The 125,086-nt window shown below is 44.7% G+C and overlaps 1 protein-coding gene and 2 long non-coding RNA genes across 4 annotated transcripts; 2 read left to right on the top strand and 1 right to left on the bottom strand.

Moving 5' to 3' along the window:
* Window positions 1-23,732: 23,732 nt before the first annotated feature.
* LOC138189023 (homeobox protein abdominal-A homolog) lies at window positions 23,733-56,176 on the bottom strand. 2 transcript variants are annotated; one of them, XM_069131193.1, is made up of 3 exons: window positions 52,537-56,176; window positions 48,539-48,571; window positions 23,733-24,294 (listed from the first exon to the last, which is right to left on the bottom strand). In XM_069131193.1, exons 1-3 carry the CDS (start codon window positions 53,288-53,290, stop codon window positions 23,867-23,869), a joined length of 1,215 nt encoding a protein of 404 aa, XP_068987294.1. In that variant the 5' UTR covers window positions 53,291-56,176; the 3' UTR covers window positions 23,733-23,866. The 2 variants fall into 2 exon arrangements, with proteins under 2 accessions (XP_068987294.1, XP_068987295.1); XM_069131194.1 differs by having other exon boundaries at window positions 23,733-24,267; window positions 52,537-56,171.
* Window positions 50,227-108,075, top strand: LOC138189054 (uncharacterized). Its single transcript, XR_011175840.1, has 3 exons — window positions 50,227-50,550; window positions 59,216-59,494; window positions 107,250-108,075. It is a non-coding gene; the product is annotated as an uncharacterized LOC138189054 (long non-coding RNA).
* Window positions 108,076-108,147: 72 nt separating this feature from the next.
* Window positions 108,148-109,952, top strand: LOC138189081 (uncharacterized). The gene is made up of 3 exons (XR_011175867.1): window positions 108,148-109,276; window positions 109,344-109,466; window positions 109,631-109,952. It is a non-coding gene; the product is annotated as an uncharacterized LOC138189081 (long non-coding RNA).
* Window positions 109,953-125,086: the final 15,134 nt, after the last annotated feature.

Below are 125,086 nucleotides of genomic sequence, written 5' to 3'. Positions count from 1 at the left end.
CAAGCTTTATAACGATTAGGTGTTTTTTAGATGCTTCATAGATTAATAGAGTAAGCAGAGATTTTTTAGGAATACACCAAGCTTCATAACGATTAAGTATTTTTTAGGTGCTTTATAGATTAATAGAGCAAGCAGAGATAATTTAGAAACACTTCGTTTTATAACGATTAGGTGTTTTTTTAGATGTTATATAGATTAATAGAACAAACAGAGACTTTTTAGAAACACACCAAGTTTTATAACGATTAAGTATGTTCTAAATGTTTTATAATAGACCAATAGAGTAAGCAGAGATTTTTTAGAAATACAGCAAGTTTTATAACGATTAGGTGTGTTCTAAATGCTTTATAATAGATTAATAGAGTAGGCAGAGATTATTTAGAAATACAGCAAGTTTTATAAAGATTAAGTATGTTCTAGATGCTTTATACTTCAATATTTTGAACGTTGCGAGCTCTTTTACGTCTTCGTCATATTCGTTTTACTTCAAGCTTTTCATAAATGCATAAAATGCACATTGATCCGTTAGTCCCTCTAAAAATTCTTCTTTTCTTTTCCCTTTTCTATTAAAATTTAACTTGATCCCACGACCAGATTACAAATTTGTTCACTTGTAGGTAAGTACCTAACACTTTTTCACCGAATCACTCACGCAACTATCTCAATCATGCATCAAGAAAACAATGGAATAATTGTTTATAGCAATTTAAAAATTGCCATATTTCCAACAAAACACGAAATACATGTACATTGGAAGCTTACAACTTGTGCGCCAAACTCTTACTCAAGTAATTCCAATTATCAAAGAACTACGATATCTCCAAGTAAAAATACGATGAACGATAGAAAATGTAACGAATTTTCACCTAAACTTTCCCAATGTACATTTTTCACAAAAACGATACAAACTCGACTTCGGACACGTGGCTTGTTCATTAGAACACTATAGCGCTAAGCGTTACACGATTCAAATATAATACAAAGCTAACACGCGATGGACCGAGTCAAACTTTTTACCTTCTCGTGGTCGTGAGACCAGACTTTTTCCTCGTTGGCCCAGTGAAATACGTTAGACGATCGCTTTTTAGGAGTTTTAGTCGACGAGCGTGTTCACAGTTTGTTAATCTGCGTGCGTGTGTACGCCGTATTAACGTTAACAGAGTTTGAACGGGTGCGTGCCGATGCCGGCGTCCATGTGACCGTTTTACACATGTAACTCCATACAATGGCCATAAATGGTATCAACAAGTGGATGCTTAAGTGCCATTATGAAACGTTGATTATGAGAGCAAACTGTATTACGTATTATTTGCGGCCGCATTAAGATACCGAGCGTGTCTTCGCGCGATTATCGCCCCGCCGTTTGTTTTATAATCAAATAAAAAAGAAGAAAGAGGAAGACAGAGGTAGAAGAAAGACAAGAAACGCGATGGCATCGCAAAGACGGGAAAAGATTCTAAACAGAGGGAGGCCATCGTAACGAAACTGTTCAACTTCTCGGGCTGATGCGTCCTCGCTATTTGCATACGCTCGTCCCGCGATTGTTGCTCCGAATCGTTTGGAAAATGAAGCCGCGTTAAACGACCGTTTTCATTACGGAACACAGGCTGCACCATCCGTGATTCCGTTATCCAAGCATCTGCTTTACAACGAGTCATCTTTCTTCTTGCTATTATCGCTCGTCCAATGTCCACGCTTTAAATATCGAAAGGGTAACTGTTACTCCGCTTATGTTTTAATAGCAGCACGTTACAGCGGTGTATACGGAGAACGTGAACAAAGAGAAATAAAGACATAACGTTTGAATCGTATGAAAATAAATTGGCGTAGGAAAAATACGTATAAGAAGCACGGTACATAGAGAAAAGTCGCGACACGTTAATTAGCGAACGATTGGCTCGATTAAGCTTCTCTGGAATCGTATTAAACACAAGTATATTCTATCCAGTCAAGGTTCCTTGACAAATATCCTAAGAGCGCCGTCGATCAATGAAGAAATCACTTCGATCGCTTATCAACGTCGGCTGATTAAATTAAACCAATCAACGTCGATGGAATTAGAAACGAATATTCGCGCTGGACATCGAATCGTTCGTATCTCACTCGTACATTTCCTAATAGTAATTATCCACTGACAAGTAGAAATTCTCGTGAGACGAGTAGCCGAGCTCCGTTATGTCTCTTGATAATCGAAACGTCTTTTAATATCTCTATGTATGTACTCTTATAGCTTCGAAATAATCGCGTCTGGCTAACCGGCTTCATTCACCATCGCTAATAAGCCTCGAATCGATCTTCGATCGCCACAGCTAAATATTTATGATTCGTGAAAGGACAGCGGTGGATGGCTCGGCTTGTGTTCAATCGACCGATAGATTAGCATCGTTACACCATTGACCCACGCGGTTGAGTTCCACTCTCGCGGGATACCGATGATAATCGCGCAAACCTCCTTTCCTCGTGCCGTTCGATTTCGTAACGCGAAAACCGTTTCGTTAATTGAACGGTCCTGGTTAATTACGGTTGGCTGGCGATTTTTCCGTCGCGTACCAGCCGCTGACTTTCTAGTTTTGGCTACTCGGCCTGTTCACGCATGAATAATACAAAAGTTACGCTCACGGAACTAACGATCCGCCGCGGTTCAGTTTGAGGATGAAATTAATAAAAATTGACGTGGTAAAAATTCGCAGAGTCGGGCCGTGCATATTTACGCGCTAATTGCCGTAGCAAATATGTACATACCGTGCACGATGCTTGATACAGAACAGATTAATAGTACGAGATACGATTCTATTACAAATACGCGTTTACGTAATTATCTTATCGGTGATGTAGTTGGAAAAATATGCAAAGCTAAACATCTGTCACTATTCGTGACTCCTCTATCCTTTACAGCCATTCGGCCAACAATTTCGCCATTCCCTCGCCAAGCTGTTCCTTTACTAGCAACTAACAACGTTACACTGTGTAGCCTGCGATTCGGAGGTAGCTCGCAACGCGATACGAGTGCATAAGTCGTGGTTTGCAAGTACGTACCGTTTATTTCTCTAGGCCAAACGACACCGTTCAAATAACCAACGCTCGACCATATCATCAACGATCGTCGTGTTACAAACCGTGAACCGGCGTTGGACCACCTCGCGCGAAACGCAACCTTACGAATGTATTTCCCTTTGACAAACGGCGCACGAAAGAAACAAAAATGGTATGGTAAGAGAAAGCGGAAACGTTACGTGTCAACGGCTCGCAATCGTTTCTGTGGGCACGTTGTCCCGTAATTCGGGACACGTTCCACGTAATCTGGCCCCGTGCAATTTACTCCACTCGGCCAATTACACGGCCAAGAGTTTCTGACAGAGGGACGCCTCGACTTCGTGACACGCGTGTGCTCCACCATACAGCCGATCTAGCACTTCTGTCTGTCCTGTCTCGTATCTGGCAGGCCTAACGTTCTCGTGAAAAAATTACTCGAAGAGCAAAGCGCAGGAGAAAATAACGAGCGTTCGTGTAAAACGACCGCGACCAAGAGGGCAATCTCTTCCTTTCTTTCGATACTTTTATATTTCCGACGTTCTCGCGAGTTCGTCTGGCAAACGTCAAACGAGACGAAGAGCGTCGTCGCGAAGGGTTTTGCTGGACCAATGTCTGCACAGTGTTCGGGAAGAACCTTCGTGGATGGTCCTCAAGAATATGCGTTCGGCGCCCTACAACCCGACAATTCGAGCACTCACTTCAACGAATCGTGATTTACTGCCAGGGCCTGTTCCGAACATGGCGCAGACAATGCCGAGGTAGCCGTATTCGTTCGAAGCAACCCAGAGGCGGTGCAGCGGTGGTCCTTGGGAAAGCTTGGAGGCCGTGACTCGTAGTCTGAGACTCGAGTCGTCGTGGATCTGTATGGCGGAGCTGGTGAAACGACGAAGTGTTTGAAGTTCTGTTTTAGGACGATGATACAGGGAAACGGAATTCAACTATGGCGAACTGCAAGTAATTCCAACATCGAAATACTTTGACGCTTGCGATCGAAAACGCTAAGATCCATTATGAATGCACCCTGCTATGTCACCAACGAACTAATATATCGCGGCCTCGAGATACCAAGAATCAAAGAGGAAATAGCAAATTATAGCGGCAGATATAGCAAAAGAGTCAAGAAACATCGAAAGCCCCTAATTACTAGATTGTTTGATACGTCGGACCAGATCCGCAGGCTGAAGAGACACTACCCGCTAGATTCAATTAGTTATCTTATAAATTATACTTATCTATAGTAAGTATTAACTTATTATAAATAATTAGTCATGCGCCACTGCGCCACGCGAAAAAAAATTACTGAAAATTCTCGATGCGAGAATTGATTGTAAATTTTAATAAATAAAAAAAACAAGAAAGTAGAAAAGATAGCCTTCGTTGTACTATGAAGAGCGGTTCCGCGTGAGAAACGTCACGATGAATCAACTTACTAACGTTTCGCCCTTCGAGATAGACACAGCTCGCAGTAATATAGAAATATTATATTAAATTAAAACATACGAAAAATGGAGAGGAATATGGAAGATAGGTTGCGATTTATCAAGATAATAATTAAGGGATGAAATATCTGGTTTACCTTGAGAAGTAAGCGTATACGTAAAACTAATTCGACTCAGAAAGAGGTGGCTAGTCTGAATGCGACGATCAATTCTGAGACATTTATATCGAAGACGCGTATCGATTGCTGAGGAAGGAGTTTCGACGGTAACCATATTCCTTCCGTGATCTTCGTATTACGTCCAAGAAGAAACATCACGCGATATTTCAGTCGTAATTTAAGTTACAGCTGGCGATCTCTCAGATCGCTGCTGCAATAATCACGTTGCACTTTCACACGTATCTCACGATCACTATTCTTTTATGGGAATCTTTATTTACACGATGCAACACACAATTACTCAGCGAGTACTCCACGGAGAGTACACGGCGCACTCGCGAAACGGAGAACGTGGTGCCAAGTCGTTTAGAAAACACGAACTGCTTAAAAGTCTTGAAACGATTAACCCGGGGCCGACACGACGAGGAGAAACTTCTCGCAATCAAGATAGCCCGTTGACGGAAGGGAAAGGTTTCCGTCATTGGCCAAAAAATATTCCCTTGTGAAAGCCGGAGACCCGGCAGCCGCGCTGGAAAAGGAAAGTCAGCCGAGATCAAAGGGCTTTCTTTAACCCTGTCTTTTTAAAAATGTGAAATTTTTATGGCCACACTTTCGCACCGCACTTCCAGTTGCCATCGACTTTCTCGAGCCTCGGATACTGCCGTAGGGGACGAGTCGAATTGTTTCGAGGGCTGCTTCGCACACTTTCTTTCGTCATTTCTTTTCACAAATATTTTTTCATTTTTGTCTTCTTCTTTTCTTTATCTTTACCTTTTTCGTAAAAGTCGAGAGACGAAGGAAACGTACGACGCATGGTTATTTCGTAGGAAAAGAATCACGAGTCTTGAAGTTATGCCCGAACGAGATACACGTGCTCAAACTGAACAACTGCTATTAATAAATACATATGTTTTATATTTAGCATTTTGTAATATTCTTCGCGTATTCTTGACACAAAACGAAAAGAAATAGTGGATAGTATTGTAAAAATGACGCATGATATGTACACTATAGATGTTTATGCAAATGTACATTTCTACAAACACAAGTAAGAAATGGAACCTAAGGAGAAATTTATCTCGCCCATTAAATTTTATAACGAGTGTTATATCTAATTTGGATGTTTCACATACTTCTGCATATTATGTATATTTCCTACATTTTTACATCTTTATGAATAAATATCCGAGGTCTACGTGCGAGCCGTTCAGAAGCCAGGTTGATTAACTCCATAAATTAAAGGGCACTGAAATACGACGATGTTAGAAACACGGAGTTTCTTAAATTTACCTTGGAATTTACTAGTATTTATGTCATCTTCTTACGATAAATGAACTTGGTAGTAAAAAAGACGTGTAATAATAAAAGATCTCGCGGAAGTCGAATCGATCCAACTCCACTTTTTATCAATTTCTTAATTCCTTCCGTATGTTCGTTCGTTTCTTTTCAGTTTGCTGCAAGAACGTATAGAAATATTCAGAAATATTAAACGTATACGATCTCTATATTAACATAGTAATCGCGACCGGCAAGTTTCTTTACCTTTCCCCTGATATCAAACCACATCTAATCCAAACAATGGCAAACGCCACTATGTTAAAAACACGATACGAGGAGTCAGAAGCTACGCTAGCAAAAATTCGTCGATAATCATCGATACCGTAAGATTTGTGGGTACGAGTGGCACAGACAAAGAGAGAAGGCAAGTGAGGCCGGCGTAAAGCGACTTAACCGGCTGCGGAAAGCGGCGGTCTACGTTAAGTAAATAACGTAGGAGCGCGATAAATTCCGTTTACACGGCCAATATGTATCGATGATCGTTGCGCGGCATTCGGCGTTAAATTGAAATCCGTATTTAGGTGACTATTATAGCCATTAAGTGGGAACGTTAACGCGGCTATTTACGCGACGATCAGAAATCGTTAGGGGACGGTCGTCGCGCTTCTTCCTTCGATCTTTGCGATCGAACAAACGGAGCACGCGGTTTCTTTTCGCGAGCGACCCCCTGAATCGCGCGATTTGCATCGCCGCCGGCTCCAACCGTCCATAAACAGCAAAAAGATACGATCTCAATTAGTCCCGGGCCGAAAACGTTGCGGAGAAACACGGCGAATGCGGACCCGCGATAACAACTGTCGGAGACGCGACGCGAGTTCCACGTACCCCGCGATTTCTCCACTCCCTTGAATTATACTCGGTCCCCGAACTGTGAGTAATTCTCCGAAACTGCGGGTAGAATGCCTCTCTCGGGCCTCCGACTTCTTTCTCGAGGAATTAACGACCGAACTCGACTTTTAGGCGTGGCCTTTAAACGCTCTGTAGATCTGTTAACGCGTGTAACCCAAGTAGAGTAACTAGACGAGCGATACGATTGCGAGGGAGTGATACACGCGTTCACGATTCTGCTCGTGTTCCTGTGCAAATTCGTATTTCTATAGGTACAACGAAAGGAACAGCATCTGGACAGAGGTTCGTGTTACCTGTCAAACGTTATAACGAGTACTCCACTTTGCATTGTTCTACCGTATCGTACACGAATGTACGTTGTGTACGATATGCATTTTATACATTTTTGCCTCTTTGTATTTTGGATAAACGCATAGAAATAGTCTACTCGTGAGTAATTCGAGTATTTTGATTGATTTCATATCACTAAAATGTATCGTTGGTTTATTAAACGAACGAGAGAATTAAGAAAAGTGCATCTTCTGGAAATCAGCTTGAAATAGATGTTGAAATGTTTGAAACGTATGTTGTGTATGATATGCATTTTACACACTTTTGCCTCTTTGTATTTTGGATAAACGCATAGAAATAGTCTACTCATGCGTAATTCGAGTATTTTGATTGATTTGTATCGATCTCTATGTGGATATCACTAAAATGTATCGTTGGTTTATCAAACGAACGAGAGGATTAAGAAAAGTGCATCTTTCTGGAAATCAGCTTGAAATAGATGTTGAAATGTTTGAAACGTATGTTGTGTATGATATGCATTTTACACACTTTTGCCTCTTTGCATTTTGGATAAACGCATAGAAATAGTCTACTCGTGAGTAATTCGAGTATTTTGATTGATTTGATATCACTAAAATGTATCGTTGGTTTATCAAACGAACGAGAGGATTAAGAAAAGTGCATCTTTCTGGAAATCAGTTCGAAATAGAAATTGTAAAGCGATCGTGAAAAATAAAAATGTAGAACCAAATTCAGGGGTTGACACGCTATCCTCTTGCACGCCGCAACGACATTTTTCGACACAGCATTTAATATAGCAAATTTTCCAACGAATTCTCCGAAGATCTTCGAAAGCTACAAGGAACTCGAAGATGGTCGAACAGCGCAATTATCAGAAGAATTCTAACGCGTCTTCTCGCGTATCGTTTGAGATTCTCCGCGCGCAGCAGTTTCAGGATCTTAGATCAGAGACTCGACAGTGTCCAAAACAGGGAATTCAGGTACAACGAGAAGATCGTGGATGAAACGAGAGTGCAAAAGGTCGTGAACGCGGCTGCAGCTCGAACGCGATAAACAACCGCGATTCGTAGAAACTGCAGCGCGTGCAGAACGCTCGCACGCAGCACGGAACAGAGCGTTTCGATGCGCTAACAGAGCCGAGGTCAGCGTGCGTCTTCGTACGAAGTGCGTGAAGACGATAACGAAGACTGCGGTGTTTCGAGTGCGTGTTCGAGATAAGCGAGAGGAACGGTCCGCGATAATAAACCTGTCCACCGTGAAACAACCGCGAGAATGAAGCTGTGCTTCGTTTTTTTTCTAACCCTCGATCCTCCAATGAGTAATCTTCGCGAACAGACGTGACGAAACGTGAAACATAGATTAGACGTTTTTACCGTTTGCCTTTTATTTCAAAGAGTAGGTTGGTATAGGACGAGCGCGTGGTTTTGTCGTCCGAACAATTTCCTACAAATTCTCGTTCGGATCAGCCAATAATTCGAAATTTGAAAAAATTGGAAAATTGTAAAAACTGTCACTGGAAAATTAGAACTTGGCTAATCTACTCAAACGAGATTTAAGTGTCAGACACGCTGGCAATAAATGAGAAACGCCGGAGAAATACGTTTCTCCGATATGTTGTACAAGCTTTTCACACTAATAGGAAATCTGCGCGTGTAAACGCTGTGGTTAACCGAGATCGTCTATGTGTATAGACCTACGTATCTAAAATAAAAGAATTGCCATCTTACAGATCGGACTTTGATTACTCTATCGAACGATGGAGCAACAATACCGGCCAGCCGAGTCGTAGAAACGATAAGTAGCTACCAGTTTCTTGATTTAGTGCCTTCGATGATAATCGGAACATCGAGCAACGCGTAATAACATGGTTGCAACTTGTGAACAAATGCGCCAACTCTCTCTGATTTCGTCCTCTGAATCGTTACTATATAATACGCTATACACTGTTCGTCATTATGCGTAATAAGCAGCGAACGTTAGTCACTGATTTCACGTACAATGCAAGAATCAGCACCGTTTACGGTAATCCTGCCACGCCCTGCATGTAACACGGTTAGCAGCATTCCGATCCGTAAAAGGAGTGCCGCGAATCGTTTCCCATCCTGAAGCGTCCATGGGAGGCTGACTGAGAAGGCGTATGCCGAGCAGACGCGTAATTCGGAGGCGCATGGGACGAGCATGTCGAGGTGTCATCCAGTCGCTCTCGTGCTTTTCTACGTTTTGGTAAAAGTTCCTCCAAGGATCTCGCGCCATTCACCGTGCTTCCTCCTCGTAGTATTTCGAACCCGGAGTACCCCTCGACTCCTCGCTCGACCGGTCTACCGCTTTTCTTCCTCTCGCAGCTACCGGTCGACGAAACCAATAACTAAGGGAAGGAAAAACGGGATGGAAGTCTCGCACGCCCGGAGCATATATATTTTCGCAGCGACGTGGATATACGAGCAGTCACGAGCGCGGCAACGTGTGCGTAACGCTAGGTGTACACGCACGTACCAGAAGCCCTAACCCCACGAATTAATATTCCATCCGCGTGGCTTACACCAGTCTCGCAGATTGCCAATGCCGTTGCTCCCCGAGAGAACAGGCACGACCCTCTTTGGAAACACCGGGATAGGGACAAAGAGCCCGCGGATAGCGCAGGATCCGTTTCATTCGGCTACGGGAACAATGCCGGTCCGGCCCGTTCTCCACCATGGAAAATAAGATTCCAGCACGCGCAATACTCGCGACTGATCCGATGAGTTACCGCTCTCGGCGCTCCACGATATTCCTCGGGCTAAACGAGATTTCGTTTGCTCGTTGTCGCGGTCGTTGGATATCGAAAGGGGACGTTGACGTACGTTTTTGAACGCGTGTTCAACGAGTTGGCAGATTTCTTCTTGGCATTTACAAACTGGTATTCAAGGATAGATTGCGAGAGAGCCTGGAAATATCAACATCGCGGATGTTGAAGGGAACTCGATGTTCCGTGTCATTTCATTTTTCTTATTTTTCGTATACATAAACTTGTTTGTTTTCTGTTTTCGCGTTGCAATTAATTTAGTAGAAACGCGGCATCGTAGAAATGTTATTCGAAAAGAGAGAAAAGGAATAATTCTAGAAGAATAATCGACCGCTGTCCAAATTTTAAATCAAATGAAATCCAAATGTGGATCGATCACGTAGAAGAACGATGTTATTAAATCTGTGTAAAAGATACATGTAAATACACATATTTCGTTAGATCGTAATAGGGCGTCCTTCGTCTTGTACTTTATAGGATTGCATATGTAAGAGCTTTATGCTACCCCTCCAGGAAAATTCGAAGGGATTTAAATCGCGTGAATGCGAGGGTCTTTTCTATGACTTCCTTTTTATCCGTCCATTCATGCTGCTAAACATTCTATTATTCGACATATTTCATACGCGAATCCCTATGCATCGATCTATAGCACACAATTCGTGTCACCGGAAAAAATTTCACCTCGCTATCGAAATCTTCGATTTAGCAAAAATAAACATCTTAATAATTATAAATAAACGATTTAACACGAATAGTTTTTAACTTTCACAGCCTATTGATCCTTACAATCTTTGCAACTTCTGCGTTGCTTCCACGAGCCAAGAGATTAACAAACTCTCAACAAAACTGCAAATTGCCGGTTTTATTTCTATCGAATTATCCTTCTCGTCGGTCGCGACCAAAATCCCAATGCGGCAAGATCGACTAATAATACTCGCCGATAGACGATTAACGCAAATAGTTTTAACTTTCTCAACGTCCATTCGTCCTTACGATCTTTGCAACTTGCACGTTGCCTCGGCGAGCCAAGAGATTAACAAGGTTTTCCCTCACGTTCAGCGAGAACCGGCAACTAAATTTTCCAAACGTCTTCCGTAAATTGCGCGTTTTATTAATTCAGCTTCCTCGTCGGCCGCGACACTCTTAATTGCTCCTTACATTAAACAGGCTTTTTCATCTGTCCGGCTAGGCAAGAATTTATACGTGGGGCCCGGTCACGTCCGTAAATCCTGGTAATCGTCCGGTGCTCGATATATCCACGCGATAAGGGTGGGTGTCAACGCATGTTCAGCCATTCGTTTCAGCCGGTGCGTACGAACTCGCCCGTTAAACGTAGGATACACTGTTGACGAGATACAGATAATTGGAAATGGGAATTATATGCAGCGATAGGTGAACGCGAACCTAGCTTCGCCGGCACAAGGATAATGAGCGTTTCGCGCATTCCATGCAACCTGTTCGCGGAAAATTATAATTCGATATAATTAGTAATGATTTTCGTTTTCCACGTAGTTGCCGGTATTTTTATTACATTGCTTTCTGTCGGCTGAATCGCTTCTCCGTTAGACGATTTTCCAAGGATCCCGTTTCAACGAAGTAATCGATATTTTACTCGTGCCGTGGATGCTCGGCCAGAAAGTAAAGTTACCGTGAAAAATTCTTTTTCGCGATGATTCGTTCGAGTGCGATCGCACGGCGCAAGCATCGGCAAATGCTCGATCGAGATGGTTTCTTTCCGATCGGTTAAATTCGCGTTTTAACGATCGTAACAGCTAAAGTACCGAGTAGTTTGATGTCCGATATTTTCAGTGAAATTTATCTAATTTATAGTCTTTTTATACCTTCACAGATACGATTTTTGTGTTAATTCTTCGTAGAACCGTTCCTCTCTGCGGTGGAAGTTCCTTCGTATAAATATGAATTTCAATTTATAAGAAACGACGAAGATTTTTGTAAAAAGACCTAGCAGGAGTAGATAAGTAGATCGAAGCGGCAACGATTCATTAAAATAAACGGTGTGCTACTCCACTTTGAGCTTTCGTTTCTACCAGTCAAAAGTCGTTCCGTATAATCGCTCGAAAATCACAGTCTCGCGTTACACAAATTCGAAGATTTAGCAGGAACGTTGCTTCGCTGTAATCGACCTTCCACGTTGCTGGTGAACCGTAGCGCGACGACAAAAACGTTTACACGCAATTATATGGCGTTTACGAGTTCTTCATCGACGATACTCGAAGGCCGTAAATTTTTCCAACCACCGCTGCACGTTACACGCCGGGTTGTACACGGTAATTTTACGGTTGTTTTCGTACTGTTCGCGTCCATCCACCGTTTTTAACGACACCCGAACAACCTTTCGTTCAAGATGGCCAGACTTGCGCTTATTCCGGGTCCGAAACTCGCGCATCTCACGATGCAAAAAGGAGCAACCCGGAAAGTTGCGCGATGTTGCATCGCCGTTGTTTCGACAGTGGCTGCAAACGAAATTGCATCGTATCTGCGCTGTATCGCAACCTATCGTTTTCGGCGCTCTGTTTCGAATCGCTTTGTATTACGTCGTTTTGTAGAAAGCTTTTAACGTGATCAGAAAATAAGCTTCGAAGAAATAGAAGTATAAAACTGTTAGTAATCCTCGTGGGTTGCGGTGCACGATAGTGTGAAAACATGCAAATCGATAAGCTTCGTTTGACCCTCGTTTACGGCTAGTTTTTATTATAATTAAAGTGTGCTTTCTGTATATTAAATACAAATTCTACACGACTGCCAATTAATAGACGAATATATCGGGTTATATATGGAAAATGTTTACATATACTTTTCTTGTATATTAGTTTGTCCAACGTAATTTAATAAAAAATAATAAAAGTGATTTATAACGTTACACGATCGACATTGGCAACCGAGCCATTCGATCAACTTTTTAATTAATTTACTCACGTCGTTATTATTTCCGAATCATCGAGATACCAGCAGATAAAAGTTGTCAGAAGTTAAACCGTGCAGATCGAACAATGGTACGTACGAGTTAAGGACGGTGAATGGACATGAGGATTGTGAGGTAAACGAGTGACTGTCGCATCGGAGGAGAACCTGGGGAACCATGGCGTATAAACCGATACGGTTATTTCGGAATATCTGCAGCCATACGCGACCACTCGATGCTTCCATTTCAATGTTCCGCCCCTCTGAGCGTAAAAGTGGCGAAAATGCGTCGAGATAGGGTGAGTTTTGCGAGGGCTCCGACTGGAGAGCTCCGCTATAATACCCCAGTGGCTGGAAACGGGCAATCGAGACGTAAACTTCGATACTCTCGGAATTAGCCTCGGAGAATCGACAGAAATCGCGGCCCGTTTGACGTTTCGCCACCTTTTGCTCAGAATACAAAAAAAAAAAAACATTCGCAACGAGAATGCATATTTGAATTTTTTAAACGAGTTCGGTCGAATGCAATGTTCGCATCCGATTTTCTCTTCCTCGCGCAATTTTCGATTCTTGTTCGATTCAAATAGCATTACAAATAAACAGATAGATACAAGGGATATATCATTGGACATTATGAAATTCGTTTCGAATAGGAGACGCTTTTGGAAGCAAAGGGCTCGTAGAGATTGATGCACCCTATAATTTACTATACGCTTTTATTTCGTTTGTATATCATAGATATAGCTTATGAGTATAATTCTACATCAAGTTTCGAAAATGGATACATTTACATTCATTGTCAATGGATTAACTTTTCGCCTGTCAATGTCATCGTCAATCGCCACCCTCGTCGTCGTCACCTTTTTCATCGTACGGTATAATACTAATTCTTGAAATAGTCAGTAGACACGAGACTCCATTATTCCGTTACTTTTATTACTCTTAACGTGGTAGGTAGGTATTGAAGGACAGCTACGCTCTCTTATCGTTCTAGCATTACATTAATTAGGTATCATCCAGCGGCACGCGAGCAACCGCGGCTCTCTCGGCCACCAACCAATCAATCGAGCGATCAACGAAGTCGCCTCTCGATTAATTATACTCGATCGATCGATCGCCGCGGTCCCTCGCTCACTGAGCAACGTTAACGTTACGTAGTGTTAATATTTACATCGAAGAAACTCTTGAAGTAATACACGGCTTTCCATTCATTTAACGTAGGTACAGCAAGACGATAATTATAAGACCTAAATATTCTCGGTTTTCTGATATTTTTTTTCCTATGTTGCCTTTTTTCTTTTTTTCTTTTTTTTCTTTTTACGTTCGAATGGTACATGCGTGAGTACAAGTGTACGTTACGTATGTGAATTTGCACGGTGAGCATGTGTAAACACGTGTATATCGTATGTATACGTGTTCGTGTGTGTGTGTATGTCCGTGGAGAGATTTGAAAACGTGTGTACACGGTTCTTCCGACGAATGGTTCACGAGTTGAACTACAACAGTACCGTGAGAAGGAATTCGATGTTGAACTGTTCTACAAAGAAAAAAAAAAAAAAAAAAGAGAAAAGAAAAAAAACGAGGAACAATGGCTTCTGTTTTTGCGTATAGAAAACAATAACGATCACAGTACATCGCGTCGAAGCATCGAACACTCGAAAGAGAAACTTTCGATATGAAAATCCCACTGTCATCGGCGACTCGAGAGTTAAAAAATGCGACATGTGCACAAACCCGGCTACGTGGCTCTTACTTTTCTAGTTACGTTTTCTTTTTTTCCTCCGTTTTTCCGCTCGTCTTCGACTTACTCTCTAAGAATAACCATCACTCGCGTATATTATACTTAATTCTCGAAACAATAAACAATATTTAAGTAACCGTGTAACGGCGCAGGACAATATATAGCCGACGAAAATTATTTATAAGGACGAAGAACTTAACAAAACGGAAGTTCGAGAATCGCACGATCGTTTCACTGGGAAGAGATAAGGGGAGAGGGAAAATTCGCGTTCTCGCGCGCAACGCGAAAACGCGCGAATAGTCGGCGAGACAGCTACCCCTCTCTCTCTCTGTTCGAACGTGAAATTCTCGAGGCATCATCGACCCGCTAAGAAACTAACCGGCAGGATACACACGATGTTGTACACTCGCGAGCATACAACTACGATAAAAAAATCCTCGTTAAAAGTAACAGTATTCAACGCACGCGCGAAAAATGGGACAGCTGCCAATAATAGAAACAACACTTAGAGTGTAGACCACCGACACGTTCGTCCAGCCTATCGACTTCCGGAACTAGTTGTAAGCAATGGAAGCCAAGGAATTATTATGTTTGCGTGCACAACGACGATGTTTTACATTCTAATGAAAATTTTACTTAAGTCCGCGGAAAAAAGTGCTTACATCTAATTCCGAGTCTATGCGCGTAGCGGTGTTGCGTAACACACGCAAATCGATCGTAAGATTCTCTAACGAACACAGTAAAACGAGAAACTTATATAGAGATAATATATTACAATTAGATGCATTTTTTCGTTCAAGTCGTTCTTGCTTCATCTTTTCCTTTTGTCTTCGAAAGACGATCGAATCGTATCGTATCGTCACGGTCGCGCATTTTTATGGCACGAAGATCTCACTCTGATGGTCTATCGCGAAAGTGGTCTCCGGTGGTTACGAGACGAAATCCACGTCTTTCGAAGTCGCAACGTTTTTATAAATATCTGTACATAATCTCGGAAACGTAGAAAAAAACGATAATAGCATTAATTGTATGATTAAAAAAAAAAAAAAAAAAGAAGAAGAAAATAAAACTCGGCAGTAGTCTCAATCGCTCTTACATTTTCGCTTCGCATTTAACAAAAACAAAACTACAAAAAACATGTAAAATAAACAGCTCATAAATAAACAATCAGATTTAGTACGCAATAAAGAAAATATAACAAATTCTTCCATCGTTTTATTCCCATTTTTTCGTATTTTTAACTCTAACTGCATCCCGTCAAACGGATTCCGATGTCGTATCCTTTCAAATAATTCCATCCTTTTCCCGTCATTTTTTCGTTACCAATCAGTACGCATATATTCGATAATAGTCAAAAATTATTTAGATTTCTGTCAAATGTGCCACGTTGCCCAACGCATACACGTACATAGTACAATTCACGCGAATATTCCCTTTCATTCTATTTCTTTCATTCGCACGATTCCCGTTAATTATTCTCTCTTTCTCACTTGCGCAGACATAGATCGTCCTCCGTTCGAAGGACACTCGCATCCCCTTTTTCTCTTCCATTCTCTCTTCCGCACTTGAAAACGCTGTGACATCGTTTCGACCAACGCTCGAGCCACACTCCACAGTGTTTCCGTTTCGCACAATTTCCTTAATTCGGATCAGAGAAGTGTTCACATACGCGCGTGCACGCGTCAGATTTCCTTTCATTCTTTTTTCTTTTTTTTTTTTTTTTTTTTGATCTTCCAACACTCTCGAGAGCACCGCGCGACACGCACGTATTCCATTTCACATTTATCGAATCGTCGAATCGATTCCAGAAGAGCGACGATGGATCGTGGTTGGTTCGTCATCTTTCAAATTCCTGTTCCTTTTCACGCGAGTTTGGCAAGTCGGGCAAAAGTTGTACTACTAAATAGCGATGCTTTTGTTGTCAACGTTGTTCGTCTTATTTCCTTATTTTCGTTACTTGTGTTTTTGTGAATCTACACGTATATATATATATATACACATATATACATACATATATAGCAATATATATAACGTGTGTATATAATATATATATATATATATATGCGTATGTATAGACCTAATCGATACAGTTTTAATTCAATATAATACATCTATAATAATGGTAAGAATAGAGCGAGTAATTCGATTAGATGTGAGGAGAGGAAAGGGTAAATGATTAAGGAAGTAGGTTGGCGAGGGATTGATGAAAGGATGGAGGTAAGATTAGGGGAGGGTGCGAAAGAGAATAAGGAAGCGTTAGGAAAGTTATATGATATGATTACGCGTCAATTATTTGGAATAATATTCTATAACAATGTAGATGCCATTAGGTAGCTTAAAGATAAGCCGAGAGAAAGCTTCGTATGTGGACGGCGCCCGCACAGTTTTCCTTCTGTTACTCTAAAGATTCGCGTCTGACGCGCTGATCCTCTTCGGTTTTTGCCCGAATGATTTGGGAACGCGGGCCACGTTCTTCTCCGACGCGCTACATTTTATTAATCTCATAAAATTAACGTCAATTTCCGTAACAAATTGGCGACACTGAGTATATCACCGGGAACGTAAAGTACTCGTAACGAAACTTAAAACAGAAGGGGGGAGGGAAAAATAGACGATAATGTGGACGATCAACGTGAACGCTTATAAAAGAGAAAACAATGGAAACGATGCAACGAAACGACGTAACGTAAACAACTGGCAACGAACGCAACGAACGATCGGTTGTTTGAAACTGTTCGTCAATGGGATTACAATTAGAAACAACGAGAGGACGGCACGCAGTCGAGGCACGTCTCGGCGCGACTTATCCTTTGAGGACGAACGAGCAACACGGTTCAAGGAAAAACGTAAAACGAAGGGAATTCGGTTACTAGGGACCCGAATGGAGCGAGCCGAGCAGAGGAGTGGAAAGCGGAAACGCCTAGGTTCCCAAATCGTTCGTTCGTTTAGTCGAAACACTCGACGCTGCTTTCTCGGCCAGAGGCTCGTGTGAATATGCGCGTCACACACACACAGCTACATTTAATTTTTTTCTTCTTTTTTTTTCTTTCGTTTCGAACCGCAGTCACTAACGATTAAAGACTTAATACATACGTACGTATATAACATGGTCGCTACGAATCTCACCGTTGCGATTACTGTACAAACTTCTCAGCTAATTAATAATGATAATTAATTATACTTAGTACGCGTTACGTATATCCCTAATTTGTCGGACGTATCGGCGCCGCCACTTCCGCTTAACCACGTTACCTGGCCAGCCGCGTCACTTAAGTCGTTTTAAAAAACAGACTCTGTACACGCAAACGGTATTAACATTGAAAACAAAACGTAACTACGCTATGTAGTAATAAAAATAATAAAAATAGTGTCGTCGATAATATTATCGATAATAATAATATTAATATTAATAATTCGTAAATAGAGTCACGTGTAAAGCTTTTCTACAAATAGTTACACCGATTCTCGGCACTCGATCGCGTCACGTGCATCTTTTCCCTTCTTTAACGTTCTTTTTTCTTTTCTCCCCCGTAAAAAATTTCTCTCCCCTTTCCATTATATCTCTTCAGTTCCCTTTTCCATTCGTCTTTTTCTTTCTCACATTCGTATTTTTCTTTTTACGTATACATTGAGCCGAAGAAGATTGAGGCGCGATCGCGCACACCTTCCTTTTATTACTTTCCGTCCGAAAACCGTCGACATAGAACAGAAATAACCTTAAACCGGCAGCACGAAATGCATCACGAACAACGTATCACGCCGATCAAGGTCGCGCGTTTATATCGCTACCCCATTATTAAATTCCGTAACTGAGATTACGCGGACCGGAACCGATATACGACTCGCGTGCGTCGATTCTCCTCGATGCTGCTCCGAAGAAGGTATAGTTGCGTGGCCAGAAGCCGCAATAATACAACGTTACGCACGCGGGCGAAATCGTAAGAAGTAAACCGCGACATGTCTAACATGATCGCGCTAACGTCGGACGCGAACAGAAACGAGAATCGCGAGTAAACGGACTTTCCAAGTAACCAAGTGCACGATTCTTCGTTCAGATTCCTTCGAGCGAGCCACGAGCTTCGTCTTTCAGAAAATTCGTCGAAATCGTTCAACCGATTGTTTGTCGTTGGAAGAAACACAGAAAGAAAGAAAGAAGAAAAAAGGAACAAAAATGATAGAAATAACGTATAGGAAAGCAAAATATGGAAGAAACAAGCGAACGATTCACCGAGCAAATTGTTCGGTTCCATGAATTCGATTCTAGCATGATCGAGTGCGTTCTCTCAACTATCAACGTCGTCGTCGTCGTCGTCGTCGTCATCGTCGTCGTCGTCGTCGTCGGCTGTGTTCATCGAACTGCGTCAGTATTAATTGGGACCCAGCGGCAACTATATATTTTTCCAAGTATCCCGTTCCCTGGGAACGTTCCATTCCTATCGACTGAACCGTTTATCCTACCGTATCTTATTATATTTTATATTCTATGTCGTTCGCGTAAACGTAATGTTCTTTTTTTCCTTCGCTTTCGTTTATCTTGCTCGTTACACGTTTAAGACATCGTTACAATTACGGTACGCAGAGGTATATTCTCTATGTGGAGGTCTGAGGAAGGTGACGTGGAGGTTGAAGGAGCAAGAAGGGGACGGGTGGGGATGAAGGTGGATGGAGATAGTTTACAAGAGTACATCTCGTGCGTAAACTCGCATGCTCAGCTTAATCGTTACTTTACGTACGGCGATATTTATGTATAATAGTACTTTAGGTAATTAGCGGTATAGTATTAATATGAGTACGGTTTTTATCCATTCACTCACTCTCTCTATCTTCCTTTCTCTCTCTCTCTCTCTCTCTCCCTCTCGGTCTCTCGCTCGCTCAATATTACTTTTCCTTAGATTTTCCCCCTAAAAACGATGCGATTTCACCTCGATTACGGACGTCTATTTATTCTTTACTTTTTCACTATATAATAATAGCTGCTCTAGCTGATCTAAAAATTGTTCCTTTCCTCCCTTCGATTTAACAAAATCTTATTTTTTTCCTGCTTCTTATTCTTTTGTTGCGTAGATTTTTTTTTTCCTTTTCTATTAATCTTTTGCTTTGTATGTATTTTTACGTACGTCATACGTATTCTAAATTTCATTTTCGTTACGATACTACTATCAAAATCTTTCTTTTTTCTATTTGTTCGTTTGTTCGTCTTCCAAGCACGGTAGAACAAATTTTCTTTCCCTTTTGTTCATATACATATATATTTATGTATATATATATATATATATAACGTACTCGTTATTTTTAACAATATATAATACGGTATTGTGTACACTATGATTTTACATCGTAAATAGATAGTCATTGTGCGATTCGTACAACAGATCCTCCGCCTTACTGGAAAACAAATCTTATGGTTCTTCTTGATCCGAGTTACGTATATGCGTTTGTTTGCAGTGTTTCAACGATTCGTCGTAGCTCTTTGTCCAACTGATTAACAAGCAATCGACCAATTTCTTTCGAAATCAAACGAAATCGCGAGTAACGGGAAAAGATAAAGAACAAACATTCAACGGGAACATCGAATCGCGAAGGAGAAATTTTCGACGCGAAAGTCCCAAGAGTCGATCTGTTCTCCGTGAACGTTAACTTACGGAAGACCAAATAACATCGACGATACATTCTACGTTGTTTCGTGATAAATAATATTAAAAACCGGTCGGCATCCGAATCGCTAATCGTCGAATATGGCGGAGGAATATTTTGTACGGATCGACATTAACGGGGATGAGAAAAAAATAATTAGGTAATAATTTATATAATCTGAAAGATCGGCGTTTCTTTCTCGGTTTCCCTTACTAGTCCTCTTCGTCGTTACGAATTCTACGTAAGTAAATAGCAACAACGGCTTCTATATCTATGGAAAAAGGTCTACCCTGACACCAAATTACGTATTTAATGTACTAAGAGTGAGATACTCGTCCGGTGATGTGTCTTTGTTTGCGTAAAAATCTCTTGCGTGTATTTAGAAGTTTCTTCTCTCTCTCTCTCTCTCTTTCTCTAGTGTACTGCCGTTTTTCTCGTCACGTTTTCTTCTCTTTTTTCCCTCGATTTTCTCGCCCCTTTTCCTTTCTACTACGGCCACTCGTACGTTCGATTATCGTCCGCGGAAGCTGTCCCGTGATGCTGCACGCGAAAGTGTAACACAGAGATACTCGGACACGGAAACAAGAAATCGATGTACGATACACGAAAGAATTGACCAAAAAAAAAAAGAAAAAGAAAAAGAAGGAAAAAGATGGAAGGAACAGAAGGAAATAATCATCTGTTCGTTTCTAACGATTTCTATACTCGAATTAACACGGCTATATATAATATGCTCGATATAACTATGATAACACTACGTAAAATTAACAGACAAAAATTAACATGTGTCAACGCGAAATGAGCGAATAACGTTATTAAGAAGGAAGAAGTACGAAAAGAAGAAAGAAAAAAACAATCGTAGTTGGAAAATAAATTTCTCTTAGAAGAACGTCGCGTTCGAAATGGTCGCGGGATCGGTCATGGATCGTGACCGCGACCCAATTAAACAATGATCATCGCCAATAGCGTAACGATAAATTATCTTAGATAATATGGAAAACGTGCTGCTTTCATACAAGAGTTCTTGTATTAGTAAAAGCCTTAGCGATACCTTGCGCGATATCATCTGAGATCTAACTGAAGCGATAAATGAATGTGAATGCTCATCGACGAGTCAGCCCCTACCGAAATCGACTACTACCTGAAACGTTTCAATTTTTCATTAGAAAAACACAGTCGTACCGGTCGGGTTTATCGGAATGAACGGCGTTCTCGAACGTTTGAAACGTTCGTTCGTCAAGATAGTTTAAAACATCGTTATCGAGAGATCGAAAAAATACGTGGAGAAGAATAATCTGGTTTTCTGTCCGATTAATCGTCTTTCCCCCATATAGTTTCGTCGGGTTTCCTAACATCTTCGTGCAACGCTTCATCGCTCATCGTGGTTTCGTCAAATTTCCTCGTAAAAAAATAAATTTCCTCGCCTCGGGGTTCCTCTGGACCAATACCTGGTACTAGTCGAGAGGAACCGACGGACATTCAGTTTTAGAAAAGAGAGAATTTATCGTTGAAGGAATACCAATCGAAGCAACGACGCGTTCCAACGCCGATTTCTTTTTCGACGTTTCGCGAGAGAACATGGCCGATCCGGGTCAGGGAAACGTATGAAAAGAATGTACAGAAGGGAAAAAGAGAAACGAAAAACCGAAGGAAACACCGATCCGCAACGGGTTCGGTTAGAACGGTTAAAGGATATTTGCGTCAGCGAGAGCAGATCTGGCGTAGTCGGCACGGACGTCAGAAATGGCAGAAATATTATCGGGAGCGACGTTAATTTACCTAATTACAACGCGAAGTCTCGAAGAGGCAATCACGAGCGTAAACCACGGTTAATTAACTCTGGAAAAGGAGCTCGGCAAATGGCATCGATTTGTACCACTAAATTCCTCTCTCGTGGAAAGAAGTCGGCCAACGGCACGAAATTGCTCGTATGCATACAGTCGAATGCACGCGCCACTAGTTTCCTTCTAATCGGTAAGAAGCGCGGTATCCGAAGAAGCTATCCGAGGTATTCGAAGTCCGCAATCGCACGATAGCTACGTTATGTTTTAACGAGGGCGTCGAGAGTTCTCCGATACGATCCGTTTGCCATCCTTTCCGCCGCTCATTCGCTCGCGCGAGACTAATCGTAACGCGAGTTATCCCGCGTTATCGGTTCATCCCCGAAGAACAAGCTACGTCGAATCTACGCGTGTACCGTGAGATTCGATTTTCGCTCATCCTCTCGTCGTATCCTTCTATCGGCAATAGAGAAACTCTCTTCGACCAACTAAACTTTGATCAGGATATTTCGGAGAAAGCTGGCACATGTAGACGTTGCGATCTAAACGCGAAGAAAAGATATCGCGATGATCAACGTTGGTAACTGTCGTATGGTGAATGAGAGGTAATTAGAATAATCGATCGAAGTTGAAATAGAGAAATTCGAAAGGTCAGGCCCGCGATCGTCCATGTTCCTTGGCATGGCGGAGAGCAACGAGTTTCGTGTCCCCCTTTTTTCTCCGTTTTCATCGTTCAGCGGAATTAGACGAATTCTTCGACAGCCTCGTTTAATTACTCCCTACCACTCCTCCGTCGGTATTAATTGATCGTCTCGTCGGCGCTGCCGTACACGAGATCTTCCGTTATACGGCAGAGCGGCGTTAATCCTTCGGCCTCTCCTCGTTCAAGCTAATTCTAGTTCGTCGGTTTCCGACGCGCGATCGTTGGCTCCTCGTGTATGTCTGTGTCGTGGCAGTTATCGCGCCAACCGATCATCCCCGCTGTTCATCACCCGGCAATCGCGATGACTCGTCGCGCCCGATTAACAATTATTACATTATACGCTCTAGGAATCAGTCACAGGCTAGGTCCTTCCTTTTGGCCCAGCCAAATAAGTACTTAATGTTTTTTTTTTTTTTCTTTTTTTTGATATCTTTTTCCGTTTTTTCTTTTTTTTGAGGGTGTGCTTCTCGCTTCCTTTATACGCTTCGCTTTTCTACTACGCTCCTCTCTCTCTCTCTCTCTCTCTTTCTCTCTCTGTTTTCCAACGACCACGATTACTTCTTCCGCGTCCCGTTTCTCCTTCGTTCCTTTCTTCTTCCGTAAAAAACAAAAGAGACAGACAACTTGAAACATCGTCGCGCGCTTTTCTCTCTCTCGGTTCCCTCGTTTCCTCCACAACCTTCGCAATCCCCGCGTCTCTGCCTCTTATCGACACCGAGTCTCGTCGGAGAGGGGCAATGGCACAACACGGTGCACCATTGTCGTTACTCCGAGTCGTAATCGTTCGCCTTCGTGAAACCGTCCTCTACTGCGTTTCCTCTCCGTTTCCCTTTCTTCTCTTTAAAACTCGATACGAAAAACAAGAGAACAGAGATCACTTGATAAAGTCTTCGTAGTACGCGTACTACGTAAAGTACGCGAGAACACCTTCTTCTCAGTCAAGAGAGCGGGAGGAAAAAGAAGTGCCGAAGAGACAGGAGGCCTTCGTGTCCTAGTCGGTTCACGCCGGAAGAGCAAGAAGAGGTGCGTTTTTTCGTGCTTGCCCGCGTTAGTTCGATTTTTCTTTCTTTTTCTCTCTCTCTCTACAGGTTTGGCCAACCTCTTATCAGCTACTTCGCTTCGATGTATGCGTCTAGGCTGCGTCCAGTCTCTTGTTTCTTCTTTAAAAGAAAGACAACCGGCCTAGCAAAGTCTCCTATGTGGGCACCTTACTGACCGCCTTCAGAAGATCGCTCTGCGTCTTGTCGAGACCGCTCACGTGATGTTGCTGCTGATGCTGCAGCGCGGCGTTCTGCTGCTCCTGCTGTATCTTCGCTTGCTTCTCAGCCTGCTGCTTCTTCATCATGTCCTGTTCCTCCCGTTCCCGCCTGGCCTGCTCGTTGATCTCCTTCACCGCCCTCAACTCCTTCTTCAGCTTCATCCGCCGATTTTGGAACCAGATCTTGATCTGTCGTTCCGTGAGGCAAAGGGCGTGCGCAATTTCTATTCGTCGCCGTCGCGTCAGGTAATGGTTGAAGTGAAATTCCTTTTCCAACTCCAGCGTCTGGAACCGTGTGTACGTCTGTCGACCCCTACGCCTCGGACAACCGTTCGGCCCTGGAAACGTCAAAAACGCAGATTTGCCTAGGTTAGTTTTTTTTATGCAGGAAAATTTGCCTTTTAACCCTTTGCACTGCCACAGTCAACTCCTGACACGTCGATATGCTTACCACGCTCGTTGTCCCCACGGTCGAAGATAAATAAAATGTCGCGCAAGCTACTCGAACGATTGGCACATTGATGGTGAAAATTTGGAAGAAAAAGTTGACTGTTGGCTCGGTACAATGAGCGCGCAAGAAGTGCAAAGGGTTGGGTGATTAAATTATATTCTCGATAGCTATACGTTTGAAATTAAAAGCTCCCTTCGCTGACGCACAGAGATCGATCTTGAAGACGAGTTTCGTTTACGAAAGCTGTTACTCTATACGGTAGACCGACTCCATTTTGATCATCCGTTATTGATCTATTTATTAAACTCGGTTACGTAATTGCTGAGCTATATGCATTAGCCGGTTATTACATATTAGTCGATCCATCGACTTCGTAAATGTCGTTAGCCGCGAACACCAACTACGCGCAATAAAACTGCTGCTAATTTCACGTTTTTTTCCACCATATAAATTTGCGATTTTTGTTGTCTCGTGACCGTCTGACGATCGTAAGAAGGAAAAGAAGGCTACCCCGTTTACGAACGAGGTTTTTCGTTACGTAAAGTTCAATTTTTTTTTCACGGAATGACCTGCGTTTCGCCCGTCGAGTCACAAATCTCAACTCTCTCCTCGCTTTCTCTTTCGGTGAAAAAAAGCAACACGTTCGGATGGTCAGTTTATTGCAGGGGTTGAACGAGGTAAAAAGTAGAAAGTTTTGGGGGAAAAAACGTCTACGTGTTCATTGTAAACGGGCGGAAAGAAAGATTGAACCCTTTTTTGAAATGTCTTTTCGTTCAACTTTCTCTGCACCCGCAGAGTCAAAGTCGTAAAATGGGATACGCCGAGCACACTGAATTTTTTATGGTGTTTAGGTAACTATCGAAGCACATGGCCGCGCTAACCAGGTAAAGACTGATGCTTGTCACCTGCCTTTACCTGGTTTCGTATCCGAAAACTTCGCTTACCTCGCCCTTTAAAAACCTATCCGAGACAACACGCGATCCCAATATCTCCGACATTTCCGTCTAAGTAATCACGTAAACCTTGCACTTATCTGTCCTAATCGATATCTTTTCACTTTTCATTGCTAAACACCCAAGTACCAAGAAATTACGCGAATGGAGATTTAGTTAGTTTCGAAGGCGTACACAGTTTGGCTATTTGCGATTTATACAGAAGAGAAGGCAGCATAAGATGGCCGCAAGTTGCACCATAGACGCGCGATAAACTTCTCACGGGCAATTTTCGCAATTGGCTCGAACGTAATTTCACTTTTGGCCGGCGGCGTAGAAGGGTGGGCTCAACGTTTTCAGTTCGTCGCTGAGAAACCGGTTCCCCGGCGCAATGAACAGTCAGCCATAATACCATCATTCTCGGCAAGACGCTGAGTGGCTATATGATCGCCACGCGATGAAGCAAATACGCGCTACCGACTACTAAAAGATAGCGAGATTTTGTGTTCGATGAATTTTGTCGTTGTTTCGTGCCGGAATCACGTTGTAACCGATTAGTTAAAAACGAGCGATATTCTTACGCTTGTCATATCTTAAACGCGATCTTTTCCCCGTGTCCCTTTATCCGTCTTGGTCTCTCAGAGAAAATTCATTTCACTGCGACTAGCTTCGCGAAGATAAAGAGACAGATGACTTTCCGTGAAATTTGCGCGAATCCCGAGGAAGTATCCTCCAGCACCTTTTAACCGGCGTATTTCTCCATTTCCTAGTTCGCTAACAATGCTTCGAGAACTGGAAGCTTCCGACACACTCTCAGGGAAGCAGCCAGTAACACGCGGCATGAGCCATCCTGTCATCATTGTTCAAAGCCAGACAAAAAGAAACGGAAAGATCGCGAGGGAATGCAGAGAATGCTGATATTGAATTCAGCATGGCCGTTCGCAGCAGTGCGGTCCAGGATTCACTGGGTGTGTATGTGCGCTTGTGCACAGCCTCCGACGAGGTTACACGTATACGCGAATTCCTATCCATGTACCGTGTGGATGCGATAGTAGTGGTGGTGCGTACGGTGCGGCTATGGTCGTGAGATCGGTGTGCGAGGCAACAACAACGCAGCCAACGTGGTTTTTCGGCAAGCTTGTGTGCGTGAGTTTAGCTGACGTAGGAAGAGAGCCCGCGCGGCCGGTGCAGCCACAGCGACAGGGTGGTTGCCGAAGCTCGAAGGGTGGGCCATAGGTTACCTTGGCAACCGGAGGGAAAACCATTCCATCCTGCTGGCGGCATATCATGCCAGGGGCGAGTCAAGCAGCCAGAAAACCCTTCGTTGCATCCTCCCTGCCGGTCCCTCCTCGCCAAGCCCTCGCGCGTCTCTTCTCTCTCCGCTGTGCTGTACACGCGCCACACGGCTCTCAGAATTCGTTGGTTCCTCTCCTCTCTCGACCACCGGTGAACCCGATTGTCCCCACACGCTTCAACCACCATAAATATCTACGGGACCATCGGCCGAGCGCTGGCGCGAGCATTATCAACAATTTCGCTGGATCAAGCTAATGTCCATGCAGAATTTATAGATAACCGTTCTTGCCGCCCCTCCGGAGGGAGCTGTCTGGCCAGGATTTCGTCGGACCGGGTTAACAGCTGGGCGTGAAGCTCGTTTGCTCCCGGCAACGCTTAATTTATGTACCTTCTTCCTCCTCTCCTTCGAATATCTTTCAATTTCTCCTGCTCCCTTTGCGTTTCGTTCAAACAAGCGCGGAATACGCGGCGAGGAAAAGGTAAACGGCGTCCGACGTTTCAAACGTAGAGAGGAACGAGGCGAGACAACGCTGCAAAGGAAATTGGCCGACGTTAGTTATTTTCAAACGGCGTGGCACCGATAACCCCTGATCGAAGATCGCCGATAACCTCGCGCTATGCGATTAATAAAAAAAGTGACGAAAGAAGCGTGTAATATGCGTCTGCCAGTCTGGCACAATAGATAATCCCTCCTCTTACTTCCCTAACACGCTACAACCACCATTTTCACTCGTTTTATGACCATTCATTCTCGCGTCCTCTGTTTGTTAATAGCGCGATAAGCTGGTTTACATTTGCGATTGATAATTGATTAATCATAAATCAACACACTCATAACGATCCTACAGCTCGGCGATACAAACAAAAAGAGACGCGAAGAAAGCAATTTTTTCACGCAATTTCATGCTCGTCGTCAACTTTTTCCACAACGAACGAACGAACTCGTGGTGGTCTGTTCTACGTTCGTGTCGAAGCGTCGAAACTTCCTGAATTCCATTACATCGCAATCGCGTGACACGAAACGAGCACGGTGACGGTGATCGACGATGATAGCCGTGATTTCTGCCTGCAAATTCCCGTTAATTAACAGCAAGTCGCGAGTGATTCAGGGACAACGGAGTTATAGCTGACAGGCGGTGGTCCATTTTGGCAGAGGGCAGCCGAGTGATACGGCGTGTGCGTGTGGTACTACACGACGCAGCCTGTAAACGAGAAGGGCGAAGGCCTGCGCCTAATTGCGGCCATATATTAAGTTTAATACCTGCTTTAGGTCGCCGCACGCGGCTTCACCGTTCGTCGAGTAGACGAGGATATTGCGGAAGTTTGCCTGACTGTGTTCGCCTCCCCTACGATTGCCGCCCCCTGCCCCCTTGCCTCGCGTTTCCTACTGCCGAGATTCTATCAATGTTCCCCGATCGCACGGTTGTCCTCTTAAGTTGGCGAATTTATACGAAATCCATGGAATCGAACTTTAAACGCTTCGATTACGCTCGATCGTTTCTCTCGGGAAAAACTTATCTCTCGTCCACTGAAGAGACGCGAGGTTAATTCGCTGGCTGAAATAGGGCGTTCGAGGGGCGGTACATGAAACTTGGAACATGTAACCAAGTTTATACGTTCGAGATGGATTCACTAATGGAGGGTTGGTCATTTCGAAGCTTCGCCCCGTTTATTCGGTAGAGAACTTCGCTTTTTTTCCTTTTTTCATCCTCTTTATCCGCTATTTTATTGTTTTATTTTTGCAGCGTTCTAGAATTTTCAACGTTTACCTTCGAATGCTCTGATCGACCCGCGTATTCCTCCATAAAACATCGTCGAATTATTCATTACGATATCTTGTAATTATTAGCCGTTTCGGTAAATAGCAATTACTCTTCCATATTCCAACGATGGTTGAACCACAAGGTTTAGTGAAATAAATTTTAAGTCACTTCGATATATTCGAGATTCTCCGAATAATCGCTGGACTATCGGCTTCGCGATTCTACATGCGAATCGATAAGAGATACGCTTCGGATGACATTCCGCCCCTGGACACACCCCACGTTAACGCGTCATCGTATCCGGCAATCTTCGATTACTTTCCATACTCTTCTCGCCCTATACGATAACCAGAGACGCGATAAATCGTTTCCAGGACGGTTAATGTCAGTATCAGGTTGACCATCATGACCATCGAGGGCCATATCCGCTGCGATATCGAAATCGTGGAAAATGATCCTCCTGCGCGCGTTCACCCCGCAATACTTATCAGTCCGTCATATTTTTATTTCGTGCATGACGGCAATCGTAGAAACGGTGGTTACGCAAGCCTGCTAAATACCCGTGGGGATACCTCGTCGAGTTTTTGCCGATGTCTTGGCGCAACGACCAAGGGAATTGCGCAACTGCGCGAAAAACGCATGGAAATCGCCACAAATTACGCCGTGCGCCAAGAATTCGCAATCACAAAGAGAAAGGTGCACGCCGCGTGGAAAAAATCATCCGCGTTGCGTTCCTCCGCTTCTGTGTTACTTCTATGTACTATTACCGCAATTGTGAGAGAAAAGAATCTACGGTTACATCGACGAAACGTTTCGCGCAGTTAACGTGACAAGAACGGGACGTCGCTCGGAACCGATAAAAATCACGCTTAACGCGATTACGATTTACAATCGTGAAACCGTAATAATAATAATTTCGAGGGTCCGGCAAAAAGGAGAAAAGCAGCGTCAAGTGGAGCGGAGTGTCGTTCCATAGCGGAACGAAACGGCGGGCTGCCGTACGTACGTACCACAATAGCGACGCCAATAGACGCCCAGGTTATCGTAAATCTGGACGAGCGATTAAACGTCAAGCGCGCGCCTCGCACGTTCCGTGTGGTTTTCGCTTCTTCCGAAACGCGGTCGAAAACAATGACGGCGTTGCTTTAACAGCCATTTTGAGTCTGGCCATTCGCTCGACGCCGTTATCGGGCGACGGTGCTTCGCGGTTATCGGTCAACAAGCGCTTTTTCACCGTCCGTCGAATATCACCGTACAGCCTTTATATTTCGTCGCGTAAATTACTCCGCACCGCCCCTCTTTCTTTATTCGTTCGCATCACGGACGCCGTCAACGGAACTCGATTAAGAATACGAAATGCGACTTGAGGTATTTAAACGCGCGTTTCCCATTTTTGTTCTACGCGAGCCGCGTAGCGGTGCCAGCAAGGTTCGGTAACTACAGGTCTCCTCCGACTTTGACGAGTTTATACTAAGGCCACACAAAAGTAAAGGTGAATCGATTAATAAATAACGTGGAATATATCGGGCACACTTTACGTCCACTTGCTTCGAACAGGGATAGAAATAGAACGACGTTTCGTAGGACGGATGAAAGGAGCAATGGAGGAGTTAGGAGGCGTTAGGAGGAAAGAGTCGTGCAGTTTGAAATGGAAACGAGATACAGCCACTGACAGCCGGAATAGCGTCGATCGCCTGGTAAATTCGCGTCTCGAGTTTTATTCGTCGTACGTTTCACTTACCTTGTCGCTTTTATTCGGCATTATTTACGCGACCCTGAGTTATTATTTCACCGAAAACACCGACTGGCCGTGTTCACGGGCGGTAAACACGTCTCATTCGCCGCAACACCTAACCGTTCCCATATATTTGCGTTCCGTGTGCTCGCTTTTTCCTACGCGCCAACCCCTTTCTTCCTCTTCGTGTGTCCGCTAAAAGCAACCCGCCTCGCGTTAGCGGAGTAAATTCAAGGATGAGTCATAAAGCGCGCATAACTCGCTACGACGCCGCAAAGACCCGATCGAGCCGACTCTCCTAACGAGATCGGGATTCGTTAAAATTTCTCTGGAATTCTTCGTGGCTCGTTCAAAGAAGCAAGAACGCGCTCGAGTAACCGGATAGCACGAAGATACAGTTGCCAACGAGTTTTAATCGTAACGTAGTTCCGTGTTCGTACCCGGTTGATTCGCCTCTATAAAAATGTCTGTGCGGAACTCCTATTTGCATGGTTGAGTCTTGGAATTTTCTATCGACGAAGGAAAAACAAACAGGGTTGTACGTCATTCCAGACGATCGAAACGTATCGATCAGATTAAGTTACACAGACGGTGCCACCACCGATACAAACAGCGGAATGTCACGCTTAAATTAAACGACCAGATTTAATCGGCCGTCCTTTCGTGTACCGATTACAATAATCACCGGCGATCAGCGGTGCGCATAAAATTACCATAAATGAATCTCGCTGGTAATGCTCGCTATCTGCTCCTATGTCCGTTCCGACTGTTCTCTCATTCCCTCCTTTACATTCTCTTTCGAGCAGCTGCACAGAGAGAGTTTTTCCTCTACGCCCGTGTCGACACGGGGTGCTAGGTCGTGTTTTCCGCAATCTGTCGTCACACCTGGATTCCTTTCCAGTTCCACGTATACTCCCAACGCTGGACGATCGCTTGGCAAGAATCGAATAAGGGCAACCACGAGGCTACGACCGTGCAGAGGTAAGAAATTCCGGGAAGCTTTAATCGGTCCGGAGAAAGGGACAAGTCACCGCCGCGACCAATCAACGCCAGGTTGACACGTCTAGGTTCGCTAGATATTTGCGGGGGATGGCAAATCGGCCACGAAAAGTGCGAGGATTAGCCGCGGATAAATCGCTTGAGCATGGTGGAGCCTGGAATTGCCACTAAGTAAGAGAGAGAGAAAAAGAGGGAAAGAGTGAGTAAATGGAGGAGTTATCGCGACCATTTTGCCCAGTCTCCGTCTCTGTCTGATACTCGTACACGGGCGTCCTTCTCGTTCAGGGAACGACAGAGGAACGAAGCCTTCTGGCTCGTTCGGCCGTTCTCTAGCGGAGGCTGCAGTGACCCGAGAAGGCGATCAAGCGATTCGTGGGTCGTGGCTGGGCCGTATCTTCTCTCCCGTTCCCCCTTCGTTCGGCCTGTCTACATTTTTCACCGGCTCGAGATTTTATTTGCCCGCAGTGCCGCGAAATTAAGCCGTTTTGAGATATTTATGAATGGATCGGGCACCAGCGCTGGACCAGCCGCTCGAACAAAGAGGGACGCCAGCGCCCTCGTCCTCCGCCACCACGCGATTTGCGACTGTTGTCAAACTAGATGCTGCTGCCTTTTCGTTCGCGCCAACCTCCCTCTCTCCCTCTCTCTCTCTCTCTCTTCCTACATCCTTCCGCCCTCTCTTCGGTATTGTCTATGGAATTCCTCGAATGGAGCCGGATAGCAGGCATATCTGCTATATGATGTCACGTATCCGAATACATTAGTCGCTGGTCATACGGTGGCTTTTTTTAGACGGCGAACGGACGAAGACGTGATTAAAAGTTAAAGTCGTGTCGAGCCTCGTTCAAACTTTTGGCAAAGCGAGCAAGAGTTTCATCTTGTAGAATGCCATTTTCACTTTCTATATTTTACGGTACGTGCATCTCTTATCTCTGAATGTCTTCTTTTTTTCTTTATCGTTTTTAAATGTAGCCACTAGCTTTTTTTTATTTAAGGCGCTGCTATAAGAGGTACGAAGATAAGGTTATCAAAGTTCGATGCTCTATTTGTCGGCTGGAAATTTTACGATAACTGAGATCCGTTTCGAGAAAACGATCTCTGTCAACATGTCCAAAGAGAGTTCGCTGCGACTGTTCCAGTAACTCCATTCACTCGTTTGACAAACGATCACGGCGTAATAATCTCGAAATCTCTGGCAGCGGCACCGTACCAATAAGAACCGACGTTGTTCGAATCGCTTTACCCAACTATGAAACCCGTCGTCTACGTCTACCGGCTCCTAGTGTCTCGTGCCCGGTCCCGATACCTAGGTACGACGAGTAATAGCGTAGCAGCCGCGACAGCACACATCTGAGAACTTAAGATCGCGTAGGAGGCGGTAAAATATACTTCTTTCGTATTTCCTGTCGCGTCGATATTCTCGTCATCGACGGGAAGAGATCTGTGCGGCAGTTCGATGGACAGCTATTTACAGCGAAGAACGCGACAAAAGATAGCGAAGCGAATGCAATCCGAGGAGAAAGAGGGATCATCCATCTGTCGTCAGCCTAAAAGCAGTCTCGGCTTTGCCGTTCACTTTTAAAAATTATCGATCTTATCCAAATACGTTACACGTACCGCTCGGTTGACTTACGATCTAGACATTCTCGAGGGGAACCAGAGCAAGAAGCGATAGAAACACGCGTTCGAGCGGTCGCGACGTGGGTGTCTTTAATCTGTCGGGCAGAAACGAGAGGAAAGGAAAGAAAGAGCAGAAGGTAAATGGCGAAACGATCTCACGGGAGACTATACGTACAGGTGCTCACGCACTCTTTCGTCACGCGTGAGTGTGCGTTGGTATAGCGTAGCTTCCATCGGGACTAGCAATAGGCTTAAATCCCGATTGGTCGGACAGCTCGTTTCGCTGTGGTGTGTGTGGCGAGCTATGCGTTCCAACACGCGCCTATGTACCGTGTCATGGAAGGGTGTAGAAGAAGTGGGGGTGGATATATATGAGGGTATACCGTTCGTATATATACAGGGTGGTAATAAAGGATTCCGACAAGGATGGATGGTGAGAGGGGAGAAGTTCGCTCCATTGTTCCCGGTGGAACCCAAACGTCATCTATAAGGGTGCCTCCCATTATCTGCCGTGTATCTGCCTCACGCACACGCACTCAGCCAACCAGAGTGGGGACGCGTTACGCACACAACAGTGAAACCGGCGAGATCGGCTCTCTACCCAGATGCGCGACATGGCGGTGCCTTTCACGGTGTGTGGAATCGTATCTACATGGCGGCTGACTGTGCAGCTATTCCTTCTCTGGCAATAAGCGCTCTAATCTCCCACGAAATTGTAAAGTCACCTTGGCAGTGAAATTTATAAGAGAAGCCCCCGGCCCGGTCTGATGGAACGAGCAACGCGCTCACATTGCACCTCAAAAAAAAAAAAAAAAAAAAAAAAAAAGAGAAAAGAGGAAAAGAGAGAAAGACGGGGAAAGAACGCACGTGACATCTAGTTGTCTCTTCTGTCAGAGGATACGCCTTTCTTTGTCTCGTCTCCTGGACCGACTGTACAAAATATTGCTGTTTACGACACAACGAGAGAAAGATGATCCGTGTTCGCATTCTTTTCCCAAGAGAGAACACAGGTTTCGGTTTCGTCGAGAGAAAAAGAAACGCGGTCCGATAAACGTGAACGACGATTGAGGATGGTGGCAGCGCACGTGAGAAAGAATTTCCATTATTCGACGTCATGAAACCGTGCGAGCGCGATAATTCGAATGCTGTAGCGACCCGCGTAAATTGCATCAGTAGCACCGGCGCTGAGTTGGAAACGTTAGTGGAAATGGTACAAAGCCGACAAATCGTCCATGTCCCGTAGCAATTGCGATATATCCTCGCCGAATACGACGCGTTATGAACGGTCTATGAGTGCGATTCGTGCGAGTCACTCGCGCACGAACGTCTAATTAGCATACGTGACGCCTCGTTTATTTTTTACTTCAGTTTCATTTCCTATGTTTCACGGAACGAGACACGACGACGTTCGATCCTTCAAACGGCGACAGTTCCAGCAAATTTGATCAAGAACGTAATCTTTCTCGTCACATTCGCCAATTCGTTTCACGTTTTAAATAATGCAAAAAATAATATTCTCTTGTCCGTTTATCCTTTTTCGTTGTGTTTCGGCTTAAAAAAGGGCGCTTACATTTGTTAATCGCGCGACACGCAGCATGCATAATTCTCGTCGTTGGAATGGTATCGCGGTGAAGCGGTTGGCGACCGAATCTCTCGAAAATAAACCAGCCGGCAGCACGCCAATCCTAAAATACACGTAATCTCGTGCGCGCGCTAAATGGAGGGCGTCGATACGATCCTCCGGATTAAATTTTAATTTTACAATAAAGAATGACGTATTAGAATGCTGTTGGCAAACATTCCGTCCCTCGTAAGAGTCGTAAGGGAGGCGTGCGTCCCCTTTCGTACATCCTGGCTGACGCCACCCCTCTCCGCCCCCATAACAGGCCAGCAGCGCGAACAACCACCCCATAGAACCCCTAAAACTCTAATTACGGCCTTACATTCCCTACCGACCGTCTTCTACCCCTGCTCCTTTTCAACCCCCCTCATATTTTCCAACATTCTTCCTCTCCAGCCGGGTCCTCCTCCTCCTCTTCGCCCTCGTCACTTCCACGCAGCCCTCTCCTCTGCACCATTACATGCAAATGCCACGGCTGTCTCCTTCCGCTAATAAAAGTCGTGGCCGCGCAATTTAGAACATCCGACGTACAGTCGCAACGGCTTCCGAAAGATACTCGAGACGAGACACGGAATAAGTTCGAGGAGCTACCGACACGTCGGCGAAATTATTACTCATTAGCAACACCCCGGAACACGACTGCGATCCCGGTGTTTTATGCTACCTACTGGCCGTGCACCGTTTGAATTGTTGTTTAAAATGCCGCTTAAATTATAGCGAAGCGGGTACACGTCGTCTTCCAGCGAAGCTCGTAAACGTTTTTAGTGCGAGTTGAAAAAAACCAGCTGTCCCCTCGTGCTCCCTTATTCCTGACTAATTTTTCCACTTGTGTTCGATCGTTTAAAATATTTAAATATTATCTTTTATTCGATAAAACATTCGTTCCGAAGATGCTGTAATAAGATGGAACTCGATATATATTAATTAGACAGAAGTAGAACAAGACAGGAATCGCTCCTTTATTGAAAGAAACAATTGGAACGGATAAGATCTTGGCCGTAGGTAGCAGTAAGAGCAGGAGCAGCGATCGTCGCGGTGAGGAACGTTAGGACCCACATAATGTTTAATCAGAGCACGTTGCGGCTTTACGATATTAGTTCCCGTTACGCACCCTCCTTCACCCTTTCCTTCTGTCGATCTTTGCCATTCTTCGCCCCGCCTGTTCAACCAATGGACGGTGGACCGACCTTTCGGAATCTTCCGAATATTTCGAAAGTTACAACCCCGCAGTGTTTAACCTTCGACAGGAGATGGCTGAAATGTGTTTGCTCGACTCCCTTCCAATCCACACATGGTGACAAGGACGTGTACGCTGTACATATTGGCCGAAGGATTATATCGCTTCATCGAATGGAAATTGTGGCTGGATATCAAGAATAATGTGGGAAAAGTTGAATGTACTCTGTGTGAAAGGAAACGACGTATGTACAAGAGTGGCGGCGACTCGTGAATAAGACGAAGATAATTCGAATTGTGCAATGTAAATATTTTCATTCGATCGTTGTAAGCTCGAATATGACGTATTTATTTGATGCACGTACTCGTGCGGGAGGATCGAGGAGAAACGGTCTGTTGGCCTAGTTCAAGCTCTATCCTATCTACCTACGTGTGTTTAACTGCTAATTTAAGGTCTACCAAGTTCATTGTGGCTTATAACGGTGTTATTGAGTTCAAGGCGAACGCCATCTTCGCACTCGCTAAATAGATAATGCCTGCTCTAGATGTACCAATAGTGGACCACAGGATTTTGTGGCTCCCTGGAGTACTGACCACGGGGAAGTTCCCTATAAATCTACTAAGAATAATTCGGAGGGTACGGTTTTATTGTGAGCTGTTTATCGATCTTCACGTTGCTGCATTACGGAAAGAAACAAACATCGAACTAGACTCTCGCGTTTTTGCTCCATGGGGCCCCATTTCTCGCGAACATCGAACCTTCCTAGTTGCTGATCCGCCCACGTGTCTCCGCGCCGGTCGATGATCAAAATCTGGCAAAAAATCTTTTGTTCAACCCGAGTTACCATGGTTACGTTAACTGTTATAAAACTAAACAGACTCTATATCCGTTTGTTTGTTACGTCATGAGGTGTTCGATAGTATCCCACATACTTGAAATTTAGAAACTCTTTCAAAATCAAACGATTCGCTGGAAAGTCATTCTCAATCATTTCCACTACCCTCCACTAGTCTGATTATTTGATTAAATCGACCAGATAGACATCCATCCGCTAAAAACCGAGCCTCGACTCAGCTTTGGAATGGCGAACAACATACTAGAATCGTTTCTGAAATTTCGAAATCCGACGCAAACGAAATCTGCTCGCGGATCGTGCTGCACGATTCTAGTTGACTGCAACCGAGGGCGAAGAAGACTTTGCCAGGCAAACACGCGTATAATAAAAGTCGTAAGATAGGCGAATTCCTTCGGGAGCCGTAGCGACCGCCGCGCACTCCTCTTCAGTTTACTCGCTTCTAGCTCCTGTCTCTCTCTTTCTCTCTCTCTCATTTCTCCTCGCGATTCTTTCGTTCGTGCTCGCACGGATACGCCACGCGGACAAAGGGGAATCCCCCGCGCATGCGCTCTCGTCTCTTGGTTCTAGTAACGATTCCACCCACCCCTGTTATAACTTGTCTCCCCCACCAGCCACCTCTAGCCCCTCGTCCGACGACCACCATCAGCCTAACGCAAGCTACGGGAACGGACCTGGTGTGTACGTATATCTGGACTTTCACACAGACTCGACAAACACAAACGTACACCGTTTCACGATGTGAGTATCCGTACGTATCGGTTTGATGACGCGGGTGATGGGTTTGATCTGATTTTCCATTTCCAACGACCGAAATGTGCAATGTATTCAAAGCATCGAGATACGAGCCATAGCCGTTCAAAGGTTACATTTTTTTCCCTTAAAACCTAATTTCCTTTCTTTTTTTACCGGCTGTTAGCTTATCTCGCGGCCTCGTGAATGGGAGCGAAGAAACGAGTATCGCTATTTGTTTGAAAATCGTAAGTTATTCGATACGAGGTATTAGTGGAAGATAGCAGAGAGGAAATTAGTGTGTCCCGAGGGCGGTGAGTTCATAAGGGCGTGATCAGGCACAATTATGCTTCTTGTCGGCCGAAGGACAGCATAAACCGCGATTCGAACTGGATTAAAATATAATTGAATCGCGCCAAAGTTATAATTTCTTGGATCGGCAGCTCGTTAAGGGGACCCGCGCTGCGCACCAGGAATTAACTAAACGATCCGAGTGCGACTCCGAAGTATCGAGGGATAAAAAAGAAGAAGAAACGGAAATGACGCATATATTCTGTGTCGATTCGGAGGTTAAAGTCGCGTTTAAAGCAGCGAGAGCGAAGAATTGTCATTTTTAGCGATCTTTAAGCGATCCCATGGCCTTTAATTATGTCCCAATTAACTCGCGTTCGGGATTCCAATCTTCGCCCTCGTCGCGGCTCTTTTTGTTTTTGCTCGAACCCGTCACTATCGACGCGAAGCACGAAAGCAGTTTCCACGGCCAACGTAGAGAACCAAATATGTCTACAAAGCGCACGACAACGATACGTAGATGGCCTCACACAGAGTTCATGTTTTCGTGTACGTGTCCGCTGTTTGTGCGTGTGTGTGTATCGCACGTGTACGGTGCATCGAGCTCTTCTCCGTGCTCTAACACTGCGACGAGAGAAACACCCATACACATGTATAAGCGCAAGAACATGAAAGTACACGGAAATACACAGAGACAGGAATGTGCACTACGACTACCGGTCGGGTTGTTCACGTACATAAGTATAAAGAGAAGAGGCGTAATATCCTGCAGCGGAGCCGCGGGACGGTACAAAAGCTGGAAATGGAGCCTTTAGTTTTTATCGAGGGATAAAAGTCGTGATAAGCTGTATCAGGGGTGTACCGTGAAAGAGCACGGCGACGTACTCACGCGATATCTAGACCGGATCGGTGCCGGTGTGTGCAAGTGTACGTTGCCCCCCTCTTTCAGTAATACGACGGGGGCCACAGTGAGCTTCGAAATTTCGAAGGTTATTGTACGAGATATTCCGTCGTGTCGTTCCACTCTGCAACCAAGGCGTCACGAGACTTCCACGAGCGAATCGTGGAAAGCGTAACGATCAGATTCGAGCGTCGTCGATAGAATGAAATTTCTTAATCGTGCGCGAACAACGTTTAGTTCAACGAGCAACTTAATTCGCTCGTAATACATTTAAACGCTATACGATGTTTGTGGCTGGTTTGTCGAAACTACTCACCGCTATCGTACTATCGCGCATATCAATTCGTACTGGAATTCGTTCATAATTCATCAATAGTTGTTTTCTGTCCATCATGTAGCATGAATTTCTATTCAGAGGTGAAAGGTCGTGCCATAACGCGACAATTTCCAATTCGATGACAGTTATCTCGGAGGGCTCCGAGTTGCACACGCATTCCATCTTTGTCGAACGTCGACTGGATGTCCTGGGGACGGGGGCTCGATAATGGTTAACCGACCTCGAACAATTAGAACGCCGCCGACTAAATTCCGAGTGGCGTAAATCAAGCCCTGATCGTTACGCGAACGTAAACATCGTAATTCTGATCAGCGGTAAATCTACCTGACATCGAGGTGGAGCATTCCGGAGCAATTCCTTCGTTCGGTATTGGCTATCCGAAGGCGTAGATTATACAGTCGAGTCTCACGGGAGAGGAAGGAGGCTCCAGCTTCGACTCCTCGTGTCCTTTTCCCTTTCCCCCGCCATTCTCTCCGAAGAGCAGAGAGCCGTGGTCTTTGCCCCTTCTCTTCGTCCAGGTCTCTCTCTCCTCTCTCTCTCTCTCTCTCTCTCTCTTTTTCTCTCTCGCCTCTCACGGCTAAAGGTCTATATCGCGCACCGTCAAACCTACCCGAATTGCTCGTCGTCGTGTTATGCAAACGGGCACATTTGTTACGATAGTACTCGCCAGGGGGTCGTTCTCCACCAGCGTGACATGGTATGGCGTGGCGTGGCGCACAGCCACGGGAGTAGCACAGCTATCCAACCGCGCCACGCTTTCCTCTCTCTCTGTTAGATCCGACGACTACGTAGTTGAACGTCTGAATCGCATTCTCTAGCCGGTGAGCACGTTTTCTCGCCTGGACAACGTCGTTTCGCGTGTCAGCGCTATGTTCGTGCAACTACGAAAGCGTCCCTCTTGAAGAACGCCAACCACTGTCGCTAACAGCAGAACGCGCAACAATCAACCGCACTCGTTCGCGTTCATCTTTATTAAACTTTCTCGCGAGCAACTGTTCCAGCGGATAAAGTAGAATTTCAGTGAGAAACTGCGCGTCGATAGTCTGTTTCCCGATGCAAATTTCAAGATAGAATAGAAAGGGACAGAGAAGCAACAGACGTTTTATGATTTCATATAATGAAAACATAAAAGGCGTTTGTACAAAAGGAAACGTCGTCGATTGTTGCACGTTGTCGCATTTAATTAAATACCGGTTAATTTAATCGACGATCAGGTAGAACCGATTTAAAGGATCGTCGATTTGTCGGTAGACGTCGAGGAATTCTACGGCTATTTAACGATCTTCGCACATCCTTATTCGTCACATATTTCACCGGATCGTTCTATCCTTCCCGTAAAATTTTATCGACCGTGAAAATAACACTCTGTCCGTGTTATATCTACCAAGTGACATTCTCCAAGTTTTAACGACCGTCACGCACCTCCATATCTGTCGGCTGAAACTTACCTCTTTCGATTTGATTTTTTCGAACTTGGTTCTATCGACGCGAGGTGCACGTGAAACTTTAACATCGAGAGAAACGATTTTTCCACCGGCTCGGATGTAACGGGATGACGCGTACGAACGATTACATTTTCACGAGTAGGATTTCGACGCGAAGATCGAGGGAAAAACAGGCAAGATCCTCGTTCTTTCTTTTGTCTACGACCAAATGAAATGTAAAACGCTGCCATCTTCATTTTGAAGCAAGGAACTTTGCTTCCGGTTGCACTGTGCATTCGAGCGAGCGTGAAACGCCGAGATGTCCCAAGTTTCGGTCGAGAGATGCAATTTTTCTCTTAAACGCCGCGCTAAAGTTGAAAGTTTCGGGCATAGCGATGAAGACAAGTTCGACGCAAACTCGGCTGCTTGCAAGAATAGGATATCCAACGAAAACTCCAAACGAGATGTTTGTTATAGTGGAACTTTTAGCTAATCGCGGCTACGCTGTCGAGGAAATAAGGCTCGAATTCACTCGAAGAGGAGGGAATTTCCTTTTCTACGTGTATTCGCCGTCGATGAGCACAACTTTTCTCGAATTAGTAATTGGATTTTGAGGAATTATGCAGCCGACAGTTAGCCGAGAGCCGGCCTTGTGTAACGTTATTCCTAATGAACAGAGAAAATTACTTCTCTCTCTCTCTCTCTCTCTCTTTGCAAAGAAGAAAAATGATTACGCTTTTGCCAAAATAAAGAAAACCAAGTCGGACGATTAGGATACGTTCCAAACTCGGCTTCTCTTGCCATGCAAAGCGAATGCAACTCGCAATTAAGGCGCTCTCCTTTAAATCGACCGCGAAATTATTTTTCCGGTAATTCGAGCGACGACCTCATGAATTTCCAGACAGCATTGGTATGCAAGACGCTATGCGAGGATCCAACCTCTAAACCTAAGTTTTCATTAGAACGGTCGTACCTACCGCTATCTCAATCCTCCTTCTCGCTAGGTATAATCGTATTTTAACAAAATCCTGTTAGCAGCTGAGAGCCGGCCAAACGGCCGTGGCGAGCGCACTATTTTACTCTAACTACCTACCATTGTACAATGCCTCAGTCTTTTGTAATTTCGCGAGCGCAAAATGTTACTAACTTGAATATTTAGCAGCGGTCTGCCGGCTCCGCCGAGAATCAAGCCGAATTTCCTGGAATAATTCAACCTGGAAACGTTCTCGCCAATCGAAAAATTGCAAAACCTCAACACGCACGTTGGAGAACTAGGCGAGAGAAATAACACGGCAGACGAAATATCATTCCTCTTCTTGTTCCCTTGTTATGTGTCTCGCGTATTTCTTCCCCCACGGTGCAACATCAGACGACTTCGAACGAAGGGGAAACGAAGAAGAAGAAGAAATACACGCTGCTGGAAAAACGAACGAGCCGACTCGCGAGCTATCGAGAAACAGATAGCGCCGCCAGTGTAATTACGATAAATTGTTCCCCCTACGATAATTATCGGTATTCCTGGAATGGGATACGCCGCGAGTCCGTGTTTCTCCGGTTGCTGTTCACCTACAGTCTACAGTTCGATTTTTCCGACCCTTTCTTCCCGCTTGCACAAATGGCAGCGCTGAATATACGATGGAACACGACACACACTGCCTCGGCTACGGCTCCCCTGCTCATCTGTTCGCTGAACGAGTTTATAAATTAGAACACGCTCGTGTGCGGCTTCTTACGCCAGTCGAAACCGCAACTTGCATGTTCTCTTATTCATCCGTGCGAGACAAAGGTTCCGATACTATTTGCGTTTTCATAGACTTCACTGAATTTCAACTAACTCGGTAATTTCAACTTCCCTGTTAATGCGGAGAACGAGAATCTTCTGACAAATAGATTGTTTTAAACTTAAACGCTGCTGTTCCCTTCCGGTCTATGTGACTCGAAGTACACGTTATATTTCAATAGACATTGTTAAAATACAGACAGTTTTTTTTTCACATATATGCTACTTTTGTGTATTCCACGATGTTTCTTAATAATAAAGTCATTTCAAGAAAAGAGGTAGATAGAAGTAACGTAAAAATGATAAATAGCAGAGTCAATTAAAGCAATAATAATTCGAGAAAAAATAAAACTAGTCGATCAAATTGAACAAAATCTGTTTAACGTTCATCTAATGAAATTTCCACGTTAAACTTGTTGTCCCGTTCGTAGAATACGGATTCATGTAAAAAGCCTGTGAAACGTCGGACAGATACAACCTGATTGATTCCTATAACAGATACGAAGCCTTTACTTTCACTCGGCTGAAAACCACCATGATTTACGAACGTCACCAAGAGGCATCGGCTTTTTAGCTCTCTCCTTGTCGTAATAGATTTCCCCGTAAATTTTACTGCTTTTTAAGGGATGGCAAAGAGCGCTCGCGACTCTCGACAAAGGGTACGCGGTGAAAGTTTACGTCAGGTTTGGAAAAAAAGCCAGTCTTCCGAATAGAGGTGAAACCGTAAAAAAGGCTAAAGAAAAGGGTCGACCTTGTAAAATTCGACCAGCCTTGGAGAAATTTTCTTATACTTGTTAATAAGTAGTAGATGTAGCGGCACATGAACGAACGGAAAATTCGAACGGGAAAAGAGTCGCAATGTCGTGCCTTGCGGTGCCAACGTTCTTTTCATCTGCTACGTACGAAGGTAAACAAACTCCGAACAAAACATTATCGCCGTTATTTCTTCTAATCGTCAATCGGAGTTACGTTTACGGTTTTTGTAATACCACCGATCGATATCAACAGACGAACGTGCTCTGTAGAGCATTCATTACAGTCAGAGTATGCAGTCGACTAGCGAGCGTACAGTGGAACGGTAGACGACGAACGAGCGACGATTACGACAGGCATATACTACGCCTCTGTACAGGTATTTAAAATTATTTTAATATACACCGACTATTACGACTCTATCACTCGTCTCTTTAACGAACGAACGCGTATAATAATCCATCTCGCGTAGGGAATAAAAAGATCCATTTGCTTTCTGAAAACGATCACCGCGATGTATGTTTTGGAGCTTGTTACTTTATTCAGGAACGAAGAGAAAAGAGCGAGATAATAGACAAATGCTTCGTAGTAAATATACTTTGTAATATATAATACATATCGTATATTATATACATATCGCATAATATATATCGTATAATATATATTGTATAATATATATCGTATATTATATATATTATATATATCGTATAGTAAGTACATATATTATATCTGCGCGAAGTCGATATTCGCCGTAGGATTCTATTCGATCGCATAACATTCTGACTGGACGTTAATCTGTAACGGCTTGTAACGTAGCACGCGACATAATCGTTTGCATATTATCGTTGTGAAAATAAAGCGTATCGCCGTGAAACGTATACGTGTCGTGACCGGGCCGGAGAATTTCAGCGAAGGAAATGAGCGAAGAGGACTCGAGAAGCTCGAAATAAGCATATCGTATGAATAAGTATGAATGGAGGCAGACGATACGTGTACTTGTAACGAACCGTATATACATTTGCAATTGGCACGTTTGACGTTTAGTTTCTATGGCATTGAGAAACTAGTAGATTATACGTACATCGAGTATGAAACTTCGCCAATGAACAAAACTACGTAACACATACAAGACCAATGACTGATAGTAGAATAAATAAGACTAATTGCTATTGCGTATACATATATATTTTAATAATCGTGATTAGAAGCTAATGAGAAAGAAAAGAAAAAGGAAAGCGTAGCCAACTGGTGCTTATGACGATCCCGCAAGGTTTACCTTGAGTAACCGAAAATAACCGTCGAGCAGAGAGGTTCGAGGCTGTTCTCTCGACCTGAGAAAAAGACAGAAGGTATTTTTCCAAGAAGGCTTGAGTGTGAATCTACGGTGACATTTAGAATCGGCCGGTCGTCCCGAGGATTTGACTGGTATGATGGGTTCGGCACGCGACAAAACGGGGTACGCGCCGTCGTATGACCATAAAATAAACGTTTGGGGTGGCGCAGGCGGAGGCCAAACCTGGCAGCGCATAAACACTTATATAACAGCAATTAAACTGCTTTTAAGGCCCATAAAACTGCAGTTTCAATAATCTCAGTGACAACACGGTCCTGACCTGGCTCCGACTTCTCTCGGCCTCCGGAAGCCAGGCTTCCCGCCGGAATTCTTGAACGCAATCACCTTCCAAGATTACCCTTAACGTCGCGCACTTCTCCAGCCTCTACCCTCGACAGAATTTCTTACTCGCGGCAATACAAACGAAAGGATACCCGAGGGGTCGAGTGAAATAGCCTTGTCGTTCAGAAAGATAAAATTCGTACAAATGAAATATCTATTAATTTTGTATTATACTATTCGAAGGTCCATGATATCGTCATTTTCGAGAAAAAATGACCATTCTTTATTCGAAATTTCAAATTGCGTGGCTCTTTTTCTAAAACGTATCTACCGCTTGATGGACTCTATGGTACAGCGTCGGACGAGAACGGGATAGGTGTAAAATAGGGAAGAGAGAGCGACATAGAGAGAAAATGGGAGGGAGCGAAGGCGGGTGGAAACGAGCAGAAGCCCAGGTAGGGGAGGTAGGAACGATGAAATGGGATAATACGGACGCTGCAGGACGCGGCAGCCATCATCGAATGCTAATGAGGGGTTGGCGGCTTTTGGGGCGGAAGATTCAGTCCATGCAGTGGCGCACTGTTGCCAGAGAAACGGTCTGATTATAAATTATACATTATCTCGTGCTAGACCTGTGTACACACCGAAATCCAAGTAGACGTCCGCAGGCTACCGAGCCCTCGCATCAAAATGCACACCCGTTTACGGACTAGAGATAGATTAAAGGCTCGTTGAACTGCGGTATTATGGAAAGGTGGCTAACAAAAATTGCTCCAACCCGTCACACCCTAAACCTATCGTCTGGAATAATCGCCGGTCGATTTATCTTTTACTATAATAGATTATTTGTTCGATGTAACTCGTCGTCCTTGTATGTAGTCGTCGTTCGCTATAAAATAATATATACCGAAAATATTATCACGACGATATAATGGTATTTGTAGGTTGTCTAGTCGTGCTTTATATTTTTGCGACAGGAAGTAAAATAAATGCGCCATGTTTGCCACAGTGCGCGTCAACGGTTGAACGGTGAGGTAAAAAGAGGAGGAGCGCAGCTTGTAATTTAGAAGATTTTACTATTGTTGCTCTTCTCCGTTACGGTTACCGGGGTAAACGATTCCTGGAACGACACAGCAGCAGCGAGAGTTAATCAAGGGGTGGAGAAAACACGGCACGGCTGTGCAGTATAGTCCTGAGTAAGCTAACAAGAATGTTTGCTTGCGCACTGTTACCAGCAGATCGAACTGTTTATAAATTATACATTATCTGCTGATTGCTAACCATACACAAAATGCAAGTAGATGTTTACTAACCAACGACTCTTATCGTGAAAGCGTCAGACATTCAGCAATAAATAGAATTATACAACAATCGTATAAGTTTCTTATATTTTTATACTATTTCGAAGGCTTCCAACGTCTTCGTATACGATTAACGAACGAAATTAATATTCATTACCTATCCAACATGACTGTTGGCGACCGTTAAAATAGCGAAGATACAATTGCTCGTAGTTATATAAGTTATTGACTGAAAATTTGGTCGCAGTCCAGGATGAAAGTACGCAACGAACACATACAGAAAAACAGACTCGCGGAATATCCATGGAGCCATCAGCAGGCCGCCGATCCCTGACCTCAAAATGCAGTACGTTCACATACCACCAGTGAAAGATTAGATATATACGTATCTGCAAGTTAATTCTGTATTATAAAATGGATGCGGTTCTTTCCTAATTTTACGACGCGAAACGCGTGCGTAAGACGTATGTATAACTTGTCGCAATGCGCATTTCTCTCTCCGCGAAGGAAGCTACAGCTTTTCAGTTAATCACCGTCGACCCTCTATCGTCGTACGTTTCAAAGATATTTCGATGTGCATACGTCTAAAAAATATTCGACGGAGGAAAAACGCGTATTTACGCGGGTACGTAAATTTTGCTGCAGATAGAATTTTAAGGTGAGATGCCATGGTATTCTATCGGTACAGGCTTCGAAGCCACCCAGCCACCAATCCCAATTCTGTACTGGAAAGCGTAGTACATTCACGTACTGGCGATAGATTATGTCCATAGACACGACGACGGATATTGCAGCGAGTGGAAGAAAAAGAATGACGCCGCTTGAGTTGAATTCAAAGTGCTATTTTTATATTACTTCATAGCGAATGCGACTGAGTATCGCGCAATTTCAAAACTTGCCCTTTCCGACGAATTCCAATTTCGGAAATCCTTTATTTATTATCACGTCGTGAAGCAGCATCTTAGCAGACAGTAGACGCTTTCGTTTTAAACGCATCTGTAGATTTATCGAAAACTTGAGAATTTTCGCAGCGAAGAAGCGAACGCGAAAACACGACGTGGCAGATTTTAGCAACGAATTTATCTTCGTCGTTCCACAGTCCATAAAATAAAGCCGGGGGACGTTAATAAAAACGTCTTGACTAATTTTACAACGCAATCGCTGAGATATCCCAGTGGAGAAGATGGCGGGTCTGTGACTCGCAATTGTCGATGCAAAAGAGATAGGGGAGGAAGAAATACGCCACGGATGGACGATGCATTATGCATCGTGTGTCCCCGGGCTAACGTTGATTCGCGTACATAACTTCAATTACAATTAGTCAAGCATCCTGGAGGTCTCTGTGCAACATTCCCACAGGTATTTCGGCTGACGCACCCCAACTTCCAAATGCATTAACGTCACGTTTCCTTCGCGCTCTCGACGCGCACAGACGTCTATCGTGGATGGCGCCGGAGAAGCTACGTATTATCTCCTAAAGCAGCAATTCTAAACCTGCTTACAGAATCATGTTTAAAAAACACGAATAGATTCGTCTGGGACGCAGCGCCGATACGATGGTGACTCGACGCGAATTCGAGTCGAAGATATAAACGTTGGTTTAAAAATATCGCGAATCTTAATACGATTCAGATAATAATTCTTCAAAAAGGCATTAACGTTCAATGATCAATTTCACTGTCGGAGATATTATCCAAAGAACAGGTTTATTCCCATAGTAGGATCGGCACGACGGAACATACAAAGGCCAATTGTGCTTCGTTTATATGAATAAATTTGGATGTGATTTACCGGCAGGTAACTGTTCCCATCGTACACTAGCGACTTCCTGTCGTAATCGCACCCGTATTCCTATTTGAAATTATGATCCACCAAATGTAAACAAAACATCGCGATAAGTCCAATAGGTGAAGTTTTAATTTCACCTAATCGCTATTTACTGCGTCATTGTGAGCCCGTAATAGGCCATATAAAACATAGTCACGGGTATAATTTGCGGCCAACATTATCACGCTGACGACAGGTGTAGTTAGCCGTATACATGTCCTTCTTGCATGCGCAACTAACATAAATGAATAGGGTACGAGTCGGTAGCACGTGCTACCGGCACCAGGATTCGAGTAAACGACCTTTAAGCGGTGCCCTTGACTTTTCTTGACACACTTTGGAGCGCCACACGGACCGCTTGGGTTCTCCAAGGACACTTTTTTTACGTCGCAATGAATCCGCGAACAGCGCCATCTTATAAAGGCGACAACTACGGGAATCATCTGGGAGAGATCAAACGGCAGAAACAGGCGTACGAATTAGCTTTAAAACAACTTATTTCACGGGTATATTGTTAGGGGAAATTGTGAATAAAGTTTAATGGCGCGCGGCCACTGTTTTTTTTATCGCTTGAATCTTTTCAAGCTTAAACTCTTACTACGAAGAAGAATCTTTTACGGATTGACTATATATGTGAAAATTGGTGTATTCGTTCAACCTATTTGCCTTCGATCTAGTCCGATTAGCCATCGACGAAAGAAACAACGAGAAGAAATTAATTGTTCATAAGCTAATTGTCACCTCGCCTTGCTGAATAATTTAATAATCTGTTTTGGTACGATGGTTTTGAATACGAATCGCGGAATCGATCATAAAACCGAAAATGTGACCGACAGTTGAAATAGAAGCCATGAAAAACTGGTAATCGTCTCGTATGATTGCGTTTCGTGAATGAAACCGGCTCTTACGTTCGAAAATATGGCTGCCATATGTGGCAACGGCGCACGCTTGAGAACAGATTGGCCCCTGTGTGTTTGGGGTCTTGTTTCATCTCCTTGGTCGTTTCAAGCTGACAGTGTCAAAATTCCGTTCAGCATTGAAATTCTTTAAAAACTTGTGAAACGTACAAGCCTCGCTTACTATGATGATAAGTACCAGAGAGTAGAAATCTCGTCTTCAATATCAACGCTCCGTAAACAAAATTTTTAGCCAAAATGTTTCAGCGAAATAACTACGACAATAACAATGAGATGGTACTCACCGCACACGACTCTGTCGAACGGACTCATCCAATCTGAAAGCAAAAATAGAAACGTCGTAATTAGTGTCAATCGATCCGATACGGAGATTATCGGGCGCTTCAACCCACCCGTGAAAAGCATGCACACTTCAGATAAACTACCCATACAGGCAGACGAACCGTACACACACAGCAAGATCAAAACATTCGTCGAGAAGAGAAGGAAAAAGAGACAAAGAATAACAGAGAAACGGAGAGGACGCATGCAAGTAAGCAAAACTTATTCCAAGGGATACGCAATTAGAAAGTAGGAAATTCGCGGCAACTCCAGCACGCAAAGCCTTCGCTGCAACTTCGCTTGCTGGAAAGGTGGATTAGAAGCACGATCGTGAAACGTTCCAGCGCACCAGCCGCTTAATCCCGTTCCCATTTTGTCTGTTCCGTCGATTAAACCGAAATGTCACTAGATTATCCTAAACGTTGATCTCTGTACCCGTTTCACGACAATGATCGCAACGTACGGTCCGATCGGAACGACATAACCTCTTATTTCAGCCGAGACATAGCGGCGGTATCTCGCGACATGCGTTGCCCATGAGTACAGTACAACGTCTTCAATTAATCGCTCGGTAGACTAATCGCGGACACTAACCATTCCCGGCATAGAATTTATCCCAATAAATCTCTCGGCTGCGTTACATTCGAGTGACTACCGCGAGAGACGGCGTTCCCTTCGTTCTCGGCTCGTAAAGTTATTCTTACGCACTCGTAAACCAGATAAGGACTTTATTGAATCACGAATAGACACTTCTTGCGAACGTTGCCCGATAAAGCTGCGCCATGGAGGATGAAAAAGGAAGACAGTTCTCCGCGACCTTTTTTTCCCTCTGTTGCTTATGCTCAAAGGCAAATATTGCCGTACAAGAGCCCAATAAAAACCAACGTCGTTATAAATTACATTGAAGCACGTGTTGAGAAAAATCAGACACTGTCTGTACCGTTATGATTTAAACGTCGATTTGATGTTATCAAGTCGATACCATGATCGTTCGTTTCACGAATACCGTATGACAATAAAAAAAACATTACAAGAAGCAGGCATTAAAACACGTTAGAAAGACTCGGCGGGTATGGCTTACATAAGTCAAATTCTTCTCTTGTGCCTGTTCCCAGTACCCGTTAGCCGTAGGCAAAATTTTCTCCCTTCGAAAATACGCAATTCACAAACATTGGTTTAAAAATAACCAGAAAACTGGTTGGTATATGATTTATGGCAAGCGTTAACACGTTAGGATGTACATTACTTACAAATATAATGAACAAATCCTTTCTTGGAATCTTCTGTTCGGGAAAATGCACGGAAACGCGGTAATATGGTGCAAGAGAAACGTTATTGTACAGTATTGATAGCCAAACGAACTTTGAAAAATAATTTGTACATTCAACGATGATTAATGGCTTCATCGAACTATAGTCGTACATGGCGTACGTATCGTGGCGCGCTCTATCAAATTTCGTCGTTGCTGTAATTTAAAACCTGAACGCTAGGAGGTGTTAATTCGTACAATGTGTGAATTCTACGCGCCATTTGCATCGAGCGAATGAAGCAAAATTTTCAAGCAATTGTTCGTTAGAAAAGCATAAACCAGCCGGTTGATAAATAACGAAGTGAATTATATCGATAGTTATTCAAAAACACGGTCAAACGTATATCGTTATTGTGAAATTAAGTGTGGCCAGTGTCCGTTGAAAATTCTCTGACGAGATAACATCGATTCACACGAACGATATCGCACGATCTTTCGAGAAAACGTTCTATCTTCAGTGCACAAGACAAAGCAAGTGTGCACGTATCACGAAAGCCAATTATATGTGTCGGATTGGTTTATTTTCATTGGTGTGCGGCATCGGAAACGAACCTTGAAGAAGCCCCAGCCCCCCTCGTTACATTTTCGATGGAGGACGTGCATCGCCTCGTGTGCAACTCATCTGGACGACCGCGACGACACGAACACGAAAAACAATGCAGACCGGTGAGTTGAATTGCTTTTAAAAACACGTACATACACGAATGCTTTTCACGGGCGTCGTTGAGAAAAACACAACGTCGACGACGGATTTGTCCGACCGTCACAAATACGGTAAATGGCGGTAAAATGCCGTCGGCACTTTGTTCGCGCTAATACTGCGCCTCGAACAAAGGCGCTTATACGAGCTATACTCCGAATGCATTATACGCAACACAGAGAATAGCTGGTCACTGGAATCGGGCAAAAATTTCAGGTCTACGATGATCACATTGCAAATACCGCTATGGTCCGATCAACTCTATTGTTTCTGTAAATTGGAAATCGACGAAATTTTTCCGTATTGTTTGTTGCGCCGATAACAACTTAAAGCAATGAGAGGAACAAAATGGAATTCTACGTAAATTAATGAGTCTGTCAAAGAACGGGTTTATGTTCGCGTAACGTTTGAAAGACGCACATGGCGCTATTTTCAAGTTACAAAGTTGTACGAAAGCAATGTGAGCAACGTACCTGACCAAGAATAATGACATGCAAATGGTAAGTGCGCGTTATGGAATAAAATTATTGTCGATTCGTTATTAATATCGGATCTACTGAACATAGAATATCTAGTTAATTCCGTTCTATGTATCTGCTATGACTTTTTCGACGAGTTATGGTAATAACGTAAATTGGGCCGTTATCATCGATCGATCAGATATAAATTATGTTCATATTGCTGATAACAGATTGAGTTGATGTTGTAAAAGTAGAAAATAAATCATAAGGTCGAAAATAAATAGGTTAATATGATTAGCTACATGAGAAAGCTACACATATTAATATCTATACCGCTACAATTAGTTTTATGGGATATTTCTATTCTAGTTCAGGTCACGAGCAATGGCTCGAGCATGCTTCTAGCGCATTTTACGAAACATTCGAGGCATAACAATGCTCTAACAACTACATACTCTACATAGTTGCCCCCTGCAGAAAGAATGACTGTAAACACGTGTAGCGTAGGTCAGTTTCCATCTATCGTTCGAAATTCAAGGATTTGTCATTTGCCAATATAATCTGTTACACGCTATTTCTATATTTTTTATGCTCTTTTTATTAACACAAATATAGAGGAAAAGAAAGAACATTAAAAAAGGACATATGACTTCGCCACGCACAATAGTTAAAAAACGAGCAAAAATTTACAATTTTGTAGATAATTAAAAGTTACATTCTATAGTTCATGTATTTTCCATGATTCCGACCAACGATAAAACGTTGCTATTATCGATTTTACATGAGATGATAAATTTAGATTCGAGTCGAGCGTAATTTATTGTTTCGTTAATTTATTACTACGAAATATGGTCGACGTTTTAACTTGCAAATTTCTGCCATTCTCCGTGACTAGCGATAAATACGGACATAAATAAAACGGCAAATTCATTATTTTTTAACGATCATTCCGCTTGTACTTTCATCCAACGGTGCGGATACAATTATATCGTTATCTCTGACGCATTATTAAGAACAACATCCGACGCTCGGTCATTAATGCGTGCAGATAGTCTGTGAAAATCATGTTGAAATAGGCGCCGCGATTATCATTAATTCTAATATTGATTCGGTCCGTTTCTACGGACAATTTAACGCCATATTAACCATATCTATCTTGCTTATCGTTGGTTTACATCTTTCGATCGAAAAGAGAAGACTCTAACAAAACGTTCATCAACCACTACGATCGTGCGATACACGATACAGATTTGAATACCGACAGCTAATTTTACTATCTGTACATTCTACGCGAACGATCACCGTGAAATGATATTGAAATCCTTGCCAGAGCTTCGTTCTACTTGCTTATTCGAATACAAGGAAGCTACATACGTTTCAGAATCATGCTAGACATGAAGCGACGTCGAAAGGAAGTCAAAGGAATACATGTTACGTATGAAATATCAGCAAGAATCAGAGAGAAAGACGGAAAAACAATTACGGACTTACCGGTGATTGACATCCATGGATATCGCGGTATGTCCGAGATGCCGGGTTGTCCGGTGGTAGGTTGTTGGCATGATGTCAAAGGATCAACGACAGCCGATGCAGCGGCGGCCTGATGATAGAATTGTGCAGCTGCAGCCATGGAGGCGGACGCAGCGGAAACTGCCGACGAGGCAGACGCGGACGAGACCAGGCTACCAGGTGTAGCGCCGTTCTGATGATGATGACCAAGGGTATAATTTACCATCGGATCGGCGGACGTTGGTGCGACATTTCCGGTAAGACTGGCGGTATAACGGCAAGATTTGTCACCGGCGGTGGCGGCGTCGACAGCCGCGGCCGCGGCCAACGCGGCGCTCGAAGCCGCGGTCGAACCGAAGCCTGGCACCATGCTGGACGTGGCACCGAAGGCCGCTGCCGCTACCGCTTGTTGTTGCTGATGATGATGGTGCGCCGCTGCCGCCGATACGTATGGATACATGCTAGAGGTGGTACGTGCAGCCGGTGACGTAGAGGCTGAACTTCCTGAGTGCTGTGGACTCGAGCCCGTCGGGCTAGGAGAATTGTGCTGTTGCGCGTAATTCACTGCCGCGGCCGCGACTGCAGCCGCGGATAAACTCGATTCTAAACTTGCGGTGGCCGGACTTGTCGTACACGCCTGGATCGTGCCGGGGTTCGCGCTCGAGAACAACTGTTGATGATGGAACTGTTGGTGGTACTTAGGTAGCATACTATCGATTATGAATTTCGAACTCATATCGGCTGTAGCCGGTGCCGATTTCGGACTCGATGCCGAAGACACGCCCGGACACAGAGACCGGGTCCAGTGTCTCAACACCGACACCGTGCCGGCAAATCTGCCAGCGGCTGCTTCATCTTCACGCACACTCTTCCACGCCGATCACCGTTCTTATATCACTAAATAATATAATTTGTCGATCTTGGATCGATCCAAATTTTGTTTGCACTCAACGCACGTACACGATTACTGTTCGATTATTCGTTTTCTCTTTATGTCCCGTCGTTTCTTTCTCACTTTTCGTACTCAATCGTCGTCGTAATAGTTCTTCTTCTCCTCCTCCTCCTCCTCCACCTCCTCCACCTCCTCCTTCTCCTCCTCTGCCTGTCTTTCTACTTTCCCTTGTTTATCCGTTACCTTTGACCCCCACTTTGATCGTCACTTACGCAACTTTACACATTATCACAGAAACGATAGCGTACGCGAGCGAACAAGGATGTATATCGCTAGTAGGCGGATGATCGCGATTACCGGATAGCTCGCGACGGCAGACGGCACACCGGAACGTTTCCAGATCATTCGTTTCCCTCCGTCGCGTGTCCTTTTGAACGATCGTGCAGTCGATCACACACCGGGCCGAAAAGGATCCACTGTCCAGGTATGGTTTTCGGGTTGACGTTACGATTCCTTTATGGTAATTACGATTCCTTCCACATCGGGACGACGAGCGACAATAAAGCAGCGGGTCTTTCGTCGGTCGGGCCCACCCAGCTGATCCAACACAGCGGTCCCAGTGAGGAAATTGGGCTGCGACGGCGATCGAGGCGACGGCACGAGGAGAGAGAAGAGAAGAGAAGAGCGTGGCCCCTGTCAGGTGTTAGAAGCCGTTTCTTGCGTACTTCTCGGATAGTCGACGAATCCTTTATGGGCCATGCATGAAGGTACTATAGCCCCCTATCCCGAACGCCGCGTACTACAACCCACGGCCAGCTAAATGTAACCCCTTACAATAATGGCGCCGCTTGTCTCCCGTTCTGTTCCCCCCTCTCTTCTACGATCCTCGAGCGCGCTGGGGTACCAGCTGGTAAACAGAGCCGACCAATCGCGCCGCTCCCTTATCCGAGGTGGACCAATCGCGGCCCGCCTAGGCGCGCCAAGATGAATGGCTCTCTCTCTCCACACTGACTCGCCTCTCTCTGATCTTCGCTGCTGCCTATACCTCCAGCTCTCTCTTCGTTTCTTTTCAGCCGCGGATACCTCTCGTTTGCTCTCGCTTCACTACACCACGCTCTCGCGTTTCGTCCATACCACACGTTTCTCTCCGCTTTGCTCTCTTCGGCTCTGTGTGCTCCACACCGCTCTACTCTCTTCTCTGCGTTCTCTCTTGCCAGTGCAGTCCTGTTCACCACGTTGCCTTATACCCAACACTGTTGTGCAGCTTTCGGACGTCTCGCACGATACGTCTCTCTTTCTCTCTTCTCCTCCTCCTTCCTTGTCCTTCCTTTTCCCTACGCTCTCTTCTCTCGTTTTCTTCCTTGCCGCTCCCTCTTTTTCGTGCTTTGCTTTCTAGCCAGCCAGCAGTTTTTTGTAGATTAGCCTCGCACGCGTTTATCCATTTTTTCCCTCGTTCGATTCTCCTTCGTTTTTACGCTTGCCACGTCTTTCGTTTCGTCTCGTGCCTCCACAGTTCGCTCGTGTCTCTCCCGGTCAGCTCGTAAACACGCCACCCACAATTTCTCCAGTTTGAAATTTCGTATCGATCTTTCTAATCGTACCCGTAACTTTCGGTTTAGCTTGCCTGGGATTCCGCTGGTCCGTCCGACGGTCTCCGGTTTTCCTCCGGGATCTCCACAAATTTTCGCTGCGTTCCTCTCTCGTGTCTTCTCTTCTCTCTTATCTATCTCCTTTTATTATCTCGTCCCTTTCGTCTCAAACCAAAGATTTTTTATCTAACTCCTCCCTCCCTTCGAACAATCCACACCAGGCCTTTTCGCTCTCTTGGAACACGATTCACGATCGCTTCGTGCTTGCTCCACCGATGCTTCGCTCTATCGGATCTACGTATTTTACCACGGAAGAAGATACGCAGACTCTACGAATCGATCAGTTAACAAGCAATATCGTCGCCGTGTTCACAATCGGTTTTCATAGCCACGGTTCTCCGCGCGAGCATCTCGGTTTCCTCTCGGAACCACTTCGATCTAGATGGCGCTCGATTCTCTTACGATTTAGCCGAGACCCGCGGTTCCTCTTCTCTTCTCTTTCCCGTTCCCGCGAGGAATATGCAAGCGAAACTGGCGCGTTCCGCCAGCGTCGCGTCGTCTGCTCGACTCTTCGAAACCACTGAACTCGTCCCGGTCGGAATAGCGGCGGCATTCCTGCCTTCTCAGAGTGGTGGCGAAGGGTTGGGGCAAGTAGCGACTCGCGGGCCCGTGGGAAGGGGTTACTAGCGAGACTAGTTGCGGCCAGAGGGGGGCCGAGAGGGGTGGACGGTCGCGCGAGGGTGGAAAAATAGTTACAGGGGCGGGAAAAGTTCTCGATCGCGAGATTTCTGCCGCTGCAGTGGACAGAGGTGCCTATTCGTTACTATCTCGCGTCCGCGAACGACCTCTCCTTAATTGATCGCCTCTCTTTTTCCGTTTTCTCTTTCCGCTCGTGGGACGGCCACCAAGCTTCATTACGCTGGATGGCTCGGTTTAAATATAACGCGGCTTGTTTGTTTTCATGCTGAGACTCAATGCCAAGAGGTAAATGGCTGGTCGTATTGTACGCGGTATACAACAGTTTCTTCGCCGTTCCCGATGACGCAACGTAAACTTTACGAAGCCTTTTCACTTTTAACCACGTAAAACCGTGTGGTCGATTTTTGATTAACTTTACGATCTGCTTACAAGCTTTTGCTCCCGCTAATTAATTGACCGATTAATATGGATGCAGTGGTCGCTTCGAGTTAGGTCCGATAAGATCGATTAAAGGCTGGCGTATTAACTTACCTTGGCCGCTGCTATCCGTTCCTGAAACAGAATATAAATAAAAGTGTCATTAGCGAGCCATCTCAGAATTATACCTTTTGCGAACAGATAGAAATCTGGACGATTTAGTATATGGGTATCCCCGGTTTACTCATCCTCGAAATTTAATCTACCGAATTCGTTCGAATAGCTGATTTATTTCGACGATTAGAAATTATCCACCATGGAAATCTTTAATTTTGAGTCGTGAACAGAAATGCTTGAGAAATTGGGAAAGGAGGATCGGAAATGAACAGGCGTGGTCTCTCAGGTATCTCGGTCTTGTGCTTCGGAATATGGATGGCATGTAGTGCCTCTGAAGCTAATCTATGGAGATGAATGTTCCACCCCCGGCCAGAGAGTCGTCCCTGCATTGAAACCGCTCGATCCTTTAAGACACCGCCTGTTCCAATGATATCCAACATGGCAACTCCAAGTACAAAGGAGAAATGCCTCGGCGCCCTTTGTTGCCGGGACGGCTCGATAGATGGAACGATACAGAAAACGACCTAAACAACAACGGATGGTTATACCCTTTTTTATACATGGGAAACATGTGAACTGGTTTAATCCGCTCCAGGCTCAGGAAAAAGATTCACGGGAGGGAGAGAGAAAGGGATAATCTCTTGCGATGCGTTGATTGAGATCTATTCTCTTTTCGAATATTGAAAACAATTTCTGATCTGAAGCAATGATTGTCATAATTATTTACATCGTCGATCTTGCTTTTTGTCAAGGTTTTTCTATCCCACGATCCGAATGATCCAAGCTATTTAAAAACCTATCGACGTACGTTAACCAATCATCCATGGCTCAACGATGACGATACGTAGTTACGTAAGCGAACGATCAAATTCGAAGCAAAGGTTTCGTCAACACGGTGCCTAAATTCGACTAGTATCCGATTATTCGAACGATCATGACTGGATCTGAGAGACACAGAATGCACGGTTTCGTCGGTCACCCCATCGTGTGCGTAGCCGTATACATACATGGCCCGTGTCCCAACGTAGCATGGTGTATACCTGGCTCGAACACCGCGGGGTGTAAATTGCGACCATGGCATCGACAGCCAGCCAGCCAGCTAGATGGACGAATATACATAGAACCACCGCATTGGTATGCATGCCTACAAGAAAGATGCAGCATGGATAAAGAGGTAGTCTGGTTCTTTTGGAACTTCGAATGTGACGTGGAATTCCGGACATCGAGTTTCCTTCTGGTTACTGATCGAGAGAAATTCCGAGGGGAATGAGCACGGCAGCCACGAGTGGCAGGAAGCCAAAGAGAAATTGGGCGGTGGTCCTTTACCGAATGATCATGTAACCTGGGGTGAACCGGGGTGACGCCCTGACGATTGAAACCAGAGGCACCTAGCGCGCCATCTTCGAGGAGATAAAGAGAATTGCCAAACCGTGTGCCTGGTCGTGTACCGGCATCCTCTGTGCCCGGTCAACGGTCCAGGAATTTAGCCGCGGCGGGGAAAGGTTCAAACCGGGCGATGCAACTCGTCGACTAGCGAAAGAGAAACGTTTAACAACTGAATACGTTGGGTTGTAATTTGTAACGCTATACGATGCTGCAAGACGCAACAATGTTAGCTGTTATATACTTGAGATGTTGCGCAGGCGAATTAAGTCTCGGTGTTTCGACGTTGTGTAAATATGCAATATTTTACCACGTTGCACACGATCGATGGAAATTAATTTTGTAAAACTGGTAATCGCACGGCATTTCTGAAATAATGGTCAATTTCTTTGGTTAGATATTTGGCGTAGATGCAATACGATTTATAATGGTATACGTACTTTGCCAGGATTTACTTTGTAGAGCCACCGAAATAAATTTTATTAATTCCCTGTTATAGAGTATCGTACAATGTACATAGCACACATCGCTTCGTACGTATCTGTTAATAAATTATGGGCTCATGGCAACCGTTTAATATACTTGACTAATTGCGTCCAATGATTAGATGTTGATTATCGTCCGACTGCTATTAGCGACGACTATTAATGATAAATCAACGTTGAGTAACTTCACGTAACTCCACGTGTCGCGAATCAATTAGAAACTATATACATAGTTGTTGCGAGTGAATGAAATGGCAATATATTGTAAACATATAGATACGGTGGCCTACTTTTATTGGAATAACATATTATACGCGCTATATCAGGCGATATATTAACATAAACTACCAAAAGATAATGGTTATGGACAAAGTTTGTTCCATTTATTATGCAAATCGTCATAACGACGTATTACGCATCAAGGTCGTGACCCGTTTTACTCGCCACTGTTTTACCGACTCGCTTTGTCTAGCGCTAAACTTGTTTACCTAGCGAGGAGGAATTCGCGAACTTCGTGGGTATTTTACCTACAACCTTGTCCCAAACATTTTTTGCCATCTCAAATTGCTTCTCGTATTTCGCTTGCGATCACGAAAACGTTTCCGACGTACTAAAATTTGTTACGCATTGCACGAACTCTTTAAATACATCGTCCACGCTGTGAAAAATAAATAACAGGGTTTTATAATATATTTATAATGGACGAAACGTAAAACGTTAGCAAAGTTTAAAATACGCGAAAGTTTTATTTTGTATATACAAAATTATACTTTCTGGATGCTTATCACTTTCTATCGTACTAGTATATTTCTCTTCGTTTACTCCTTTATTAATATAATCTTTATCGGCATTTTTCGCCAAAGTGAAGGTGCACCGTACCGCAAATAAGTTCAGAGTCACATCCAAGTCATAAGAAATGTTTAATATCCATCGTCATACATTGCACACTGCATCGCGATCTAGAACGTGTCATCGTTAGCGATTCCTGACACGATCCGAGACACGCTTAAAAAATTAACAGCCGAAAAGGACACGTTTGCCGTTAACACGTTTTACGAGGACGATCTACTTGGTCGCAGATGTGCAGGGAATTCGACCGTCATCCGGAATCTCTCGTTCCCAGCGATAAAACGAAGCGGCGCAATCGAAGGGCGAGAAAAAGCGCGAGGACGAGCCGATGGAGAAAGATTGGCCCTAAAACGCCGACGAGGCACAGATAAGAGACGATCCCGTGGCGTTTCGTCTGCTCGTATCTTGCAGATTACCGATTCTTCCAACTGTGGGACCGCAGGAGGTGAAAAGTTCCTGTCCAGCATTCGTCGAAGACACACGCGGGACAAGTCGCTAAAGTCACCTACGTGAGTAACTGTTCTTCTTTCGTTTTAATATTAATTTCCTAAATTTTACTATTCGTTTAATTTCTCGCGTATTCCCTCAACAACCGTATTACGTAGTTCAGATTTATCGTCTTTAAATATACAGGTAGTTAGTAGTTACATAGTAATGGGCGTCGTTCGTGAAAGTGGAATGTGTAGCTTTAATCGCGCGCTCCGTGTACCTAAGCAGCGATCTATTTTTTGCAAGCGTTTCCATCGTACTTAGTCGGTGTTCCCGCGAACTATGGAAAAATGTAACGTAATTTGTTAAACAAACCTGGCGTTGTAAAAGGAGCGCTAAGAGAGTCGAGACTGGAAACATAGTCCGCGCTCACGACGCATGGCCTGTCATTACGAACAATTTTATTGGCGCTTCCGAGAAAGTACGGTGAAACCGTGATGCACGAATACGGTGATTATGGTGCGCTCCGGCAATTGGTCGGTCAATTCCTGGAACGCACCGACACCAACGGCCATAATAATTTTCCATGTTCTATCGAAAAATATCAAGCATCGGTTCGCTCGGCGGCATAAAAACCAGAGCCTGGTATCGTCGAATAATAACCGCGAAATAAAAAAGAAAGAAACAGATAAACTTTCACTGGTCAGTTCTTAAATCTCATGAGTTTCGTTAAGTGGAACGAGATGTATCTTTTTATCGACCAAAAGAATAATTTCAACGGACGATCGTAAACATGTCAAAAGAGATTCTTATCTTTTCGCGTAATTTAATTGTCGCTATTCGGCTGGCACACTTTCTTCTACCCCTATTCAACGCTAGAGAAGTTGAAAATTACGCAAGCCCCGCATCGTTATGGTACCGTTTCCTCGAAACAGACGTCGAATCGATTTGTTCGTTCCAATATTTGTCGAACGTCGCGTTGCTTAATAAATTGGTAACAATGGGCAACTATCTCTTTTTTAATTTAATAAGAATAGCAGATTTGACGAGTTACGGGAATACAAATTTGAAGTAAACAAAGATGTCCTTTCTGACCGTGATATTTTTTAAACAACCAAACACGTTCACCTTGCATCTCAACAACACTGTTTACAAAGTGTCCAACAAGGTCGATGTATCAAATAGCATTTATGAAACAAGGGTTTCTTTAAAATACAGTTATGGCTACGGTCGAAAGTTTATTTCACTGTTTCCATATAAATTGACTTTAGAAAAAAGGGGGGAATCTCTGTTTCGGAATTCCCGCCAGCATCCAATCATTCGAACATCGACGCGCACGCGCAATTCCCTACTGCTCGAACCAACTCCGCTCCACTGTTCCTAGTTAAAGGGGTGTCGCAATAAAAAGCCAGGTTCATTTCCCACTAATTTCAGTGAATCGAGATCAATCAAAACCAAATCGCCTTTTTAAACGTACTATATCAGGTATCTCGAGAGCCAAACAGACGAACTCTATTTGTCCATATAAGTTAAAACGCACAGAGGGCTGACAGTTCCAAATATCGTATCCGGAAATTCTCCTTTGAATTTACAATCATTTGTGCTATCTTCTCATGACGAATAAACTTCTGAAAATAACATTTCCCTTTTAAGATGCTCAATACGAATTACGTAGCTGGTTAACGCAAAATTGACAACTTTGTAGAAACTGGAGTTAGCCAATCAGGCTTCTGAGAATCTCCGTTCATACTCATCCGATAATAATAAACCTATAGCTTCAGCTCTCTGCCAACAAATACAATTTCAATTCTAACACTGCCCCCTTATTCCTGCAATTCTTCAATTGCTGAAATGCACATAGGAGCGCGTGTATCCACCCGCCACTGAAATGGCAGATTTCTCTGACGTGTACGTGCACCGCACGATCGAAGAATCGGCGCGACTGAATCGGCCGCGGTATTTCGCGACGCGTTCCTTCCGAACGAAACGAAAGAGGATCGCGAAGCGAACGACCTGCCAAACGGTGGGTTGCCAAGCACGTGACAGTCTGACGGACGCGACAGGACGCGCAGTGACGTAATGACGTGGCGGAAGGTCCGGAACGCGGGACGACAAGTGTGCGAGACAGTGACGATGCCGCGGACGGGGCGGGCCACTTAACGACATTAGCGGAGCGAGCGAGCTCGATAGGGATAGGTAGAGATAGAAAGAGCGGACTTGTGACTCGATGCGTTTTACTGCTGCTTTACGCCGGTTTATTGCGCCATCAAAACATAAAATGTGCCCGGCCGGGAAGCGCGCACACGCGTGGGTACACCCCCACTTCACTTTTACCGCTGACTGCCGGTTAAACCGGCCGACATTTCCCGATTTCTTGCCCCGAACAGCGTCCCAGTTCGTCTCTACCGATCTCCTTTTCCTTTCCTACGTTCCCCAGTCTTCTTTATTCGACTTTGGACACTCGATCATTTCGTCTTCCATCATTGTTCGTCAGCATCCACGGCGTTGTACCCTTGCTTCTCTGACCTTGAACTGCATGTTATGTGCGCAAAATGACCATGAGCGAGAGAGAGAGAACCGAGATCAGATACGGATTTGATCTTTTAAATCTTGGCTAGTGTGAAGTGTTCGTGGTAACACTAGATTCTGTTATTGGATGTCGAACGTGTTTTTGCTGGTACGCTTTTTGTAAACGTTTCTTGTTTCCCTGAAACTCGTTGGCAGAGTAATCTGGTTTGTATTTCTGACGCTGTCTCTGTTTCTAACTGTCAATTTTAACGATCTCCATAATACATTCGTTAGCATTGGTTTCTTCATGTTACTACGTAGTAATTCTATGTACTTCTAATTATAATTAATGCTTAATTCTACATCTTTTTATGAAGTTTCTCATATCGAGCAATTTCCATATTAATTATTCCACTTGCAACGCTTATTTTCCACGTTAATATTTACTTGTTCAGCTATTTTCTCTAACTAAGATCCAGGTCTATATACATCCACTAATCCGCATAAAGAAACCGATAGCATCGTAATCGCGAAATTATGTTGCGACTTACGCCTCGAGAGGTGGAATCCCTGAGTCGGAGGAAGAGTGCTCGGAACTGGTCTGAGGAAATATTATCTCAGAAAATGGCGATCCCAGACGCTGGTCGGGCATGTTGCGCGCCATTACGGCGTTTTGTCTGGCGGAGAAAAAGAGAAAGGCGGGTGCATTCCCGGTGTTTTGCGTTTCGTCGATGGCACTGGCTGCCAGCGCAACTTTTCGGAACGAGAACGTATTATTGAGAAATTTACAAAGACACATGGTCCGTAAATTGAACGGTCGCGCGTCGCAAATTTTATTAATAGTGGAAGTCGGGCCTGCCACGAGTCTCCTTGCCTCGGCTCTTTTCTTTCTGGTCTTCCACTTCGTTCTTTCTGTTTCTCAACTTCGTTTCTAATAACATACGATATCGCCGTTAGGTTGTTATCAGCGTAGCATGTTCCAGACCTCGTGTTCCTACCTTTCCCTAAGAAATGGGCATCCACGACACGGTGATGGTTTCGAAATTTTATTTCAAATTCGACTTTGGAAACCTGTTCGATTGTGAAATTAAGATAAAGTCGCGTTTGCACCGTTTCGCTTTGGAGAAATATAACGCGGTTTATCCACCCATGAAGCCACGACGAAAGCAACGTTCGTCCGCGGTGTTGCTCCAAAGTGAAACAGTGTAAATTCGGCTTAAGCTCGAAGATCGTGAGTCCCCGTGTTGAATTTCGTCGGGATAACTTGGCGAGACTGTAAATCACTGGCCCAAACGTCTTTTGATCATTCCTGCTACTTTACGTATGTCTACTAAATCATAGGCGTGTCAAATGCTAGCGTGAAATTTGTTGGTTCGTGCCGTAGTGTCGCTATACCTGTTTCTGTAGTCCAAATTAGTTAGTCGATCGACCACTCGGATTTACATTATTGATCACGACAGTCAGGATTCTTGCCAATGCTTTCGCAATTCAAACACCCGATTGGAATAGGTAATGAAAAGAATTTATACGCTATCGAACACGCGTGAATGGATTAGCCTAGTAATTACGAATTAATGTTGCTTAGTTGCCTCATCCGTTTCAAGGTTGCCTGTTATACAAACTTTGTGCCCTCCATGACGAAATTGCTACGTTAGGATATCGAACCGATTCGCGACGCGACGAAAACTCGGCCAGGCACGTCGCAAACGCAAGGACCAATAGTATCCTTTGGCAGTAGGGTTGCTGGAATTTGCGAAAAGCTCGAAACATGGGGCGATATGGTAGCGTCATCTGCCGAGGGGTGGTCGAACGTTAGGCTCTCCCTTGTTTCGCACGCGTTGCCAACCCCTCTGCAGAACCGACCGATCGGACAAGAACTGATTGGCGAACCCTCCCTTACCCCCATGCCCCGGATGCTTCCATGGGGGTTTCAGGATACCGTCAGAGATACATAGTTCCTGAAAATCACGCCAGAGCGGATGTGCAAGGCCGACAAAACTCTGCTGCGTTGCATAGTAATAGAAACTTTTCTCAAATAGCTAAACATCTCACGTGTATCATTAAATTATTGTATTATCGAGTATAGCGATATCGATAGAATCTCGATCAAATTAGTAATCATTATAACGATATGCAGTGATAAAAAAAGATAAGATTGTATTACTTGGCAGATAAATGTTCGAAAAGTCTATTGGTCAACAATTTGGAGCAGAGATTGTAAGGTTAAGAGTATGTTCCAAGTAGATTCGAGTAATACGGTCTACTCGATGTAATCTCACAACTCTTTGGCGTCTGATTTGCTTGTCCAGCTTTTATTTAATCAACATTCTGCGACACAAGACAAATATCTCCATCAAGAAAATACTTCGTGTTTGGAAAACGTGTATTTTAAAGGGACACGTACCATGCATGATTTATTTAAAATCTCGAGGTGGAGCGACGAGCGGACAAGACGTAGGACGTGACGAGGGGAAGCGTAACTCGTGACATCTATCGTTGCTAAACCGAAACGTCGTGGAATCGGTATGCGGCTCGCTCAACAATGCAGGTCGACGCACACTGACACGACAATCACGAAAACGTTCATAAAATTTTAACTGCTTAATAAAAACGTTACGAGCTACTGTCTCACGCAAGGAATTACCGCTGAAAGTCGACCCAGCTTTCATAGCACATGAGGGAGAGCCGTTCAAAATCCGCGCGCATCATTTTCAAGGATCCTTTTTGTGCCGCGATCGCGAACAAAGCGTAGTCACTGCTATTTGGGATACAGATAGCGAATATTCTGTTGTCAGCGATATTACATCGTTTAAACCAGATATCCCTATGATTCCACTCTTTTTTCATTAAACAACGATTAAGAACTATAGGCAACAAGATGTAAATTCAGAGTTAACAATTTTCTAATCGAAGAATTTGAGTTTTCAAATTTGGACGTCAAGTTGTGAACTTTTACATTCGAGTTTCCAAATTCTTCGAACGATCCTCGAACAAAGGTTGCAAGTTTCAAGTTTTCTAATTTTCTAATTTCAAATTTTTCCAATTTCCAAATGTCTGGATTTCCAGCGCATAAATTTCCAAATCTTCAAACCTGCAGATTACAACTTTTGAGTCTAAACTTTTAATTCCGATATTCGAACGTTTAAGCCTTGAAACCTGCGTTTTAAAGTTCATTTCTTTAAAAGGGATGTTCTCTCGTGGAAAATAGACGCAACATTAGCGGGTAGTGCAAGCTCGAACGAGAGCTTGTACGTTTACGGCGACGAGTTTGAGGGTGACGTTGAATGGAAAGGAGCCGTCCGAGCCATGCAAGGGTTGCGTGGTTGGCCTTGGAGGGTCGTTTGCACTGTTCTTGACCGCACGTAGCGGTCAGCGTAGATCGTGGTCCTTCGAGGAATGCATGAATCTCGTCGGCTATACGTGCATTATGCCCATTGTGCGCATGGAGCAGTGCTTTTCCCCCGTTTCCAACATTTCAACCTCGTGTTTCCTTTTTTCCAATACAATTTCTTACTCCTTCGACTTACCTCAATTTACCAATAACCATCTTCCATGCGTGTAAATCCGATCGACCTTCCAGCACAATTATCTTTTGCACTTCTATTTAAACACTTTAACCACAATTTAAGCGAAACCTCGCCATCTCTTCGAACCTAATCGCAACGTCAATTTTTTCCATTTTATTCCAAATTTCTCAGCAAAGAAAACGCGATCGATCGATTCCGATTTTCGATCTGCGCAAATTGCGAAGTAATATCATACAAACACGACTCGTCTTTCCGGACAAATTATCCTTTGTCTGTCGATTTAGACAACGACGAACACGGCTTAATGTAAAATTCTTTTTTTCTTTTATTTAGTTGTTTTGGACATTTGGTAGAATTAATGTAAAATTGACGATGATTTTCGGTCGAACCACGAAACGAGTATTTCTAATACCCGGTCTATAAATCTACGAACAAAGATCGATCGATGGCCGATCTTCGAATTTCACAAGCTGCAAAATAGACTTGCAAGAACAAGGGAGAGAGAGTGGATGGAAGAAAGAGGCGTCGGAACGCGCTATGCCGAGGAAAAGAATGCGTGGAGCGGACGTTCAGCAAGGCGAAGCGTGCATTCGTCGTGCCGTTATCGCGGTAAAGTTACGGCCGATCGATAAGGTTAAGAACCCCCGACGGATTTACGATGTCGGTCGAAGAGGATGATCGGCCGCGATTGCACGGCCTTGTGTCGTAAAGCGGCGATGACGCGGCCCTACTTGCGCGCATGCACGCATATGGAAGGCAGCGGCCGGGACACGGCATATGGAGTCGCCTGGCGCGATAACGACTCCTTGGAAATCTTGCCGATTTACGAGTGGAAAAGCCTCTGTCCGATTCGAACGTCTCGCGACTATTCTACCTCTAGCTTTTCACCGTGTCTTATCGTTTCACTCGAGAAGTTGCGCTAAAAGGCAGATAGAAATTCTTTTTTCATGTTTCTCGTGATCATAACCGTGGAAACGTGCGAAAGTTTGTTTTCAAAGTCAGGTTGTTCTTTTTCCTTTTTATTACGCGATCCTCTCTTTTTAGCGGATCCTCTGGGGTTTACGATGGAAACGACGAATTCAAGGTCGCAGCGATGCAATCTCCTGAAAATTCGACGGAGATCCCAAGAACGTTCGCTCGCTTTGGGAAAGGGTTTCAAGGTTACTTTTAAGGTAAGTCGTTGAATTTTTAGCCGCTGTATAGTTTGCCGGATTCGTGCGACTTGGCTCGACGGTTAAAAAGGTAAAAGCAGTCGAGCGTTGACACCATTTTCTGCGTTGAATAAGCATAATGTGCTAATGATCTGGCTTCTTATTATCCTTAATGACGCAAAAGTAATCCTTCCTGCGTTTCGTAAGCGAAACTTCCACTTACGGAGAAACGTTTTACGAGTCGTTACGAACACTCTGAGTTGCTGTAAAAATTTATTCGCAAGAAAAATATAAGCAGCGTTTTACATCACTTGTTGCTTTCCCTCCTCCATTGTATCTACGTAATTAACGCGCGTCTTAAAGTGCGACGAATTCGCTTCACCGAACCTTTCGAATTTCGATCGATGCCTATCAAATGATTTAATAACCACATCGGGAAAAGTATCTGTCGCCAATGGCAAATAATTCTCCGCCGCGTTAAGGATACACTTACGTCGAGCGATTTCATTTTATTTATACGTGTTAAAAGAACAAAAATGGTAAGAGCGACGGTGGAAAAGGAAGAAAGAGGAGGAAGCGAACGTAGAGGAAGGAAGTAGAAAAAAAGAGAGGGGGAACACGAGGTAACTCGGACGGAAGGTTGTTAGGAAAATTGAAAGCTTATCTATCAACGATCGCGGCGGTGCACGCAGTCAACAGAGATCGTAAAGGAAAAATTCAGTCGCGATTACGTTACGTCCGCTAATGCATGAAAACGCGCAACGAGATCGAGAAGATAGCGATCGAATATGGAACGCGGCCAAGGAATCGATCCCGTGATATCGCCAGGATGAAAATCATCCAATAAACATTACGAACATTTGCACGACAATTAAGGCTGAATTCCTTGCTTCTCCGTCCTATTCTCGCGTTCCAATTACCGATTTCACGAGGTAGAAAGAGAGGACGATCGGGACGAGCTGAAAACGCCAATGATAGCTAACTACAATATACGAAGCACATTATGAGCGAAACGTGGAAGCTATAGAATCGTAGGGAAATGTTATTCGGTTAATGATTTTGAGTTGTTACGACGCTAAGCTGAAAAATATCCTCCGTAATAAACATTCTCTGTATAGATACATGGGTAGTTAGGGTATTTCTATAATAGCGCATAGCTATAATTTATGTAGCTTTAACAGCGTATAGTGATATTCGCCGGGATGTGAGTACGTAAATAAAATATCTCGATAAAAGTAATTATGTAAAAAATGATCGCAAAGATCGAATAGAAAACGTTTGAAATGTACGAAGATGGGTAAAGGTATGAAATCGTATTATCGGGTTTTTCTTCATTCGTCGATTCTTATTGCGAAGATGTAAGGAAATGTATTTCGCTGATACTGCGGTTATTAACGTGCGACACTCGACACTTTGATAAAACATAGAATGTCGCATAAACGATATTCTAGTGCGTTTGTTTTAGCGATATATGTCAAATGAAATCGGACGAAATAAGCGAACAGTTCACAAGAATCGGCACATTGCACCGAAAGTAATTCGTAAGAAGTGGACGTGGTCGACACAAAAGCAGACAAGTCGGAGGGAAGAAAGCGACTAGTCGATTTGCCATGATTCCGCGGAACGTTCAAGATCCAACGACGCGGAACCGCATCTCGTGGCAAGAGGAAGGGAAAAAGAAGTCGACGATGGGATCCACCGCGCGGGAAGCATAAATTAGAGGATCGTAAGTCGAAGTTTCCGGAAATATTCGAAATATCGGGCGAATTTACGTGGCGCGAGCATTACGTGACCGCATTCGACGGAATAATAATTCGTAAACGCGATGTAACAGCGCTTTATGGGAATCGTAACGTCGTTTCACGGTGATGAGAGCGTTCGTCACCGAGAAGCTCGTCGACAAGTGGAAGCTGGCTCGTTCGTCGACCATCGAACCAACGACGTGACACTCTGTCGCGGTGCTGCGCCACCTTTCGATATAGACAGTCAGAGGATAAAAATACTCGCGTAGGCTGCGGCTTTCAGCTCGCTACTTACGCGCCTCTGCTTGTTTCGCGTCGTCTTTCGATCGCAAGTGGTCGACACCTGCACCGAAGTTCAAACCCAAACGCTGAAACAGCATCGTAAGACGATGTAAACTAACAACCGAACGGACTACGTCTACGTAAATAAAGAAAACTGGGAAGAATCCTAAGAGACGCTACGAGGAGCCTTCTCCAATTGCAGAAGAACGATCGCGCGAGAATTCCAGGCACCGATCGACCTAATCTCCGGTAACCGATAAAAAAGAAAGCGGCCCGAATGCTCCTAGGTTGCGCGTGAATTCAGCGGCCGCGCCGCGATGGAACGGTGGCAATCGCGCGGGTGACGAAGCGAGAAGAGGCAGCCGCCAGTGGCGGCGTCGAATCGAACGAGGTCCGTGCGATCGCCAACGAAAGAAACGAACAGAGACCGAACGACGAAGAGAAGGTGACGGAGGCTGGTACGACAGCAGGGGTAGAGCAGTTCGGAAAAGGATATAAAAGGAAATATATGGTAATGTGACCGGGCTGGCAGCCTCTTTCCACGGGGGTTGCGGAACGAAGATAGGGGTTCGGATCGCTCGCCGGGGGTTGGGCGTGGTGGCGGCTAACGCACCCTCCGCCCTGCTTCCTACCCTTCCTCCGTAGCTCTTCGTGCTTCCGTCGTCGTCGTCTGCCTCCCCTCCTCCTCACCTCCCTTCGCCCCTCGCCCGGCGAACCCCTCCGCCGCGTTTCTCTCTCTAGATTCTCTTCGGCGAGCGGAACGAAGCTGTGCCAGCACGCCGGTCGATACTTTGGGGCCGCGTGCCCGACTAGCGTCGCGACGCTGGAATTCCGCGCTCGTCATGGCCGCCCTTAGTGCCCGCGTACCGACGTCTGGCTGCGCCCTTCGTATCAACGTCGTCTTTCCTTCACGAATCCTTCGTCACACCGGTGAGTCTGTTATCATAGATTTTTTTCCGCTAAAGTAGAACGACGTGGTCAGAGTGTTAGCGTAAGGTACGCGTATGGGCAGGTTGAGAATCGACGATTTACGTCGTCGGCGATGGATCGTTCGAGGTTCGAATTGATCTCTCTTAGCAAGTTTTATCGGTTCGACGATGGTACGTGGTTTTGTGGAAGATGGTTCGGGTATGTTGAGACGTTCCGATTCAAACATGGCCGCGGAAAGTTGGACGTTAAAGGGGATGAATGTGTTTTGTAGGTGTAGGAGTGGGGGGTTTTAGGTCATCGATAGCGGAGGACGTGCGTATTTGGTAATTGATCTGTACGTGGTTTGAAATCGAAGAACAGCGACGTTTCAAAGCTTTTACGTATTTCGATATTTACGTAGTTGACGCGTGCGAGAGATACGTACGGTCTATTCGCGAGAAAACAAATTTTTCCTCGTCTTTTACTATTTCAGACGTTTCAAAATTACAAACATTTCCGTCTTCGTAAAATTCGGACGATCTTTAAAACGTTGAAACGCTTTTAAACTTTTTTGGCGTTTCTTTAACTTTTACACAGTCGTTCATAGACAGGTAGATTTATGTACTTGTATTATTTGTAATTTCTTATCGAATTAAAAATTTCTCGACTTTTAACTTTATTCTACTGGGAGATCTTTCGAAAAGATAGCAAATTAACGTGGTTTCGAATCTTTCCGGCTTCGTGCACTTTCGAAACAGATACGAAGTTTCAGCAGACAGGAAAATCACGTTATGAATATGAATGAGCGAGCTTATGTTCGTTTCGTTGCTGGTCTTAATACCGTGGTCGTCGGTAGATCGACTTCGATGCGTTCGAAACCTTCAATTACGTTCAACTGCTTTCTCGTTCGAAATATTCCCAACGTTACGTTCCCGTTTCGAATATAGCACAGGCGATTAGATCGATGAAACTTTGAACTAATTGGCTACTACATATTCAACGCAACGATATTTCCAAAAATTCTATTTCCTGTCATTTACCTATAAGAAAAGCTAAGTTCCCAAGAGATTATCAATTTGAATTTAACTTCACTCTTGTCAAGTATAAAATTTACCTAACATTCTTGTAATCGCTTAAAAAGGTGAATATTGCAAGCAGATCGCTATATCAAACTAATCTCGCTATTATCGAGTACAAAAGCCTGACTCGCAAGCCCGATCCGTCGATCAGATCAAATAAAAAAGATTAAAATTCCAAGGAATCGCTAATTTTATCTCGCTGTTGGGAATAATTCAAATTTCAAGAATCAAAGACTAGAACTTTTCAAGGAAAGACGGTACACTCGTAACGCGATGTTGGAAAAGGTATAAGTGGGAGAAGACGAAACGCCATTTGAGAATAAACCGTTGTCGAGTCGACGCATTGAAAATCTGGACGCGCGACGCGACGCCGAGCAGCGTGGATAGAGGGCGAAGGAAAGGCGCGTACCAGAAGGAGGAGTCAAGTTGTTTATTTGATGGTGCCGTAAAAGGCCTCTTTATGTTTATCTCCCATTTAAAACGCTCGCATAAAACCGGCGACCGCGTACACAAACTATCAGCCGGCCATAAATCATGCGGCGAAACGGAGTACGTTGGAAAGTCACCTCGATTCGCGTTCCACGCGCGCGGAACAGCGTTTCCCGGCGTCTCGCGATCGCCGTCGGCCGAACATCCAATTCTTTCCGCCTTCTGGCCTTTCTCCCCGAGGCTTTGCTTTATGCTGGGAACAAATCAGAGTCGAGAAGACGATTTCATGGAAAATCTCGAGGGAGGAATATTTTGAGAAAAAGATGCGAAAGCTGGAGAGCACAAACCTGGCGATTGGTAGCTGAATTTCTAATACCGGTTTAGAAATGTTTTGTTTTTAAAAAACTTTTCCAAGTGATAGCAGAAGCGGCAACATAGGAGAATAGATACGCGCTAGATGGACGCGTGTTTACACGAGATCGTGATTGATATGCAAAAGATTCGGATTACATAGAGTTCGCAAAGATATATTTCACGCGGCGTTTCCCCCGAAAGAAAATATTTACGTAGATAACAGAGTACCTAGAGTATTTCAAGATCGCCAGACTAACGCGATGCAGCTCGAATAAATTTCTACCGAACCAGTAGAAAAAAAGAAGGAAGTATAAACCAACGGATATCTTTTACGGCGTGTTCGCAATACTCCACCGATTCGCGATTATCCGATCGTTTTACACTCGCGTTTACATTTACGACCCGTACGCCAATTACCGTAAACGTGAAATTCTAATCTCGCCGCTTATCAATTTGTTTATCGCAGATATTCGAAAATGATTCAGCCTAGCTAACAACTCGCGCACACGTTTTTCTCACGCAAACCGTTCACCATCGTCTGTTCTTTCCGACTGTCCTCGCGGATCTTCTTCTTTTTTCCTTTTTTTAGCTCGTTCCTCGACATTGCGTCAGGTAAAAAAGAGGTCCGTGGCATTCGGGTGAGCAAAGATACCGAGTGACCTTGATGCGAGCGTAGCTACCCCTTCTACACGACTTCGCAGAGTCGAAGATACGCGCTAACAAGGTTAAATTACGATCGTGTCCCGCGCTCATGCAAATTGGAACGAATAATTTCGAGCAGGATCGCGAGAAAGCGAGAGGGAAATTCGCCATTCGACGACTCGGATAAAGTCGTTTCTACGACGGCGCGACGTTGCGTAATTTAATCTTTATATACCGGCCTCTTCTCTAGACCAACGAGGGGATGAACTTTGGAAAAAGCTGTTCCTCTTTCTTTTTTCCTTCCACCTTTTTTCTCTTTTTCATTCAAGTGCCATAGGAAGCTACCTGCGCGATAGCGTTCCCGCGACGAACCCCGAGGAAAATGTCCGTTCGCCCGTCGATATCGTAACTTGTCGCGAATTCCGCAACGAGTTTCCTCGAATCGTCGCGGGGTTTCAACCTCGCGTTTATTCCGACCGGCGGCAGCTTGCCTTTCGCAGAAAACGTGCCTCTCAAGCATCGAATCAGAATTATCCCGCCATCGATTCGACGCTTTGCTGCTCGCGACTATTTTATTAACTTTCAGTAGCTTCCACGTGGAAATAATCGACTCTGCCGGTTTTAATTTTACCGCACCCCTTCTCGCGAACAGAAATCTTTTACTCTCATAACGGTAGCGTTACAGTAGCAACTGCAGCGGCTGCAAAAGATATTGTCGTCTATTTTTCTTCCGATCAAGTGTATTAGTTTTCTATAGATATGTTTCATTTTCATATCGTTGCATTTTTGTATTGTATATGAAAGAAGGTAGCTGAATGAGTCGATCAGAGGCTACAGTAAATCTATTCCATAAATTAAAAGGTACAGAGAAACGACGATGACGATCGTTTCTTCAATTTAACTTAGAATCTACTTACTTATTTATTTATGTTATTTCCCGATAAATTAACTTTCCGATGCGTGTAATTTTTATACCGAAGAACTGAACATTAATCGCGTAATTAAGCGATAAAATTAAGGAAAAGTAGAGTTAATCGATGTAGATCGTAGAAAAATTATACTCGGATCTAACTAATTACCATCCAGTATGTAATCGTACGCGAATACTTCGCGTATAACAACTGTATATTACCATTCCGCAAAACTTGTTAAAAATAGTCCTGTTCAATATCCTTTCTTTGCCTCGTAAATCAATATAGCGTCTTAAGTCACTATTGCGACCTCGACAATGGAATAAGCCAGAGAAAAAAAGAAAAAAAAGAAGGAAGAACCCTCGCGGTGCATAGACAGTGGCCAAGGTCGTGGGTGTCGATCCCGCTAACGTTCACGTAACAGTAAAAAAAGGGTTGTTTTGTGCGTTTTATTGCGGGGTCGCGTGAAGGCCGAGTCGCCACCGTGTCAAACTGCAACCCTTCCTTCCGTACACTCTGTCCATAGGCTTTTTCCTCGACCTTGGAGCGTTAAGAGTTAAGAGGCAAACCTTGGCCAAGCATTTCGGATTATCTCGAAGCTCTTTTTTTCCCCTCAGGTAGTAATCGAGGGAGGGGAAGGGGGATGAAACGGAAGGAAGAGGAAAAAACAGGCACGTCGCGTTTATTACGTATTTTTAAGAGGCGAACGCAAGGTGACGGTCCCTTCGGCTAACTACCGAGGATCTATCCACCACCTAACTCCTCCGGAGACCTTGGTTCCTCGTAAAGGGGTAATCAGCCCTCGTCGAGCCGGACTTTGGCTGCGATGCCTGTCGTCCTCTCTTGCGTAGCGCGGCTCTCAGTGTGTCTCTGTGACAGGGTTTAGGCCGGTATGTGTGTCGTCACGCCGCGCTTCTGTCACTCTGTCGACGAAGTTTGTCTACGAAACACGCGGACGTCATGTCGGTGTCGACCGAATTCCGAGCTATCTTCATCGTTCCATCGTTTCGTAAGCTGAACGTATTACGTTCGCGCGAGTTGTGTTTCGGTCGTAAGTTCTACATCGTGCGAATGTATATGTGATATATCGTAGACTCGCATTGCCACGAATCTAACGTACCGCGACATGCCTCACGTCCGTGTAAAATACAGGTGTAACTATGTAAAGTACGGTCGGCGCGTCGCGTACGTAAAGTGCAACAAAAGGCAAGTTCTGAGTCCGTAGGGACAGTGTTTTCGTTTAAGTTGGTGAAAGTGAAAGATCGTCCGAAGAGGATATTAGAGGAAGAAAGATTATAGTCGCAACTATCAACTTTGTTGCCTTCGCTCAGCGTGTACTGGAAGAGTGGTCGGAAAGCTCGATTTAATTAAAACGTACACAGTGGTCGACCGTTGGGGAAATTGAAGCAACGGCAAGAAGAAGCTCGGAGACAGCTGCGAGTCGTAATTATTTCTAGTCCCACATCCGACACAAGCGTGACATGCTTGCCGAGGTCTGGCTCGGCCCATCGTCGAGGGGTCACGCTCCAAGAGCTCGCAACTCGGATGTACTATCTAGTTTAGTTTATATGTTTCTTTGCTCGCGTGTGCACGTGGAAACTTCACTCGCAGCGCTTCCGTAGCTCCGTGGACGAAGTTTGTCCCGCGAACGTGGCCCGCCGCCGCTTTCCACCGCTCAGGCCGTTGGTTCGTAGTGAGAAACGATCATCGTTCGATCGCGTATTGCTTGGCGTCAGTGCAGTGCGTCGATGCTGTGATCTCGAGGACGAATCGATCGAGATCGATGGCCAGGAATATCGCAGGTTTTCACCCTGGTGAGTGCATTAGTATTTTCTCCTTTCGCGATAAATTCTTCGCCGTATTATACGTGCAACTCGCGCACTGTTTGAGATTTTGTGCGACAAAATACGAGGACAAGATACGATAGCCGCTATAAATCGCTTTTTAAAACATTTTTTCAGAGTCTGAACGCGATTTATTTGTACAGTGACGCTTCCTCCTACGCGTCAACGTCATGTGCTAGCACATTCTCCGGCGATTTATTTTTACATCGAATTTCGTACAACCACATCTTGGTATTTCACGTTGTATCGGTAGCGATATCAGTCGGTGACCTTCGGCAATAATTTCAAGCCTCGATGATACTTTGAAATCTCTCTGTCTGCCTTTCTTTTCTATGTTTTTTACCGCTTGCTTTCGTCTTCTGACTTTTCCCATTCCAATAACGGATCTTCGATTACTCGAAATTCCTTTTCTATCGACTGGTAGTCGTCTGGCGACGATTCTTCTTCTGCCAATATCCTGGTCCAACGGCAGAGATACAAGCACATAACCGTATCCAGGCTCGAAGAAAGAAGAAAAGCAGTGGAACAAAAGTTCTAATACGCTTTATCGACTTCGCTGTCGGAGAAGAGTTACGAAAGAAAACGATAAAACGTGCGTCACGTTACTGCCCGTTATCGCCATTATCGCGTCGATCCGAGCGCTGCATTCGGCCGAACGGTACGACGCTCTTAATTAATTTTGCAATATCTCAAGGCGAGCTAAGCATCGAGCTGCTTTTACGAGCGTCCCTCACCATCAAACTTTTCCCTTTAAAAAATAACGATTCCCCGGGCAATTAGCGTTAATGGTTATCGGCAATGCGTACAGGATCGTTCCATCACTTTCGTTTAATATCGGCGGGACGATATTTTTTCGCCGCTATACCCTCGATAAATTAACGTTAACTTAACGACACCGAGTACATTGTATTAAAACCGTAAAATATGCACTCGACTGCGGCGATTTCTCATTCGGCGCGAGTTAAGCGCGTCGAATCTTCACCGAAAGAGGTTTTCCTTTTTTCATAAGGTGGCGACGATTCAGAACGAGCAACGTACAAGCCGATTTTACACACAAGCGAAATTTAGAATCGAAATGAAAATACAAAAAGTAGCTGATTGTTCCAACGTTTACCGTTACGTTTCTTTGCACGCTGTGATAATTCGTCGAATTTACGTAGGGATATCCGATTTTTGTCGTTTATGGTAAAGCGAGAAGTATATGGTCCATACTTTCTAGCATAACGTCTACTACATATCAGCGCGAAGTAGCCGAGGTAAAAGAACGAAAATAGACGACGAGGCTTTGGAGTAGGCAATATGAAACAGGATTAAAATTTACAGTCGACAGAATGTTACCTTAAAGTTAATATTTATCGTGGTATCGACATCCATCAAACCCCGTAAGATTCTCTTACTTTCGTTCGATGCGGTAAGACGGTTCATCGAAGCGAAGCCCGTGTTTTGGCCAGTGCCAAGTAGACAGCGTTAGAGATTATTCCAACAAATAATTCGATCTTGTATTTAGCAAATGGCACAACCAATATACCAATGTTCAAGACACTAAGCGATAGAAGGTCACCTGGAAGTTTCGGCCATTATCCAGAATCCTTTTTAAGTATTTACTCGTTTCAGCGATCGATACCACGAACGTATCAAGCATTTTACACCCTTTTGAATATTCCGAAGGCAATGGCATTCTGCGAACGGCGCGCGAGATTTCGTGAAGTCACTTGTTGGACGCCATGGCGGAGTCGGCGTGGCTCTGCCTCTAAGGACGAGTCACGGTCGCCGCGTTCACGGACGCACGAACACACGTGTGCACGACGTGCAGCCATTTTACCATGGCCTCGTACGCACAGCTTCGCTTCATCGGCCCCACGATCTCCAGCCTCGTAGCTTTTGTGACTAACGGTTAGCTCGAGAGGCGGCCATTCCTGAACCGAACTCAATCCAGGGGGAACGATCGAGGGGACGAAACCGATCTCTCGTGCGAGACCTTTCCTTCTCGCTTTTCCATCTTTATGCACACGTTTCTTCTCTCTTTTCTTACTTCCCCAGACGTCAACAGCGGTTTTGTACAATAGAATTTTCTTCTCAGTGGTTCTTCTTTCAGAGTCGCATAAATGTTGATCGAAGTTGGTATAATTCACCCTCAGATCTCAGTGTTCAGTTTTTAGGATGTTAAAGTGATTCCGGACGATGCAATCATTTTCTTTTCGATAGCTCTTGTTTCGTATATCGGCCAAAATTAATTTCCATTCATCTTTCGATGAATACATTTTAGTTGCGAGTACACAGGTCTCTGATGAATAATCGTTTCGATTAATCGTTCAGGTATCCCTTGTTACTCAGTCGTACATTCATAGCATTCTCCATTGATATCTATCGCCGCGTAACAATGGGAAATTTATGTCCTCGCTAACAATGAATTTCCAAAGACGAAGAAGACAAAGAAGACCTCGCCGCGTTCTTTCTTGCTGTAGCGACGGAACAACGCTATCGAAGGAGTAGAGAGTCGCAAGCTCCGAATAGCAGCCGAATTCCAATTTAGTCCGAACCAGCAGCGATTTTTTTCTCGTGGTCGAAGCCTGATCGGACTACTGGTATCGAGAGCCAGCGGATAGACAATGCGGAGGTTCAGCGAGGAGACTCAAAGTTGTCCGGCCATCGTGGTTAACGGTTAGCCGGGGAAAGAGAGTCGTCGGTGCGCCGCTGAAATTCGAGTCGTCGTGTTCCGGGATGCTGGCGGCCATTCCACAGGCAGATCCTCTCCGGTCAGCAGCGGCAGCAATTTCAGCCAAACTGTTTCGAGTCTCTTTCGAAAGGAACATCGAGAGAAGCGAAGGAGAAGAGAGACAGAGGAAAGGAGAAACGGCGTTAGGGTAAAAGAAGTGGCGGACAGAGAGAATAAACCGAGGAAGAGCATCGATTAGAGGGGGGCGAGAGATTCGACAATCGCAACACCCGTAGCCAGAGCGAAATTAGGTGGGCGTGCATCGCAGAAAGAAGGAAAAAAGGAAATCCGTGGCAATTCCACGCGTTCGTTATTTTACGTTGATAAATGCCTTTATGCAAATGGTTGTGCGTCGTGCCAGCTGATCTTCATTAACCTCGGGCCAACGCTAACTGGTACTGTAAATAAGCTAATTTATACGTATTTATACGCTCGCAACGTTTTCTATGTTGACCACCTTTGGTACAGCGAGACAGAGAGAGAGAGAGACGAGAGCGGGGCAGAAAATGCACGTTGAGAAGGTCGCTCGAACGCTTTATCGATGCACACAGGAGCTTCGGTGCAATTAAAATGTCAAATACCGAAATGACAAAGTGATACCGACTCTTCGGATTAACCTTTGGTGGAGTTTCTTTTTTCTTGAGACGGTCGCTCACCGGAAATCGAATTAGTAACCGAACTTATCCTACGTAGCTCAACGGGTGGTCATTTTTTATTCAGAACCCCCGTTCTTCTCATGGTCTTTCCACTGACCTCGTAATAGAAACTACGATCCATTAGACGGATTTAGGAGATCAGATAGCAGATATGTAGTCGTATACCACACTAGGATAAGTCGTATACAAGCTCGTTATAGCGTACCACTGATACATAGTAAGAAATAGAGACTGTCGAGGTGTATTGTTAAATTCCAACTCTAGAAAGACGTAGTTTATGCTCAAAATATCGAGTCGAATAAAATCGAAATCGTTAAAGGATTCACTTTGTTAACCAAACACGTTAAAGAACGAAAGAATTAGAAAGTAAATTTTCAAGTAACGTGGAATAAACGATACACTTTATCCCACTAAATATCTTGCGATCTTATCGCTCGTTTCTCCTCTGCATTTTCCGCGTACGTCCGTGATTTCCATCGATCATTGATAAACATGTCCAGGAAGTTAGCGATCAGACGAACGTCTAACTGGCGGAAAACGCAAAGAAACGTAGCCATAGTTTCAGCGATCGCGACTGAAAAAAGAAACGATGCACCGACGCGATAGTGGACGCGACAATGGATGCAAAAGGTCTCGTTATACGTTGAAGAAAGGAAGAGAGAAGAAAAACGAGTCGGTGGCGTGCTCGAGGTCCGTTTATTAAATGTAAACTGTTCACGGAATTCAACGTTCGCTTAACCAGCAAACTGTTATGAACTAATAAAGTGTTAAACACACGCGACGACCCGTATCGCTGCAGCAACTCGTGTACGAAACACGCTGGACTTTCACTCGTTGGATTTACAGGGGACCCGCGGCGTTAAGTGGAAGCTCGATGCGTTGACCAACCACCGCGGGTCATTGCGATCGCGAAACGACAGCTTCGCGAACCCGATTATCGATACATCTCCACTTTTTCCCGCATGTTTTCGACCGAGACGCGGCGTAAAAAACCGGTTAGTAAATAAATTCCAGGCCCATCGACAGGCTGTGCGTGCAGATCCGAGGCTCGTGAAAACGAGGTCGTACAAAGCCAAGTGTCCCGATCGTAAAATCGTCGCTTACGAGAGGAATGAAGTCGTGAACGACACGATTTTCGAAGCTCAAAGTTGACGTATCCCACCACTCGATGCTTCCTTCGTATCGCGATGCGTTTTGAAGAAACGCCCGAAAGAATCGACGATCTCGATCGCTGCCGCCGCTATCTTCAACGGCTGTAAAACATCGCGGCCGCTACGTCGCTGGCGACTTAAGTATCCATCTTTCGAATAGTCTGTAATTTAATAGACGATTACGCCGTGGTACCGGCCCCTTAAACGGTTACAAATCGACGTGTAAACCGCTGTAAATCGTGACCGGATGCTTTGAATACCAGCAGCCGCTTTGACGCCATGGCCCCGCCGGAACCAGGTTGATCGCCACCCACCGGCAACGCTTTTATTCCGATTTTATGGCGCACACGGAAACGTCAACGTTTCGAGTAACTTTTTCCATCGAGGTATCATTCCCCGAATCTCTTTCTTCTTGGGTGGGTAAACGGGCTTTCTGCAATTTACGCGATCTTTCGGTCCACGACGTTTCCTTCTCTTCGCGTTTCACTCTGGAATTTTCACGTACTGTTCGGGGCGATTTAAATGACAAGTTTCAATTTCAATCGCAAAATCGAGTCTATAACAATTCTAGGGAATTAGTACAGCACGCGAGAACAGAGATTACAGAGCAGCTTTTATCGATTCCATGACACGTCGACTGCTACAGCAACGATAAGAGACGTCGATTCAATTTTATACATTGGAATGCCGGATAAACAAAGTGAAAATTTCATTAGACTCGGTTAAGATCGATCGTTCCAATATGATTTCTTCGTTGTTTCTCTCCATCGAGGCTGCGGTCGACCAGATTTCCACCAGTTATACTCCATATTGGCGTATATTTCAATCGATTCGGGGGATCGTGCAATTGAGACAATTGTCACGAAGGGCATCGGATGAAAATTGGCGTGGGCAGCGATTGGGCGCGGTTTATTCAATGTAGGCGCGACCATAAATCCCAGTTGAAAAAAGTCGATGCACGTGCGAATTTAAAGCGACTACGGTCTAACTTTTTCAGCGTTTGCGTTTTATACGCTTCTGTTGGTTTTTCGAACGAAAGCCCAATAAAGCCATCGTCGGCGCGATAAATTTCATCCGCACCGCTGCGCGCTTGATAATTAATTTCACGCGATCCTTGGTAATAAGCTCGGTTGCACGCGACATAAATTGGCCCAAAAGGACAAAGTGACTCGATAAACTTATTTCCCGCCAACGGACGATCGACAATGGCACGGTATAAATGTTACAGAAACGTCTACCCGGCGACTCGATTATACCGACTAATTGGATTCGTTACAAGTCGATAAATATCTCGAGCGATGCATAGCCAAGTAATTTTAGAAAATTAGCCGAGCCCTGAACGCTGGGTAATACGGACGTTAATCTGCGACCCGTTGAACACGTTACCTTCGATAGGATGTGCGTACGTACGGTATATTCCTCGGTTGAAAAGTTTTGTCCCGATTCGATGGCTTTCGGAACGACGCCGACTGCAAACGATGTTCGAGTTTTCAGAAACTATGGATAGTTTGAGAGACACGAACCACTCGAGTGCGCAATGTAGACTCTACTTAAAGTACAATGCCTGCGATTAACGATAAGAAATGTTCGTTTAAAACGACTTTGTGCGAACGAGTTGCAAAGAAACCAGTTATTCGAGATAGGAACAGCTGTTTGATTTTATTTCAAGGATTTCGATGTAAAGATTGGTAATACGAGGACTACGAGTATGGCAGAAATCGTGCTTAATAAGTAGACATTTCCAAGGACAACGAACTTTGCTCGACCAACGATCAACAGACCGCGATAAAATTTATATCGGATAATGGATAACGAATAACTGTCAGCGATACGAGTAAATCAAGCTAAGTTGAACGCGTATCGGCCGCGACGATAAAACGATCGATCGATCTACGAATAAAAGCACGGTTAGGGGAAAAATTGCACGCATAGAAATTTTATTACGAGCCGGCGCTTGCAACGTGATATTGCACCATTGAAAAGTCAACGAAATGATGTCATAACGGGTATCCCGGCGTGGAAATTCAATGGATTTCAGCGTCGTGTCTCACGGAAATACGTCGTGTCGTACGCGAAGATATAAATTAACTCGCGGAACGCGCGTACGACCGCCATTAGTTGCCAATAGCGTTTCAATTGGAATTTTACGCTGTCTTTGGTTAATTCGAATTTCATACTCTTTGGATTCCTCGTCGCGATTTTTCGTAAAATCGTTTCGCAGGAATAATCAAACGGACACGCGTGAAATTCGATTAAATTCAACGAAACAGAGACAAAGGGACAATTAGTCGATGTACATAGAAAATAGAAATATTGGACAATATCGGTAGATCGATGTTCGTGCGAATTCGTACTTTTGCGAATACAATTAGAGAATGGGACCTAAGCGGAAATTTCTTTTGCATATCACGCGTATCGTTACGTACATTTATGCGCATTTTTCCACCTTCGAATTTCCTATAAATGTACAAACATCCATAGTCTAAATATCAGCATCGCGAGATTGTTCCTTCGAATAAAGCTACAAAATTCTACGGTAAAATTTGAATTCAGATATAACCCCCAGGTATAAATCTCTCTTCCGCGCAGGGAATATAAAGAATCTTTTTTACTTAGATACCCAGAGATCTCAACGCTGTAACTTATTCTTTGTTAAAAGCGAAGCGAATGCCCAAGGCCATCGGAAGTTTACCCCTTTACATACCCTTTGCTTTTTATCTCCATTCTATTGTTCGTTTCGAATGCATTGGAACAGTGGAAAAGTTACTCGAACTTCGAAATTGTTCTCAGGTAAAAAAACAAAAAAAAAAACAAAAAATGTGGCGTGTCTTCTCCTACGATTTTCGTTTACGATTCTCGCTTACCGTGATCGTTTCGTCGCTTGCTATAATTATTGCTGGATTCGTACTCGAGCGAGTTTCATTGCCACATGTGTCCCCATGGCGAACAAGCGGCTAAATCGAGCGATATTGTAAACGCGAGTGGCAATTTCGTCGGATGATTTACCGTGCATCGAGCGGTGGATTCCGCGAATCGAGACTGGCACAGGGCGTACGCGGCAATTTCAAGTGGAAACGTCGTAAAACCGCGTTCGACGTCGGCCTCTACGGTTAACCACATTGCCATTCTGGCAACGTGTGAGTCAGGCGAGCGTCACGACGCCCGGTATCGTAAATAACGTTTCAACAATTAGCACACGCGACGAAGCGGCGTCTAGCCGAAGGAACGCGAAGGAGTGGCTGCGCCCCTTCTTACGGATCGTGGCCGGAATATAGGATTCCCGCAATAAGAACGATTATATGCCCGGTTTTCGCAATAGACTCGACGGAAACGAGCTCGACTTACTCTCCAGCCGTCTTCGTCCAGCCACTTAACTCGACCGTTCCCTCCCTAAAATCGTTTAACCACCCTCGCTAGGTCCACAACCATCCATCGAGGAATTAATCGTATTACCGGAGCACTTTTATTGCGACGGATTACCGTGTAACGGGCCAGTCTTCTCGAAACGCTCGTGTAAATTTTAAGTGGCGTGTTTCCCAGGGCTTTACGAAGCGTTCTCGAACAGCGTTAACGTCGGCAAAATGGACCGTAGACTTTTTTAGGGCGAACAAGAGAGACGTACATGGACGTATTTGTATACTTTCCCTTAATAAACGTCGCGTTAACGTCGCAGCTACCGGCGTGGTCGAAATTATCGCGTCTGATTTTTCACAGTAATTTTATGCAATAGATTTCTGCAATTTCTTGCACAGCGTTAACGCCACTCGATAGATTTGTTCAGAGCGAACAGGAGAACGCGAGAACGTAGATATTGCTGTACTTTTTCCCAACGAACGTCACATCGACGTTTCAACTGGCAGAATGGTCAGAATGGCCAATGAATTTCTGATTTTCCACAGTAATTTTATTTCGAACGATTCTTTATAATATATACAGGGTGGTTGGTAACTGGCGGTACAAGCGGAAAGGGGAGGGGGGAACGATCTACAGTGAGATCCGTTCTAACGAGACGCGATAAAGTGCAGGCGTACCGAGCGAAACTTCAAAGTCGATTTTCTCGAAAACAAAGCCTCGAACGAAAAACTTTTATTCTATATTTTCCACTTCTTTTTTCGCCTAGAATCACCCCCTTGCCGCTTGTACCGCCAGTTACCAACCACCCTGTACATGGATAAAAGTTTACCCTCCGAATCTTTCTTTTTCTGTCTTATATCACCTCTTTGATTTCTTCCGTACGAATCTTATATTTTAATCGTCGATAATCAACGAACCTCGTATTGATACTTCAGATTTGAAAGCGTATTTGCATAACGATGGTCCGCGACGTTGCATCAAGATAATTAAAGCGATACGTCGCTTTTGGAACGGAATGGTCGCGCATAGATTATCTCGCTTTTCCTCGTGATAAGCTTCTGGCATTGAAAAAGGACAGAGTATGGATACTATGAGAAAAGGGGAACGAGAAAACGTCGAGGGGCGGAAAGACGAAGAGCGTGCCGGAACGCTGTCATCGTTTGAATAGCTTGGTCATCGTCCGCCACATAAGGACGGGGTAAAGAATCGATAGACGACGACGGGGATAAAATTCGAAGCGAAAATCCTTGGCGAGGATTAACGGGAATATACGCACGCCGCTTTCCAATCTTTATCAAAGGATACTGGCGATTCTCCTATACCGTATGAATCCTTTCCGATATAAACACGAGTACGGAGAACGAGAGAGAGACGGGAGTACTGGTTTCCTCCGCAGTGTCTGATGGCGAAGGAATCCGTGCCTACTATCCGGGCTGGAAAGGCGAATAGTTGCCATTTATGCTCGGCGTTATTATTATTAGCCGGCAGTTATCGCGAGCAAGTTTATTGACTTAAAATTGAACGTGCATGTAATGTACTCGTATGTTAGGTACTCGATAGCGATATGTTGGTACACGGATCGTTTCTTCAACCCTCGCCCACTCTTCCTTCTCTTTTGTTTATTGCCCATGCTGCAACGCGTTTCCTGCGCAACTCGAAGAACTTTCCACGCGATAAAGCCTTTGATAAGCTAAGAAATACTCCTATTATCATCGTTGCAGGGATTAAAAGTTATACTTCCTTTTTCCTTTTTTGGTTTTGGTTTCCTCTTTGGTTCGCTTCGAGTATAGCGATTTCTTCGAGATAGAAGTGCCGCGAACGATTCCCTAAAAGCATTCGCTTTGCTTTCGATTTTTTGACAGACTCGACGCAAGCAGCGTTTCGGATGCGCAATAGAGAAACTCGAGTTCACCGGAGTTGTTCGGCTCTCGCGTTCCATTTGGCATTAAGGTCGCGATTCTCCTCTGGATCTCGCTTTGAAATCTCCATTCCTCTTCCTCCCGAGACCTTTTCGGATGGCACGCGCGAAAGTTCCGCGTGTTTTCGTTCTTCGTCGAATCGAACGGCCGACTTTAACCGACACGCGGAGAAAAGGATTCGAAACGTCTGCCGGAATTCGTCTGAGTTCGGAACAGTACGCCTTCCGAATCCACGGAATTCCACGCAGCGAGCGTACACGACCACAGACGTTTCTGAATGAACGCGTGCTTTTTGCCAACGTGCAAAAAGTTAGGCGTTCGAAGAAGGGCTGCTTCGTTTATGGCTTACTAAAATAGCCGTACGCGCCGTTAAGTGACGTCATTTAATGAACCGCGCATTAACGCAGTATTTATAACAGTTGCTGGCTCGTAAAATTTCTAGTCCGATTCCATAAATACACGAACCAGTTCACACACGTTTCTTCGTCGTACTCGATCTCATCTCGCGACCGCCGATTCGCCAGGTCAACCATCGAGGTCGTCCCAGCCTTGATCCTCTGCAAGCTTAAATAAAACCCGAATCAGCCTGATCTCCGCGTTTCTGTTATTCCGGTCGGATGCGAGCGTGTGCAACGAACGCGTCGTAAAGTATAAGGATCCGAGGGAACAGCCCGATAGAGGCATTCTTTTCCCACTCCCTTCGCCCAAATATCGTTTAATCGGGCCTCCAAGTTAGATGCATAATTACGGCCCCGTCCTGTGGACGATGGTTCTAGGAAAGGAAGAGGGAGGAAGAACGTAAAGGCAGAGCATGGACCGGGCGAACGCGTAGAATCACGAAAGTTGGCAAACTCGTGCTTGAACGAGCCGTTCGAGCGCACGAAAAGGAAACGAAAAGGGGATGGGGCGCGCGAAGGTGGACCACGAAGAGGCGGGAGAACAAGACGAAGAGGAAGGAAAGGACGGAGGGAGAGGCGAGGCGAAGGGCACAGGGACGGGACGACAAGGAACACGGCTATGGCAAAAGAGGTGGAAGAGGGCAAAAGTTTCGATCGTAAAGCGAATGGAGGCAAAAAAGAAAAATTACATTAAGAAACTCGAGCGTAGCTGACGCGATGATACTTGGCTGCTGGTTGCTGCCTCTCTCTGCTGGTATGCGGCATGTTGGTCGGCAAGCTGCCCTCTGTCTTTCTTTTTCTTCATCCTCCTCCTCCTCTCTTTTTCTACCTCTCTTTTTGTTCTACTAATTTTCCCGCGCTGCTAGCAACTACGGGAATGGCGAGAGCTGCCGGAAAACGATTCTCGAAAGAGCCCAGGCCGCGTACACGAGAGCGGCCAGTTTCACGGAAAATTCAACGCGATTGATTCCTTGATGTTTCTGTAGGAAAAGTTCAGCAGAGAATTGATAGTTTTTCGATGAACGAACACGCTTAGGCTATGTGGTTACAGTGGATGCGTGTTCTGATGTACGTGAATACGTCAGAGCGATCAAATTATGCGCATAAATTCTTATAAGTTACGAGTGATTCTTGCGTATTTTCAATTTTCACGTGTTTCATTCGTCGGAATGAAACATCGTGGCCGTAATTTTACGTCGAGGCTTATCTCGATACACTCGAAGACCGCGAGGGGAGAACACAAGAAACCAGATTTTCTATATTTTCCTCCTGGAAAATACGTTTTCCTAAACACGTGCTTTGTCGCGTTTAAAGTTTCCAAAATATTACTCGTCGACTTATGACAAATTACAGATAAAACTTTGTCAACTTATCCGCTCACGTCTTTCGACCTAATTGGCTGTTTCTATCTTTTTCGACGTCACATCAAAACGCTGCTTTTCAATCATAAAAGAAGGTAAAAATTAGGAAATTAAGAATAATGTATCTGTCGTGTTTTTCTTCTGCGATCTCCATCCGCCGCGAAAGCGTTGTGCGTGACGTATCGTTGCATGGAATTACGCAAACCCACACGTCTGCGTGTTCCATTTGACGTATATCGGAAAACAGCCATTGCGTACTCGTATCGATACAAAAGGTCACTTCCAACGTCATTCGATGAAGTACAATGAAAATTGCAAAGTGGCGATCGCGATTTCTCTTGCAAAATCTTCTCGGCTCTTCCACTTTTATACGGTGGCCGCCAACGTTCTATCGATAGACGTTAATATATTCGAGCAAAACGCACGCCCGAACAAGATTAAATTTAGCCAGTTTTTCCTAAGCGCTTCACGCAGCTGCGGAGAAGCGATTAGACGAGCTGGCGAAAGAATCACGAGGTATGTAGATTGGCAAAGGGCTGGGAAATTAAAGGAAAGAAAAGGAAGCGAGAAACTGCGAAGAAAAGTAAGCGTCGAAGGTGGAATAGAAAGTGTCGGGAATGACGTACCTTCCCTCTTTCAAAATGCCAGTCAAATTCAAGTTAGACTAGTCGGAGGTGGAGCGATAACGAGTCGGCCAACGATTTACATAAACGAGCAGTTAGATGCGTCTCGGTTCTAAGTTTCAGTAATATTTCAGAAATAATGATTTCATGGTCCGTGAAGCGAGTCGTTGCTGCCCAGCCAGTTTCAATAACGTATTACGCTTTAACGACAGATTCTGATCGAAGTTATATACACTGGTAATCGACGATCGACGTTGCATTCTAACGTTACATGGATTAAATCTCTCGGAGTGTGAAATTCTGCTACGTAAATAGTCTATTAATTAAAAAGCAGCGCATCAACGAAATATCGTTATACGCGTTATCGTATGTCTAACAATTTGAAAGGCGAGTTTCGCTCGAAACGATCGTGCAGCGACCAAGTCAGCCGCTTTCTCGATGCAATTGCACACCGCGATTGCTGCGCGAAAGAAGAAAGAAAAAGATACGAATCGATACGAGATTAAAATCAGCCGAGCGCTAACGCGGGACTACGATCCTATGATACGAGTTTCGCCAACTTATCGACGAAGATGGTCGCAGTGTCGGAGAGAGGAAGAAAAAGGAAAAGCCGCGGCTCGGCTCGCGCGGCCACTTAAACATCGGGCGAATTTACGTATCGAGAAGCAGAATGCGAGAAAAGGGGGCAGGAGGAGAAAGGAGCCGAGGGAAGAAAGAGACGCAGAATGGTCTGCATATAAAGTGGACACGAAATGAAGCGGGTTACGTCGGTCGGTAGGTAGAAGAGCATGTGTCGGTGCTTCTTCGGTGTGGAGTTTGCCTCGCCTTTTTACTCGCTGTACATTTCGTTTACATAGGATCCACGTGCAAGCGGGCGTGCAAATGCGAATATACGCTGCTACGGGACGCGTACATTCTCGCGCGTGTGTGTTACACCGTATACGTACACGTATTATATACAGAGGAACGAAAGAGGGCGAGGAACGAGAAAAGAGAAACCGTGGTGTGTTCACGGTGGGCAGGGCAAAACGGAAGAGAGCGAACAGGCCAAGGCAGGGCATGGTGCGGCGATGCAGGACAGAGAAGGGCACCGGCAACAGGGAGGAAGAAAGAAAGGGATAAAGAAAGAGGGACTGAGAAGGTGGAGGCTTGGTTAAAAGCGCGCAGGGTGCTCGCAATGGCCGACGATTTTCAACTTTTGCTATCGCCTAGCCGAGAATGGAAAATGGAGAATCCCGGCGGCGGGATATATACGCCCGAGCTGAACTCATTTACTTTGAAAGTTTCTCGAGAGCCTCCCGGCCTTCTCTCTTTCCACCCGCGTTTACCGTTTTCTCTATCTTCTTTTCATCCTGGGCGAGCCCGTTACCTCCCGACGAGATCCTACACCGGCCGGGGATCGACCGTGAAACGCCTCCGTGAAACGCGTTCCTGCCGATTATCGATGGAGATTTCATGGATTTCGCGAATTAAAGGATTAAACGCGATGGGGTGCGATCGATTCGTCGGAAGAAACGGCCGAACGCCGCTGCCTTTTTTCCCAAATTTATTAAGATCTCCGTGCTATTACAGTTTCGTTTCTATCAAGTTGAACTTTTTCCTTTTAAACCAGTTTTATACGTTTTTTCTATACCCATAAGAAATGAAATACGCAAACGATCGTTCGGTTCGTTTTCGATTTCCTTTCGCCAATTATAGAAATATTTTAAGAAGCTTCGCGATAGCAACGTGAATTTGCATATTATCTGCCGTTAATGGAAAAATGAATTCCTCTTGTAGAAATTCATTGAAAATCCTATCGAGATTAAGATTATCAATCTTACGAGCACATCGACCAAACCTTCGTCATCGACGAGTTATCCCTGCCACTTTTTCCTGCCAACGAGCTACCTGCAAGAGGCAGAAAAGCACGTGTCAAACACATCAGCGCGACCAACTTTTCTTCACAGCTGCGGCTGCATGTCTTTAACTTCTTACCAGAAGGTTGGACCTTCTTTTCGGATGAATTCTCTACCCTGGAACCAATTGCTTATTCTAAAGCGTCGCAACTTTGCTCTCAAGTATCTCAAGTCTCATTAAGAAATAATTCCCATAAAACGAACAAGATTTTTCAAGCGTTTAAGCCTACCGCGAGCATCCGCTGATTCTTTAAATTTCAATTTTGTCCAATTATCGAAAGATTCCAACTGCTGGAAACAGAAAATTACGAAAACCACACTCGAGCATTGTTTCCACGAGCCTATGATTTCTCTGCTTACTAAATTTTCCGTCTTTGCATTATGTCATTATCGAGTAACTTTGCCAGAAGCTCTCGAATTATTTTTCGCTTTACTCGAAGAAATCGTTTCAGTCGTGCCATTTTTTAATTATACGTAGAATCCGTCGAATGAACGAACATTTCTCTCGCCTGCGTAAGAATTAATTCCACTGGAATCCACGGAAGGCGCCTGGTCCAAAAAGGTTCACGATTCTACCAGCAGGATTTCGTGAAGGAAACGTAGGTAGCCGGCAATAAATCAAGTCCATGGGGATTACGTGAACCTTTTTCCCCGCATGGTGGTGCGCGCCCCGCCGAATTCCGGTCAGTAAAAGTCATCGTAAAAATATAATCGCGCTAATGATAAGCAAATGGAATACACAACACGGGAACGTGGAGATCGGGCAGGCTAACGATCGTCAAAAGTCAGGAAGCTTGCTCGTAAATTCGTCTAAGACATTTATAGACGGACACCTCGCGTCGGAAATTCTTCCTAGAGCCTGGCAGAGGATCTGCCAACTCGACCAATAACAACCACGCAGAGCAACGTTAATTTGACGCACGACCGTCGTCCATGCTATGTGCAAATTACAGCGTAACTAGACCTGACCCGAACCTGACGCCTTCTAATTATTGCGACAACTAACCACCGAGACAACGGACACGTTAGAACTCATTGGCTACCGTCCAAACGCGGCTTTGAACAATTTTGGAACACGCTGATCGAATACTCGGTCCGTTCCAAAGACCATTCGCTGATACTTTGAACGGTCTCGCGTTTTATACTATCATTCCGCTATACACCGAAGATGTTACTACTATAACTGAGGCCCCGATATTTAGATCTGCAGATGATACACATACAACTTATTGAAGCAGGTATGCCTCATAGTATCGTTGTCGGGCCAGTACTATACACGCTATACGCTGAAGATGTTACTACTATTACCGAGGCCCCGATATTTAGATCCGCAGATGCTACACATACAACTTATTGAACTTTTGAGCTTATTGAAGCAGATATACCTCATAGCATCGTTGTGGGCCAGTAATATACACGCTATACACTGAAGATGTTACTGCTATTACCGGGGCCCCGATATTTAGATCTGCAGATGATACACGTACTATCATTCAGGAAAATGTTACTATAAATTCCCACGAAATATGTACATGCTATAAAAAGAACGTTTTCATTAAGAGTGCTCCATGCTAAGACGACCGAAATATCTTTTATCGTTTGTTGCTTTATATGCCAAGAAACGAGTACATTGTAACGGTACATAAGCTTCATTTTAATAAACACGTTCTAAAATATGATATTTTAAGATATAGAATACTTCCGCGAGTGACTGTTGTTTTGCAGCGACTTCGCAGCTATATAGCAACGTCTAGCAGCTGTTGTAAAAATAAAATAGTATTTTTTACAAATATTCCCCTTTACGATTCGTCGAATGTATTCGACTCCTATGTTAACAAGCAGGAAAGATTTGTAATATTTTAAATAGATAATAGAACTTTAAATTTAACTAGAACTAGAATTTAATTAGAACTAGAGTTTTAAATAGAAATAGACAAGTTTCAGCGAGCGAGAAAAAGTGAAATAATCAGTCGACAGAGAGATAATCATTTTTTCTTAGAAGGAAAACAAAATTACTCGAGAATTTTTATCAGAATGTTGGATACATGTTGAATTTTAGCGGACAAACGGTAGCCCGCGGGTATGGGATCGGAACGATATCGAAATCCATTCACGTATGGTTTCTCTCACGGGATCCGAGGCTTTCCATCAGTCCCACACCGGCTCCGATGCAAATCGTATCACGAACGATGCAGGGAAGATGATACAAAGTGGCCGTAAAAATTCCTATCGCACTGAAGAAATAATGGTGGGCCGTATTCACGGCGAATCGATCTCGCTCCGGAGAATTGAATTTGTACGAAGATTTCACCGAGCTCCTTTGGTATCGTGGAAATCTGCTAAAATCCAGGCGAAACAGGCACAAAACGAACTAAATAAAGAACGAGGAATTTCGAGTTGTTTAAACTTTTAAATTGCCGATTGCTATGGAACGTACGGCGTGTCATCGATCTTCGCGAAGACACGGATCGATCAAACGCGTTACCAATGGCCGTGAAAGGATGACACGCGATACGAATCCGTAAACGAGACTGTCGCCTTTGTTTCCCTCTGCTGTCTAACCATTCATTGCTTGTCGTTAATTAGCAAACCAAATCTGTTCCAAGTGTCTAATTGCGTTCTAATTGTAAATCATGGCTCTATGAGGATTCGACTCTTTTAAAGCTCGTTATCCTCTTCGCTGGCGTTCGTAGAATTTTCAATTCGTCGCGCTCGATGATCGGATACATTAGAGAAACTTCAATTAAAAGAAACCCATCGATCGCTCAACCGCAGGAGGATGTCGCGAGAATTCGAAACAACAGTGTTGAGAAAATTAAGAAATTCCACTGACGGCAATACCTCGATGAAACTGCAGCGTCTATGAATCTAACATCGTTCTAAATGCAAATCAAGTTCGTACGAATATCGTACGATTAATCTCCCTTCACTAAGATTCTATCGTGCAAATTTCTTGTCGTTGATGCAATTTCTCACTCACTGTATTTAATTGGATGGTTAAGATCGATTTGAGAATTACAAGAAACTATCGACGTCGTCGAAACTCGTATCGATATTCGCCGTACGTACGTAGCGTTTAGCGAAAATCCGCATCCGGCTGCCTCTAAAACGTAAATCTACGAAGATCTAATATTCTACTACGAAGCGTATCTCCTTCAACGCTCTATTATGGCAAACATTCTTCGTGTCGTTTTATAGAATTTCTAATTCGTTGTATTCGATCGGATCGTCGAAGCTAATAGGAGAAACTTTTTTTAAAAGAAACCATCGACGTCGTTTGTCTGGGTGAAACTATCGCCGAAACCGGAGGTAACGACATCGAGAAGAGCCTGGAAAAAAGTATATAGTATGAAATTCGGTTGGTGGTAGCATGGCGAACGGCGGTCGAACGAGTTGCGCCGGTATCCGGGGGGTGAGAATCTACGCTCTTTGCCATCAGATTGCCATGAACTAATTTAGCTTCTATCCAATCTCACTGGCTCTCGTGCATTCCGCGCCGTTTTTAGATTTAACCTACCCAAATATGCAAATTGCCGCGGGAGCATAGCGAAGAGCTGCCGAGAAAGATTCCTCGAGGAGAATGGCCGATTCGGTTGCCTCGCTGCTCGCAAAGGGGGGACAGGGGGTATAATCCTCGCCCATGGGAGATTGTGGGCGGCCAAAATGAAAGAGCAAAAAAGAGCCGGGTATCAAGGTACTACACGAAGAGCGAACAGAAACACAGCGAGGCGGCGACACGGAGCTAAGGAATGGAAGTGGAAGAGAGATAGAGAGAAAAGACGTACGAGAATCCGGTCTCGTACGAACGCACGCACACACGCGTAAGAACGTTGCAGTGGTGTACCGATCGATATCGATCCGGGGAAAAGTCGAAGAAAATGAGAAGTTGCGATCGTTTCAGTCGGGATCTTGGCGACTATTGCGCTGGAATTTAGATCGGGCGAATGTTACGGCAAGATTTTTCGTCTCTTTTTCAGCCTGATTGCATGGAATCTTTTACGAATCGAAACATTCGAGAAACGATATAAGAGTATCTACGATTGAGCTGTTCAGAAACTATGACGATCAATGATCCATAAATAAAGAATTAAAGGAAAGTGTGTTATCATTACGATTTCTTAACACTCTACTTGGAGTTTATTGTTATTTGCGGTAGCTTTATTTCTATTGAGTAGATTTGTAGAGGTAAATGATTTGTTTCTTTGAGAAATTTGGAGTTGAAAATACATAATATGAAAAAATGTATAGAACATCGAAAATACTTAAATGGCTGATTAATAATCCATAAATAAGGAAATAAAGGAAAGTGTGTTATCAATACGATTTCTTAAGACTCTACTCGGAGTTTATTGTTATTTGCGGTAGCTTTATTTCTATTGAGTAGATTTGTAGAGGTAAATGATTTGTTTCTTTGAGAAGTTTGGAGTTGAAAGTGCATACAATACACATAATATGAAAAAATGTATAGAACAAGCAAAATACTTAAAATACTCGTTTGATATTCACTAGAACAATTTCCTGTTGAAGTTCCATCTTCCTTAATTATTTTCATACAAGTACGAATCTACAGGAATATTTGAAACTGGTGAATGGAGTAAATTACGTAAGAGGTTTTAGCTTTCCGACATTGGCTACGTTTCCTTATATCTGGCAAATAAAACTTTCAGTCTTTTATTATCTAATTAATCAAAGTGATTCCCGACTCTGTAAATAACGTCGCTGCGAGAGTGACTGGGTTTATCTCGGTAGATTCGCGGGCGAATCGCGGTTACGAAAAAGACGAGAATATACGATAGAACGTGCGCTTAAATCGCGGTTTTAACGCACTAACAGAGGTGCACGCGGTTGACGGTCGAACTTTCGACCCACAAACGCCCGGTAGCGATGATTTACGCGTAAGTTACAGTTTGTCAACGGTGCCGTGTAAAATTGTCGCTTGAACAGCCTACACGGGATTTCTGAATCCGCGTCATCCCGACGAAAGCCTCTGTGTGCCGCGGCTTAATAAATTCACCCTTTACGGCCAGCACAAATTCGGTAACGAACACGTAACGCGCACCGATTGCATCACGCTTTGATATGCTCGAACTTTATGTCGGATTTCTATGAAATACGAACTGACGCAGCTTTTATATACGTACGCTATACAGTTCAGGAAATGGGAGTTAATTTATCGTTATTCGCGATAGAATTTACAACAGCTATTATGAAATTCAAGACGTAAATATAATATTATTAGTTTTCCAATAGGATAATGGTAATAACCAACGATAGTTTTATTTTATATTAAAAACGAACTACAAAGACGAACGAATCAGGCTTTCTCTCTATTTCACTCGTCTTTCGTGTCGCTCGCTCTCGGCCAAATGACTGAGATTAAATATAGCGGTGGAAGTTCTCTCGTTATTCGTTTAAACAGAGCGACAGGTACGAGTAGCGGGTGAAATAAAGAAAAAAGCTGAGTAGTGGATCTACGTAGTTAACAAAGTATTTCTAACATCAAATTGAATTATTACCTACAGCTTGAAAAATAATGCTCGGTCGATATTTTTCTATATGTAGACGCTTCGGTGCCTCGACGTTCGACATTACGTCAAGTAAAGTCACATTTTCTCTGTATAAGAATAACGTAATATTTATTTATAGTTCGATCCATGATAAAACAAAGAATAAACGATCGCGAAATTACAACGTCGGTTAACGGGAATGATCGAAGGGGATGATACACGAACGAGTGCAGACGCTCGTCGGAACGAATTTCAATTTGTACAAGTGCATAGAGACAAGGGTGAGCGTCGTACCGGAAAGTTGGACGGGCGACGGGGTTGACAAAGAATTGACAATACCGGTGAAAATAAGTGTTACGGTACTTAATAATAACGTACTGGCCGAAGGCATGATGGCGGAACAAGGCGGGGCTCTCCGCGAATATTTCTGTCCGCGTAGGTAACTTAAGAGAGGGTAAGAGAGACGCAGACACCGAGAAAGGCAACCGAACGTATTAAACAGAGACAAAACGAAGGGAAACGACGCGAGCGAGACGGAGAAAGATTCAGGGCCAAGAGAAGGGAAAGAGCAAAAAGTAGAGGAAAAGAAAGAAGAGGCTGACCGGCTTGTAATCGTTGTTCGATTCGACCAGAAAGGAAATCTTACGTTCCAATTCCATCCAGTTCTCTCCTTCCTGCTTTAATTAAAATCCGTACAGAACCGTTTTACCACCTTGTCAAAGAGGAGCTTCAACCGTGACCGAACTACGCACATCTTCCTTATTCACCGCGTCGACTCGCGATTTCCTTTTATTTCCATCTACCGAACTCGTTCGATCCCTACGCCAGACTATCGCGCTTTCAGATCAAATCGAAACACTCGCGCGAATTTATTAAACGTCGTGTTCGCAAACAAGCTATTTTATATTCGCCGAACGATCGCACGGCGTTCGAATCGGCGAACGCGAATAGGTATTATCATAGCTAAGATGTTCGCGTGGATCGATAAGGGCGCGAAAGCGCAAACACGCGTCGCGTCGTTCCCCCACGTCGTTCGAACGACCGCGTGTGCTCGATCGCTGTTCCAGCTTTCCACCGATTATTCCATCTCTATTCCCCCAGAACGCGGCAGGACAATTTTATTTGCCGCAATACTGGCCGAGGACGCGGTAATACAGCAGTAACATTAAGCAAGGAATTAAGAAGTCCAGCATCCAGGGGAGTCAAGACGTTTCGGGTTATTAAATGGCGGTCGTTGCGGCGGAACGATGGAAATCGAACGAAACGCAGAGACTTTCTCGTAAGTTTCGTGGGCTAACCTGTTCCTTTCCGGATTCCCTGCCGTCCCGAGCTGATAATTAAGTAACGGATAAAGATCGATATTAACATCGCGTGTCCGGCTATGGTACCGGTTCTCGACAACGTTAGCGACTACTAATATCGTAGTGACTTTATCATAGCGACAGCAGTCGGTGTCAGATTCGTGTCTCGGTTTTTACGAATTTTCTTTCCTCTCCTCTTCGACCGAAGAGGCCGGCCGTGGCTTTATCTCTATTTTGCCCTTGTAGTTGCTCCTGCGTGGCTCCTTTCGAACAGAACGAGATCGCCAAGGTGATTGCACGACCGCGATTCCTCTTTCACGAGATTGCGACTCCATTAATTGGACCGGCCAAGCTACCTCCGTTAATCGACCATTTCTCAAGTGTACTTTACAGGCTACGTCCACGTTTTCGTGGCAGCACGCTCGAGAAGCTTCGCGAAACGTAAACTCGCCGATTCCGTGCGCTATCGAAAGATTGGAAAGAAGCGCTCGAGGGAGTTCCATTCGTATGTTTCGCGTTCGAAGTGGATTTCGTGGGAAGGAAATTATCGTTACGTACATGGAAAACGTAAACGCACTTTCGTACGTCGATAACTTTCCGACAGCCCGCATCATTTATCAACGAGAATAGGCCATCGAGTCTTGGAGCAGTCGTCGCTCGAAATCCTGTTCTCTCTAAGCTAGGCACCTGATGGTGCGATACATAACTGTCGGTAGACAGCGTGAATGCATTTATACAGAGTTTTTCTCTTCTTTTAGTCCGATTTCCAACGACGACCATTCGACTGATAGTGAGCCGATAAAAAGCCGTAATCAACGGTTAACCGAGTGGATTGCCTCGACGAAATCGTACGTGATAATTAAATAACACGGCAATCAGCGTACTTCGGGAAGCCGTAATTCCTCGTTCTTTAATCTCTGCACCGTTAATTGAGCGTAAATCTCGTATTTGCGTTAAATCGGACACGACGTTCGATCGAATTTGCACGAAATCTTTGTACGCGGGTGAGCTTAATCTCGAAATTCGCCGACATTAATAACGTTCGCTGTAAAAAGAATCGGCTCGAGAGAATCGGCGGAGAAGCGGCAGAAGATAATCAGGATCCTCCGACGAAGCTTTACTCTTACCTCTTGTACGACATCCGATTCGCGATAATCGATCGTTCATCGACGCTTTCAATGAGGAACTTTGTCGGAAGGAGGAAAGCGTACGAGAAGGAAACTCGACGTGCCACGAAATACCGCAACCAGCCGCCCCCTCTAATTAGCGAACTTTCGAAATGTTGGACGAGCGATGTCCCACGATAATCCCGATCGGATCCCCTCGGATACGCATTACCATTCGTGTATCGGCGCGCGGAGCACCGACACGGAATCGATGGAGACGGTGCAGGCGATGGAAGTCATAGAGAGAGCTGCTGGAAATAAAGACGAGGGTATAGGTGTCGGGGGATGGACCATTCGCCGTGACCATCCTATGAAACCGAGTGCAGTCCAGGGTATAGTAGACATCCCCTACCACAGGGAAGTTTTATTGGAGATGGCCAGAGGGAAGAGCGAGACTCGGTAAGGGAGAGAGAGAGAGAGAGAAAGAGAGATAAGGAGAAAATAGGAGGGACAAGGAGAAAGAAAAACGTGCACGCTGTTTCGGCCACAACGCTGAGGATCGAAGGGGGAAATAATACGAAGGATAGAGGAGGGAATAGGCAGGAACATTAAAGGATGTCCTCGACCGTGCGCATAAAAATAACGAAACGCCATTTGCCGTAAGAGCACCGTCGATGGAGCTTAGATTGTTTGGCACATTGTTTGAGGAACTGAGGCGTGGTAACGCTCACGTTGTTTCAGATAATTCCCTCGTTTACACCGTAAATCCTGGCAGTTTTAACGCGATTCCATTTCCAGACGCCAAATCGTTACGACTCCCATGGGATCGCGCCGTCTAGCGCAATCGAAACACTCGTTCGAACGGGCTTACTTTATGGCGCGCGATAAAATATTCTTTAAACAACTCTTTCCCATGATCGGCGAATCGCGATCAAGCTGTGGTTTATTAATACTGAAAATCTTCGTCAATCGTTTTTTACAGTTTCATCGATTGCGATAGATGGAACATTTTTTAACGCGGTCTAACGTCTATTAAAATAAACGTCATTACGCAACGCAGAAATTCCTTGGAGACCTGATGATGGAAAAACAGGAAGGAGAAATAAGCCATCCGTTAAAGCTTATCTGATTTATCTTTCCCTTTAAATCAGCCATTTATACAGGTATTTGCGCCGAGGATCGAGAAGATCTTGGCAGAGAAATCGCGTTTCCAGATTTACAAACCACCCTCGGCGACTCCCTATTTCGTCGGCGATCGTCACGGTATCGATTCATCGATGGCTCGTACTATCACTGGCAATAAGGAAAACGTGGATCGCGGTGGGTACTCGCGGAGGAACACGTTCTTCGCTCTCCCCTCGTGGCAATCGCATTTGCACAGCCCGCGCGGGTATAAAATGTAGAGTAAATTTTCAAATATTTCGCATGCGTCTCGATGGGGCCCACGCATGCGCTGCCATGCTGGGAGAACCGGATATGTCCGAGGCGTCACGCGAAATAAGATATTATAATCTCGCAAGCGACCATAAATATTATTGCGGTGACGCCAGCATTACCCTGTAGAAGCTGTAAACTCGTGGAACGTGTTACACGGGGATTTGCTGCTACGCTCGCTCGCTTTCCGCCTCTTTCAACCCGACTAGCCTCGACTTTGCTGGCTCGACCTGCCAGCCAGCCGGTTACACAGCCTTCGCCAGTCGGTCGCGTTGCTCGACCAGTCGGTTGCTTGGCTTTTTCTTCTTCTCCGACTGTTCCTGCTGCCGCCGTTCCTACTCTCGCCAGAGTACCGCCGCTTCTTCTTTCCCCTAGCCGCTTCTTTTCTTCCCTTTTTCTTCTTTCGTTACTCGATGTCTAAAGGCAGCGCATAAATATATCGCGCAGGCCGGTCCACGACGCTTGTACGACGGCTAATTAAAGGGAACTGCTTGTACGCTCGACTGACACGGCCTGGACATTGCTACATATCGTATTCCATGTTATCGACGCACCAAAATAACCATTATCGTTCACTCGCTAAGTATTTCCACGTTTCCTCCCTCTGTTTTCGACTTATCCGCTGCTTCGCGTCCATTTCATCGCTCTTTCGTGGGTGGACTACTATTTAAATTAGCGCGCGCTGATCTTTTGCGCACTCAACCACATCCGACAGGGATTAAACATTTCGACGATCGAGGATCTTGCAGGTAATCTCGTTCGTCATTTTCCGACCGAATGGAATGGAACGTAGTAAGATAGCGGGGACGATCGAGAATGTTTAAACGAAGATGTAAAAATTCGTTAATTAAGAGAATAATATCGCGTAGCCGTGGGTGGTCTGACGAGGTTCTTCGAGGTATGGAGGCAGATGGAATTTTTTCTCCCTTTGCCCGTACAGTCGTCCACCAACCGAGAAGTTTCGTATTTCGTATTTGTATTTCGAAAAGATCTTGCCCCGTGCTCTTCAACTTCTTCCCCTGCTGCTGACGTTTCATTCAAAATTGAAACACTTTTCAAGCTTGTTATTAACTCGCTGTCACCGTGAACGTCGCTATCGATGCACCTCGATATTTTCAGAACTGCAACGAAAACGCGGCTTCGACACAATGGGAGATCGAAGGGACTCGTAAACCGCGAGGGAATGCAACGCGGACCACGTAAATAAAAGGAACGCGGCGAATGATTGCGGAGGTAAACGGCGACCAGGTGGCCATTACGATCAGAAGGTAAATCAGGAAACGCGCGATTACGCGGGCCCGGAAATAAAAATGTATCGCGGCTCGTACACGCGCTTATTGCCTTCCATTCTGCTACTAGGCCGCAACACCATAAGCGGACACCGCGGACACGATTTAATATGCCGTAAATGGTAATGGCCGATAATAAAGTTTTACGAGCATAATTGAAACTATATTTTCTTCGGCGGCACTCGGCCTCCGAGCTTTCTTCCTCCGCCGTCGGAATTCGATGCTCGCATCGGCAATTTTGTCTTGTAAAAGCGATTTCAAACGGCGGTAATTTCAGACGAACTTTATTTTAGATGACAATTTCTTTTCCAACGTTGTTCTACTAGCAGAATTCAAAAAGTACCTATTAATTTCAAGGTGTGGAGATAATCATTTGAAAACTTGAAAATACATAAATTAGATAAAGTATCGACTCTGGTCGTATAGTCATCGTGATACCCATCTGCCTTGCGCATCCAGTCTTTTGGGTGCCAATTTCTTTGCATCGATCCGAATGGTAACATGTTTCTCGATACATGTTAATTAAACTTAACCGAAAGCAACTTCTGACGACGCACACGAGTCGTAAAACATGTATATTCTAACAAACGATTTTAAACATATTTAGTACTTTACAGTACCGTTCGTCAAAAACTGTTATACGCGTTATAAAGATATGCTGGGGAACGAAGCTCAGCCGTGATTTCTATCGTATCGAAGATCGATCTTGCAACGAATCCAATTTCTCGAGCTCGATACGGCGTTCGTGGAATAAGCAGATTCGCGGGAATTTCACGCGAACTCGTTCACCACGCTCGACTCGGAGATGTAAATATATTATCGGGAGTGCGTGATCCCGATTCGACGGCGTAACGAGCGCAATTCCGAGTGTAGGAGGAGAGTTGCTCCGTTCAGGATGACAAGCTCGAGCGCGTATCAAGAGACCCTCGCGTCTCACGCTGCAAGTGGAACGATTTGTACCAGACGAAGATCCACTCTTATGACCTCGATAATCCCTCTCCGTAGCCGACTTGTCAAGGTTAAAATCGCGGTTCCGACTTCGTCCAACTTCGCAACAGTCGTCTTTCTTCGTCCGCTTTAAGCGCGACGGTGTCTCTTTCGGTTCATCGAATGCGACCATACTGCCGCCTGGTTACGTTGACCGTAAGTTGACCATTATGCCTTACGTTCCTCGGCCTATCACAACCAATGAAACGATCGTTTCTCTCGGCCGTGGCTGTCTGACGAGGAAATCGACGCGACCAAGTATCTCGCTTATGAACGGTTGACCTAAAATCGCTTTGACACCGAGGGACGCGAATAAACTGTCCTCCTCGTCCTTCACACCCGCCATATACGCTACGATGAGATATATACTATCGATGATGGATGGAACAGCCTGGACGTGCAAACATCACAGGAACAAGATTCCGTAAATATCGTTCGCGAATCGTGCGAACTGTATTATTTAAGATATCGCGAGATTTCAAAGCGCGTTTGTCCCTTGTCGCGACCGCAGCGTACAAGACTCGGTTTTCCAAGGCGAGAAGTGACACGTCCTGTGCGTTTCATCTTCCAATTTTGAAGCTATCCCCCGAAATAACCAAATGAACGTACCTCTGCTCGTAATATCGCGAAATTAATTACGATATCGCGAGATTTCATTCGCCGGACTCCGTTTCAGGTGACAAGCGCAGCGTTTGCGTCTCTTCGTCTATGAATTTCTCGATCTGATCGCACAAGTACACGATTAATGTTCGATCATCAAAAAAGAAATTACTCGCTTCCATAGGAGAAAACGACGCGAATAGCAGCAAATTGCAAGATCAATTTAAAGAACAGCGTTCGCAACATCCTCGCTTCTTTCTGTTTTCTAATTTATAGAATTGATGAAAGCGGCGTCTGTGGGGCGCATCTACTTTTTTGAAAATACGAGAAACTGTGTGTCGCACTGCCTTGCACTCTGAATTGAAAACACTTGGCGTGCAGCAGCAGAATGTCTATATTCCCACTGGACGCGCGTCCAGCGATACAAGGGGACGTTCTAACGCGGCTGGTCATCTCTATTCAGCATTGCTCGTACCCTCGATACCCCGTGTGTCTGTCGGCTTTTTTACCTCTGTTTCCCCATGAAATGGAACTGCAGTGCACGCTGGCTGTTCTCTCGCTCCATCTGCGCGCTTTCAATGTCCTCTCCTTTTCTCTTCGACGGCTCCTCTGCCTCCGAGCAACGCTGATCCGCTCGCCGGAGGCGCTGCTCTTCCCACCCTGACTCTCTTTTCCTATGGTTTTTCTCCCCCTCCGACTCCATAGACCCTCTCTTCTCCACCAGCCAGCTCTTTCTCATCTGCTGCTCTCATCCCCGCTCCGGTCGCCGCTCTTACCAACCGGGCCGCACCAGAGTACATATTTTACAGGCATTCATGATGGCCGCCGCGCATCTGTGCAAACCTGTCTGCCTAGCTTGCCTCAGACAGGCTCGCCCCCTCAGCAGCAGACAGAGACTGCCAATGCTCCGTGGCCAGCCTGACTTTCCGTCTCCTTTCTCTTTCTCCGGTTTCTTCTTCTTCCTCGTCCTCCTTGATTTTTATTTCCTTTTTATTTCACGTATCCACGACACTCACTGTCCCTTTAGCGTTGCAATGTTGCGCGTTGCGTTGCATCCTTGCAGTTTGTATATACGCGCATGTTGTTCGTTTCCGCGTGTTTTCGGGCTCTTCGAGCCGTATTTTTCAACAGTTCTGAATCGATCGTGCTCATAGGCGTAGCAGCGATCGAGACAACAAGTGCAACTTCCGACTCTTTCGCCACGCTCGTTTCTCTATTTTTCCTTCTTGCGTTCTTGTCGTTGTTTACACATATCCACCGGGAAACTATATTCGTCGCAACGTCGCGGTGTTGCGTTCTGCGTTGCATCGTTGTAGCTTGCGCGTTACTGTTTCCGTATAGCTCGAGGTAGCTATACGAAGAGCTCTAGACCGAGTTTAGTAGCAACCAAGGCAACCGAAGCTTTTCACTTTCGCGAATTTCCTCCCTCTTTCTCCGATTCCCTCTTTTTCTGCTCCCTTTCCTTTTCGTCCTACTCTTGTTAAATTTTACTCTTTTTTTTACTCTCCTTTCGTTTTACTCTCGTTTTATTTTCCTTTTATCCAGATCTCCAAGCTGTTCCTTCGACATCGCCTTGTTGCGTTGCATGCTTGCAATTAGCATAGCTCTGTACTCTATTTCCGTTTCGAGATTCTGCGTTCTTGAAGTGGCATCTCTGTAAAGTCTCAGATGGATCGCGTCTACTAGCGATCGAAGCAAGTGGAACTTTCGATCTTTTTCATGAGTCGAGAGCTGTGGCAGGCTCGTGTCGTGTTACGACGACTCTTCACGAGGGCTCGTATTGCCCTGCATGTATCTATAGGTTAGCGTTATTGATCTCTTTGTGGGGCTGGAATCTCGAACGTTTCACGCGTGCTTTGTGTTCGAAGGGCTTCTGCAAGCGGCAACTTCTCTTCCGCCTGGAATTCTTTCGCTATACAGCTTCTTGCCATTCCGATCGTCTTCAATTTCTCCCTCCATCAACATCGTTGACCCAAAAGCTTCTTCAAAATTTCAAGAAACGAACCTTGAGAAGCAAGGATCGTTTTGCAGAAGATTCGAGGACGGTTTGAAACAATCGTCATCCTCGCAGACGCCAGACGCCATGCTGTTCGAGCAATCGGCACGCATAAAAGTGGACAGACGTACGGCGGTGCAAATCACGACCGAAATGGCAGCTGTAACTGTGTAATAAGAGTGTTTGCCATTCGCTGTTAAAGGCCTCGGTTGTCCGACTATACTCGGAATAGCGATGGGTCGGATCTGTTACTCGAGGTTGACATTGATTCGAAATTTACGGATTGGCTTCGCTCGATTGAATTAGCTTTGGAAGTTTGGAATCGACTTGGCCACCTTTCGATGGAAAATTCAGAGGATTTGCAAGTTTTTGGCCAACGAACACGATGCTATTACGTAAAACAGCTCGTATCGATTCCAATGGAAACTGAGACAGAATAACAAAGGCTTTTTACTGGCTTCTCCGCGTTAACTCAATGCTATTTTCGTAGATTTAAATTTAGCCAATTTTTATATACTTATCTGTTGTACAAAGTTCCTTTACATGTATTTTCCCTGATACGAGTCAGAAGCAATCTCACGAGGTTAAACACCGTAGGAATTTGCATGAGAAATCCAAGGGAGGAGATTTACTCCAAGATCACATTTACATCGGAAACATATTTTCTCGAATTTTCCTCTGCAGAGAAACGATAGCAGCAAAACTTTACGTATCTAAGAATTCTTGTAATCAAATAACAAATTCTGGTACAAAGCTGTATAAATTAAGAAGCGAGAAGCTTATTAAACTGCCGGGGCCTAAAAAAGAACCGATGCGTATCGTTGGTTGTTTTCATCGGACGAGTCTATTCGCGGTGTATTTAAACTGTTTATCTCGAGAATGGCTCGTTATATACTAATTTGCACAAAGAGTTAGCACGAGAATCGTAATATCATAAAAATTCTCAGTCACCCGGATGCGTCGTAATTCAAGCCATGACTCATAGTAAAACCAGTTTCCTTCGTTTTACTCGCGGCATAGGGATTTTCTGAGAGCGTTCGCATCCAGCGAGCGTTGCGCGAATAAATTTATCGACGCTACGCGCCAAGCATGCAGAAAACGAATCGCGTTCGTGCAATTAATTCGGGATGCATCCGAGAAACATGTCGATTCGTTAGCGGAAGCAAATGTCTTTTTATGCTTTTATTTTAATCGTACACGAACAACATTTACGGCCGAATAATTTTTCTCTTTTTCCACGCTTATAATAAATTAACACGTATATAAACATTTTTATCGCGCACTCGATGATTACAAATTCCTAAACGGTCTAGATATTACGGGGCGCTACACCGATCGTTTCCTAAACGACGGGATTAACACTTTTGTGCGATTAGTTTCTCGTAAACACGAAACCGCGGCTGGGAAATTCGCGTTGAAAAGGTGCATCGGCAACTCGATAAACACAAGCACTGCTTCCTTAAGGCGTTGACACAATAGCGAAACTAAGAGGGTACGAGACAAGTGACACAGGTTGGAAATAAATTGTTAAATATCCTAATTTTATAATCACGATAAATCAGCCCGATTCGTACGAATGTCGAGTCATGACTATCAATGTTTTACGTTCTCGCAGTACTTGAGTCGATATAAATTCGCACGTCATAAGCAGGTGCGCTACAAACGGCCGTTATAAATTTAACGTTACATTCTGACAATATTTCTGCCAGGTTGGCCATATTTTTTAAATTAATTCCTCGTTAAATGTAACAATCCGCCAGTATATCTTTCACGCTTCTCGTATATTTCGAATTAATCCACCATGAAACATTTACTTTAACAACGTATATTTTTTTTCACGGTGCTCGTCGATGAAATCTACGATACGATGCCCATCGCTAGCAAAATCTAATTAGCAAACGTGTACAGTCGTGCAGTTAACCAAGCGCCGTGCCTTCGCGATCATTATTATAATTACCAAAAGCCATTCTCCGGTGTACCGCACAGACCATCGGCCATTATTTCCCCGTGCAGCCTCCAGCGCGCCGTGTCGCCATTTCGCCCCCTTTTTTCTCCAGTTTTACGATGGTTTACCGAGCGGTGCGTGGCAAATTATTGCCCCCGATTTTAGCCTGGATCTCGTGACTCCGTCTAGTCCCGCGGGAATCCACTGGCTTTCGCAGGGTCCCGTGGGTGCAACGGTAGACGCGTGGCTTCCACTTCCAGTCTCTCTTCTCTCTCTCTCTCGAGAGAGAGTGGAGACGCGACTCTCTCGATGGCCATTTGCGCGAGATGACTCGTAAAAGACGATCGATCGAATAAATTATCCGAAAAATCGAGGATTCTCATTCGCGAAAGTCTCCTAATGGAAGAGAAGCGTCGTGAGAACTCGATGGTTTAGATGTTCAGATGTTTAGATGTTCGTGCAAATCCATGTTTTACCGAATGTAATTCGTTCAATTTCTTCGCACTAAACTTCTATCTATAGAGATTACCATCTATCGATATTAGCGATCGCTAAAAAGAATGTTTCTCAGCAGACCGAAGAGCACTCGATTTCGAAAACATTAGACATCGGCTTCTTGAATTACTCGATTACTCGAATCGCTATCGGGTGATTTATTTACCGTCAACACTGTCTACATTTTTCTGTACTACGAATATTTTACACGTTTCGTACATTCAAGTTTCTCAGAAATACACGTAACATTCACAGTCTATTAATTAAATAATTCAAAGTCTATAAATTAATAACCACGGAACATGTAATACAAGTAAGAGTGTGTCCGTATTATACAGTGTGTCCGTGGCAGTCATTGGATACCAAGTGTATAGACGTCTTGAATAGATAGGATTTCCGTAAATATATTAAGGGGACATTTTATAAGTGAAGAGATATCGGAGGAAACAGGGTTACCCGAACTACCTGAGTATTTTTTATCCAGCGAAAGGATACTTTTTTCGATCGCGTAGGTCCAAGGTCCAAGTCATTTCTGTGTTTGAGAGTGTCAGGTAGAGCTATACCTGCGAACAATTATCTACAAAAAGAACGTTTCCTTTTTTACTTTTTTATTATTAACCCTCCATAAAATAAGGCTTGAAAGTCGTTGAATCTTGAAAACCCATTGAACGACGGCTATTTATCCGAATTACTCTTCGAGCACTGTTTCTCTCAAGAAAATATTTACAGGGATAATAGAATTTCGTTGGAGGTCGTCGAATCTCTTGAGTTCAGTCTCGGTTAAAATTTCAGTCCGGTTCTAGTAAGCGAGCAACGTTAGAGTAGCGTGACCGAGCTCGACGACGATGTAGCCTTTGCAGAAGGCGGCTGATCGCTAAATATACTTGCAAAAGGATCGTCAAGAACCGAACGAATGGTGTGGTGCACACGCCACAGATGGCAGCAGCTAACAAGGTAACCCGGATGAAGTTCAATAATCCAACTTCGTCAAAGTCCGCGGAATCTAACGAAGGATACGAAAGAGGATGTTCGAACATCTTGCTCTCGTTAAAAGGGAACGAACGAGCTCTTCGATCGTTAGGGGAAAGTACGACTTAAATTAAAAATTAAGTAATTCCGGCGTTAAATCACGATTTTCACGAAATTACACGTACGCAGGAAATTAAGATTTGGGGTTGACTGGGTTACTCGATGGAGATAATGCGACCATTCGAGCATTTAATTAGCGGCCAGACACTTCTCCGCTATATTTACGGCAGACGTTCCGGATATCTTCTAACCTAACGGGCATTCTAATCTCGTGGAATTTTATCTGCGATGTAACGGCCCGTCGTTTGTCAGCGCGTCCTCAGTGCGCGGCCAAATCCCTTTTTCATCTAAATTCCTTCGTAACCAATAAATTTCCAACGCTATCCAGACGCGTCTCGTTCAAAGACTCTGTTACATAATTCTCTCGGAAGATCCATCGTTCAACCCCCGCAAAGTGTCTCGTCCACGGTCTTATCGCGTTAAAAATATGCACTGTCGGCACACAGATAACGCGAGATGGACCAACGAAAATACCAGCGTAACATAAATTATACTTCGGCAACCCCTGACGTACCACTCTACTCTAACTCAGCCAAGGAAAGATCGCCCCCAAAGGAGATTGCTTCCTCCTGCTTCCTAAAGTATTATCCTAACGCAACTGACGTTTTAACGAATTTATTTAATGTTCACAGATACGTGTCGAAGCCGGAAGAAGATACCAGCGGACAGTTGCATCGGGTGTTTCTCGTGTTCCACGAGGAAGATCGCATATCGACTAACGAAGTTGCCAAAGGTGACTTCAGTCGATCGCAATAGGAACGAGATGGCTGAGAGGATGCCGTGAGACAACAGCGGATGGCGAGCCAAGGGCAGACCGATTCGCGCAGCGTTTTTCACCAGACAAAACGTAATAAAAACGCGAGGTGCCGGCAGCGAGGTGTTTGGAGGTGAAAGCCGGCTGGTGGCGCCAGGCTACGCAACGCTCTGCCCAGGGGTAGCACGAAGCTCGGTCTATATGCCGATCCTGGCATGGAGGGGAGGCTTGTGCCGGGGCGATATCGCACACAGACGCGGCGAAATCAAATCGACGCGGAGTCGCGTGGTAGGAAGGGCGAAGCTGCTCGAACTGGCCAGCGAGAGGAACGAGGAAAATATGGGTGAAACACGGTGCACGAAGGAGCAGGATAACGAGCAGACGAGGACGAACTACGGAGAGGGATAGGTTGATCCTGCCGGGTTGAGAGAAGGCCGCGTTGCAGGGAAAGGGACAGTCGGATAGGTGTTATTCGATTCCGTTCTTGGGCAACGAAGCGAGCTGCATCGCGTTCGCGAGAGAAAGAGACGCGATAAACGCGCCAGACAGGTAGATCGTGGGAGGAAGGTGCTGGGAGAGAGGGGTGGGTCGACCCTGAGGAAGACCGACCGCTAGGTGGGAGAAAGAAGCGAAACAAATGGAATAGAACGACCAATGGGAGGAACGGAGAAAGGTGCATCCACTTGGCTGCTCGGTTAGAGCGACGAAGAGCGAGTTTCGAAGAGCGAGAAAGAAGGGTGGTAAGAGGAAAGGAGACAGCAGCGATGCAAAGGAGAGAGGGAGGGAGGAAGGTAGAGCGAGCGAGAGCGAAAAGGAGAGAGAAGGGTTGGTCGACCCTGCGCGTTATCAGGAGCCGCCCCTCCCGGGCGCCCCTATATCCACCCCGTCTTTATGTACCCCGTCGGTGTAGCCGAAGAGTACGTGCATCGGTGTGCGCAGTGGTGAAAACGCACACAAGTAAGGCGTCAACGTCCCTAGGCGCAGCCGGGCGCAGAGCGACGCCGCATGGCGTCGGCGTCGCAAGCTCGACCGACTCTTTTCTCTCTCTCCGTGCGACGTTCTCAGCCAACGTCACCGGAAGATCGTGGTGGTCTTCTTTCGCTGTCCTCGCGCTGCGTTTCTCCAAGGAACAACGGGACGAAGCTAGACGAAGATAACCGGAGGACAGAGGGCGAGATAGAGGGGCAGGGAAACGGAGAGTGCGCGAGCGAGAGAGACGGTGCACGGCGGAGCGAGAGAGAAGGGAGGAGGGAAAGGGAGCAAGCTCAGGAGCAGCAAGGGAGAGAACTTTCGTTATCGCGCCGCGAGTGACGCGCTGCCCTCGGAGCGTCGCGACGCCACCAGACGCCCGACAGTCGTCCGTCAGACGCGCCACGGTTGTCTCGAAACTGACCGGTTTTCGAATTCGCCTGCACTTCGCGCTCGTCCTTCGAAGGATTCGCGTATCCTCGCCGTCCTTCCTCGAAACCTCTCCGCACCGTCGTGTTTCTTTCCCTCTGATTTTCCATCTTGCAACCTATCGTTTGCCACGGGTCGTACCACCTCGTCGCCGAAACCGACCAGACGCAACGCCGTATCCGTTCGTTCCTTCTTTCTGCGTTCTTCGAGGCTCGCTTTTCTCCTTTCTCTTCGGTGCGTCGTCTCTGTTCCGCTGTGTGGCTCGTGGCCACGAGTCGCGCACCGTGAACGTCACTCGTCGCACGTAGACCGAGCCGAGCTGTCATTCTCGCGGCCTCGAGGCACAAACCGATCGCTTCCTGTGAATGACACGAGCCGTGTCATCGTATTGTTTTCCGTTGACGTGTTGTACGCGATTCGATGGATGTCACCTTTCGAGCAACCTTTCGCAAGCCGTCTTGAAAATTGGCAGGCAAAAAGGACTGGAAGGTGTTCGTCGATCGAAAGGTTGGTATAAAGGTAAAGGTTCCGAGGTTTTCGGATTCACTCATGTCGATGACAATCTTGTGCGTAGGATCGTGAGGAATATCGTGCACGAATATCGAGCAAGTTGTGACGGTGAATTTCAAGGGACGTTTCCACCGAGTGCCCGAGGAGCAGGCAACCGGACTGACGTGGCGGCAGAACGGGTCATCGAGTACTTCTGGATTTTCTCACCTTTCGTTCTACCATCTTTAGACGTTGTTTTCCCATACTTTCAATACGAATATATCGATCTTGTATTTTTCTGCCCGATTCTTCCGTTCCATCGGATCGGTATCTTTTAAATAAAACAACTGACGCTATATCTTTCTTTTTCAGGTTTCGATCACGCCTCTGGAATCGTCCAACGCCGGACCGACGTTGTTCCGATAGATTCAAGAAAACAAACCTTTGGCAAGTTGCGGACGAAAGAAACGTTATCGTTGTCTTACCTCTGTCTCCAGCGAATTCTTCGCGATAAACTTCGGAAACTCTCTTACCTGCGCTCATCGGCAAACGATCGTCGTACATCAATGACACGAAGTCGATGATCGTCTTCGAAGCATCAAGAATCGTATCCTGCGGTAGATGGGTTCTTGAAACGTCAAGACACGTCCTTGAAGAGTAATAACCAGGCCTGCACCTCGACGAGGAATGTGAAACCCCCTGTACGTATACTGAATGTATCCTGAGTGTATTTCTGTCCGGTATACCTTCAGTATACGTAACAGGAGGCTACACCGAACTTCGATGGACGCCATCATGGACTCCGCTGCTGATATCCACCCGTAAATTCACCTTAAGCGGATTATCATGCGATAGCTAGTAGTTTCTATTATGTACCTGTACAACCGAGCCACTCGTGTAACGGAACTCTGCCCGTGCGTAAATCGAAGTTAACTACGTTTCGTAGCTTCTTCGCGCTTTCTTGTGTACGCATCTCGACGATTAAATAATAAATCGATTATGTCTCTGCGAGGAAACTTGTAGAATTCGTATCAGGTTATAATCAGGCGACGAAGAATTTAGAAGAGACGAGATTGTGATGCATAAATAGTTGGCTTTATAGACGATCGCAGATGTTTTGTATTTCAGCGAAGTACTTTAAGATAAGAGAATTAGTCGTAGGAGCGGAAAATTAGAAAAATGGAAACTGTTCGATGAAATCAACACTTGAAGCTTGTAGATTGTTTGAAATTGAATCAATAAATATCGCTACGTTTGGTATTATGTTAAAATAATTGTCGTAACGATTATTAGCGAGTGTCTGCGCGAATTAGAGAGGTTTTATCATCTTTTTTCCAGTTGTACGATTCGACGAAGATTAAACGCGAGATCGACAAGTCCAGCGTGACTTAGGAAACTATCTTTCTATCTCGCGTGATTATATTTTGTTAGTCGTTCGATTCGATTCGTTCTTAATTATCGATCGTGATTAAAATCGTTTCGAAACGAAAAGAATTCGCGTTAATTTAGTCATAGAACGTAATTTGAAGCAATAACGTTACAGTCTAAGTACAGCAGTTCTAAATTCTGTCTTCTTTCGATGTTAGGAGATACTTAAACGCAATCCGAAAACTAAAATTAGTACGATGGACTCTTAAAATATACTATTGAGGTAGTCGCTTAGAATTTCAATCGACATCGAATCTTTAATTAAATAATATAACGAATGAAAGTAAAATATGAATGAATGTTAAAACACCGTATCTCAATACCTGATACGTTGATCATTTAATTACACAGACATACGCATTGCTATAAACAGTTTCACGTCATATTCCATTTATTCGAATATTATTTCTGCGCTTTAAGAGATGCTCGACGATTTTCTATCGGTTTCAAATGATTCTATGCATACCAATTAGCAAACAAGTATGTAATTATATTTCTCGCGACAAGTATTATATCACCACATGCGAGTGGAATCGTCGCGTTTACCAATCCTATCTTTCGGTCTGTTTTCTCCACGCATGTAATTCAAAGGAAATAAATGCAATAACGCGTTATACACATATCATTAATTCTTCTTCCACGTAATGTAATTATTATTCGTACTTATACGCATAGTACAATTCGATTTATTCGAATGAAATTTCAGTCGATGTCCGATTAACTTTCGTTGGTTCAATTTCATCCATCCGAACGTGAGTTTCTATCACGCGAACGAGAAATCAGATAAACGACAAAATCAATTAGAAAAATTAGCGAACCAGGCCTTTTCGCGATCTATTGTTATACGAATTCCAATTGTACAAACTGTTTGTCCACCCGACAGTTTCCGATAAATGCAATGTTACCGTGTTACGATCCACCGCGAGGAAGAAGAAAAGTCGCGACTTGTTTCTAGTCGATCGACAGCGTGCGTGCTGACCTGGCCGTATCGCCTAGTAAAACGCTTCTAAACTGGCTTTAAGGAAAAACAAATAACAGTGGAATCGGGCCAGATATTCACGTCCGCGGACCGAATTCGCGCAACGATTCGCGTACGCCGCACGCGAAATAAAATCGTTTACGAGGTCGGGGCGTATGAAGTTTGCCAATAAACCTCGACCGAAACAAACAAGGTGTAAGTCATCCGGTCTGGAGAATTACTTGCCCCTTTAATGCCCCCTCCCCTCTTCACACAAACGGGGTAATTCCTTCTCCTGGGTCTCGAAGGTACAACTTTCTCTTTTAAAGCCACTCGTAAAAAGGGTTGAAGACAGGCCGAGTTGTCTGCAATCGGCAAAAGGGTTGGTGAAAGTAGCCTGGGCAATAAAAATGCTAAAAATTCGAAAGTGAAGCAAGGGTTGACCGGATAATGGCAGGGACGGAGTTTCGCTTTCTTTTTTTTTCTGGAAAAACATAGCAGCGACAGTCGGCTTTCGGTTCATTTTGCCTTGCGATCGGCTGCGTGTTACAGTCGAACTTTAACGGTGATCTCTTGTGTTATTTTTCGTTTGTTTGTTTGTTTTTTTTTTTTTGGTTTTATTACGTCGTCGTGGAGGAACGTTAACGGGAAGTTAATCGGTTTATGGAGCCTTGTAAAAAAACTCGACGAGGATTTGCACGGTTATCGAAGTACTTGTACTCGCTTACCTGCCATCAGGTTTGTATCCTCGTTGACTTGTAATCGCCTTCGAATTACCAGCTAATCTACCCATTCCGAAGACAAACTGATTAACTCCACTTTCCGAAGAGTATTTCAGTTCGATGTACGAATATACGAATAACGTTTAACTTTTTCGCAGATCGTACGATTATCATCTTGATTGAGTCACTTACAGATAGTCTGGCTTGCGTGTAGCTCAATTAACCGTCTTCGTGTACGTATAACAAGGTCTTTAAATATTGGTAACTTTTTTCAATCTGTTGCGAAACAAAAAGAAAGGACCTTCCCGGTATTCGTGAAAAGACATAAAGAAAAGATGTTGAAAGACGTTCAGGTGAAAGAGATTTTATATACGATTAGCGATCTTTCCTTAAGAGAGACGTTCAGCTTTTCATCGGATATCAACGTATTAGGTGGTCCGGAAAGTTTCTTTCGTTTTATATTATTTTATCGAATTTTGTTCTATGAAAATATAGATCGCAACGTTCGACAGATATTAGGTTTCGCGTTTGTACAAAGTTGCATCGTCGTGAAAGACGTGTCTGTAAAAGAAAGACACTTCTCCGACAACCTAATAAATAGCCGACGAATAATTATAACAGTCTCGTGAATTTTTCATTCGCTTTCTGGCCTAAAGACTCCTGTAATTTCCCGGAAATTATAGGGGCGCGTAGAGTTCGGCTCGTCGAAGCAGCGGCCACCGTGTCGAATGGGAAGCTCGCGGGCAGGAGGCACGGTTTTGGAGCCGCGATTATGTTCGCCATCGTGATCGCGTATGCAGACCTTGCGTCACGGACGCGGCGCATCTAGATCATTGAACTCACTCGAACCGTCTGTCCAGGGACACGGCCTCGAATTATGCATTCTCGAAAGTCTCGTTGCGACTTTTCCTTCTTTTTGCCTCCTCCCGCCGTCCCCCTGTTTCCTCTTTTTTTCCGTTTTACATCGTCCCGATGAAACGATCGACGACAGAGAGCGAAGGAAGAGGGTCGCCGGACGGGCGCTGGAAATTCCGGTGGAACTTTGAAAAATTTACTCGCGCGCTCGATGTACCACCGATAAGGGACGGACGGGAAACAGCGATAAAAACAGGGCCGAAGGGAGGACGAACGTCTGCGAGACTTGTAGCCACTCGAACGACTGGATGTAACTCGGCAGCCGAAAAAACTTGGGAAAAACCGCATCTCTGGAAGAAGAGAGCGAAGAGAAAAAAGAACGCATATCCTGAAGTCCTGGAGAGAAAAGCTGAAATTTCAACAGCGACCTGGGAAAGCGACTTGCTAAAGTTCAACGAGCCCCGACCGCCTCGCTTCGTGTACGAGCAACACCAACAGGGAGACCTGGAATTTCGAACGAGGAGGACGAAGATGCTGCTGAAGAAGAAGAAGTTGAAGAGAGAGAGGCTTACGGCGAAACGAACGAGGGACAAAGAGGGGCTGAAGTCGGACAGGAAGCGAGAGAAAGAGGGACAGCAGGAGAGAAGGAAACTGGGCGAGATCCCTCTCTTCCCGGCCAATGAGTCGTCGTCTCTTTTGGTGGCCCAACCCTCGGGCCAATATGGCCGCGAAAGGGAGCTTAAGTAAGGGTTAGGTTAGGCCAGGCTGATCCTTCTGGACCTGGCAGAGGGGAAAGAGCGAGCTGGACCAGAAATTGGAGGCGGAGTGGGGTGGGCGTCGTTGTCAGCCATCATGGGATGCTGCGGGATACAAGAGCCCCGTTGTCCTCTCTCCTCTTTGCGCTTTCCTATCGAACCAAGCTCCGACGATACCGCGCCGCGAATAATGCAAACGAACTCTATGCTGCCGTGTTGTTTACATGCGAGCCGCGCATCGCGACTAATTGCGTCCCCTGACTGACGCGAAGGTTCGCAACGCGACGAACGTTCAGTTCGCAAGCTGAAACGCGTTCCAGGCACCATAGGATCGTTGGCCCGACGCCATCAAACGCCTGTTCCAGTTTTTCCCCTCAGTTATCAGCCTTGTTCTCTCCAATCTGAAATTCGAGTCGACGACGGTCTTCTACAGCTTGACCCGATAGGTTGCTGACTTATCGTGCATTTTACTATCCATAGAGATATGCGGTTAGCCGTAGGGGTTGAAGATCGACCAAAGGTCAACGTTGTGCAATCCAACGACTCGTAGATTTTGTATGATCAATGGCCTCTTCGTGGAGGAAACGACCACTTCTCTCCACTTGCATTTCTTCCAAGCTATTTATATACACACACGCCGCTTCTTTGCTATACTTGGGAGAGATTTTCCTTAGTAGTATGTTTGTAGAACAAGCTGTTAAGGAGAAACTCGTTGGTTGTAAAATACGAGTACCAAGAACGTTGCAGGGGCATGTAGAATAATACGCAATGAGATTAATGTGCGACGAGAGAGAAGCTTATTCCGTATTAAATGGCCAGAGGAATGTTATGCCAGCGCGTGAAATTAATGTAGAAATTAATGGAGTCTATCTGTCCTCATTGACACCTACTTATTTACTTACTCGTCTCCATTCGCATGCCCTGGAATAATTTTACGGTCGTACTCGTGTTGGATCCGTTCATAAAAGTGATTAATTGTCTTATCGCTCTTTAAATTATTCCACGTGACGTTTCAATGTGTCTCGAATACAAAGTTTCAGTGTCGTAAAAAGTTCAGTTGGAATATACAACGTTTTAGTTTCAAAACTATTAAAATATCCGCGTAAATCATTTTTTAACGCTTCCTCGAAATCTATCGAACTATCAAAATGTAGAAACGCTCGTGAAATTTCGCACGCGTTGTAACTCATCGAACATCTATACGCGCTATCATCAAAGACATCGTATTCATACAACGCTGTAAATCTTGTTCAACGTTGTTTATCCTTGAAAGCTACCGCGCGCTATGCGTAAACGACGCTGTGACATAGATCATCGTGCCTTCTATTCGAGTTCTTGGATCTAGTACGTACTCTACAAATATTTAGGGCAGACACTTATCGTCGGATAGTTTCGTGTCTCGTCATCGACGCGGCAATCCAGAGGAAAACATATTTTTAACCGTACACGTTGAAAATTTCCCACGAACGAGAATTCTCAGCGTATAAATACTTCCTTATGTTTTCAGTTTCTCGACAATTTCTTCTCTCAAATGGAAAACTTTCTTAAAGAAGAAACATCCTCAATTACGCGACTCGGCAAAAATTAGAAGCTTCGTTCCATTAATATCGTCACTTTCGAGCGAAGTCGAGCTGCTTGGAAGCCAAAAATTCCGCTTTCTACCAGTTTCTTCTTTTACCAATTGTCTTTCGGTTTTTTGATGCTTTTTCGCGAACCTAAAGCGCGCAATATCTTCTCATTCCTTCGTTATTACGTTAGAGACTAACACCGTCTCAAAATATACAACGAGCCTGATTATTCTGTGCGATATTGGAGATCGAACTTTCAGACGGTGAAGCTCGGCTGATTCGAACGATCCTATCTCGTTCTAATCTTCGTCTACGTTCTCTCAGTTTTCGTTAGCCGTAAAATCGGTGCGCGTGTTGCTCCGAATGGTCATCTTCTGGCTTTCCGATCGGGGGAAAAAATTTCGTTCGTCGAAGAAGCGAGCGAGCAGAGGCGCGAGAGAAGCGAAAAAGAAAAACAGAGAAGAAGGGGAGGGAGATAAGAAGAGCGTTGGCTCGTTTTCGAATACGAATGGCCGTTCGCGATATCGGTTATTATAAATCAGCGAGAAAATCGTGACTACCCGCCGTAAAGGGTAAAGTAAAGTAACGAATTAACGGCGTAGGGAGTGTCGCGAAGTGTAAAGTGCCGCGTTCTCGATGCCTGTTTCCGAACTCTGCGCCGACGTCGAGGCTGGGATACCCAACGTAAACGTGAATTTATAATGACGTTGTACTTTGCGGAATACCTATTACGAACTGCCTTTTAAGGAAGTTGTATATTACGTGTTTCACGGACCTTCGTATGCCAACCGACAGCCAGGATATTTTAAGAATTAAGATACTGGCTACAAAGAAGCTCGTTTCTCGTTGCGCGTTTTCATATATTTTTCCCGACTACCGTTACACGCTGTTTTTCGAATATCGAACGACGATTTTAAAACGCTCGAGAAGTCATACGAAAATCCTTTGAACGTGGTGCCGGACCTCCTTCCCTACGATATACGTAGTCGTTTCTACGTTTCGCTTTGTAAGCCAAGCATTTCCCTTCTCGTACCCTTGTATTCTCAATAATCCATGCCATCGATTATTATGAAAAGTCTGTCGAACGATCGTCAACCCTTTCAGGATCAAACGCTTTCGCATCAAACACCTTCTAGCACTGTTTTTCCAAGCAAGACATAGCGCGCTAAAGTTACAGCTAGTTTTCATCTTTGAGGCTGTAGTTACAGAGGATAACGCGCTCCGACGATCGTGCGTCCGAGCGATGAAATAAACAAATTCCGAGTACGCGTGCATTTGAGTCTTTTTGGATGTTTCGTTCGTAAGAACGACGGAACACGCAACCACCGCGAGCATAGCATAAAGCACAAGGTTGTTACGCAACGTGGAGCGTGAAAGGGTTAACGGAAACTCGCACAAACTGTGACACTGTCGTATTGTACGGCGAAGGTAACGATCGTTGAAACAATAATCAAAAATGTTTAATCGTGGGTTATTTCTTACCTCCGCATGGACGAAGTCCGACGGCCCAGCCGTGCACCAGTAATCTGCAACAAAAACGATACGGTTGCAACGTCGATTTTAAACATAGTCGCGAATTCTTCTAGTTTCGAGGGCGAACACGCTCGGCTATTATTTCGCCGTAACGTTTAATTTTAGGATAAAGAAGCTTCGTCAAGAGCTTCGAGCCATTTTCAACGAACCGCTGCGATGAGTCACGCGGAACAACAAATTCTTTCGTTACGCTGTCTCGTAAAATCCGACGATCTTTGGAAACATCACGATATTTTTCGTTTCGTTCCCTCGCGTTCTGCCTCGACAGAAGGGTGAACCGTTCTCGTGAGATTCGGCACACGGGGGTGTAAAAAAAAAAAAAAACACAGCACGAGAGAAGTGAAAGTTCGCGCTAGCGGATGCGCGACTCGCTTGAAAAGGGTTAGGAGAAAGTTGCTTATTTACTGCGCTGTAAAAATGTCACGGGAAAGGGTTCCCTTTTCTTCCGAGCGAACCCTTTCCATCGTCGCGCTCGACGTCCCACCTAGGTATCTTTTTAGACGAAATGTCAAATTTCTTACTTTCCCTCGCGGATACTCGCTTCCTCTTTCCTAATACTCTTCAGTTTGTTCCGAATCTTCGGTTGAACGCGAGCTTTTCTCCACTCTTTCCATCGCGAGTGCGACTCGTAGACATCGTAGTGCATCGTGATCAGTGATCAGCATACACAGATTGGTGACAAATTCGTATCTTTGCGAAAATATGCTTGGAGAAATGGAACGCCAGAGAAGACTTGTTTTATCAACTAATTATTGCAACAGGTGGATGTTACATTTTGGCTATTTTATTTTACGTTCCACGCGTTCCTGTGCCCGTAAGTTGCATATCGAATGCATAAAGTGCAGTCTATCGATCGGAATGGCAATGGTTAATTGGATTTCTCGTCGTGAATTCGCGACGAGAAAAAGGTGTGATAATTGGGGATTAATTTTCCATAGACCGCCTACCGCTCGTGTTAACGATAATTAACATCGCGCATTTCTCACCAACTCTTATTTATTTCCGCGACAAAATCTCATCGACGCAAGCCGTCGCCGTTTCCTCTTCTCTTCGAACGCGCTTCTCTACCTTCTCCAAACCATCGTCATCGATACTTCCGCCAAAATCTGCCTCGTTGTTTTACCCGATTTCCCATTCGCACGCAAAAGTCGACGCGAATTGGAAATCGAGGAGAACGAGGAACCTTCGAAAGATGAAAAGACCGTCGTCGCCGCGACCGACGGAGCGTCTCTTCGCTCGAATCGCTTTCGACGATTCGAAGAAAGACATCGCAGCGAATCAGCAAAGCTATAAAGTAGCTGGTCGCGATATCGAACGACGGCCGTCGTACGGTAATTAGCAACTCGTAGAGCCGGAGAATAAATCGGCGATGATTGTTATTCGATCGGGCGGCGGCGCGGGAAGAGAAGGCGCTGGCAGGAAGCGGCATCCTCGAGACGAAATTTATACGGGCAGGTTATATGGCGTCGTTAAAATAAATTAAAGGCGTTTTATCGTGACCCGTGCTATAATTTATTTAAGCCGTTTCCTATTATATCACAGCGCCACGAAAGGCACACTGACCGCGTAATTCCGAGCGATCCTCGCGGTTTCGCGGAGAGCGACGGCCAATCGACTCCGGCGGTTAAATAATAACGTAACCAGGGACCCTTGATTGCGCGAAAACGAGGCTGTAACCTCGCCTGTAATTAGCTGGTGGACTCGTTACACGGCCGGGAAAGGGGTGCAGTCTCGTTTAATCGCGACCCGCTGCTTGTCAGACCAGATCCACCTCGTTTCGAAGGATTTCACCGACTTCGGTATCGATCTGCCGGCTAGGTAACTTTATAGCCGGCTTAACCGAATAGAAGAGTTTAAATTACGATTTAGGAACGATGAATAGCGACTGGAATGGAGTCGTGAAAAGGAATTTCCGGATATCGGCATCGAGCCGGATAAAAGATTGTTTCGATACCGTTTCGTCGCTCCGCTCTTTACGACGCTTTACGATTACGAACGCGAACGTGTACGAATTTGTTTGTGCGAGCTAGGATACGTAGTAATCGATTTCACAAGCGATTTACAGCTAAAACCCTCGTCGCCACTCTCTCGTGCGATACTTCAGCGACTGAAAATTTCAGCGAACCGACAAGTTGTAGGTTAAAAACTCTGGTTGCACGATATTTTTACGATTTTGTAATGTTACAGCTGCTTGGTAATTCCCGCGATTTGCTCGTAGGCAATTTTATTTCTCTTACTAGTTCCGTCGCTATGCAAGAGGATTTATTAGCACCAGTAACTTATGAAACTTTTCTAACGATATTACACAGTGGGAAAGTGCAAGACGATTTTGAACACTCGGCGAATTTTCGTACGTCATGGAACGTTCAACGGACGAATATACGCAGATACCGCTTGCGAAGTACGAATCTAGAATCGACACAGATCGACACAGACACTTGGACGAAAAGAAATTCCTCTCACGGGGTCCTCGTGAACGAGTTAACGACACTACGAACACCTCGCCGATGTACGTTACAAGTATGATCTATACTTCGACTCATGACCGTCATTAGCGATTTTATTTTAATCAGTGACATGTTTAAATCATTCAGCGGACAGTCCTACCAAGGGATTGCGTGTCAATGAGAAGCAATTGGCCGAAAGCTGAACGCCCGTTTAACAGCGATTCGTCGTCATTGTAAACGTCAGTTTCGCTCTATCGTTGACTGGGTCGTCGCTCCTCTCGAATGAGATTCCCGCCGAGTCTGCTAGTTCTCGTCGTCTCATGTACTATTTATACGTCCGTGGCTAGCGACCGAACCTTTTCGTGCGATTTTCATCGTTGCCGGAGTGGCAACGTTTCCAACGAGAACGTTCCAGCCGCCGCTTCTCTTTCGCCGCACGTTCCTCGCGTTCCGAGTCGCCACGCGATGGAGTCAGCTACCATTTTCTTAGTACACCGCGATGTCCAATGCCTGCAAACTTCCTTCCGTTTCCTAGCATCGACGCTTCAAGACGAACGTTCGAGATTTTCGGAAAATTTCAGGTAAACGAAACGAGTTTCTTTCTCCAGAAGATTACGTGTGGTAATTTAGCGATAATTAAAAGAGCCGCTGCGACGACCAGGCAATCGAATCGCGTTGCAAACTCATAGTCGATTGATTTTTATAGCGATAAACATTTTTTCACTTATGAATAAACTAATTGCATTGTATCTAACGCGGTATTTGTATGTCTGTATACTGTACGTATATTCACGTGGATAATATCAAAAATTTCATACTGTGAAAACGAAACGTAAAGCCTGATGAAGAAAATACGATTACGTGGGAATAATTTTTATAGCCATCGCATAATTTAAATATCAAAGTTGCCTGGTTATTGCCGTAAACGTTTTAGTAATGGCAAACGTTTGTGATATCGAACGACGAAGTTCATTAAAGACTTCATTGCCACAGAGTACGATTTAATTCAATTTTAAACGAAATTATAAAGGAAAAGAAGAGGGAAAATCGGTAATTTTCTTAACGATTATAGTCAGCAACGAATATAAGCTAAAGTTCGTGACACGGAAAGCGACGGAGGTTTCGGAATCGCTGACTGCTATCTGTGCATGGAATTAATTAACTCTCGTATCGAGGCCGATAAATCATCCGCATTTATAATCGACATGCCTCGCCATTCCTTTAACGATACGACTAATGAACTCGAACTGGCCGATTATTAAACGAACACAGCGTACGTTATCTTGTTCTCTTTCATGGAAAATGTCCGTGTACGAGCCGGCGGCCGGTAGTTTACCAATAAAACGCGATAATTAGCGTGGTTATAAAAGTCGTTGGTAAGTGACGTTGCTGTAATTTCTCCCTGTATTATTCGACTTCGTCTTTGCTTTATCCTTTCTGAAGGCGCATCTCGGTCCACCTTCGCGTTCCCATCAGCGCCATAATTATTGCCTTGTCTGTAAATTTCTGTAAATTTTTCGTGGCAAGATCGAGGTACATTTTTTCCCTTTATTTTTACCCTTCGATATCAGCCTTGAGTTTTCGCGAAACAGCAAAGTCTCAGCGATTGCTCGTCAATTAAAAAACAGAAATGCGTTGCTTGTCTCGTTCATCGAGTCAGAAATACCCGTTCGATATTTCTGTAGGATGTACATACCGTTCGAATTGTTCAATTAACGAATTGTACAATACGTTCGGAATAGAGGATTGTCGAGGAATCGAGGTTAATACACATCGCGTACGATGTGAATTCAAATCGGCATTTACTTTCGTAGGTTGTGTGCGTGGTTTAAAAGTACGACGTAACCCGAAATTGAGAGAAAACGTTTTATGGTAATTCCTATCCAGACTGTGGATGTTTCTGTGATTACAGGAAATTTAAGGGCTCGTATAGTATAGAAAAATATAGAACATATCCCGAATAACGTACGTTACCTGTTCTCTGTATTCGTTGGCCGAAACAAATCCCAATTTAGATCGCATAATCTTAAATAACGAGATATTTCTTCAGCTGTACTTTCATAAATGTAAAAGTCCATCGGATCCATAAAGATAGGCGGTCTGTTTTTATTAAACGCATACAAGTTCCCGATATAAAGCTTTTTGCAATACAGATACAGCATTGCGTACGAATTACTCGCGAGCATGGAGCGTGTAGAGGAAAATCGAAGATGCGAAAACACGCAATATTCGAAAGTGTACGAAACGTAGAAACTAAAGTTCTCGCTGTAACGTTATATTTATTAGACCAGATAAATTCCGGCACAATCATCCATTCTTTTATCTTTTCCCACAAAAGCGCAAAACAGCATAAACGTGTGCGGCCTAACGACTAACGAAAATCGAATCCGCGGTGAACGTGTCGATGCATTACGTAGCCGCGTTATCGCGAAAAAAGATATCTGGAATGGTTTTACGGGTGCCATTGAGTCACGCCGCCGCGTTTCCACCGGTATATTTTTCCACTATTTGCTTGGTAAATCTTCGAAAGTATGCGCCCTGCTGAATGTAACGCCCATCTACGGAACGGGTCTGAACGAGTCACTCGTAGACCTAGATAACCTACAATGGAGCTCCCCCGCGGATTTATCACCGCGTCTCAGCCATTGTTTACGTTTGAGACGGGTCGCGTAAATTCCTGTTTTAAAGTGTCTCGGAAACCACCCGTATCCACCGTTTCCGCCCTCGTATCTCTCTTCTTTGGGATAACGCGCGCTCGCGCTTTCCTTCTGTACCAGACCTTCATACTAGAACCACGGTGAACGTCACTTTTCGTCTGCCGAAGGATTTTTCCTCCCTCCAAACCTGAGGATGTTATACGTATAGAAGAAAATTGGAGAAATTTCTTTGCATCTGTGTTACTTAGACGATACCCTTTAGATTGAAGCATAAGGTTTAACTAGAATCAAAAGTACTATAAACTGTTCTAATCCGAGTTACAGTACCACGCCAAAAGAATTTACTTGTAATTCTCAATGAGAATTGACTGTAGATGGTCTACCAAATGAAAAAGAAAAAATAGAACCAAGTTACCTCCGATGAAATTTATTTGGTAATGTTGTCTGATGTTACATCGATGTATGTATCGGTAGATGACTAATGATGTTGATAACCTTGGCATGCGAATAAGCATAGAGCTAGATAATTAAGTTTTATCTGTCATTTGAGACAGGTGAGCGAAATTTCATCCTTGAACTTGCCTCCGATGAATATTTATTTTTACCAGGAAACATTAGATAACTATGTTTTACGTTTTACTTAATGCAAACGAGCAGAGTTTCACCCTGAATGTTTCTCTTCGTAATTTCTATTTCCAACCAGCAGAGTTACAAACGTTTGACTTAACAAATGGTGGTATAACGTAGAGGACACGTTGACAAGTATCTGAGAAATCTCTCAGATTTATGGAAAGCTTAGAATATTAGAAAAGGCTTAAACTTCCGGAGAACGCCGTAAATTTATTATATCCAGTTAGCCAATCAAATTACGAAAAACTCTCGTTTAGCAAAAAGAAATGAAAATCACTCGAAACTCGCGCAACGTCGGTCGTTTCGAAGTCGGGGAAAAACCTAGTTAAGACTCGTACCGTAAGCTGGCCGATCGATATCTCTGTTGCACGACTTCATCTCCTCTGCATATCGCGAGGTAACGAGAAGACTGGCAAAAAGGCGTATTTACAAAGGACGCTATTCTGCCGATAGCCATGAGCGTGAAAGAAAGGAAGAAGCGTGGTAAAGTCGACGGTGGCCCGAGGCGAGCAATCGCTGGAATAAAATTGCGGCGTCGCGTGTGCACCGAGGGTTGCATCTTCGCGGCGCGTTAATCGGGAATCGACGAGCATCCTGCGGACGTTATACGACTAAATTCCTCTGGAGGAGCGGCCTTTTTCAACTGGCTCAGGATTTTAGCATCGTGAGCCGCTTATTTATACAAGCTCGGCAAGGATATCGCGAACGAACCATCGTAAGTTGCACACGCCTCCAGATTGGAGAATCCTGCGGGAGTGGCTGGCTGGCTGGCTGGCTGGCCTCCGCTGCAAGAAAAAATCATCGGGAGTTCGATCGGCCACCTTGAAATCGTATCCGATACTTATCCACGTCTTTTCTATCTACATAGAGATCGTGCTCGGCGTTTTGATCAGAATACTCGCTATATGCCGCAGGATGTGTCCCTCGATGGAACGATATCGATTTCTGCGATCTAGTGTGGCCGCAGGAGAGAAAACGTTAGCGACGAGGACGTACCACGAGCATTTTTTCCTCGACCGAGTGCGTACGTACGGAGGATCTCGAGGACGAAGTAAAAATGATAATCGCGAACGCTTAAAACAGGCAAAGGTGCGTCTATAAAACGTCACATGGTTAGAAGGTTTGAAGATTGGATACTCGGGTAGAAAAGCGATAAACGGAGAGCGTTACCGAGATTGGATGCGTCGAATACGCAGAAAGAAGCGCGCAGGTTTCTGCAATGTGTCATAATATACGTAAGCGTCGCGGGTAGTCCATAAACATCCACATTTTATAGGATAATGGCCGATAAGGGAGCGTAACTCGCGTCATCCGCGTATCATCGTAAATAATTTATCCGCGGGAATATCGTAGGAATCTAAACAAAATCGCGCGAACACGACGATTTTGCGGGTACTGTGTAGCACCAAGGGGCGAAGAGAACGTCGGGAATGGCGGTCGACGGCAACGATCTTCGCGAACTCGTTCCGGCAAACTTTCGTGCTCGAGCGATTTCGGAAATTGAACGAGGAGCTTCTCTATAGAGGCCGATCGGAATTCGAACAAGCTCTTAATCAGTGAAAACTCTGATTACGTTAAACGTTGTAGTAACTACTAAATCGCATGATTTATATTCCAAACCGAGCGACTTTTTACGGTGGTTTCGACGTAGGTACGGAATTTCTAGCTCAAACTTTGATTAGCTTCTCCCAAACTATGTTCGAGTTTCGGGAAATTAAAATTTAAACGAGAGTGACTTTCACGAAAATATTATCCACCTTCGTGTCTGGCGAAACTTTCCTCCGTTTCGCTGCAAGGAATTTCGAGGGAAAAAGAAACATCGCTCCCCCACGATTACCTATATAACTGTAGAAGATCGACATCTTCCGAAGAAAAAAAAAAAACGATCTCATTGGATCTGTTTCTTTCCAGACGGCAAGCACGAAGAAACAAGAGACCCTGTGAATCCTGGACGCAGCTGGAGGCCAAAGTCGAAGCTGGAATCGGCCATGTTTGGCCGGAGAGAGCACGATCGAGGGAAGGTAGGGCTCTCGTCGATCCGAGCATCGCGATTCAACGAGCGTCGATGGAAGGGGGAAGCTCGAGCAGGGATGATGGGGGCTAGAACGTCGACTACGTTGGGGTGGGGTGCCTCGAAACCACCCCTGGTGCCTCGAATAATCCCTCGTATAAATTGGATTGTCGGTAGAACGTGGAAACTGAACTCTACTGCAGCCAGAGTGGTCGGAAGAGGCGAGAGAGAGGTTCGTTGCAAATAGAGGAGAAAAGGAAACTC

This window comes from Bombus flavifrons, chromosome 18, assembly GCF_040668555.2.
Source record: "Bombus flavifrons isolate JBK064 chromosome 18, iyBomFlav1_principal, whole genome shotgun sequence".
Lineage (NCBI taxonomy): Eukaryota > Metazoa > Arthropoda > Insecta > Hymenoptera > Apidae > Bombus > Bombus flavifrons.
The sequence above is the reverse complement of the archived record's forward strand: the minus strand, read 5'-3'. Positions and strand labels throughout refer to the sequence as shown.

What these genes read in the sequence shown, in the direction of transcription:
- LOC138189023 (XM_069131193.1), bottom strand. Translation starts at nt 53,290, where the DNA reads ATGAGTTCGAAATTCATAATCGATAGTATGCTACCTAAGTACCACCAA. An exon ending in TCCATGGATGTCAATCACCG is followed by an intron (nt 48,572 to 52,536) that starts GTAAGTCCGTAA and finishes TTTTGCTTTCAG; the next exon opens with ATTGGATGAGTCCGTTCGAC. An exon ending in GTTCGACAGAGTCGTGTGCG is followed by an intron (nt 24,295 to 48,538) that starts GTGAGTACCATC and finishes AAACTAACCTAG; the next exon opens with GCAAATCTGCGTTTTTGACG.